This window comes from Argiope bruennichi, chromosome 6 (genome assembly GCF_947563725.1).
Source record: "Argiope bruennichi chromosome 6, qqArgBrue1.1, whole genome shotgun sequence".
NCBI classification, from domain to species: domain Eukaryota; kingdom Metazoa; phylum Arthropoda; class Arachnida; order Araneae; family Araneidae; genus Argiope; species Argiope bruennichi.
The window spans coordinates 83,646,323-83,790,501 of NC_079156.1; the positions used below are offsets into that span (position 1 = coordinate 83,646,323).

The following is a 144,179-nucleotide window of genomic DNA, read 5'->3' on the forward strand; positions in this document are numbered from 1 at the left end:
AACATAACGAAGTCAGATCTGAACAATCTATTAAAACTTGTCGTATATTTAAAATGTACCCACACCGACTGTAGGTTTGCCCTTATCGTAATAGATATAACATGGTAAGGTCTTGTCTTCCACTGAAGCGTTTTAAAGCAGCCATGAAACTATCGTAAGTGTAATCGCTAACATTGTTATATCTTGATCAAGATCAATCAAATAAGAGAGTAGCGTAACAAAGTAATGCTTTTATTTACAGACCTATATATTTACAACGAACAACTTGTTTTCATACAGGTTAAAATTATTTACAAAAATCAAATAACAATTCAATCACGCAATAGTTCCACAATCAAATCGGAGAATAAGTCACCAAAAAAACCGCTAACAGGCTGTTAGCTATAAACAGCTACTCCAGAAATCCATCGATCTTTATCGAGTGGAAGCCCGAATCACACGGTGCTTCTCAAAAAATAAGGAACAACTTTTCCGCACTCCGAAGTCTCCTCGAATTCTAATTCGAAGCCTTTCTTCTCACTTTCCTCTAAAAAAACACACAATCGCATTTTATTTCCATCTGATAACAACCTCTGGTTTTCTCATAGGTGAAATTGAGTTCCCTATCACCAAATAGCTGCTCAGCAATGTTTTCTCAATGGTCTAATCCCAAACTGAGGGAATGTCTATTAAGGAACTAAGGCCACCTCTTGAGCATATGTCAATTATAATCAATTCGTTACTAACGCCTGCTGAAGTGCACCTGGATTTGACACTTAATGACAATGGTTGCTGGTGAATGATCGGTTGTTGATGACTTGAGGAGTCTCTTCACAAAGAAAAAAAAAGGTTAGGATCTGAATGTTTTGACGTTCCTCTCTCTTGAAGATATGCTGGATCTATCTGACGGGATACACAACTGTTTTTCCATACCTGGATATAATAACATTTGGCCAGATACAATGACTCTCCAGGTGAAAGGGATCCACATCTGAAGATCCGCATGCACTTAACTATGAGTGGAAAAACGGGAGAAGTTACAACTGGTCAGAATGCCATTAACCAGTGAGGGAAAACGTTACAATAACAAGTTCAAAATAATGAGATTTCGTCGGCAGAGAAACAAAAATGGCAATCCATGCTTTGATTACTTTTGGATTTTGTTAGATTTTACTACAACTGATCTTGCATAATACAGACTGGTTCAATAAAATGCACAGTTTGGAGTAACTCGGTGCTTCGATAAATTATCCTTTAATTGTTGGGATTTGCGAGGGTTGTAACTTTAATAGTGGCAACTCTTTATTTACATGGAATACAAAAGTGATTCATGCTACCATGTTTTACAGATCTTCAATATGGAAGCTATATTCAGTATGTTTTACAGATCTTCATCCAACGATGGGGAAGTCGCAGAACATCTGTAGCAGCGCCTGTTTTGTTGATAGTTCGAATGGACCGGTCTACTGCCGCAAGAATCTCTGGAACAATTTTGAAGCGAATGCCACGAAATGGTTTCTTCATCTTAGGAATTAAGTCAAAGTCACTTGGGCTTAGATCTGGGTAGTATGGTGATTGGTAAAGTACTTTCCAGCCCCATCGATCGAGCAAATCAGCCACAGCTTGCGCTGCATGCGGCCGAGCATTGTCATGCAAAATGATAGGGACGTTGTACTGAAAGTTTCGCCGTTATTTTCTCAAAGCTGATCTGAGATGCTGCTCAAAAATGAGCAGTAACACTGCGCATTGACGGCCTGCTGTGGGGGAACGGTATGCGTTAGGATGACACCATCACAGTCATACACGAGAATCAGCATAACTTTCACATTGCTGGGGTTCTGAAAAAATTTCGAACTTCAAAGTGGCCCATAATGACGCCCTTCGATTGATTGGCGTTTGAGTTTTGGCTGGTACGATCTGGCCAAGTCTCATCCATAGGACGTAAAAAAATTATCCATAAACAATCTATGATTTTTCCCATAGAGAGATTTGCTGAGTGACTTCACAACACTTTCGCCTAAGTTCTTCTGTACAGTCTGATCAATTTTTCCAGTATAAATCTCAAACTGGGAAGCGTATCCATTTTCTTCACACCTCATCCATACTTTATAGCCTCTCTTTATCGGTTTTTCAGCATGTATTGTTTGATCGAGCTCCTACCTTTAAATTTTATCATGGACTCATCAATAGCTTGATTTTGTCCAGTTTTATAGCAGCTTGAAAGTTTTTGCCCAAAGTTGACAGAAAAGGTTGCACCTTATATAATTTGTCAAAATTTTCTTCACCATGTTTTGGTTGAACCGTGTTATCATTCAAATGCAGGTGGCTCAGAATCCAGGAAAATCTTTTCATAGACATCTGCTTCGAAATATATCCACCATGCAGATCTTCAAAAGACGACCAATAATCTCGATAGCTCGTTATTCTTTTAATTCCCATTAGCAAGTTTATACCCAAAAATCTCATCAGTTCTTCTAAAGTTAGAGGAGTAAATTGCTTTCCTTCTTGCGTTGCATAGAGGTTTGTTTGGAAAACTATTTCTTCCATGAGAATTTTTGTAAATAATGCCAAGAATATAGAAATTGGATTTTTTTCAGTATTGCTAGAATGTCTTCTGATGGACTTGCTTCCGCACAGAAATCTGGCAAAACAGTCTTTGAGTTGCCCTTTGGTACCCAAGTCACTTCAATGGGCTGAGAAGGACCAGGTCTGCACTCACTTGATAAAATAGTATCATCGGTATCTTCAATTTCCAATATCTCTTCATCACTTGAAGATATATCTGGAGGTTGAACATAATCCTCATCATTCTGAAAAAATTTCGAACTTCAAGGTGGCCCATAATGACGCCCTTCGATTGATTGGCGTTTGAGTTTTGGCTGGTACGATCTGGACAAGTCTCATCCAGCGTAATGATACGGTGTAAAAAAAGCATCTCCTTCGCACTCAAAGTGGATTCGAGCAGCATTGTATCGTAGCCATTTCTGCATTTCCGTCAAATGAAGTGGAACCCATCGTGAAGCAATTTTTCTCATGCCCAGGCGTTATTCAGAATGTGTAGCACAGTCGTAAACACAAATCCTGTCTGTTGAGTCAGCTCACGAATGGCTTGGCATCGATCACTGTCCATTATTGTGGCAACAGCATGCACTTCTGCTTCGCTGACACTTGAATGACCTGTCCGATGCATGTCTGACACATTTTGGTGTTCTTCATTGAAGGCTTTTATCCATCTTGCAACAGTTCTGTAAGGTAAAGCAGATTTCCTCGCAAGCCTCTTGAAGTCCTACATGACATTGTCGTGCTATACGACCTCTGGCACATTCAATTTTTATACAATTTCGTTGTTCTTGTTTTGAAAACATCCTGACAACACTTACTTTAGACCGCAAGCTAATACAAGGATCAGTTCTTCGCGTCAATCCTCATGCGCGTGACGTAGGAAGGACGTGTCTTTTTGATGAGAGGTAAGGTAGGTATGTAGCTAACGTGTGGTATATGTGACATTCTTTGGTTTTGTTGCGTAGCGTTTTTACAGCAGTGTTGCCACTATTAAAATTCCAACCCTTGTAGTTTGTTGGAAACGGATGGAGATAGCACGGTGGTACACGATTTTTCAAACAAGTCTTTTGCCTCTTAAAATCCAAACTTTTTATCGAAGAATGTTGGTAGCAATGTTGGCTTAACACGAAGATAGAATTCTTTTATAAGTAGGAAACTTGGTTTATGGCTGGAAAACAAAATCACAGAATGCTTTGCTTGAAATGACACTGATGAGTTCTGCAAACGTTCTTCCGACCCTAACATTCCGTTTTTGTATAGAAAAGCATTAATCTATATTATCCATTTGCAGTGGTAAGAAATTCACAAATGCGCAGGTTTAAACAATTCATTTTAACATGCAGTGAGGCCGCACAATGTATCCAACACTTTACAGAAAATGGGAAAAGAATTATATCTTCTAAATGGATTAATTTTCAATCTAAGATAGTGTTCCGACAAACAATCACAGGCGATGGGTCGTGAATATCATTTTTACTTCTGTAACAGTTGCTTATTAATGTGTGTAGCACGTCGTAGGTGATTCTATAACAAAAGCATCTCGATATGCGTACTTCAAGGCAAATGATTAAGAGATTTTGGAAAAAATTTACATATTTTATTTTATAAGAATAGAATTCAGAATAATTAGCAAAATGGTGCGAAGAGATATCTGCCTTTCACTGGAATTGAGAAACGATTAGTTATTAGAATTCTGTACGTTTAGAGCATGACTTCTACAGTTACTGATGAAGCTTTGACAAAAAGCAATGACGTTAATTATTCTATTCATTGACTAAATCATAAACCATTATTCATTTCTGTATGAGGAAATTAAATATCAAATCAGATCATTGTTCTGATTCATTTTCCGAATCTGTTTTCTCGGACCATTTTTTAAAAATTTATTTATCTAACTGAAGCCAGACAGGACAGACTGACCATCAAAGGCTGCACACTAGAAAGAGACCAGGATCAATACTTCGTGAAGCAATATCCGCAGGGCTTTCTTTCGGGCATGTTTCCAATGCCTAGATGGCAGAATGTCAAGAATTTCAGAAATTCTGTCCGCAACAAAAGATCTTTCATTTGCCGGTATGGGCTGAAAGCAAGGAAAGGACAACATTAGAATCAGTCCATGAGAAAATTTCAAATTTATACTGTTTTAAAATCTTTAAAATTGTGCGAAACAAATAAGGCAAACACAAAGCTATAATCGTGGTAAGGACACTTGCATAATGAGTCGGACTACAGTCATAAAATTAGCAATTTACGCTACCTGTGTTTCTTTGTCTTTGGTTACAATAAATGACAGCTGTTAAGCAAGAGATGATGTATCAGCAAATCTGTGAAATTGAATGACACCATCTGAAATGGATGTAACATTCCACATTGTGAAATTTTAATTCAACTTATTTGTTTAAATGTTGACCTCCTCCATGAGTTCGAAAAAAAGATTGTTGGAAAATGCCCATCTGTAACAAAGATAACTCATAAATGCTTTGAGCTAGACAGATGAAATTAGGTCCATAAACTTAAAACCAAATATGTAGATTTCTATCAATATTTTGAACAAAATCAGTTCAGAGAAAGTTTGTCTGTTCGGCTGTTCGAAAATAAGTTAACATGATAACTTTAAAACAAAGAGAGCTAAATGAATAAAACGGACACAGATTTAACAGATTTTTTTCAGATCACAGAGATTTTTATATACATGTCAATCAGATATCAGTGTAATTCAACAAGGGTTTGGCCGTCTGTCGGTCTGTACTTTCAGAAACATCGAAACACGATAACTCCAAAGCGCAATGACTATGTATCAAATAATGAATGAAATATATAAAATTTGGTACATGATATTGTGACTTTAAGTGCAGTTTATATCAAATTTTTGCTTCAATCGTCTGAAACCCAACTTTGCTTTTTGGATACATTTGACCGCATACCACGGATTAATCACCAAAACACTCGCCAAGGATCATATGATAGATTCAGTAAAATTGCTAAATTCATGGTAAGGATTACTATTTAGTAACTATTGCATGCCAATGCCATGCAAGGCGTTCACTGAATAACATCGTTATTAGAAAGTGTGCGAGAAAATTTTGAGGAGACCTCCAAAGCAAATTTTATTACTATCCCGTAAAGCCGTGTTTCCACTGAAATCAAGATCTTCTTGCTGGGTGAAATGGAATGGCCACTGGCATTTGGGCTGACGTGAATTGACCAGCGAAAATTCCAGTGATTAAGATTTCTCTAATTATTACTATCATTCATACTCGAATGATGTTTCACTTTGCAAAAGTGGCACAGAAAAAGACTTACAGGCATTTTCTTTTGTTTGACAGAAAGACAGTTTTCTATAGATATAATTGAAACATTGGCTGTTTCCTCTGTTCAGGATTCATCTTTTGATACTGAAAACATTTATAAAATAATTCCTGTGGCATGTAAAGCATTTAATAGAAGTGCTGGATAAATGATACATGTAAATTGAGTTATTTTAAGGAATTTTATTCATTTTTGCAATAGAATTATAGCTGTAAAATTTTTATTGGTGAATCATCGGAGCTGATGAGTTGCTGGATCAATATTTTGTAATGGAATGTAAATTACCCAAGGATCCCTGATGGTGGCTCTTTCATCAACTAATTTTAGATCTAATTATTTCATCACATATATTAGCAATAGTGCATAAATGAAATATATTTAATTGGATAATATCCCACTGATTCATAAAGATTTTAATTAAGGATGAGATAATCTTTTTTTTATTGTATTGAATAATAGAAATGTTGTTAATGCTTGTCAACTGATCACCTAGCCCCCCTCCCCTAGTTTCATTGCTAAGTCCCAGATACATGCACACTACTACTCAAGATGCCAAGGCCTGTATGAAAATCTATGGTAGACTGGGAATGCGTAAAATTTTCCCCATTTTTCATAGGATTTCACCCCGTTTTCCTTAACATTTTTCTTATTTTTCCTATTTTTATGTATCAAGATTTCTCCCTATTTTTCATAACATATTTCCTTTTTCCCAAAAAAATTTTCAATATTTTTTATGCAATCCAAACTGATCAGAAATACAGGAAGAACTATCTGTTCAATAAAAAAAATAAATAAAAAAACGAGATCACCATGCTTTGTTGGCAAAAATCTTTCATAAAAAGCACAATAATAATAATAAAATAATAAAAAATTCCTAATCAATCTCAATACAAAGGTACAGATATTTGGAGATGTTAAGTGGGATATATATAAATTATATGGCTGCATGTTAACTCGTCAATGCAAAAAATGATCAAAATGAGATTTGCCAGTATCAAATGGGAAGGAATGTCAACTGCAACGAAACGGGAGAATATTCAATTTTCTAATTAATGAAAGAACTTTGCAGTGGTTCATCTTGATAATGGCCAGAAAGTCCACTTCACAATAACAATTGCTGCTCAATCTCCCCAAATATTTCAGAAAAGGAAACTCCTATCTTTCTTCAAACTTTGTGAACAAAATGAGTTTGCATGCATCCTATTGTTGAAACAAATACTCAAGTACTACAATGAAGACAAGATACCAGAAGAGGCAGTAATAAGGTTAAACAATGCTTTAAGATGAGTGTACATAATCCACTCGATCAAATCAGAATACTTTTATCTTCCACTTCTACTGCATGAAGCAAGATGTTCGATGCCATTTATAGATCTGAGAAAATATGATAGAATCTACAAAAATTACACAAAGCTTACAAACTTTGCTTGTCAGTACAGAGGACTTCTAGTGAACGATGAACACTGGAATAATGCATTAGAAGAAGCTGCATCTCAATCGCCCTAAGAATTTACATAATCTGTTGGCTATTATGTTACAAACATGTTTGACGTCTTTCCCAAACAATAATGGATGAAACACAAGGAAACTCTTCCTAAAGATATACTGCACCAAGCAGATATTAAGCAGCAGAACATGAATGTGGATTACAGTGATCATACATTTAACAGAGCAACAATATAATTAATTGTTGGTGTATTGGACCAAAAAAGTTATGAACTTTCAGAATTCAATCAAAATAGTGATTTAGTTTTACTCAGAAGAAATGATGAGGATGTCCTCATAATATACAGGGAAGAAAATGAGCCAAAAATGATCCAAGATAAAAAAAAAAGAAACATTTGAAAAGATTACAGAAGCAATTTTTGATATGCTTGGGTTATGTTAAAATATTATCAAAATATCTCTGAGTAGAAAAGGAGCTCTGAATCATAAATTTCTGCAGTAATTCAAACATGAGTCAGACTTCAATTTCCTGCCAGATTTCAATTAAATAATGATTGCTTCTATAGCCAGTAACAACTCAAATATATTAATTCTTAACATATAATCATCAACAGAGAGACTTTTCTAGAACTTTTATTTGGAAATATATCATTCCTATAAAATGAGGAAAAATATGATAATCCTATGTTTGTGGAAGTGTCATGATTAAGTAGTATTCTTATGTCTATTTACTCTTCCTTGTATTAAACAGAAACTTTTTGACTATTCAGAAAAATGAGATATTGCAAACTTCTTTTTGATATTGTGTGTTCCTTCTTTGCAATGTTCAGCTAATTTTTTTAAGGTCAACAATGGTTTTGAAAGTAAGAATATTCACAAAAATGAATAGCTAAATTCTACAGAACAAGTATAAGGATAAAAAAAAGAGCAATTTTATTTTATTAACCCATATCAGAAACATTCATGAATTGACAGTTGTGTTATTTTAGAAGTGGGATCAACAAATACAAAAATTTGAAGTTTACCTTGTTTCAAATATGACACTGTAATCATTATTTGACTAACTGATATTGGAATCATTTTTGCTACTGATATATAAATTGCTTTGCTGAAGAATTTTATTGGTGATCAGAGAAAAGTGGTTATATTGTTATTCGTCTTACATAAGTGCACATTATTATCAATTTAATTCAAACAGTTCAGTCAGTTTTTTTTTCTTTTTGTTTGGTAAAAATTCAAATCCTTTCAAACAAGCAAGGCATCAAAATATCAAACATAACTGCAAATAAAATGCTGCAATTCTTACATAGAATAAATTCGTATAGCAAACTAATTATTATTTTTTAAATCATAGCAAGAGTATCTTTTTTAAAAAGTATGCTTAGTTATATTAGGTCTAAATTATATTTTAGTTAAGAAAAATATTCTCAAAATTTATTAATATTTCATTTCAGTTGAAGCTATCAAAAAGTTGAAAAGTAAAGAATATTTTATCCCATCACATACCTTAGGAACAAGTAGAGTACCACCTGCCCACTCATGGGTGGTTGTGAGAAGAATCTGCAGAAACTATTTCATATGTTGGTGCCTTTAGGCAAATATTCCTGCACATATAAAAGCAATATTAAAGTAGTAAATTTTTGATATGAAAAGTAACATTTAATGATGTTTATAAAATTTAATGTATCTGTAAAATATTAATTGTCTCATTATATTTTCAATTATGATTTTAATTCAAAAGAGATACAGAGAAATAAAAACTTTTGAAGTACTTTTGTATCCTAAAAAGTATGACAGGATCTCACTTTGGCAATCGTCCATTGCTTCCTTTCTATCTGTTGCAAAAGTAAAATTAATTTGAAGGTCTAATTAAACTAATAGCTGCATATCTAAACATCATATTTGGAAACAGCAATGATGATTTCTGAAAATTGGTATTTATCCTGAAAACATATGTGAGCATAATATTTTTTGCAATGATTTTTGGAAGTTGATATTTACCTGAAAATGTATACTTGCATTGTAATTTCCGTGAGTATACAATTTTGTTGGTTTCATATAATACTTTCATCCCCGTTGAATATTCAGTAAAAAAGATCAACAGTTTAAGGCTTTATTTTTAGAAATCTGAAATGCATGCACCTGTGAAAATAAAAGCACCAATATTAAAAAGTTATATTTTCATTATAAGCTAAAAATTAATCAACATAAAAGTTTTTATTTGATAATTTAACCTATTAGTGTACAGCGTATATTTATAGGACAGCTACATTTTTCATTTCTATCTAATTTTATTGCTTTTCCTTGCTTATTTTTTGCTTTCTTTAAAAAGTAAATATACAATGAAGAATTATTAACAAATTCTAATTGTTACAATTAATTAACCATTAGTTATTCAAATTTTGAAAAAAAATTAAAGCATCATTAATTTGAACCATGGCAAGGAACCTACAATCATAAATCAGAATCCATTTTAATTCTCTAAGAGGATCTTTCAGTTACTATTTTTGCTTGACATGGAAATTTTGGTCCATAGATACAACCTTAAAGTAACTGTCAAAAATTACCACTCAAGTTTTTTTTCAGCAATACAAGAAGTCCTCCATTGAATTTCAATGAAATCCATTCGTGTTTCTGATAATGAGAATTTTATTAAAAGAAACAGGTGACAAGAAAAGACAAGAAAAACATAGATGCAAACTCCAAAACAAAATTGGCATTAATTTACATTAAAATATTTATGGCTGGGAATATCTGATCAAATTTAGAGCCAGCATTTCTGTTCCACATTTTTAAGATTGAACTTATATTAAGCATTCTGTAAAAGACACACTTACATGCTGAAGTGTAGGTGTGTCTTTAAAAAAAACTGAATTGGAACCTTATACTCTTGTTCTTCCATGATAAGGCTATTTATTGCACAAGAAACTCAGATATATTCCTGCTTATAAATACAGTTTGGATATGTTTTGTTCCATTTTCTAGGTCATTGATCGGATTTGAATGATATTCTTAGTCAGTAAACTGGCACTTTTATATTTGTTCATTTTTTGTCTGTGTGAATAACTTTTGGAAATAAGTCATTACTCTGGCCGTATTTCTTCCCAGAATTTATCTAGCACTAATATCCAATTATATAAAGTCTTGTAAACCACTTTTTGTCAACCTTTATGAGACAATAAAAATACCAATTCTACTGATAATATTGATGTAAAAATAAATATCTCTACGGCATCTAAATTACAAATAATTTCATACTGTGAAGTATATTACTTTCAACCAACTTTATTTCGAATTATCAATTGAAAGATTGTACTGTGCACAAACATAAAGATTAGAAAATACTGACAGAGAAAAGGAATGAGAAGTTTGTAAAATATGCAAAAAGATTAATAAAGTAAAAATTTAAAAAAAAAAAAAATATTTTATTAGATACAACTTATCTTTATAAAAAAAATTGATCTTATGAATTTTTGATTAAAAATTTACTTTAAAGGAACTTTAATTGAGACAGTTTGTTCAGAACATTGGAAGTAATAATGACAAACTGGGCATCTAAAAAGAAAAGGGCAACATTATTTAATTCAAAGGTTCAACATTCATATTTGTTTGAATGTGACTGAAAGCCGAATACAATATACTAAATTATACTCTGCATAATTCTGAAGTTAAATGTAATGTTAGAATGATATGAGAAATTTGAAAACTGAAAGCAGAACATTTTATTATTATTATTATTATTATTTACTAAATTTAGAAATACTACTAATCTAAACATGAAAAACTTGACTAAACAACATGAAAGTAGAACATTTATTTCTCTTTGCCAGAAAGGAGGGAAAAACTTTTACAAAAGTTTTAACACTTAAACACTGAAGAAATAGCATAAATTTGTCCAAATCATAATAAGTAATCTAATCATTCTATTAATATTTTAATGATATATTTATGTATGTATTTGATTGCAATGCATTCAGTGTACAATTAAAATACAAATTTTCCAAGAGTGTACTGTGCACAATACATTCACAGAAAATAAAAAATATTTCTACTCATTTTCTGATACAATGCCATTAAAAATTATTATAGAGTAACAAGAAACTTTCTGTGATTTATTAAAATACAAGGCAATTACCAAGGGGAAAAGACTAAAAATAATATTTAGTTAAAGAAACATAAGCTCTTATTCAACTAATGACTAGATAAACTCAGATCCTTGTAAAAAGAAAGAAAGAAATGTGAAAGTTCGGATCAAATATGGAGAAGCTCCTTTTGCAAAATTTTCAGGTCTATTGTATCAAAAGAAAAAAATATATATTGCTCTGAATTTTTTTGACCAAAAGTTAGATTTGTAAAGCTTACATAAATTTAAATGATATTTTTTTCCCTTGATTTTATGAGGGGAGGACATTTTGAAAACATTTGCAAAAGATGTTTCTCCACATTTGATCCTAGATTCCACATTATTTTATACATTCAAAATAATTTAAAATTCAGAATTGAAATGTATTTGAAAAAAAGTTTATCTTGTTAATAAATGTGAATTAAAATTTTACATTATGCTAGAAACATGATAATTAGAAATAAAATAGGAGAAATAAAATAAATAAATCCAAAATAAAATTTTTCATCTTACCAATGTTTTTTTTTTTTTCTCATAAGAATTTCTTGTTATAGGAAAAAAAATTATAATGCTTTGTTTATTTAATTAATGAAGCTGCGAAATATAAAAAATGTTTATAAGGGGTATCACGGTCAACAGAATCTTTAGGAGGACACTAAAGTAAACGAAATCAAATTTTGGTGTCAAACAAATTTACATCAAAGAAGTCAAAGCTTAATCTAGAATCAAATTAGGCTTAACCGTTGCTAGACAAGTAATCAATAAGGCATGCATTGTTAAAGTATAATATCTAATATTTCATACAATATGATGTTATTTCATAAAATTACTGCATCAGACATGTTAATGATAACATATTATATATATATATATATATATATATATATATATATATATATATTAATTTGCCCAAGCAATAATTTTTTAGACTGATTCCATTCACATATTTCAGTCTTATAAATAAGAAGGTGAAATTTTAATAAATGTATTTAATATTAATAAATAGTTTGGCAGTTGAAAAAGTCAGTATCCTGGGCAAACAACGTGGTCACCAAACACAGCTAGTTAACTATAACAATAATGTTAAAATCAGAATAATAGCAAATCCAAAATTAATTTGCAAAGCACAAATGATTGAATGTATAATAAACAGAAACCATTACTTCATTTGAAAACTTATTCTATATAAATAATAATTTTATTATGCCACTGCATAAAGAACTTCTTGAAACTTACTAAGTGAAATTGTATATTCACTCTTCACAATTTATAAAAGACTGTTGGGACATGTAAATGATTAAACTAACCAATCCAATTACTGGTTCTTGATTTCCGAGCATTTTAATGAAAATATGCAGCAAAAGCCCCATTACCTCAACCTATAGGTGCAATAAAGTATCTTTGTCTTTCCATGACTAGAAGAATGGTGGATGGCGAGATCCATCTAGTCATGGGAACAAGGCTTACCAGAAAGTCACAAGAAATGGTCATTTTTTTTTAACTGTTAACCAGTAGTAGTAAAAAAAAAAAGTACCTTCTTTGCTTTCAATAAAGGAAATTTTTAAAAACATATTTATAAAGCAAATATTTGCTGTTTTACTTACAAAATTATCTAAAAGCAAAGATCGTTCTTTCAAAATTTCTGATACTGCTCGTCATTCTTCCAATAAGAGATTTCAAAATAGTTTGATTTTTTTGTCTCAGTTCTTCTTCCTCTGTTGTATTTTCTCTAAGCCATGAAGTTTTTGTCCATGAATATGGTTTTTTTTCTTAAATATAATCCAAAATCTAAAAGAGTTATTGTTTTGATCTTAAAAGATGGTTCACTTGATGCTTTAGTAAAAAAGATTTTTAATTTTACAACAAAAAACAAATTACATTAAAATCTTTATAAAAGACAGCTTCATAGATTACATCTGGTGAATTTTACAAAAAACATTAATTTTCTAGAGACAAAATTTAACAAATTTCATGAGATAATCGTAAAAGCAAACATCTAATTCAAAATAATTGTTTTCCTTTACTTTTATTCTTGTTCAAACTAGTTAAGAATAAAAATACAATTCTCTAAATAATTGTTGCACAGTGGATTCTTAACAATTAAATCCATTAAACTTCAAGCATATTCTTAGTTGAAAATATTTAGCTTAATTTCTAAAGGTCAAAATTTCAAAAACTTATATTTTTATCATATGACAGAAGCTAGATAACAAATATAAAATGTTACCATTGGCAAATTAAGTAATAAAAAAAAAGCATTTGACAATGTTACTGTCAAAATATTATTAACAGCATCTCAGTTATTATTTACCATTCAAAAAAAGTTCAACAATAATGCAACTAAAAAAATGGTAATTTATGGCACAAAATTTACAGCAAACTAAATGTAATCAAAAATTTTGCAAAGCCATCAGTAAATCATATTTATAAAATGAGTGAGATATTGTTGGAACAGAACTTTAGACAATTTTAGCAATTGAAAGATTCTTCCAGTCCTAGAAAATAATAACCCTAGATTTGGCTTACAAAAAAATTCTAGTACAAATGTAAAATGCACACAGATTTAAAAAAAAAAAAAAAAGGGAATCAAGTAAATATAATTAAGAAAAAATGAATGAGAGTTAAATTTACCAACTAATGCAAGGTTGTTCAAATAACATCGCACATGTACAAGTGTCACAAGCCTTCCCAAAGAAATTCTTAATTCCAAGGAAAGAATATAATATAAGTTGTTAATTAAAAGCATTCATTTCTTTTACATTCTCATTCTTCTTTCATTGGGACAAGGGGAGAGAGATGTGTAATTTGTATTGCTCTCCCAAAGTGTAAGTTACATTTTAAGTTGACTCTCAAAGTCTTTTTTTCAGAGCTTCGGTATGAAAATACATATCAGATTTAAATTCAGAATTTGGTGATATTGACTCAGATATTATTAGTTAATGATCACACTCTGCACAATATGGATACTTATAATATTATTGATAATAATCATTAAACCATTCTATGGAATACTGAATTGAAGATACTCTTAGGAAATATTTTGAAATGAATCCTGTATACCTGCAATGTCATCAATCTCGTTTGACAAGAATTTCTGATTCGGTATTACTACAGGATTCCCGAGTCATCTAGATGTACCCTATTCTTTAAAAAAGTTTGTAACCTTGATGTTGAAATGATTTGAACGTTTTAATATTAATTTTTTATTTAAAAAAGATTATATCTGAATGGGGTATTGATCACATTTAATCATTCACTATAATTTGATACATCAATTAAATTATGAAAAAATAATGTTCATATAATTTGTAGAATTATATTAGATGAATTTTTTCGTTGATTTTCAAGTTATCCAAAAGATTTACTTTTAATGAATATATATCTAAATGCATTCATTTCAACAAATCAATTTTAAAATTAAAACTTATTTATTTTGGTCATATAAATGTAAGACTTAATAAACTTACAAAAATGAAATCAATAGTCAGTATAAAGCAATTTGGAGTAAAAAATATGCTGTATAAAAATTACTGAAAAAAATTATTATAACTGCTTTTCTCTCTTTGTGTTGTATAAGTCTCCTGCTTAGGTATTAAAATATTTTTTTCATGCCAAAATATTAAATACAATCATATCAAAGACATTTTTCAAGTTCGATTTCTAAATTCCACATCAAAACACTACTATCTTCTTATAAATAGAAGACAATAGCAAAATAAACAAAAAATAACTTCTCTGGTCCATGAAAAACATTCCATAAAGATAATATATTTGAGAAGTTGTCGGTAGGAAATTAGAATAAATTAAAAATGAAATAGGAATGACAACATTTTCTATGAACATTGAATACAATTCAATTCAATAATATCAAATACTTGCATATTAACTGCATGCTAGTGATTAATAAACAAAGATGGCATGCTTAACGCAACCAACAATTAATCATAAAAAAAATGCCAAATATCTTATATGTCCATCACATTATGTTAGACAATGACATTTAGTTAAGCCTAAAGACCCACAATGCCATGCAATTAACACAGCAGTAAATAATAGCAAATATTATACATTTACATTCTAGGATTAATTACTTCTACTTTTAAACACAAGGTATTCAGTAACTGAACTCATAAAATATATTTGGAAGAGTATATAAAATGACTAATTTATTGATGTATCATTAGTTTGTTTACAGCTTCAAATATCAAATTTCCTTACTACTGTTAGTCATTGGGCAGCTATTTATGTTAAATTTTGGATGCAGCAATGATAATGGAACATAAATAAAATGAGCAACTGAAAAAATCTGTATCCAGAAGAGAAAAAAAGAAAATTCTACACTTCAAATATAAAAATCACATTCAATTTCAATTTTATTGTAATTAACATTAACTATCTCCTTCAAAAGATGAACTTTTAAAAAATAATGATAAATGAAATTGCTAAAAAGAGTACAAAAACAAATTTAAAAAAAAAAAACTACTTACCAACATATTTACAAAAAGAGATCTGAATGAACATTATTACTTTTGTACTCAATTCCAATTAACATTCCAGAATTTATTAGAAAAGTAATCTATTTTGTTCTCAGTAATATATTTAGTTCAGTAAATCAGCAATAATTCAGTAATTTCAAAAAATATTACAGATTAGCTAGCTATAATGTGAAGTAATGAATGATGTTAGAAGCTATAAAACAATTATAATTCCATAATAAAATTATTCTATACTTTAAATAATCATAAACAGTTTGATAGAAAAGTTATAAAAGCAACTCTTATTCATGTGATACATGCAAAAATACCACAATAAATTTTGGTATCCATCATACATCTAACAAGTGTAAAAAAAAAAGTATATTGCCACAATATAGGAAAAAAAATCTAAAAAACAACAGATCTCATTTACTTTAGATATGTTATTCTCATAGCATGCAATTTTCTTTAGCACATTTTGCTCATAACCAGGAATTTTTTTTTCCACATTTAATTTAATAAAAAAATAATTCAAAATTTTTTTTCATTACGTCTATTTTATTTACATTTTTTAAAAAATTCATCACACAAATCTTAAAATTTTACTCTATATTTCAAATAACATTTTTTTAAAATTAGTTCTCGATATTCTAAAAATGAGGTATGCAATCCTGAAAAATGACTAGAGCATAGTAGTATAAATGTAAAAAGTAAATACAATGAGAATTCAAAAACATCAATAATTTTTTTAGCGTTTATGATTTTTTTAATGAGTAGAAAGCGATAATGAATAATACACGTTATTTTATTTTCAAGCTGCTCCATTACATTGCAGTAACAATATTCAATGTAGAATTAAAGTTGAGATGGAAAATTATTCAAAAGTACTTAAAAATTCAAAGCATTTTATTTTTATTTTTTTTCCATACGAATTATTGGATGAAAGTTAAAAACAGAATAAACCGAGATATTAAAAAAATGAGACCGTACTGGCTTTGTGTTTGGTCGCAAATATTGTTTACAAAAACATAATTAAAATCTAATTAAACAAAATCACAAAAATTATTTTCCATTACGGGACATGATCAATTTAATAACATTTGATTAAATAGTACGTTTGAGATTTTACACTTCAACATGGTACACGCCATTATTATCTGCAATAATTTTTCAAGAATAACAACCTATAAATCGAAGGAATAGTGCAACCGTCATTTTAAATTATTTCATCAGTTATTTCACAAAATAGCTAAGGAAGAATTTTATAAAATAGATTTTATATTAGAACGTTCATATAACAACATTATTCACGTGTTTGAATTTTCGTCTAAATAAAGCCAGTCCGGTTTTACCTATAATGATCGAAATAATAAACAAGTAACGTTCAAAATATTATAGGTAAAAAAGTAATGTAATTTTTTTTCTTTTTATTCATAAACTATTTTGATTTATTCTTAATATATTTAATATAACTCTGCTGCCCACAAATCTTAAGAAAAATATTAATTTAAAAATATTCTGTTACAGTTCGATGATTAGAAGCGCCTCGATCTCAGGAGACACCCGAGCACAAGTCGAACCTGATTGGTTTGTCAGATCAGTAAATTGAAGACCGCCAAATGCTTTTCCCGCCAATTTTACAGTAACCAATTTTTATCTATGCAGCAGTAAGCATTGTTCCTTATTGCAAGGATAAGCAATAAGCATGGAATTTAAGTGTGCACTATGCGGCGCTGAATTTTATAAAAAACGCAATTTACAAGTCCATTTATCGCGCATTAATGGAGAAAAAAGTGATAACAAAAATTTTGTATGTGTATATTGCGAAAAACATTTCGCATCTAAAGAAAAGGTTTATCACGTTGTAAAGGCAAACAGAAGATCTCCCATGACATATAGTTTGAAGTCATGTGATCGATCGAATGAATCAGGTTCGATCACATGACTTCAAACTATACGACATTCTCGTGTGAGCTTCCGTCATGAACGGTAGCGTTTGCGAGGAAGGTGGAAAGGGCAGATTCGCGGAGACGAATGAAGAAATGATCTTTGATGGCCATCATAGTGATCTGCCTCAAACCAAAGAGAACTGCACTTGCATCCATTGCAAGGAAAGATTGATAATCCGTGATGCGGTTGTCGGATATCGATCTCCAAAAACTCTATTATGGATCAATATTCCTAGTTCTCAATACTCATGTGATGTAGTATATAAAACTCAATAACTCTTCAAACACTTACTAAAGCATTTAATCTACTTTAACTACATCTAATTACATTTACGGACATCTAAAACTACGACACACACAAAACGTTACATCAAAACATAAACATTAGAACAGAAGCCCGCCTAACAGAAGTTGCCAGATACAAGAATGATACAATAAAGTTTTTAAAAATAATCTCGTAACCAGTCAGTTTTCTACATCCTCCCACCTTGAGTTGGGAGAGTTCGCAACTCAACAAATCTCAAAATCACAAATCGAGTCTTTTTGGTCCATGTACGATTCTTCCAGATCGAGTTTTGACAGTTTCTGAAATGGGACCTTCAGGATCTAATACTCGTGTCTGCGACACTTCATGAGCAGCTTGCTCTTGTTGCACTTTAGGAGTAACTTGCTGTTGTTGCACTTTAGGAGTAACTTGCTGTTGTTGCACTTTAGGAGTAACTTGCTCTTGTTGCACTTTAGCTCTGACATCCTTAGCCACATCATAAGTTATCTCCAATGGAAACAGTCGTTGAATCGGTCTTAGTATTTCTCCACGGGCTGTTTTAAGTCTCACGAGTCTGGTAATTCCCTCTTTTCCGGGGATGATTTCTGTCACACGTCCCAAGGGCCAGTTGATACGCTTCTGATTATCGTTTCCTACAAGAACAACATCACCGACAGAAATAATCGACTTATTTTGAAGCTTTGGCCTTTGAATTAACGAGCCTAAATACTCAGACCTGAATCTTTTCCTAAGGTCCTTTTGCAAAGCAAGACGATATTTTATCCTTTTATTTAGGCTTTTGTGATCTGCTGCATCACAGTCGGGCACTCCAACTTCTCTAATGTCTTGTAGGAATAATGATGGTGACAGTGGAACAAAATCTGTATCTCTTTCTGAAATATAGGTGAGAGGTCTCGAGTTGATTATCGATTCACAGTCGCAGAGAACCGTGATCATCTCCTCATATGACAAAAAGGCATGACCTAACACCCTCTTTAGTACATTTTTCATAACTCGAATCAACCTCTCCCACCAACCTCCCCACCAGGATGCAGTAGGGGGGTTAAATTTCCATTTAATGCGATGTATTGCTCCGTTCTCAACGATCCGGTTCCAGTCTAAAGAACGGAGCAAATTACTAGCACCAATAAAGTTTGTTCCATTGTCACAGTAGATAACTGAACATCTACCTCTTCTTGCCACAAATCTGCGCAGGGCCAACAAAAATGTGTCAGTGGAAATGTCTGATAGAAGCTCAAGGTGTACAGCTCTGTACACCGCGCATGTGAAAAGACAAACCCAAGTCTTTTTCTCATCTTTCAAGTACAATGGGCCAGCTAAGTCCACTCCTACAATTTCGAATACAGCAGTGTCTCTGATTCGATCTTTGGTAATTGGGGCTGGCTCTGCATCTAAATTTTTTCCAGAATGCCTCTTGCAGATAACACATTTTGAGATGATCGATCGCACAGTTTTTCGGCCATTTAAGATCCAAAAATGTTCTCTCAGCAGGTTAAGTAGCATTTGAGTCCCCACATGTCCATGTCTATTGTGAAAAGAAACTATTAAAAGTTTCACAACATGGTGTTGAGAAGGAAGGACTACAGGTCTTCGAAAAGAATGGCTGTCTTCACGATACTCAATTTTTGTTCTCAATCTGATGATGCCATCCTCATCTTTGTAAACTCTTAAAGTTTTCAATTTCTCGTCTTTTTCGTTAATGAATGCTTCACTTTGAATGATCTTTATTACTATTTTCTCCGCTTCTTCAAAGTCCTCTGCATCCAGAATATCACATTTTCTCAATTCTTTTGGTTTTTTGCAGTTTCTAAAAAATCTCAATATCCAGCCGATCATACGCACAATTTTCTCATATTGGGAAAAGTAACTATAGTACCAATCAGGCTCTTCCGTGTTCACGTTTTCGATGGCGTGAGCACTCAAACAGGCAGTCGGGGTAGACACAAGAGTTTTCTTTCGTTCCTTCAGCACTTCATCTTCATTGACTACTACATCTGAGAATGGCCATTGATCAGCAGGTAAATATAGCCAATCAGGGCCCTCCCACCATTTGGACTGCACTAGTTTCTTGGCAGAACAACCTCTACTTGGAAGATCGGCAGGATTAAATGAACCAGGCACATGTCTCCAATTTTCTTTGGAAGTCAAAGTTCTGATTTCAACAACACGGTTTTGTACGAAGGTACTCCAAGCATCTTCTCTTTTTATCCAAGTTATCACTGTCGTTGAATCGGACCACAAATAGATTTTTTCATGTGGGATCTCTTTTGTGATAGATGAGGCAAGGCGTGCAGTGATTGTAGCAGCCAATAACTCTAGTCTTTCAATAGTGGTCTTCTTCTTTCCCGTTGGGGAAACTCTGGCTTTAGCACTTAACAACTGAACTTTGACATACTCACTCGTCTCAACTCGAAGAAAAGCTACTGCTGCATAAGCATACATGCTCGCATCACTGAAAAAATGCAAGGAACATTTCTCATTCGCATCACCAGTTTTTAAATGTCGAGGAATTTGCACCTTTTCGAGATGAAATATGTCTCTCATCCACTTCAGAAACTCTTCTCTAGTATTGGAGTCCACTTCTTCCTCCCAATTCAATTTTCGCTCCCAAGTTTTCTGTAGCAGAAGTTTTGGAAACAATGCAACAGGACAAGTTGCACCAATAGGATCGAAGATACGATGAGCTGCAGATAGAATAGTTTTCTTCGTCACATTCTCTACACAAAGTTCCTTCAGGCTGTTCATATTTATACCCAAAGTATCCAGACCTTTGTCCCACTGTAATCCTAAAACATTCGTGACAGGAGCGCTTCTATCCTTTAAACATGTGCTTTCCCAGCCTCTTAGTTGAAAACATCTCTCAGCCATGACATTGGTCGCAACCACAATGAAGAGTTCAAGCTCTTTCTCGTTTGGCACACTTGTCACACAATTATCCACATAAAAACTCTGCATTAATAATTTTACCATCCTCTCTGGATATTTCTTATCTTGATGGTTTAAGACCTCTTGCAAGTGGTGCATAATAACAATTCCAAGCAAAAAGGGACTGCATGACACACCAAAAACTACACGACAATGTCTAAAGTACTTCAATTTACCATCTTCTCCAATCCACAGAAAACGCAAAAAATCTTTATCTGAAGGTGACAGACAAACTTGCAAAAAGGCCTTGCGAATATCAGCAATAACTCCAATTTTTTCCAACCGAAAACGATATAAGATATTTGGTATCAATTCAATCAAATTAACTCCAGTTTCTAAACAGTCATTGAGGCAAGGGGCACCTTTCTGTCTGGCGGAAGCATCGAATACAGGTCTGATTTTGGTGGTACTATTCTGCTTCAAAACAGGACGGTGTGGTAAATAATGTGCAGGGAGATTAACCTCGTCTTTAGTCACTTCTTCTATGATATCTTCTTCCAACCACTCTTTAAATACTGCTCCATAGGCTTCGAACAGTCCTTCGGTTTTAAGTCTCTTTACAACTTTGTGTAATCTCTTCTCAGAAAGTTCAAAATTGTCAGGAAGTGGAAGATGATCTTCAATCCAAGGTAAACTCACAATATACCTATTGTTCTCTATTTTAACTGTGTCTAAGAAATGCTGCCTCGCTGCTTCTTGTAATTCAATCGCCGTCTTCTTTTCAGATGGGTCTGTGATACCAAGAGAGTCAAGAGTCCACAAATCTGTTATGCAAGCACTTGTCGTGAGCATTGAAGTGATTAATAAGCTTGTATTCTCACTATTGGCACGTCCTATAACCGTCCAACCTAGCTTTGTTTCAATGGCAGTGATTCCATTTTTCAGTTGGAGATGGTTTCCGGTAATCAGCTTTCCTGCAACATCAGCTCCTATGAGAATTTCAATCGGACCATCCAAATCTTCTGCCAAATGAATGTTGTAATCTCTAAGTTCTTTAAAATGTGACCCTCGTTTTCTAGACAATATTGAGTCACAAATCACTTCCTGTCCGAGCACTTCAAAATGGCAGCTATACTCCTCGGAAACGCTTGACAAATATATCATATATACATCATGTTGGCAGGTTGAGGTATTGGAACCACCGAACAGTGAGTGTTGTAAATACTCTCTCCTTTTGGCCTTGTAATTCATTTCTTCAGCTGTTGCTTTCAGAATATACGACCGCTGAGATCCAGAGTCAATGATGGCTCAAGCTTTACGTTTAGTGGTTTCTCCTCTCACAAGAATGGTTAAAGTTTGTAGGAAAACATTGGAACATTTAGACAAGTTGGCCAGAGCTTCGTCGTGTTGTATCATTGATTCTCGAACTTTAATATCTGTAGGGACAGAGGAAGAATTGGGTTCTGGTGACAATGCTCTACACAAAAATAAATGATGCTTCTTCCCACATAATTGACAGTTGAACTTGGAACGGCACGTCTTCACTCCATGTCCCTCTCTCAAACACAAGAAGCAACAACGGGCCTTCTCTACAGCACTTTGTTTTTCATGCAAAGTCAGTTTAGAAGCTTTTTTACAGTTCCATGAATTATGTTCCTCAGTACAAAAAATGCAAAGCTTCTTCTTATTGAGATTAGAGGCCAAAAGATCAGTTGCTGATGATACTCTTGTTTGAAACTTCTTCTCGTTAGATTCTCGACGACTGTTGGAAAAGCTTGATTTTTTAGGTTGATCAAAACTTTGGGAGGCTAACACAATTCTCTCTTCTCCCTCCACTTCATCCTGAAGAAAGTCTAAAAGCCGATCTAGATCATTACTTGGCATTTTCCTACATGAAGAGGTATCTTTTTCCTCGGTTGTTAAACTATACGTCACCTCTTCACTCACTCGTCTATGTGTAGTTCGGAATCGCTCCCAGGCCTTTAAAGTCTCGTCAGGGAGAGAAGATTCAACTAGAGGGAACAACATTGCAGCATATTTATCCTTGGTCACTCCCAAAGTCTCTAAAGCTCTTAGTTTTGTTTCTAATTGATCATACAGTTTACGTATGGGGATTTTTTGCAACTTTTGTTTTAATAGTACAATAGATAACAGATCTCTCACGTAAACCTCGACGAGCAACTCTTCTCTGCCATAGCGTAGCTTCAACTGTTTAACCGCTTTTTCATAATTTTCACCACCAGGGGGAAAACTTTTAATCAACTCGTCAGCGGGTGAACCTTTCTCCATAGCGTGTGCTAAATAAGCATATTTATCATGGTTATCGAGATTGGAATCGTTATCAATTTTTTGAAATTGTCCCCAAAAACACAACCAGTTCCTTATATTTCCATCAAAAGTGGGTAAATTGATTTTAGGATAATGCAATAAATTGTTCGGTGTAGTACTCACCGCTCCGGAAACAGTAGAAGCCGAAGAATGTTCTTTTTTCTCATCCAAAAGATCATGTAATTTATTTTCTAAAATTCGCCACTTATCAATATAGCTCTCTGAAATGTCGATTTCATTATTGATATTTTCTTCAGTCTCTTCAGAAGCAAACAATAGTTCTCGAAATTCGTACTCACTCGCTACCATTAGTTTCGCTTTCTCTTCTACAATTTTTAATTTCAAAATTTTATCTTCGATAGTCAAATCATTTTCACAGTTCAAAAAATCACTATGAGCAATCGTAAAGAGTCTCCGATACTGTTTTCGAGAATTTTTTAGTTTCTCCATTACGAAAATATAACAAGCTCAAAAGTTATGACTTACACGAATCGTAGCAGATATCCTGTCGCGGACGCCAGATGTCGGATATCGATCTCCAAAAACTCTATTATGGATCAATATTCCTAGTTCTCAATACTCATGTGATGTAGTATATAAAACTCAATAACTCTTCAAACACTTACTAAAGCATTTAATCTACTTTAACTACATCTAATTACATTTACGGACATCTAAAACTACGACACACACAAAACGTTACATCAAAACATAAACATTAGAACAGAAGCCCGCCTAACAGAAGTTGCCAGATACAAGAATGATACAATAAAGTTTTTAAAAATAATCTCGTAACCAGTCAGTTTTCTACAGCGGTAATAGTCCTAAGACTAGAAATGGAGGATATCAACCAAGCCACAAGACATGCCAAGACGGAGCAGATTGATTATACTCACCCGCATCTTGCAGCCATAGAGTCTAGACGAAAGCAAGCGATTCAGGAGATGGAGGCCCTTTTGGGTAAGATGAACCTTGTTAGTTCTTGTCAGGACTTGAAATGTGAACACTCTAAGGAACTCTCCCTGACCCTGAGTAGTGATAATTTCGTCTCCCCAACTAAAAGGAAACTTGTCAGAAATAAACCGGAACCCCCTAAAAATGTAATTAACATAAGCAACAAATTTCAAGTCTTCAATAATATCCCAGTTGAAAATGAAACTTCCAACACTGCAGAACAAAAAATACCACCAATAATGTTGAAATACGCAGATAACTTTAATGAAATTCTATCCCAAATTGCCAAAAACCTGCGGCAAAACTATCAACAAACTGAATAAAGGCTTTATAAAAATATTCCCAAAATCGGCTGATCAACAAAAAGCCATTCAAAATTTCTGCAGGCATCAGGGTTATGATTATTATATGATAGCCCCCAAAAACAAAAGACCATTAAAAGCAGTCATCATAGGGCTCCCCCACGAATACGTCACAAAAATAATAGCTTAAAACCTAGTTAGATAGTGGTTTCCCAGTGACTAGGGTAGTTCAACTTACCCAGCTAATAACTAAGAGACCTCTTCCATTTTATATGGTTGAACTTAATAAAACTGAAAAAGCCGAGGAAATTTTTAAAATAGAACATCTGGATTACCTTAGTATCATAGTAGAGCCCTGCAGAGATCGCAATCTAGTCTCGCAATGTTATCGCTGCAACTTTTTTCACCACGTCGCGAATAACTCCAACATAAAGCACAGATGTCTGAAGTGTGGCGAAAGCCATGAAACTAATGTTTGCGCGATAAAGGAAAAAATTGAAACGCCAACATGCCTTAATTGCGTCAAACAAAGGCACATAGCATCTTACCGCGGCTGCGAGGTCTTCCCAAAAATTCAATCTGCGAGAAAAAAATAGGGACAACTATTTTAACAAAAACCAAGCTATGATCAGGCCAAATGTTAGTTTTGCAGGTCTTTTTAAAAACACAAGCCATCATGAGATGGTGCCTCAATTACGCCCTTACGACACAAGCCCATCAGAGCTGGCGCCACAAACTTATGGTCACAAATAGACCGACAACACCGCTTTAGAAGGCAATGATTTCGCTGACATTGGTGAAGCAATGAAAGAACTTTAAAAGCTAATGACCCAGTACCCGTTACTCTTCTCACAGCTTAAAAAACTAAAAACCGCAAACACTGTTATGGAAAAACTGCATATACTCATGAAAGCATTCGATAACCCAAGTCAACCTGTCAGTAACTAGTTTTCTCCTGCAATAGCCTTCGCATAGTCTACTGGAACGCAAATGACATTAACAATAAAATAATTGACCTTCATAATTTTGTAAATAAGTATAACCCCGATGTAATCCTACTGCAAGAAACCCACCTTAGACCACAAAGAAAAATTTTCCTGGCAAACTACTTCTCATATTACAGTTACAGAGCTAACCAGGCTGGCGACAGTACTGCAATTTTAATTAAGAATGGTTTACTTCACAGTGAGCCCCCCCCCCACACATTTACTACAACATGTAGAAGCTAACGTGGTAAAATTAAATTTTAATAATCAAGATCCAATAACCTTAATCTCTGTTTTTATCCCCCCTAATGCAGATAATTCCAATTCAATTTTCGACATCGAAAACATATTGGAAACAGGACCAAATCAAATAATTTGCTGAGACTTTAACGCTCACCACGATAGCTGGGATTGTAAGCGTAACTGCCCAAAAGGTAATTCCTGAAAATCATTCGCACTTCAGGCCGGATTAGACATTATAGCACCGTCCACCACCACTAGATTTGGACCCCAGTCAGCCAATACAATAGACCTCACCTTAATTAAAGACTTCCTGCACCCATATGAAATTCACTCTTTACCTGAACTTAGCTCTGACCATAATCCCATCTAACTAAATTTTTTTCTTTAAATATTCCCTGCCCAATAATCTTAATAAATATAAAACAAACTGGAATAATTTTAAATTAACCCTCAGTCAATCAGAAACCCCAAACATTGATGAATTTACTAACCCAGATAAACTTGACCATTTTGTTAACATCTTCGAATCGCAAATTATTAACGCAAAAAATCTAGCCTCCACCCCCATTATAAATAGACAAAATTTTATTGATCCTAAAATTAGAGACCTAATCAGGAACAGGAACTTTGCCAGGAAAAATTTTCAAAAAACCAGAGACCAAGTCTTCAAGAGACTAATGAACCAACTAAATAAGGAAATTGAAAAACTTAACAATAAAATCCAAAACAATGAATTTATAAACAAATTAATTAGTGTTAACACAGAAGACGGATCAATATGGAAACTTGTCAAAACTTTTAAAAGTAAAAAAAAAAAAAAAAAAGTCAGGCCCTTAAAGGCCTTGCAAGTATTGAAATAACTGATAAAGAAAAAGCAAACTCCCTGGCGGCTAGCCTTGAGAAACAATTTCAACTTAATGAATTGTGTGCGATTTCACCACAGAACATAATGTAAATAATACAGTCAAAAGCTTTCTTGACTCACTGCCACAAAAATTTATTGATATTCCCCCTCCCTCAACTGATGAATTAAAGGATCATATTACAAAACTTAATATCAAAAAAGCCCCTGGCCTTGACAGTATTAACAACAAAATGTTAAAAACACTTCCGGACAATTACCTAAAATTTTTAATTAATATAATTCATAGCATTCTCAAATTAGAACATTTTCCCATGCTATGGAAAACAGCTACAGTTATCCCCATATTAAAATCAGGAAAAGACCCAACTGATCCCTGCAGTTATAGACCCATATCCCTTCTCCCCTCTGTAAGCAAAATTGCTGAACAGATAATTCTCAATAGATTAAATAATTACCTAGAAGAACATAATATACTAACACCAGAACAATTTGGATTTCGCCGTAACCTATCTACAACCCACCAATTAATTAGAACAGTAGAATTCATTGAGGAAGGTTTTGAAAATAAACAAAAAACTGCAGCAGTTTTCCTTCACATTCAGAAAGCTTTTGACCGAGTTTGGCAAGATGGCCTTTTTTACAAGCTAATTAACTATAACATACCCCCACACCTTATCAAAATTATAATTTTTTATCTTAGTTACAGACCCTTCAAAATCAAAATAAACGATGAATTTTCTGAAGTAAAACCTATTCTTGTAGGTGTACCTCAAGGATCTAAACTAGGGCCAATTTTATTTTCCTTGTTTATTAATGATATCCCCAAACAATTTAACTCTATGTTGTGCATGTACGCTGATGACACTGCAATATTAGCTAGAAACAAAAATCCAAATTACATCACCATAGCTTTAAACAGACATATTAAATCTCTTGAAGACTGGTCCGTTGAATGGAAAATTTAAATAAATGCTAGTAAAACTGAAGCTATAGTTTTTGATAAAAATAACTGTAAAAAGAATCCCCCCCCCAGTCAAAATTAAAAATCAAATTGTCCCGTGGTCCAAGGAATGCAAATATTTAGGCGTTATTCTAGACAGTAAATTAACTTGGAAACCCCACTTTATTTACACAGCTAAAAAGTTTCGAGACCTAACTCGTAAATTTTATCCCTTAATTTCTCGAAACTCCAAAATGAGTAGATAAAATAAAATGCTTATTTACTCTGCCTACTTGCCCTGTGTGGGGATATGCGGCCAAGACTAATCTTAGACTTATTGAACGCCAGCAAAATAACCTAATTAGAAATTTCTGCAATATGAAATACTACATGCCCAATACAAATATGTACATATGCCTAGACTATCCCCCTCTAAAAAATTCATTAAAAAACTTGCCACTAACTTCTTTAAAAACATGGATAAGAATGAAAATGAAGCAATAGTTTAAATCCCTAAATATAAACCATCTGCAAACTCTAGAAGACCCCGTAATATACTACTTTAATTTATCTCAGCCTGCTAGTTTTTTTTTTCCTAACTTTTATTATTTCAAACTCAAATTAAACTGTATCTAAATAGCCAATTCTAGCACACAAATAGTAAAAACTTACTAAACCCAACGGCAGCGTACCCCCGCACCCTCACTCTAATATCAGACAATCACAATGAGTCCTGACACTCGCCATTTCCAAATCTTGTCGTAGATGGCCACGGCAAAGTATAGACAGCAAAGCTCTGTGAAGTCTCTCCTTACTGGGGATAAGCTCCTGTCGGGGTTAGGCGCAGAGTCAACCCAACCATCACTTCAAACTATACGTCATGGGAAATCTTCTGTTGGCTATTTATCTTTCCCTTTGGCAATTAGATGCGTACTTTGGCGAAATTAATTTGGGAATAGATATCAATACTGTAGTATTTTGTTTTGTAATTCAGTTGATTAAAATTTTACACTCACATCTGTTTTATAATAAAGCTGATATAGAAGAAATCAGGGTTTGCAACATTGTTTCTAAGTTTATTTGCAAGTATACATGCATATTTTTTCGAAAGTATTATATGAAATAAATTAATTGTATATATTATCTGAAATTTTTCTTGAATCCTTATTTTCAATTTTATTTTATTTTCAAATCAAGAATTGCTTACACCCAAAAAGTGATATATGTCATTTAAAACTAACAATATTAAGGATGTATGAACTTCATTTTTTGTTGCATGTTGACTATAGTTTATTTCAGCTTAAAAAAGTAACTAAAGTAGAAAAAGTAAAAACTGAATTTTATTAAAAAAATATTAATTTTCAATTTAAAGTACAATTGTTTTTATTTTCCAAAAATAAACCATGCCATGATTATGGCAATTAGTGAAACTAATACTTTAAATAAAATATTAATTATGAAAGTATAAGAAAATTTCCCTATATTGTATTAAATTTAAGTAGTAAAGATTTCTGAATAATTTTTTTTTCTTCTTCATTACAGAAGGTGCAACCAGATCTTTCCTAAATAAAAATTTTTCCTGAAAATTGTTACTTGAACAGTTTTAACTCTTTAAAAATTTAATTGAAGAAGAACAGTGTTGCATAACAGATATAATTTTTAGCAATAGAATGAACATTGTTGATGATTGTCAGTGTAAAATTCAAAGCGATGGGCATCATTTGCTGTTATTAAATTTAGAAAGAAATCGGTAACATAACTAGATACATTTTATTACCATAAAGGTTAACTCAAGTTTGGAGTATATTGCACAATTTTTCTTTTAATATCTTAATAAATAAACTTGTATAAAAGATTATGAATTTCAAGAGCATAATAGACAATATTTTCAAATTTAAAAATGCTGTTTCCTTTGATTTTTTATATATATTAAGGGCACTGACGTTGTAACTAAAACTCTTATTGCCTTCAGACATTCCCTGTCCTTAAGATAGCCATACAATAAATGGGCTGAGTTTAAAAGCATATAAAAAATTTTTTGGCATTTTTGATGAAAAAAATCGAATTACTGTTCTCTTTATGGAGAATGATTTTCATAGATTTGAAAAACTTACAAAACCTTTTCATTTCATCAAATAAAGCTTTATATAATTAAAAAGGTTTATAAATGTTGTCTTTCAATAAAAATGAAATGCTCAGATCTACAAAACTATCACTGGATCCATTTTAACATATGTGTTCGGAACTTAAGGCAATAACTAAAAGGCATCACCTAATATATCAAAATTAATAAAATAAAATGTATAGCTCATGTAATATATATGAATGATAATATTGATTCAGGAGAATTTTTCATTTGTCAACAAAGAGAATTAAAGATAAAAAAATAAATTATCCAGTAGAAAACATTTAAAGAAGGCAGAGGATCACAGTAAAATATCTGACCAGTTATAATTGCGTTTCCTTTGAAATTTTTTGAAATATTTTAGTTTGATTTTTCTTTTGGGAAAAAAAACATTTTTATGATTACCTTCTCCTGAAAGCTGCATATAAACAGAACTTTTAATGCTAGAATTTTTTTGAAGCACTTAGAAAAAGAAAAGTTTCGTTTCAAGGATAAAAAGCGAATGTATTTTTGTATCTATAAAATCTGACAGTATAAAATAACTATTTAGCACAATCAATAATTTCAAATAAAAAAATTGTTGTATAGAAACAATAGATTCCTTTTCCTTCAAATTATAACAATGCTTCTTGTTTAAAGAAAATTTTTTTGAAACATCAATAAGATAAATGAATACATTCTTATATATTCAAATTATATAAGGTTGCAATTTTTAAAAATGCAAATTTTGATGCTGATAGTATTCAAGAATGCAAATATTGGAAGGGGATAAGAAGCTCCATTTCAAATCCCTTCTATATTTTGATTTTTTTAAAGTTAGATTACAACTTTTTGAAATTAATATGCCTTCAGTTCAATATCAATTTTAGAGCTAATGATTGAATTTCATACTCTTATCTAATACACTTAATTTTTGAAAAAAAATAAAAATACATGTATCAATAAAATATTTTTCTCATATTCTGTATTTTCTTACTTTCATACTTATAAAAAAAGTCATTTATTTTTGTGAACATTACATTTTTAATAGATTCTTATTTAAACCATTTGAGATCTGGGATTGAGATAAGAATTATATACGTGTATATATGCGAAATCTGAAAAGTAAGGAATGAAAGCAAGAAACAATGCAAATAAAACAATTTATTTTCAAATAAACAAAATTATTTTTTCCATTGAAGGTTGCAAATAACAAAAAAAGATGGAGGTTATGTTAAAAAAAATACAAATACAAAGTAAAGAAATTAGATACAAAGTAAATATAATTCACATACATTTTACAATGGAGCATACATACACAATATTACTTAAATATATTAATTTTATTACACAATATAGATAAATTTAAAAAGGAATGTACAAAAATCAACAATCGCTAACACATCTAATAGGGCGATAGACATACAATCATAAACATGTGAAAATACATAAAACATTAGAAGACAATTATTATTTATTTATAAGATTGTAAGAAAGCAGAGATCAAACTTGTCATGAAACTAAGAATAAACATGGAGACATATTGATACAAAGTTGCCAAGGACATATTGATACAAAAGAATAACATTTGCTTACTTGGAATAACAATTATCAGAATCAATGTTACTAGAATGCAACATTTCTTTTTCTAAGAGAACATTTTTCTTTATTTCAATTTCAGCAGAGTTAGGTTTGGAAAGTTTAATCTTCTTATTTGATGATTCAGAAGTTACTTTAGAATGACAAGGAAAGGAATATTCAGAATTAACTCCTAATAAATGTTTAATTGCTATTAAGTGATTTTTCATTTGATATGACATCATCCATTGTTGTTAAAGAATTCAATTTATTATAAAGTATACTCATTGTAACCTTATTACATGCTAACTGACTAGAAACTTGAAAAATAAAAGCTTGAAAATGAAAGGAATTTCATATTCTACTAGATGACCCGGCAAATGTTGTTCTGCCATATAAATTATTTCTAGTTAATATTTTGGTTGTAAATTAAAAAATAACGCATGTATTTTAAGTGTGTGGGGATGGGATCTACGACAGAAAGAGGATTGATTGATTAATTTGTAAGTTTTTTTTTTTTTTTTTTTGGCGCAAGAGCCACATTTGGCCAAGCTGCAGCATGACAGAAAGAGGAATGAAGCGCTGTAAATGATGATCACCGATAAAAACAAACGTAAAAAAACCTCCACCAACCATTCATTTCTCAATACAATATATTTCATTAACGTAACGAACATATACATTCTTTGATCTCTTAAAAATTAAACGTAAAGTGAAAAAAGTAATATATTTTTTATATTAAAGTATAAAAATGAAATAAAGAAAATCTCTATTCATTTCGAAGAGCAATTGAGTGTACAATATTTTTTTGTCAGTCCTCTTTAGCCAACACAAATAAGTTCGATAGTTTGCCCACGCGAGAACATGCCACGTATAAATGTCCGTGTGAAAAATATGGTGTGCCCAAATCAAAGCCGCAAACAGACACCATTTGGCCTTGCGACTTTTTGATTGTCATTGCGAATGCCAATCTAATAGGAAATTGAAGGCGTTTGAATTCAATTGACACGTCTGTGAGAATCATTGGAATTCGCGGCAGAAAAACATTTTCGGCTCGGAATTTGCCATTCAAAATGGTGGCTTCGATAACATTTTTTATCAATTTTTTTAATGACCAATCGCGTGCCATTGCACAGCCGTGGTGGGTTCAAATTCCGAAGTAAAACAACTGGAGATCCAACTTTCAGTCGTAGAAGGTGTGGTGACATGCCTGGCAAATCCAGTGAGTTCAAAAACTCTGTTGGATAATTTACAGCTTTGATGGGAGCCAACAAAACCTTTATTATGGAAAAAGGGTACAACAATGTGAATTATGTCTAATGCAAAGAAAAATGTTGTTATGCGAAAGTTTACGTGGATTCCAATCGATAAATTACTATAATTGTTTATTCCAGTGATATAAAGTGTTTGCGAATTTGCTATTTAGTTTTATGGATGTACAAAATAAATTTATGTAAATATGAAACACCAAGGTAACAGAAATATCAAGACGCTTTTAATTTCATATCTTTAAAAATGGGACATAAATTCTACTTTCTTAGAAATCGAGTCGTTGTACAAAATAGCTCAACAAATCCGAGTAGGACAATAAAATAATGAAAATTGTATGTTTTACTCTTCTGTATTTTTACATTATGTACAAAAGCAATGGTCCTCGAACAGAAGATATGATAGATACTATTTCACATTTTAAGCTGTGCAATGTGGACATGATTTGTCCTATTCCAAACAGCTAATTATTATATGAAGTTATTAAAATGACTTATGTATGAATAGTGCATATTCTTCATGTTTTAAAAAAAAAACGTTTTATGTTTTAAAGTTATTTGCACTATTAAAAATATGAAAACCTTTTATAGCTTAGTAGAGATTGTATTTCTTCATTTCAGTTTAAATGATAGAAAGAATTACCAAATTGAAGAAATTTAAATTTGGCTAAAATGTACATGCAAGCTAGATCAGCTAAATTATTAAAAATGTAACAGTATTTTGGATTGTGTAAATGCCTCGATGCAATTTAATCGCACATTTTGCTATACTTTTCCCTCCCGAATTCATTTGTCTACAAGTTATTGTTTTTTGGGGAGGAGGAGGGGGGGGGGATCTCTAATCTAAACTTCTCTTCTAGTCAAATTTAGAAAAACCTGGCAAGAAAGATCAGAGATTTTAAAAAAGAAAATAAAGCTGCACATAATTTTCCTATAGAAGTCAAATCAGATTATTAAAAGGAAGCAATTATACACACAATTTAGAAGGCCAGTTGTGAAGTCAGGGAAAAAAAAAAAGTACCATAAGAGCACAAAACCATCTCTGCAACATTTTGAAATAAAAGAACTTATCCCAGACAATGGCTCAATATGTAGGCTCATTGAAAGCTTTACAAGTAAAGAATTTGAAATGCCATCAATCATTAGATCAAATGCATCAGCTCATTCTGAGACCAAGAGAGCAGTAGAAATTATTCACAGCCTGAAACTTCTGAAATAATTCATATGAGTATCCTTCCACATTACAAAGAAAAGCCGAAAGTAAGGCAAAGTTTGGTTTCATATCTAGCATCCGTCTGTTAAAATTCTTTAGAAGTCATTAACTGTATCTTAACGCTTAAGAAAAAAAGGAGAAAAACAAACATCAGTGGCATTAAAAAAATAGTTTAAACTTTTGTTCCACTCTTTCTGGCCCTTTCAAGCATATATTCCGACAAACTGAAAATATCAAATTCATACTGAAATTAAAATACTTCTCAGCAAAATGGAAACCAGAGCAATTGTTACAATTCATAAGCTGAGCAAAATTCTAAATCAACGAGATAGCTACAAGACCTATCATCTGTATTTATGTGTTCAATAAATCTCATCTCTACAAATCATTTGATTTCAGAAAAGAATTCTTGATAGTAAAATAATAACAAAGAATGGCTTAAGATTTGAAATAAGTGGGTTCAAATGTAAGTTTTGAATCAAAATGACATTTTTCAAAATGTCAAAGATATTTTTCCTCTGGTAGTTAATATAATAGATTAGAACTTTTCAGAGAGATTCAAATGCATAAGTTAAAAGGCAGATGAACATCTAGACAATTATAATTATTGAATCAAATTTATTCATTGTAATAAAATAATTTGCTTAATTTCAATTATTTTCCCATCCTCAATTGCAAGAGTTGAGAAAATTAAGATTGCAATTCTATACAATTTCCAACTAGATGAGTTCATCTATAAATTTAATTAAAATTCCCATTCCTTATAACACATCCCCTGGTCATTAAAGTCAAACACGTTAGAATAGAAACCGCAAATTAGCATTATATTACAATCAAATTAACAATATACTCAGGTATTGTTCATTTCAGAATGCCAAGATTTTGATGTAGGAAGATGGTCAGTCATATTTCCTAATTTCGCAATAAAATGAATTGCTAAATGTTTTTTTTTTATGAAAAAAAACTTCTAATGCATGCGCAAAAGAACGCAGTTTTTCCCCGAACCAGAATGAACACATTGCTCATATGAGTAACATATATATATTATGTATATACCTAAATATAGAAATGTTTCCAAATTCTAAGGACCAAAACCAATTTCTCAATATATTGTGTGAATAATAGTAGGTACTATTAGCATTTGAATATAAGTAATTTACAATTGAAGTAGATCCCCCTAAGTCCTGCAGTCGGCCTCACCACGGCGAGGGGGTGTCCCTGGGCGGAACGGGCGAAGTATGTCGGGAGAATACTTCTCCTGGTAGGGCCACGCAAGGCGTGAAGGTCGTTCCACTATGCTCAGCTAATGGCTGTAGGTGAATCCAGAGGTCAAGTCAGTCTTCTGCCCTAGTGGTTCCTCTAACTTAAAAGAAGCTGCAAACAACCCTTAGTCAGATGGTCCGGTTGAATAATGATTCTCATACTGAATCGTCCATCTCGCAGGATAATCCGGGACGCGCTCGGGATTTAGGTAGAGGATCCCGTCCGAAAAATAGGCTACAGTCTCCCCAAAATTCTAGAAATTCTACAAAGAGAATTCGTATCATCCAGTGTAATATCAATGGTCTTAGTACTCCTGCAACTAGACTTAAACTTGACCAGATTTTAGATTTGGCAGACAGGCATCAAGTAGAAGTAATAGCGCTTCAGGAAACCAAACTCGGAGAGATGAAACGGTTCAAAGTCAAGGGTTATAATGTTATCCGAAAAGACAGCTGCGGGAGGTGGCGGACTTGTGTTTCTTGTTAGAAATGTGCATTTTAAAAACATTCCTGATGCCGTCGGATCATCCGGTGTCATGGAATACCAGGGCTTAAAAAGTCTTTCCAAAGATCGTAATATAGATATTATAATCACTTACTACCTTCCTAACAATCTAGGTCTCCCCGTTGATTTGATGGAAGGATTTCTCGAAAACAACACGCTAGTTCTCGGAGACCTAAATGCAAAACATGCTGAATGGGGCTCTCATACCACCAACAATAGGAGAACTGAACTTGTAAATTTGGCTAATGACAAAGCTTTTCTTTTTCTAAATGATGGGAGTCACACCTATCACTCTCATAGTTACAATTCGGCGGATGCTCGAAATATCTCTATGATTAGCCCCGGCTTGTTTCCCTACTCATCCTGGAGAGCTCTTGACGGGGTGGGAAGTGAACATCTTCCATTAATAATAGAAATCGATTTCAAGGTGAACTACTATGGAGATAGTAAGCTCCGCTGGAAGTTTCGTAGAGCCGATTCAGAAGATGTCCGAAGATTTGGTAGTACAGACTTCTCCTTCAGAAGATCCTGGAGAAAGAGTGGTCTCGTCTTCATTATATTCTCAGCCGCAAAGGCTTCCATTCCCCGTGGAAAGTACAAAGGAAAGAAACAAATTTATAAATAAACGAGACCCCATCCAATCGCTTCTCCAAAGGAGATCGGAACTTCAAAAGGAGACATCCCTGTTACCTAGTACGGATAAAAAGATTGAACTAAACAAACTAGATGTTGAAATTAAAAGAAGATATGTAGCGTACTAACTGGCAGGACACTTGTAAAAAACTAGATCATTAGAACCCCAAATTCAAGGCTGTGGAAATTGGCTGAAAGTGTTGATAAATTGCCAGTCAACAATGACGATACCAATGGTATCGTTGGGGATGACGGTTCAACAACGGTAAATGATCAAGAAGTAGCAGAGGTTCTGGCCCGGCATTATGCCAAGGAAAGCAAAGTAACTTTTAACATTCCAGACAGAAGGCTGGCCAGAATCACAAGAAACCTGGTGAAATCCTGTCGTGATGCTAAGGCTGATAACCCTCTTTTTGATGATGATTTCACAGCAGAGGAACTAACATTTGCTCTTCAACACCAAGATCTGACTAAGTCTCCAGGCCCTGATGGTATTCAAGGTCATTTCCTAACCCATCTGGGCACTGAGGGCAAAAATAGACTCCATCTCTTCAATTTGTCTTGGTCGGCTGGGAAACTTCCAACGAAATGGAAATCGGTCATAGGCATCCCCATTCGTAAACCCAACAAGAAAATCAGTTCAGTCGATAGTTATCGTCCAATTTCTCTCACTTGCATTATATGTAAACTTATGGAACCGATAATATTGAGAAGACTAACGCACCACCTCTTATCGAATAACTTAATTCCTTCAGAGCAATATGCGTTTAGAAGAGGCCATGGCACAATGGACCAGATATTGTTATTCAGTCAAAGTGTTAGAGATGCCCAAAACCACAAATCCACGCGACACATTTTGGCGGTTTTTCTAGACCTAACTAAGGCATTTGATAGGGTTTGGAAGTATAGACTACTAAACAAGTATTACAATGACTTTAACATCAGAGTCAGAGTTTTCCCTTGGATCTCAAAGTTTCTAAATCACAAATTTTTGCATATATTCTCAAAATAGGCAATCAGAATTTTTCAAGTTATACCAAGGAATCCCTCAGGGATCCGTTCTCAGTCCTACTGTGTTCTCCATGTTTATCGTGGGAATTGAAAAAACTGTTTCTCCATCTCAGATTGGCATTTTTGCCGATGACATTGTCTTGTGGTCTAGTGGTTTGGACATAGGAGAATTGGAATCTAAAATAAACGATTCCTTGGAAGCTGTACGGGATTTTTCGCTCTCCCACGAGTTAAACTTTAACCCATCAAAGTCTGTTAGTAGCTTCTTCACCACAAATAGACACCTCTACAATTATTCTCCTGCTGTGTATCTTTCTGATCAGTTACTGGACTGTGACAAACATCCAAGTTATTTGGGTTTTACTTTGGATCCTGAGATAAAGAGAAGACTTTCCAACTTTGTTTCTGCTCCCAACCTGCTAGTCCTGTTCAACTTTTTTTGTCTTGGCGCTTCTTATAAGCAGCTGCTGGTTGAACGGGACTTTCTGCAGATTTATGAGGAACTGACGTGATGGGGTCTCCTGGACCTGGTCTAGGCTTTCCTTCTCCAGGGGGATGTGTAACACAATTGAAGTGGATGAATCAAATATCAGTAGGACTTGCAATAAACAAAAATGGAAATAGAATAAAAAAAAAAGAATACAATAAAAATGAAACAAATTTACATAGTTAAATTAATTTACAACTTATTCATTGAAGCAATATATATTATATATACATACAAGCATGCAACTACCAATATACGAAATTAATCAGAAATTTCGAGTAGTTTACCAAAATTAGCATCTTGCATTTTTAAAGCCACACACACACATAGACAAAAATGATTTTACCAAGATTTTACAAGATTACACACCAATTCTGTATTATATGTCATGGATTTAATTTTTTAATTGGACACACAAGAGGAATATTTTAACTATCTGAAGAGATTTATAGGGCTTCTGCTCCTGTGTCTAACAGGTGTCCTGGACCTGGAAGGTATCCTTGGCCCTCTAGCTGCATTTCTTTCTCGTGCAACCTGAAAAAATATTTATATTAAATTCGTTTTAAACAAATACTGACCTCAGATTTTCATTTTCAAATCTAAAACAGTTGATTCTCAAGTTTTTGGAGTGGATCTCAATTAACTTCAATAACAATAATATTGCTATTGATATATTTTGTGATTGTAGTAATTAATATTCAATGAAATTTTATTAGTCATTAAATATTTAATTTCAAATATATTCATTAAATATATATAAAATTTTTTACAGCTTAATATTTATTTCAAGTAATTTTTAATTAATTCTTTTGAAAGGACCTACCTCTTGACTTTCAGGAAAATTCCAGTCTTTACTGTAAAAAAGAAATAAAAATTTAATTATTAAATTACATCAAATCAAAAATTAAATATTAATAAAAAATTAAAGAAAAATCTGAAAATAAATCGCAGTATTTAAAATTTTCTTTGCAAGTGACGAATTTGTAAAACATAACTCAAAAGTTAATATATGAAATATCAAGTAAAATGTAGCAGGAAAAATATCAATAAGTAAAAATGCATTTTTAGATTGACAAGAATTTGCAGGGGTTTTTAGTTTAAAAACTTAATATGCTTAAATTCTCTAGAAATTACTACTGCAAAAACTTAATATGTTTTGATAAATTATTAAAAATGTGAGAGTTTTACGATTCTTTACATAACAATCACTCATACCAAAAAAGAACAATTTGCATTAAAATAAACTTTAAATTCCCATTAAAATTTCCTGTAAAGGTAATTATAAAAAAATTCTGTTCAGAGAGATATGTTAAGATTTTACTTTTGTAATCTAAAATTAATCAAATATTCTTTGCAGCTTCAGAAGGAAATTAAATAATGATGGTAATTGTCTACCAAACGCTGATATTTAACAAATTATCTTGAAGTAAAATACTGAAAAATTAGAACTCAATACAAAATGTAATTTTTAAGTATATTAAATGTACATTTGGAAAATGGCCATGATACATTTAGTGGCAGATTAAAACATTTTACAACTCTAGGACTTTTTTGACTCATTATACAGAAATCCCATTAACAGATACTAAGCATATGTTCGGTATTTTTAAATACTGTAAATGAATGCAGGAAAATTAAGGATCTGACAATTATTTGATAAAATATTAATATTACCCTAATATTTTATTATTCATAGAAACTGTATTTTAAAAAATTATATAATATTCTAATTTACATGACACAAATCACATATTACACATTATTGAATGGCAACAGTAAAGTGTAAACAAATCCCTATCGGGATATTTCAGACTACTTTTTCTGAACATTTTTACAACTGCACCCAAATTAACTCCTCACTAATAAATAAAGTTGTGAAACATTAGAAATGATCAAGATAAAGCTCAAATTATATAAGGAAGGGAAAAATTTAAAATAGGCATCAAACAAAGTCGAATCAAGCAGATTAAACCATTGCCAGATGGATAATTACTATGGAAATTGAGGATCATATCTTCAAAAACTATTCTCATAAAAAAAAGTTTTTGTACTACCTAAAATCAAGAAAATAACCTTTACACTTCTGTACAATGTTTTCATTATTTTTCATTTTTTTAAATGCTATGTACAATTTGAAAGAATTTTTTAATATTATTAAATTCAAACTCATTCATCAAAGCATTCAATTGTGTATATCTGTCAGTTACTTTTATTCCATAGTATATAAACTTTTTGACAATTTGTTTTGACTTGTTTGATTAATTATATATTTTTCAAAATAAATTTTATAGATATCAAATAACAAGGTAAAATTTAAAAAGTACATTCTACATAGATATTTAATAGGCTTAAAAACAAGCTTCAGCAATCAAATTAATTTTTTAAAATTGATCAGCCTGCAATCTCCCTTTCAATTTAGTAACCTGCAGCTACGTAGTTATAAATATAGAACTGGATACATTTGGTATTAAAACTGGAGTTAGACAAAAATGCCTAAAAAATATACCTTTCATCAGCTTTGAAAAAATCTGCGTCAAGAGCTATATTTGGCTTCATCCGTGAACTGGGATTAAGTGCCAGACAGCCCTTGACAATTTCACTCAGATGAATTCTTTGTAACATTTCCTTGCTAGTGAATTTATGATCTGGTATCTAAAAGATAACAAAAAATATTAATATTCAAAAAGTTATTAAATATTAAACAGCAGATAACAAATACAGATAAAAAATAAATCATCAATTACTTGTATAATTTTACTTGGTAAGATTCAATGAAATTTCCATGTTTAATATACATATTGCAAAAACAAATGTTTAAAATTTCCAATTACTAAATGATTTCAGATTGTAAAAATAATAAAAATTGGAGATATCAGACTGTCGTAATAAGCCAAAAATGACAATTTCACTCTTTAACAAAAAAAAGTTATTAAATATTGATTTTCATTTATTGAAAGGACTAGAGTATTTCATTTTTTGATGATGCTTGATAAGCAGCTTTGAATCCCTAAACAAAGAAATAAAAATTTATACATCTGATTGCATTGCACTTATTCCTCACTTCAAATAATTCAGTTTTTTTAAATAAAAATAATTATTCAATAAGTATGTATAAATGAAACTTTAAAAATATAATCCAGCAAAAATTTAATTTCACTTACACTAAAGGCAATTCGGTTGAGAGGTCCCACTTGATCATCTGCTTGTGAATCCTAAAAGAAAAGTAAAATGAAAAATATAATTTAATGCTTCATTATTCAAGAATATTTAAATATTTATCCCCCACACACATACAAGGGCTTTAAGTTGATGATCCTTTCAACCCAAACAATAGTAGTAATAATAAATTATAAGAATTAAATTGAGTTGTTCTAGGTATATAGTTTAGTTAAAGCAAGGTGGTATCAAGATTTGATATTATAACTCAATAACCCAATTAATATCTTAAGATCAAAAGTTCATATAATATTGCCAAATTAAGGAATTTGCCTCAATTCATTATGGAGAAGGGTTAAAGGTACTTCTCCTGAACAAAAAAAGTAAAGAAAAGAATCTTTAGTATATGAAAATTCTTTTTAGAAATCTTAGATTTGATATATAAAGAAAGGATTAAAAGTATAACTTATCTATTTAATGTTATGAAGAATAAAAACTAGTTAATTCTACAATTCAAATATTTTGCATGAATCTAAATTTCCCTGCTCTAACAGCCTGTACTCGGTAGATAAAACTAAGAACTTAATGTGAAATTATAAGGGAAGAAATCGGTTCATATCTATGGATTTGTATAATCATTTCAATAAATCAGTATAAATAAAATCTTTGTTTTAAATTCATTTCAGTAAGTCTTCCAGAGAAAATAAAGACTTTATAAGTATGATTATGAATAATACCAGATGCAGAAGACAGTTGTTCCAAGAAAATTCCATATAATAAGATTAGTGCTACAAATTGATACTGATTAATAGAAAGTCTACATAGCATATAATTGCTCAATCAGTGTGGCTACTCTCATAGTATTAGTATATACTGAGCACTACAGTATATCTTTTGGCATAATTTCAATTCTCACTCCTAACTAATATTTAACAACTTAATAGCCATGCAATAAATTTGAATTTTAACTTCATGCAGATAAAATAAAATAATCTATAACTCAAAAATAACTAACCATAAAGTAAATTTCCGAAATTCTTTCCCTAGCATTGAAAAAAAAGTTGGTACTGTAATTCTGCAGTTAATATTGCATGAGTAGCTTTAGTTTACAGTATAAAAAGGCATCACAAATTGCATTCATTTAAAATCTATTAGTGACACTTCCGTCACCAATGCCATCTTGCATCTAGATAACCATTGGTGATATGAAACAAAGCCAAAAAATAGATTTCACTTGAATCGAATTTTTAATACTTAACTTTTTACACTATGAGTGATTGTGTAACAGGCGTCTAGTTTGTAAAATTAGCTGTAATATGACATGAGAAAGCAAATGCCATGGACATTAAGTTATGCCATTACATTGCATCTCAACAAAAAACGAAAGCACAGAATGCCTCATTTTCCCATCAAACCATTTAGTCTCCAAAGTTCAAATGTCATTTGATATATGTCTGATATGTAGGTATAAGATTTGAATTTGATTTGTTCTTAATTCACTTTTGTCAGTATTTTCCCTATTGTAAAGCTACATGCTAATAAAATATATCAGTTGAAAAAAGGATTTGCTAAAAACACCACTTTTTCAGCTTATCAAATTGTTACATATAAATGCAATTAAATATAAATCTACATCAGGTAAAGATAATATTTCAAAAACTTCACAAGATGTTTTAAAATTACCTGAAGAATAAATTGGCCTCCAATTTTACAGAAAAATTGCAATGTTAGTCTTCCAGATTCCAACAAGTCAATATCCCATACTCTGTGAGACTTTTCAAACATGGCCAGCTGAAATGAAAAAAGTGATAAGAATTTCACAGTTTCAATTAATATAAAATCATTAGAGATTATTTAATTTAGCTGATTTAAATAATGAATGAAAATTAGTTTTGAAGATAATAGAAACAGTAATTAGTTTTTGAGAACACAGATATGGAAATACACAAGCTTTCAGTTTTCAGGGACTTGGCTTCAAGACAAGCTTTCTACAAGAGAGCTCCCAATGATAAAATTCAACTTTCCCTATTTTTCATTAACTTGTTAAAATTAACTCGTACTGCCACAATCTGGCCTTTCCATATTAAACCAATTGCTTTTTCATGGATTTATTATATCTGAACCCTTGATAGGACTATGCATCAACTTTATTTCATCCCCTGCCAAAATAGTTATTGCTTTTGTAAGAAAAATTAAATATTCCAATGTTAAATAAATTATAAGTTATATGCTATATAATTATTTGGCACAATAAATGAAGTTTCAATTTCATAATTAATGCTACTGTTCAAAATATGAAAGTTATTTAAAATTTAACAAATTTCTAAAAACAATGAAAGATTGCTAAAACTATGAATTTAGTTTTTTTATAGCTTGAACAATCAATAAATGAGATGATTTGCATATAATACTTTGAGATTCTAGTTTCTTATATTTTTTTAAGTCGTATTCACTTCTCAATTTATGCATCACATAGAATATATACTTCTGCTAGTTTAGAAATTAAAGGCTAATTTAAATATTTTAATATTAATATAATGCACAAAGTAAAAATATATTTCTACTTAATATAGTGTGAAATTTTTTGTAATTTAATAATTAACAGTTTTCTACTATATTACTAGTACTTAGAATAAATACATGAAATTTAATATTTTGCTGTTAATTTTTATTCATAGGATATGGCGTTTTTGAAAAATATATTTAGAGTTTTGTATAAGACATAAGAATTTATATTGCCATAAAAAATGTAACTAATTAGATTTAAAAAACATAGTTGAACCAAAGTAAAATTAAATATGGATTATTTAAAATTTTATATACAAGTGCTAAGAATTGTTCTTATGTTAATTCATGGAACATAAGAGCAATTTGTTGCTAATATATTATGCTGAAAAGTAATAGTTAAAATTGCAATAAAATTATATTGAAAAGGGACCAGCTTTATTTCTGAAAGATCTTCTCAGAATGAAATTTGATATATTCACTATTAAACAGTAATATTGATATCAATAAAGCAATCAGTTTTCACTATTAAATATGGTAAAAAAAAATAATATCGTTTTCTCCTTTCTTTAATTTTATAATAACAGATTCGATCAAGTCAACTCGTATGTGGATTAAGAAAGCATATCATAAGGTTGTGTCGAATAATTTCTAAGAACACAGTAGCATCAAGTGATTACAACTATTGGCAAAAATCTCTTGACCCTATAAGGTACAATAAAATAAGGTAGGGATTTTGTTAGGCAAGTAAGACAGCTGGAATATTTAGGAGGAAGGATAAAATCACAATTCATTACTGCTACAACAGTTGCACCGAAGCATAAGCAAAAGTTAAATTCTGATACAATAGTGACGAACATCAAATTCAGATCTGAAGACTTATGGACTATCTGCAATGCATGATATTAGATGTTTTAGAAATATTTTCATCCCAATTAATGCTTGGCAAGTCAAATATAATCAATATCTTTGTCTAGTTACAGGGGTGTTTGTGGGACCCCAAAAAATCCCCGGAAACTTTTACGGACTTACTACCGGCATTTTGGAGTTTCGAGAAGGGGGGGGGGAGAAATGAAAAATTACAATTATGAAGTATTGAATGACCTAATTATAAAAGTTCAATGAATTACTTTTTTTGCAAAATTAATAACCATAAATTTTCAAACATATAAACTACTACATTTTATGCAAATCTTTTAAATTACCTGAATTCTTTTAAAAAAAATTATCTAATTTCTGCTGCTTTTTTTTTATTTTCTGATGTTTGTGGGCTTGTCTTTCTTTTGTGGTGAACTTCATAATTGCAGGAAGGTTGACTTTTATTTTCCTCATTTACAGTTGAAGAAATTTCCTCGAGAACTGCACATGCAGAGGTAGAAGCAGTTTGCTTTTCTGCTAATGTAGAAGGTTTTTCAGAGACTTTTATAGGTGACTCATCTGAAATACATGTTTTTAAGTCCTCTTGATATGTTTTCCAACTTCTGTTCATATTCAGTAAGAGATCTTTGTGAATTGGATCAGTCATTGGATTTTTTGAGCCATATTTTTCACATGAGGTTTCTTTAGAAGCCATTAAATCATATTTAATAGTCTGCACTGCATCTAGGGAATCAATCTTAAGAGAGGTTCTATAGTCAGTGACAAGTGCATCCATTAAGTTGAATGCACTTTCCACTAATGGGCCATGGAAGCAGCTAAGGCAGGCTTTGACCAATTTAGCCAATGTAGGATACTTATAATCATTTGTGAAATCATCTTTTAAATTAAAAACTTTAGACCAATATTTATCAATTGTACACTTGACTTGATTTCCACTTTCATCAGATGTGTAGAGCATTTCTTTGGTGATATCAATATCACTCTGGTATAACCTTATTTCAGCTTCTACTTTTGACTTTTCATTATCACTAAAAATATGGGACATAAAAGATAATTTTTCAAAAGCTAATATTGTACTGGTTTTACCTCTTAGCTCTGGATCTAATGCTGTAAAACTAATTAGATATGAATTTTTAAGGGGTAATTTCTGTTTCATATGCTGAAATTTCTAAATGAAATTCTCTTGCGTACATAAATAAAAAAATATTTCAATAAGCGAAACGAAAAATTTACACGTGCATCAATAAATGAAACGAAAATTTTACACAGCGGAGAAAAAAAAGTTCCGAAGCGATCAATGACAAATAGCTAATACGGCGAAAAATCCCCCTTCTCTACTTATTGGCGCCACGCCAGTAGAGATAAGACCTTTGAACCCAGAGTCACGTTATCGCACATCTGGTCGAACGAAGTCTCCCCCTTTTTTTTCTGCCGCGCCTGCTTGCCGAAAAGAATCCAGAAGAGAATGTCCGAGAACCGGGGGAATGAGTCATAACTCGCAATAAGGAAAGAACAAAAAAGAAGTTTTTTCCCCCTTTTCACGCATTATCACTGCCTTTGGAGAAAGAAAGGAAAAGTTTTCACCACACACACTGACCTTGCGTTTTCTGCTTTAAAAGCAAACAAAATTACCCAGATCAAAATAAATAATTCATTATTATTCCTACTTCCTTTTGAACGACGATCCCCGGAAATTCCGGGGATCGAAGTTCAAAATCCCCGGAATTCCGGGGTTTCCCCGGAGCACAAACACCCCTGTAGTTATCTTCATATTATAAATCTTGTTTGATCTTTAAATTTTACACATGTGCTCAAAAAGATCATAGTCAATTATAACAATGACTCAGATTTTTTTAAAGACATTCTTGCAAAAAATTTCATATGTTTACCCTCTAATCACAGATTAATGATTTTTGAAAATAAAACTGAAAAATATCCATGACCATCGAAAATTTGACAATTTAAAAATTATATTTTAATAAATGGGGAGGGGGCATTCCAATACCTTTATAGCAAATTAAACCTTTATAGCTAAAGGAAACACTTTCCTGTAATGTTTTTCAGTATGACTTTAAAGAAATAAAGGTCAACTTAAAAATAAATATTTACCATTTCAGAATTTGTATCCCCAGGATATAGGATTCTGTTGGTGAGCATTTCACCAGCAATGCAGCCAAATGCCCACATATCAATTGGCAGGCCATATGGAGCACCTAATATAACTTCAGGAGCTCTAAATATAAAAATTACCACAGCTTTATTCTCTTTAAATCAAAAAAACGATAGATAAAAATAAAAATAACTTACTAAGTCCACTTTACACCTAGGAAATGCAATATTTCTACTTAAATTAAAAGCAATGAGGAATACAACAAAATCATTTCCAGTTTAAAAATTTCACATTTTCTTCAATATATTTTCAACATTTTTTATTACATTTAATATTTTTGCCTTTAAAATCAATTTTCTTAAAACGCAAAGCAAATAACAATGATGTATCACTTCACATTTTAGGGAACCTTATAAATAATCAGCTATAATTAATATTTAGATATTCAAGGATTTTTAATTGAAAAAAACTCTGGTAAAAAATGATATATTAAGTCTCTCTTTTCATTGGCGTAATAATAGACCTCAGTTTCAGAAAAATATTCAACATGCAGAACAATTAGCATTTCTAATAAAGACAGAACATCAGTTATTTTTTTAATTCAACATTTACTATTAAAAAAAAAAAAAAACCCTGAAAAAAATCAATGTTATTTATTTTAAGAAATTTTGATTGACAATTTCTTTAATTTTCATTGCTAGATATCTTAAAGTAGAACAAACCATGAATAAAAAGAAAAACATAATCAGTTATTATTCAAACAATGCAAATATGCCACTCAAATTCTCAGTCTTGATAACATGATAAAAACATCTTAATATTGTTAAAAGGAAATAGGAAAAGTACAATGCATCAATTTCAATTAATGTAACATAAATAGAATAAATTAAAACGAGCAACAAGAGAATTCAAATTAACAATGCTTGAATGCAAAATGATATGAAATGGAATTCAACAATTATTGTATAATGTTTTGCTTCAAGAAGTAATCAGAATTATTAGAAGTAAATATTTACGAAGGAATTGGATTAAATTAAGAAGATACAAAAGCTATTCGATATAAAATCGGTACAGCTGGAAAGAAAAATGAAACTGAAAAGAGATGCACACATAACGAGTCATGACAAATAATCCTCAAAATCCATTAGGTATCTTGTAAAGGAACAGTTGCGACAAATTGCTGTTATGTCTATGATGTAATTAAAATTGAAAGACTTCTATTAAGATTTTGGTACATTTTCTAATATCAATTTCGATGTCCATAAAAGTAATTTTCAATACAGTCAAATGATTCAAAGAATCAGATCACAAGAAAGATATTTTGGAACTATTGACATTGCTCTGAAAAAATAAAAAGTTCTTTAATTATATAGTACAGTAAATTTTAATTTACTTTAAGTCTATTTTAAATTTAGATTTATTATGATTCAAAGTCATAACAAGTTATCCCCCATTAATTCTGAAAATATTAAAATAGATCATTGTCATCAAGAACATATAACAGTATAAAAATTTTTCTAGTACAGGACACAGAGAAATAGTTAACAAAATTCCATCTTTACAAGATGAAATGAATTGAATAAAAAATTGGAAACTCCTGAAAATTATATTTTAACACATCCAACATAATAGTTAATTTATACGAGAAAAAGGTAGGAGCAACTAAATTTTATCTTTAAATTTAGGTTACAATTATCTACGATGATTTTCTACATTTAAAGAATGATCGTCTATAAGGATGATTGAAGTACCTATTCAAAAAATTAATAGACAAATTGAAAAAATTTGATAAACAAAATATCTACAAGACTGATCACTAAATTAAAGCAAATTTAGAACTATAGATAAGCTAAAAATTTAAATACTCCAGCTATTTTAATGTTTATTTCATAATACCTTCTATAAATGGAATTATGTAATAATTTTGTTCTAGTTACCTCACAATATTTAGCATTTCTTTTCTATATAAATTTCAGTTAAACTCACCTGTAACTACGGGTGGCTATTTTAGTGTGGTTCTCAAGTTGGAAAGTGAAATGACTCCCACCAAAGTCAATCACTTTCAGCGTCAAAGTCCTGTCATCAATGACAAGATTCTCCGGCTTTAGGTCTGCATGGATGATAGAAAACTCCTATAAAAAAAGCATTTAAATTCTTGTGCTAATTTTTAGTGAAAGTATACAATATTTATGACATGCCACATATATAATAAACTTATAAAAATAATTTACTATTAGTCAATCAGCAGCTTTTAACATCAAGTTTAAATTCAGCAGTGTTGCAAGAAATGCTATCATCCTAAATAGTACAGCACTTTTGTATAAACCACCTGTCAATGAAAAATCTCCGCCCTACCCTCCAAAAAATGGTAAAGATGTCATTTATTCCAACACACAATCATTAATAATACATTAATGTATTGATAATGTTCATCAATGATTTATCATTGAATTAAAATTTGATCAATTATACAAATAACAGTCACAATATAGGAGTAATACTACACCAAGACATTTTTTAAAAACTGACAAACAAGACAAAATCCAGACTATTACACATAATAGAAAATACACAACTTTTTTTTCTTCTGGTGAATGTGTCTAAACTGAACTTAAAACTGAATTAAACTTAATTGGTGAACTTAAAAAGCCAAATAAAGAACTCTTAAAAGTAATAAGGAAATAATCTAATCTCTCAAGATTCTATCATTTTAATAAGATTCAACACAATATTTTTCACATTAAAAAAATTACTGTTTTATGAAAATCCAAATAAACATCTTAAGAAATTCTTACCATAAAAGTAATTTTTGTTCACTTAAAAGTAAATACACCGATTGAGAAAAATTAATCAAAATTTAATATAAAATATTAATTGCTTCTATAGCTTTAGATTATTAGTAAGCACAATAAATATTTACTTTTATTGAAAAAATTAGGTGCATATGGCTTCATGAATTCTTTTTCATCATATAGAAATTATAAACCCAAATGCATTAGGAAAAAGTATGTATATGTTAGAAGATAATACAGAAAAATAATGTTAATGTCATTTTGTAAGCAATATATCAGTAATTCATTTGTTTACCTTTTTTATAAAGAATTGGCAGCATCATGAAAATACAAGTTAATATCAACATGTAAAGTTCCAAATATTAAAATTCTGCATTTCATCAATTACAATAATTGAAATAAGGTTCATAGAATTTATAATAATTAACTGATAATTTTAAGAATAACAGTTATTTTCAATCAGCCAAGATAATTTCCATTATAAATATTTCCACAATTATACTTTACTTCTAGATTTATAGATCAGCCACGAAAACAAGCAGAATTTTAACCTTGGAATCATGTTCATAATTATTGCAAAATTCCTTAAATATATTATTATTAACTGAGGGATAAAAGATCTATCAATTTCAAAAGAATTTGACATGATATTTCAATGCTATGGGAACAAAATAGTAAAAATACATTTTAATAAACTCAAATAATTTTAACTAGAATAACAGTAAATGAATTATTTGATGATCAATTTATTTGCTATTCAATGAAAGGAGTCTTATTATTTTCCAAGTAAAACATTTATAATTTTGAATTTGCCAAAAGTTATTCCATGTTTCATTAGAAAAATTCAATATCTATTGTTTTAATAGTTTTTTTTAAATAATTATTTATGATCAATAAATATACAACTTATTCTTTCTCATTGAGCTACAATGAACAATTCAATCAGCAATTTATTCTAAGATATTATATAATCAGAAGTAAAATTTATTTTGCTAGAAATTTTTATTCTCATTCTTTATTTTAACAATCTATACACTAAAAAAATAGCTGTTTTTTTCATAAACAAACAGATTAAAGAAATTCACTTATTTAGTAAGTAAATATTTTGATTAGAAGCAGGAGAGCCTGGGATTGCACTTACAATCTCCATTAAATACATTAAAAAAAATACTTATAAAGTAATAAAAGAATCATTTCGCAATAAAATAAAAGCAGATAGAAAAAATAAGGAGCTTCAAAAAATTAAGTAAAAAAATAGGATTTGAAATAAAATGTGCATTAACTACAACGAATACCAATAACTAGACCATGCTGTTATAAAGGACAGATCTTGTATTGAAAGCAAGCTTTAAAAATAAATTATACATAGAAAAGCTCACATCTACAGAAATTTCTAAACTGAAATTTTCAATTGAAATAATTGAAGTTATCTTTGGTCCTTTCTAAGTTAAAGCACGAACTTCATACTTCCCATGTATTCACTTAAAAACTTAATGCTGATAACATGAAGGCAATTAGCAAAATAAATTCTTGTATGTTTCACGTTTTGTCCATAAATTGTAACGGTATCGATAGTTTGAAGGGAACAAGCTCCAAAAAAATTAAAGTTATTTTCATTATCAGACATTCATTATATAAATTAAAAGACTAAAACTACAAAGGAAATTAACAATATAAATTTAGTTAAAAACAAAAAATAGAATAATTCATTATTCATATAAAGTTCTTAAATTTGTTTTAACTAAACTGCTGTTTCAGTTCATTTGAATAAAATATTATTTGTGTTCAATATAGTACATTAAATAGATGAAACTATCTGATCATTGAAAAATTATTTTCTGTTGCATAAAAGAGCATTAAATAACTGACTTATATTAAAATATCATGCTATTTGCTTGAAAAAACCCACTATTTTTAAAAATTGCAAGCGATTCTGTTATAAACATTAAATATTCAGAGATTAAGGGGAAAAAAACAATCATAAAATAGTTGTTAGAAAATGAAGATGAAACAGGCAATACTAAAATTATAAGAGAAAAGATAATTGCAAAAATATAAAAGATGGTATAGCAATTACTAGTAAAGCTAAGGGTTAGTATGCTAAGGGCATAATATATCTCTTTACCATCACTATTAGCAATTTTTAAATGTTAAAGCCATTTGAAGTATTTCTGTTGCCACCTAATATGTAGATTTAAGAAGTAACAGGGCTATATTCATGGTACCACTGAATGCCAGGACTAGAGACATCCACAAACACCCTGTCTCCTCCCCTCCCTTAATTATGCCACTAATAGTTAAATTTCCAAAAATTTAAGTTTACTAGAAAATAAACTTGATTCTATTTGAAAAAATTAAAAAATTTATTTCAAACATTAAATTTTTTTTCAGTCTTAATACTTTACCTGCAGTTGACACAAAGCCAGGAGAAGCTGACGAAGAATCTTTTTTGCATCTGTCATTGAGAAGATGTCACTCTGCCGCAGATACTTTCGGAGATCCATTGGCATATATTCATATATCTGAATATATGAGTCCCCAGAAAAAAAGTAATCATGCATGTGGATGAAGAGTTGCTGCAAGAAAAAAAATGTCCATGAAATAATTTTACATTTTACTTTCATGAATTTTTTAAAAAAAAGTCCAATTATAATACTTGCATTGCTCTTGTAACACATAATCATATCTTCGCCATTTTACACCTTGATAGGGCTAATTTTGTATACGCGAATCATCATTTTAAAATGTTACGATTGCATTAAAAAATTTTTTTTGAACTGATATATACATATATATTGTTTTTGTAATTTCTTGGGGAAAAATTAAGATTTACATGTATACAAAACAATTTTTGATATCAAGAGAAGGAGGAGAAGTGAAGTTTAATATTAAACATTACTATTCATGACATTATGAAAATTTTTGCCCACTATTAGGATTTCTATAGTAAAAACTGTAAAGATGTAAAGAAAAGGAAGGGTAAATGTAGGAAAATAAGGCTGCAAGAAAGTATTTTAAAGGAATACAAATGCAAACAGTGTTTTGATTTGGTACATTTTAAAGTAGCCAAGAAAAATTAAGCTCATACCAGCCAGAAATTAAAGCAAAGACTGAATGAGTGACCAGAAAATATTTAGAATGCAGATAAATTAGAATCTCATACATATATATATTTGGAATAAATTAGATACAATATATTTAAGAAAACATTTTAATGAGATTCAAACTTATAGTCTATAACATGTTTGTTTAACCAAATTTTATTTTTAAAATTTACTCTTCATTATACAAAGAGATAACGTATGCAAAAACCTCATACTATAACATGCATGACAAAATCCAAGATCTAAAACTGCTTATTGTAAGATACATCTAAAATATTTTTAAAAACACTGAAAAATTATAAACAAAATTAGTATCACAAGAAGTTTATTTTTTAAATCTTAAATGGATGCAAAAATGGTTTTTATGGAATATCCCCAGAAATTGAGAAGTTGCATTTTTAGTAATTCTTGACTAAAAATATCTAAAATTTTGAAAACTCTTAGCAAGCACCTATCAACGAAGTATACCAAGTTCAACAATCTACCTTAAAGCATTTTGAATAATTTCCTGATTTTAATATTCCTGAAAGTTTTCAGGAATATTAAAGCTAGAATCATTTACAAAAATTGCAATCTGATATGCACATGACATTCATTTTGATATACAAATGATACCTACTTTTACAATCGTTTTAAAATCACTTAGCAACTAAAGATCAATTTAAAAATTATTTCTTTAATGTTAGATATTAAAAGCCAAAAACATTCAATCTTCTACAATGAAATCCCAAATTAGAAAACAAACATATGTTCTCTTCATATGTTTATGCATGAAGCAAACATTAAACAAAGTAAGCCACTCTTATTTATTGATTGGTTTGGTTTAGTTATATTAACGTCCCATTGTAAAGCAACACTAGGGCTATTTTGGGACGGACCTTGTAATGAATCGCGGTCAGATGACGAGGACAACACCTGAGCTGGCACCCCTCTCCACACCACACCAGCGGGAGGACGTTTGGTCATGATGAATTTAATGTGCAACAGACCTCCTTACACGATGGTTCTTCGGTGGAATCGGGTCCCAAACCTGAAACTCTCCGGTTCCGAGACCTTACCACCAGGCCACAGCGGCCCCTCTTATTTATTGAAGTGATAAGTACATTCATTAGCACTTTCTAGGGAAAGGCGACTAGTGAATTTCTTAACAATAGAATTAGAATAAAAAGGTTCTTGAATGTCTTATATTTATAAAAAAAAAAAAAAATCACTTCCTATTCACTGAAGTCAATAGTAAAAGTAATAAAAACTCAAAACAAAGAATATTCAAATCTCAATCGAAATCAAGATGCCAACAAACTTTCAGCAGGCACCCATTTCATTTAACACTGAAATATTAAAATAACTTGAATAGTTCTCTACAAAGAGAATTTATCTTTTAGTTTATCAGGTAAACAAATTCACTCATTTTGAAAGAAGTCAAAAATATACAGGGACGCTGACTATGAATGACTATCATTCTTGAGAAAATAACATCTTACAAATGGATATTTTACAGAAAGATAAAATTTGCAATAAACATATTAATGCCAATGAATATAAGATATTTAGCTTTTATTATAACTGCAAAAAATAATAAAAACAAATTTTATCTAAGCAACAATGTTAATTATACTTCAGTTCTTGCTGAATATGTATACTATTTAATAGATACTTGTCACCATTTGAAATCTGTCTTTTTTTAACCCTTTCTAGGGCCGTGGGAAGTATGCTTCCCACCAAATTTATCAATATTTGTATGGATTTATGTACGTAGGCATCAGTTCTGACAAATTTTTTTTAGAAAGACAAACTTAGAGGCTTCAGTTCTTTATCTTACACAAAATGATGCTTCTTGATCATTACTTAATTATTAATTAACCTAATTAAATTTATCTAATAAGCTAAATGAATCCCTTTTATTATTCTAATTTCAAGCCTAAAAATATTTTAACATAATATGACTAGAAAAAAATGGCCCCTTTAAAGGGTTAAAGCAATTGTAAAAACATTTAAGTATTTATATATTTCTAGGTTATGAAGTAAAGCATATTTTTCAGTTACCCAAAAATTTTAAAGGCTCCTTTGTTTTTGTTTGTCAAAATTAACAAATATTAAGTTTTATATTTTAATCCATCATATCCAGTTCAATCCAGACATACCAGTTTTATACTGGTTAGCTGAATTGAGACCCTTCTGTTTCAAATGGAGGGTTCAGGATGTGAAGCAATTTATCACTAGGATGCCCTTGCTCTATATCCTGCACCCCTTATTTGGAACAGGAACAAGCCCATCAGCATAAAACTTACAAGACTAGATTAATGGGGAAAAGCATATGAAAAACAAAATTGATAATTCCATCAAATAACTGTCAGAAACGTAAATCTATAATTTAGAAGATCTAAAGATTAATATATTCCAAATGTTTAAATTTTAGAAAAATTAGGAAAAAAAAGTAATAACCACTAAAAAAAGTCAACTAAAATAAGTCTAAAAAATGCAGGTATTTAAGCAATTCAAAATTTGATTAAAAATGATTTATAATGTAGATTAATGAGATTTTTTTAACAAAACAAATTATGGTGAAATGTGAAATTAGAAAATATATTCATACTCCAAACATCAAAAAAGTATAATTACAAAACAATCATAAAATAAACATTGAAATAAATTACTTATAAATACTAAAAGGCATTTTTGAAATTTCATGGAGGATGGGAATGTTATAAATTTAATCACAATTCAATTGCCATCTTTGCTTGCCAACCAGAATTTTATGAATTTAGTTTCCGATATAAAATCAACATTGCATTCTTAAATCATTGAAAGTAAATTTCAGTCGTTCAAGAATGCAGCAACTAACTCCTAATACAAGCACATGATATAAACAAGGAAACATCTGACATTGTTCAGCTAATGCAAATAAGCAACAAATTTGCAAGAAAAAGTGATACAGTTCTAATTTACATGAAAGATGAAGATATGTATAATTATACACAAATGAACAATTCTTTCATAATGCTGTTAAAATTTGATAATATTTCATACAAGTGTCCTCAGGAATATAGAAAACCAAGATAAATTTTAGCACAGAGCAAAAGGCAATAAGCTGATGTAATGCCAGTAAATGGTCCTAAAAGTTCAGAGAAATTTCACCCGGCTGTTATCATTTTTGAAAATTAATACAAAATATCGCCAAATAACATACTTGTGAAGGTTTAATATGATATATTAGCTGAAGAAAACTTTAGTCTTTTGAACAAATATATAAACAAAAATACCTTCTTTTAGACTTCAATTTACAGTTGAAAATACATTTTAAATTAACAAAATATAAGCAGTTTTTCAAAATGTGTGGAATTTAAACATAGCAAATGCTTTTTTTGTTACAACTAACTCATAAAGAAAGTCAGTCCTTTCTTTTATACATTCACTTCAAGAATTCCAATTATTTGCAAAATAAATTATTTTATCTCCACCCACCACCTCTGCAATGGGTATGTTTAAAATACGATTGATAAAAGCTACTGGAAGCACTGATGTTAAAATACCATTTCTTCTTCAGTTTTTCCTGACAAAATATAAAATGCAAATTAGCAGGATGCTAATTAAAAATGCAGTGAGTTGTAAAGAATAAATTTAGTTAACAAATTTTATAGATATCCAGGATTAAAATGGTATGATTTCAATGCAAGCCATTTTATAAAGGTATTAGAATGTGAAAGATTTCTTTAATACCCTATTTGGCGACCCTTCAAGCATGTCAAGAATGCCTTTCTCTCTGAGGATATGAGCCTCCTTGGTATCTGGGTCCAGCAGGACTTTGGCGGCATATGTGGCCCCTGCTCTCTCTACCTTCAGAACCTAGAAATAATTTTGACGAAAATTAAACAAAAACAATTTATAAATTGCTTACAAAGCTTGTATGAAATCAGTATTAAAATATTGATGAATTACAAAATTCCTAATTCAAATATATTTAAATAAATTCTAGTTGATTTTCTTCAATGATTTGGAAATCTATTGGGAAAACAAATTGCATTCAATTCAGAAACACGATTATATAGGTTTTATCTTAATTCAATAAATATAGGCAGTTATTTTCTTTATTGTCAGAAAGTGGTATAGAACTTGTACTTCTAATGACATGTGAAATTCACACACTCAAGAGCATTATTTACTCTTCACACTTTATTCCACATAAAATTATTTTCAATTCTAAAACTACGACTAAACTATTCGTGCTACGACTAAAAAACAGTGAACCATTTTAAAAGTAGGGAAATGGATCGTCCAAGAATTCAGAAAACTATTAGAATTTTCTTATTTCATTGCCAACACGTTACTTTCCTTTCCCCACAGTTATAATAAAGATTGTCGAAAAACATTCTTTACAGAAAATAATTTTTGATCTTTTGTTTAGAATTATGCTTCTAAATTTTGAACATTCTAAATTAGTAGGAATTTTCTTTTCTTCCAAACCAGAATATTTCATTTTGTTAATTTTTTAAAAAAATCTTTAGATGTATATGAACCTAACTGATAAAATCTAGCCCCCCCCCAAACAATTAAACTGAAACTACAGCATTAAGGAACACAAAGGCGATTTTGAGCTGTGCATTCATTTTTAATGCCAATTAGATAATATGACTAGAGTTGGTGCACTTCCTTTAAATGCTCACACTACAACATTTGGCTCTTGATATCATATTTAACATGTACCAAAGCCCATCTAAAAAATTGATCTTTATTAGAATGAATCGGATTTTGAACTTGGAACTATTCTGTCCCCTACTTTCTAGATATATAAAAATATGTAACCTGTATTCCTACAATTTTAAATATAAATACTAAAAAATATGAATAAATATACTTTAAAGATTTCTTTTAAATAATAAATTTCATACACAACTAGTATATCAGATATTTTTAGATAAAATATATAAAATAAAAATACATACACAGTTTCATAATAAGTACACTATTGTTTAGTAAACAGATGTGCCAAGAGAACTGCTTATAATTTTAACTAATGCATGAATAAAATAAATTCGTAAGAGTAAAAACATTAATTAACAGAATTATAAAAATAATTCAGGAAACTTTTATACTAAAACTTTATTTCTAGACAATTGAATACTTCTGACTTTTGCATATTCACAAGATTATCACATTAAAATTGAACATTGTCAAGCTTCTAGTTTTAATTTGTAGATGATAATTTAATTTGGTAACAAGCATTAATGACAATGATATATTTTAAGACTATTTTTAAAATGTTATGTGCTCCAAAAAATGAACACCGACACAGTGATTAGTCTAAGTACCAAATATTCAGATTTAAAATTTTTAAACAAAATAAAGATTAACCAGTTTTAAAACTATATCTACACTAATTTAGAAACTCAATAAAATAAGGGAAAAAAGCCATTACAATTTTCATTTTTAAAACTTAAATCTAATAGAAGTGTATTTTTCTTAGACTTTGGAGCTCAAGTTAATAGAATTCATGATTTGTGTTCGAAATTCTAAAAGCCACAAGAACAATTTTTCTAAAAGCAAAATTCAGTCAAAAAATATCGACAAATTACAAAGGATATATAAAAATACATCCTTTTAAAATTTCTTCATAAGAAAAGTTAAGAAACTGCCACAAGGAAAAAAACTATTTTACAGTTTCCATTTTTCTAATTTGTCAAATTTGAGTTCTCTTTACAAAGACAAAATACATTATCTTTTGCTGTATTTCTATTAAATATTTACCATCAGTTAAAGGAGCATATTACTTGTTTTAAAAGGATGTATTCTCAAAAATTATAGACTTGTAGATAGACTGGATAATCTATACAAGATTCTTGTAAGCAAATCTGTAGTTTATAGCTATCTCAAATAGAACAACAGAAGACATCCCAAATTCATGAAGATTATGCAAAGAAACACTTGCTGAAATTATTTAAAACTCTTGTCACAACCTTTACAAGTTAAGACCACAGACCACATCCCTTCCAAATCATGTTACAAATGATAAGTTATAGATAACTTCTATAACATATACAAATTAATATATCAGTAGCAATGTTTTTTTTACATTAATATTGTATTATTTCAGTTCAATTTAATTGCATTTATACATATAAGATCACAGATAAGATAAGATAAGATTTATACATATAAGTTCAGACAATATAGACACCTGAATTTCATCGTTATTCATATTTTTCATTTGTGCATAAATTAAATATTCACACAGAGAATCTCTAAAAATATTTAACTATATAATAGTTACCTACTTTATCAATTACAAAATAACTTCCCACCAATATCTACCCTTGAAATCTTGGACATTACAGAGCACTATATTCAAGAACATATTATAAAATAATCACTGTACTTTGTAAATTACTGTATATATAGTAATGCATTATATAATGAGCGATACAAGAAACTAAAACATTCTAGCCCCATTTATATTTGTTAAGCCATGTCCAGGAAATGACTGTGAAAGATAATAAAGAGTAATCTTTGTTGCGAATTTAAAAATTCATAACAAACCAACCCCTAAAAATCAGAAAACTGATGCCAATACATTTACTCATTGAAATGAAAAATCCAAGCCTTTCATTATGAAACCTTCAATAATGTTACTTTATTATTGAAATGGATTCAGATCACCATATGAAAATTTCATTCTGAAATTTCATTAAGTCTAAAACAAGAGAAAAATCTGCCTCTTCTAGCCTATCAGTACTGATAGTGATTTAAAAGAGAATTTATTTTACATATAGTTTTTAATATAAAGGCATCTTAATGAACTCAAATATAACTTTCTCCAAGGGACAGAACAAATGGAGATTGGTGTTTTGTACAGAAATAATTCAAACACTTTCAGGAACATGCATTATTTATAGAACATTAAAATCTTTCCAGACTTGAATATAAATTTACTAAGCCCCAACAAGAGAAAATCAGTTACTAACCTGAACTTTTGATAGATTTATTTCCACATATGATGATACACAAATAATTTGTATTTAAAAATTACATAAGTTTATAAAAAACTAGATTTTAAATCAAACTTTGTAACAAAAATACTTCACATTATTGTTGTATGTTCAATGTTAGGTTATGCCATAATGCAATATTTATCATACACCTATTCTTAATTTTATTAAATTTATCAAAAAGGAATTAATAACCATATTGTACCATAATTAAGATTTAGCATACTTATGTATACATGCAATCACTGCAATAAGAGAAACTTAAAAAAATTAAATTTTCATACAGATTCCTTTTAAACTGAGTAGAGCCCTCAATCCCTAAGAAACTAAAATAATAAAGTTTATCATACAAAAAGATATACTTACCACGCCAAATGAGCCTCGAGAAATATAATCCACTACGTTGTAGATAACATTATTATCAGGTGTAGAAATCTAGAAAAAATTCAGAATGAGTTATATTTTATTCAAAAAACTACAATCTTCATTTTCAAAAGAAAAAATAAATTCTCGTGAAATAAAAATCATAAAACTATTAAAAGAAATTCTCAAGATCATAAGACACATTCACCCCTACACAAAGCATTAAATTTTTAACTGTTCCATTATTAATATTAAATTGATTTAATGTAGTTTTATTGCATAAAAATATTTTTAAAATATTGATAAATATTGAATATTTTGTTGTTAGGCTGCAATAAAATATTTAAACCAAGCAGAAATTGTAAAGATATTTTGATTTTAAAAATGTTTAAGAAAAATAATCTAAAATGCTATTAATAAAATAGATAATTAAAGATTGATTTATATATTTCGGCAATGTTCAGCTTAAGTGCAAAAATAAATGCAATATAAAGATTACTTAACTTTTTTGAAATAAAAATAATTATCTTCATAAAAAAGCATAAATTTATGTGCGCTTTCAGAAACACAGATTAGCACATAAGCAACGATAGAACTGTTTAAAATATTAATACAAATATTGAGAAAATAAAGAGCGAGTTTATTTCTATACATCATCTTCAGTAAAAATAAACCTAATTAAAGAAGAAAATCACGAATTTAGATAAAGATGGATTTGGATACATTTTACTGACTATCACAGATGGGAGAAGTCTCATTTGGGTTAATGAATATAAATTTATAAATATAATTTAAAATGTTGCTTCAATACAACAGAAAAGATACAATTTCTCAAATAATTATATTATAATAACATACAGGAAAAAAAATTATAGTATTTACAAGAGCAGTGCTGAAAATTCAACGCAAAACGCTATAGAAACAATGATTCTGCATAATAAGAATCTGCATTATTGAAAAAGATTATAAAATCATCGGGCGATTGAAAAGGATTTCTAAAAATCTGTTACAAGAATAAAATCGGCAAATTAATTCTAACACGTGATTTAACACAATCTATTCTTAAAAACAAATTTTAAATAGCAAAAAAATAAAGAAATAAAAACTCTTTTTATAAAAATAAGAACTCAAATATACCTGGAATAGCACCATCATTAAATGATTTAGTTAATGATACAATCAGAAATCGTTAAAAAAAAACGCGTTAATTAGATAACCCACTTGAAAATGAGAGCACGTTTAGAGAACTTATTCGAATAAGTGCGCAAAGAAGAATTTACCGTTGCCACCACAAAAAGTATTTCAAATATTTTTGGAGAAGGTGATTGCCAGATAGATGCACATTTTCCAAGCCATTCCATTTATATTTGACCATAGAATTGAAATTTCAGCCGTAAAGCGATTTAATAAGTTAACATTGATTCTCTGTAGATTCGGATCTTTAAACTCCTCCGAAACCGTCCTAAAAGGAGAATCTTTTTATTTTGCGCGAAGTGTAAAGACACGCAAATTGTACATCATTTTGAAATAATTTAGTTCATTTTGCAAGGTTTATCATATCACACCAAAGAGTGAAAAACGCAGGAATCGATAAATCTAGACCACAATTAAGACAATGATATATCATCAGATCATTATCAAGATGTCCATGACAGTATAACTTAAAAGAAATCAAACTTCCGAAAAAGTAACAAGTGTTGACCACAAGAACGTGATATATCACCGTAGAATCATGAATAGGCACTTTGGTTTTCAAAACCAGGATTTTACCACTATGACACAGTAGTCATTCGATTTTCAGGCACTTCCGATTCAAAATATGTATATATTTATCCTATTAACCTTATTACATATAAAAATATAAGTTAATGAAACATAAAAAAAAAGGTTGCATGCGTAATTTAATGCAAGGCACCGACTGCTGTAAAGAAAACTACCTTAAAATCAAAAGTTCACATATGATTCGAATATGAAACAATCAAAGAAGTATTTCTCCACAGCAATATTAGTTACTCAAAATTTGAAAATAATCACCTGACTCTACAAAATACTAAAGATTTTTGCATCGCTTTCATGTAGTAATGACTCCTAAAAGAAAATATTTGAAATTTGCTTTAGCATTCATCTATCTCCAATGGTGTCAATCAATGCTCATGTGATACAGGTCAAATCGCCTCGCCAATATAATTTTGAAATTTACTGTACATTTTACATTTGTTTCTTACAATAGGTGGTAACAAGGCATAAGAAAATTTGAAATTTAATGCAAAATGACATGCAATGTGATATTTAACATGTGTCTATATTGTTATTAAAGATGTACAGTTTTGACTTCCAGTTCAACATTGCATTTTACTATTATTCTGCAGAAATATATATAAAATGAATAAATCGAAAGGACGAAAAAGTTTGCAGGTTAAGTAACTTTTCAGTAGAACGTCGAAATAGATTTGTGTAATTTCCTAAAAAATAAACAAGCGGCTACTAGTACCGAAGGTTCGGAACTGCCGTAAAACTATCATTTAAAAGTTAATTATTAAGCATACATTTTCTCTAACATTTTTCCTGTCAACACAAAGATTCATTTTTCTTTCTGATCAAAATAATTTAGTTTTATTCTAAAAATAATCAGTATAAATTGTAAGGCTTAATAGCGGTTAAATATGTTTCATTGACTAACTAAAGATGTTAGTTTCAAAAAATCTTCTCACAATTCAATCAAATTTCTTCTGTACATAATACAACAAAATAAAAATATGCATAATTGAATTAAAATAGTTATCTAATAATTTAGTGAAATAAAAAGTTAATACAATGGAAATTCAGATATAGTGGAAGCAGAACTTCTTTGTTTCTTATTCCTAAAAAAATTCCACGAAAATGAGGGGAAGAGAAGATAAAACGAGTCTGGGGGAAAAAACCCGTTGGATCATAAAAAATTTTTCTATTATATAATTATTAGAAACAGGCTTTAATATTAAATCTGGAAGTTTGATAAGACATCATTTTTATAGCTGACTGATTTTCTGCAAAATAAATAAATAAAAAAATTTTTTTATTCAAATCACGGTCACTTAACTCGCCATCCCTTACTTATAAGAAAGGCTGACACGCGGCTTGCGAATTTTGACATAAATTTAATTCCGCCGCCTTTTCTTCAATTATAGGAATCTTGAAGCCTCAAATATACATAAGAAACATCGTCGATTCAGATATGATTCCTATTTTTTCAGTAAAAATCCAAGATTAATGCAGCAAAAGAAACGATTTTTGAATCATCAAAGCTTAAAGAACTGTCATGAAGGCTTTTCATCACGTTCTCGTGCAGTTTTAAATAGAATATTAATCCAGTAAGCAAAATTTCTTCTTCTCATATATAACAAACAACCAAAAATATCCATAGTTATTAATTTAATAATAATAGTTAGTTATGTTTCTTCTATAATGTAGCTAAGTATAAAATAACCACATAGATACTGTAGTTTATTTATTCTTTCGATGTGCGATTAATAAATGGTCTAAAGAATTTATTGGCAAAGTATTTATAACTTCAACTCCTTTTTTTCTGTAATTTGAACCCACATTTTGAAGTAGTTCAACAACAGCAACAAAAAAAGAAAGATTTATATATTATTAAAAATATGCTCAAGTACCTTCCGAGTTTAAGAATATAATAGCTAAAAATTAATCAACTACAATCAATCAATACGATTTTGTGTTACACTGTAGGAAAGTATTCAGAAGTAAAATAGAATTTTAGGCAAAATTCTTAATATATAATTTTAATTATTTTCTTATAAAATGCAAGAATACTACTTTATTGATAAATAAAATAAAATATATGTATATATAACAACAACTATCATATCTGAAAGTAAGAAAACATTTTCTATGCATGTAAAAATATTAAACTTCAATTATACATAGTTGGTGACAATCAATTAATGTAGTATATAAATATAATCTACTAAATTTTGAATTTGTTCAAAATTTCCAGAATATTTTCTAAATGAATGTAGGATTCTTTTAAATTCTAAAAGCAAATGAAAATCATTTATGAGTTTCATCTCTGAGGTAGTTTTTGAAACAAAAAAAGAAGTTTTCTTACCCAATCTCACTGAAGTTTTAGTAGTACCAGATATTTTTTCTTTTAAATGGCTTCTAATTGAAGTCAGCAAATAAAAGATGTAAGTGGATTTTCTTCACTGACCTTGAAGGTTAAAGTTGTAATATATCCTGAAACAGTTTCTATATAAAAATCTCAACTTTTCACTTGATTATCTATAAAGAAAAACGAAACATGATAAGCTAATGATGTAAAAATGTGAAGAACATAATTAAAAAAAAATCTATATTGGCATTTTAAACTATATAAATTATATAAAAGTTCAAAAGTACAAAAAGCATTGTAATACATATATACATATGAATCAAAGTGTTATTATTTGTTTAATTGCAATTCATGAAAGTTTATGAATTCCTATTAAATAATTTTGGTTTTCATTTGTATGAGTAGCTTAAAACTTCTTCTTTATCAAGTGAACCTCTAGTTCTAAGGAACTGTAGTTATCGTTAAGAAAAAAAGATAAATCTACAAAAAAAGATAATTTTTTTTCTTTAATAATTTGCCACTGAAGTCTGCAACTAAAAGTTATGTAATTTTCTTGAATAGACTTGAAGATGAAAACTAAATTATATCGTTGAACAGTTTGTAAATCAAAGTTCCTGTATTTTCTTAGTAACTATGAAATAAAAACCTGAGAAGCTAATAATGTAAAAATATTAAGTGTGCAATTTAAAATGTAAACTTATATTGCATTTTAAACTTTATAAACAAAGTTGAAAATTACATCTTAAGCAGAAAATGCATTTTGTAATTATAAATTTAAAATTTAATGCATTGATATATCTGAAAAAGTTTTATTGTTTGCAGTTTATGAAATCATATATCCTGGAATGTAAATGTGGATAATGATTTTGAATAATAATTTTCATTTACACGCATTTGAAATTTTCATTGCTTTGAACTGATCAATTTCCATGTGGCAATTAGCTGCATCATTAATGATGATTGACCAATAAGGAATCTTCAGTGACCTGATATATGCTTCATATAAATTTTTGTTGAAGATAGAATTTAAAGTAATTATCAAACCTTCAATCATTTCCATTTCTTTTTAGTTCAATGGTTATTCTATGAACTCAAATGACACTTTTATCTTCTCTACAATATATCCCTCAAAGTGTCAGATGCAATCAAAAGAAATATGATTATACAAGATCTTATTGTATTAAAAGATATGTAATAATATGTCTGAAAACATTGTATTTTTCTTATACAGAATTTATCACAAAGTTATTTACATCAATGAACTTATTATGCAATAATTTTGCCATATATTAGAAATATTAGTGAGTCCTCTTTTTCCATTTTTTCACACAATACGATGCATTTCTTCTTAACATTAATAAAGCGAAGTAAAAACTAAATTTGCATATTGAAATTTGTTTTGAATATTGCATACACAGATATCAGCACTTTAAACATTTTCTGGTTAAATCGTTCTACTATTAAGGCATAAGAAACGAATTTAATCATTAAATGAAGAATGTTTGTTCCATTTTATAAAAAGTATATAAAATCTTTGTAAGTAGTAAAATTTTGCATGCATTTTCAAGTTACAAAGAAGAAACTGCTCTTTAAATAACTAAGAGATTTCAATAAAAATTTGAAAAAATTTATTTTTAAGAAAAAAAATTTAAATTATTATTATTATTTTTTTTTCATTTTAAGGAATTTAAAAGAAACTATGTAATATTTTGCCATTAGTGATTTCTGTAATTTCAAAAATTTTAAATAAACAAGAAGTATATATTGTTATTTTTACAAATTTACATTGTTATCACAAAAGATTTTTTTAAATTCAAAATGAAAGAACTATATATTTTTTTTCATCACAGGAAATATTTATTTCCTGAGACAAAAATGCAGAATTTAATGTAATAAGGTTATCTGGATATAAATGGCTTTAACTAGTGAATTAAGTAATTTTATAGGTCATTTTATTTATACTTTATTCATACGAAATATAAATTCTTACATAAAATAATAAAATTCTATTATTTATCATTTCAGCATTTTTTGAAAGATTTAGTGGAAAAGTTAGTAATTAAAATAACATAAAATTTAAATTCTACTAAAAATTTTGGTAAAAAGAAAATTTTAGAAGAATTTCTCAAAGCCTAAAAGGTATGTATTTTAATCCTTTATTTTAACTTTTTATTAAATACCATCAGCTACATCAGAAATTTATTGATAAATAATCTGATTTATAAAACTTAAACATGATTTTTTTTGCCAAAGAAATTTGTTTATGAGCAAAAGACTTTTTCATACTAGGTTTTTCATGTGTGTTAGCATTAAAATATAAAAATATAATAGATTTCTAAGAGCCATCATCACCAGAGAAAACTGAATGTAAAAATATTATAATTCTTAATTAAGAATAATCTGAAATCAAGATACATTTTCAGATATAAAAATCTTTATCATAAATATTTATTACAATATAAAAAATACAAAAATCACTTCAAAAAGAAAAAGAATGACTGTTAAATTAACTCTTTAATTTCAACTAAATAACATATATTTCATTAAGTGACTTGAAAAATATATATTTCTTAACTATGTAGTGACATGAAAGCCACTTATGTAATTAATATAATTTAAGCTCAACATCCTTATCTAATCAGAAAAATAAAGCTTTTCCATGTTTTTTTTTTTTTTTTTTTTTTTTTTTTTAGCTTGGAGCATAGAGAGACATTTTTATAATGCTCATTATTAGAAAGAAATTAAATAATAATTATTTTTCAATTTACCTGATATCAACTTAAATTTCATGCTTTTGTAAGGATTAATCAGAGTAACAAAAACTTAATTTGTTTTCCATTACCTATGAGCTTTTAAACTATTGTACAAATGAAGGCAATTTTGGAATGCTTATTAAATTAGAGTACTATCTGTGTTAGCTTCATTCATGATAGCATCACTGTGAGTGATCCTTTGGAAAGCCTGAAAAAGAAAAACATAAAATTTAAAGTAATTTCAAACTGAGCTCAAATGAGAAATTTCAGATCACAGAAATTTTTTAAAGATTACATTTCCCATTAACCCTAATAAAAAAATATGTAATTATACACTCTATAAATATTTCCACAATTATTTACATGCTCTATTACAAAAAGTCATTTTACTTTTAAGTCTGAAAAAGTTATTCATTATCATAGTGATTTTATTAATTATAATTTACCGACAATTTCAAAAATTCTCTACCAAATAGTTTATGCAAGAAATTTATAAAATAAATTAATGAAGATTACTATGGAATACTCACAATCATACAAATTCATGACTTAAAACCTTTTTTTTTTCTTTGCTTGCTTTTTTTTTAGTAGAAATTTGAAGAAAATGGTGATACAAAGCATTCTTTATTTGCAAAAATGAAAGGTGACAATTTTTTTCCTCAAAACTACAGATAAAAAAAAAAAATAATAATAATAATTAATAAAGCTTAGGAAATTTTGTGCAACTTCTTACGAAATTTCAATATCTTGAGTATAACAAAATTAAATCATTTATTTTTGAATGTAAACCAAATAGTTGTATTAATTATTATATAATGTCAATTGAAAAGACTCGTAAAACAATCAATGATAATAGCATGGATACATATAATAATAACTTTTTTATTATATAAAAAATAACACTATTTTATAATAAGTTTATTATTTTATTCTTTTTACTATTTCTTTAAAAATATTCATCTATGAGGATACAAATTTAGAAAACTGGTGAGGTCAGTATTTCATTTTTATTAGAGGGTTAATAACCAATATAATAGTAGGGATAATAGTATATAGCACACTGCAATTCACCCTTAAAAATACTCATTTTAATTAAGAGAAAAGCTATCTGTCCTTTTAATGTATAGTTAGATTTTTTTTAATGGATGGAAACAAACCAATTCAATGTAATTGCTGTAACTTAAAAAGACCAAAATTTTGTCCCATTGATTTGTCACTCAATCAGTTATATTCATAAGTTTGTCAATTGGAAAACATTAACTTTGTTAGTTTTAGTAATAAGAAAATGTTCTCTAAATAAGAATAATACTTTTTGGATTTGAGTTTTGAAACAGTTTCAATACCAAATTTCCACAATTAAAAGAATGATAAAATTAATAGATATGACAATATTACTGTAAGAAACTAATGAAACTTGTTGCATTAATTTAAACATGCCTTTATAAACATGTTCCTTTTGGCAAAGTTATTTTTAAATGGATAGAAATTTCAGATATTAGATATATTAATAAAATCAATGAAAGATATAATGGGATAATGAAATGATCCCATAACTATTGTTAATCATCTGGATTAGAGTAAATAGCTAAAGAAGTTACATTAAGTAGTCAAATAATATGTTTAAGAAAGATGATATCAATATTTGAAAAAAAAAATTACATTAAAAAAATTATATCTTTAAACAGTTTATACAAGGAAAGATTTTAAATATTAGTGACATTAGATTTCACTAAGTTTTATTTGACAATAATTAGTTCATTAAAATAAAAATTAAGTAACAAATGTTTTTATTGGAATGGGCAAAATTATTGTTAATCATAATTTTCTTTTCAGTGAATTTTATAAATTTTGTTTTATTTTATTCTTAATATTGGTCCACTTTTAATATTTTGCTGTTGGTTATTGCTACAATAATTTGGACACTCCTCCTATTTTTATCTAATTAATTAATTTAGATTCCTAATCGAATAATAATTTGCTGGTATTTTTTATTTTTCAATATTTTTTTAATACTACTTCTGAAATTCTGATTGATTTTATATTAAAAATTAAAGAGAAATGGATTTTCATTTAGTGAGATTTGAGGCATTTTAATTGCTGGACATCGATAATTTACATGATATTAGCAGATCAAAGGCAAGCAGAGAGATTATAATTATTAGATTGGGCATTAAAAATGGCTTGGTACTTTATCTTTTATTTAAGAATAAAATCTATATTACTACTATAAAAAAGGAGCGCTTTTGTCAATAATGGGTTTATTACTCTAAAAAGAACAAAGTAAATAATAGCAAAGGAAAAATTTTCCATTGATTAAGATGACTCAAAACTAAATGAAATAAATATTAAAGGAAAAAGTAATTTTAAAGTTATGAAATTTTTTTTATTAGTAAATGAAATGTATTAATTTAAAAGATTTTCAACCAGCAAATATAGAGGTTCAAGTGATTTCAAAGCAACATACAATTCAGAAGAAAAATTAACTTTGTGAAACAATAAAATCTTTTAAAAAGCTGGAAAGAAAAAGATTTTTTTTCATCGCAGATTGTATAAAATCATAATAATCAAAGGAAATTTTTTAATCTATGCAAAAATACATGTCAATTATTTTTAACAAAAATTACAACTCTAAGTAATTTTTATTTTTAAAATAATTTTTGTTAGGTTTGCAATAATAAATAAAAGGCAAGGATTCATTTTATACCATTACTAGCTTAATGGTAGTAATAGTAAGTAGTTATAGTTCTAGTAATAGTAAGTAGTAATAATTCTAGTAATAGTAAGTAGTAATGGTAGTAATAGTACTATAAGCTATTACTAGCCGCCTTTTGCGACCAGCTAATTTGCCAATAATTTTGGTTGTATTTATTTTTAATTAAATGTCTTACACTTAATGTAATATTCATGATTCCCAAAAGAAAATATTATTAAGAATTGAACTATTACAAATATTAAAGACATGTTGGTTTAAGAAGCAAGCAACTATTTTGTGCCTAACATATATAACCTAGCGCTTGAAAGTTCAATTGTTTGATTCATATATCTTCGAACATTCATGGTACTGTAACTTCATTTTCTTTTTATCTTCTCTTATGCAGATTACAGAGAAAATATTGTAATCTTCAAAAAAATTTGAACTCGACAAATTCCATGCGTTAGAAAAACCCATTTTTGAAAAATGTCTGTCTGTCAGTTAATTCAAATACGTTTTGAGATAGACGGATGAAATTTGGTATAAAGTCATTACACCACATTTATAGATTTCTAGTAAATTTTGCGTAAAATCCGTTCAGAAAAAGTGTGCCTCTCTGGGTATTTGTATATAAGTTACCAAGATAGCTACAAAACGAAGAGAACTCGATGGATAAAATTCGGTACACAGATTTAATATTTATAGTACAAACAATTATTAAATGTTGAGCCAAATACAATTAGGGTTTGATCGTCTATACTTTTAGAAATATGCAAATGCCATAACACAAAAACGAACTGACTTAAACACATCAAACTTGGTATGGAATTTTGTGATTATAAATTTAGTTTGACCAAAGGTAGTTTGATAAGTGATTTTGTGACAAATTTTAGTTTCATTTGGTTGAGAAGACCGGGTCTAAATTCGATTTTCGAATACTTTTAACCGCATGCCAAGAATTAATCGCGAATTCGCAAAGGATCACGCGATAGATTCAGTAAAAATGTTAAATTCAATTCGCAAAGGATCACGCGATAGATTCAATGTAAAAATGTTAATATTTCATAAATATTGTATGCCAATGTCATACATGACGTACTCTGGGATAACGTCTTTATAAGAGAGTATGCGATAAAGTTTTGAAGGGACTTCTCTCACTGGTTCATCAACTAAACTATAAAAATATTAAAGAGAATCTTTCTTCCTTAGCTTTCAGCAATGGAAATGGTTTGAATTCCGGGGATATAATATTGAAAATTGTAGAAAATTAGGCAAACATATATATTTTTTAAAAATTGTCAAAACTCAGAAAAAAATTGCAGGTTTAGAAAACTGGTTGTAATAAAAAGGAAATATTTTAAATTTTAAGACGTTATAATAATTATTTTCGTGCTGTAATATTTTCGAAACTAATCGCCGAAAAACGTCAAATATGTCATTTAGTTTTTTATTAATAAAATTTTTAAAAATCGTTCAGAGGTGCCAATTCCAATCTTCCAAAGTATGTGAGTGTCAACTTTGATTAACTGTAGGTCTAACGGTCTTTCTGTAAAGCTCTAAAAGATACACATGTTCATCCTTATTAATAGAGCTTAGCATTTTCCTTATGGGCCCACGGATTTTATATTTAAGAATTTTTAATTAACAGTGTAGGTACAGCTGCTACACCATTCAATGATTAGGATTTCCCCGTGTCCTCTCGAGTTAATATCTCTTTACTCTGAGGACAGTTTCATTCCCCTTACCTACTAAAACACTCCATTTTAGTAGGTCAGGAATCATGATATGTAAAGTTATTGTTAATTAGCCGCCTTTGGCGATCAGCTGGTTCGCTGGGATTAATGCTGGCTAAAATTTTGAATTAAATATTTTATGTAATTTTGTTTCTTTATAGCTTCTTCAGCAAAATAATTTTAAGCTTCAAATTTTCCTAAATCAAATAACTTAAACTATTATAGGAATCTTTCGTCGTTCTGTTTATTATATTATGTATCTAATTTTCGCTAGCTCCAGTAAAATTTGCACTTTAAACTGAAACAAAAGTGATTAAACTTCAATTAATTCAAAACTTTTTGCTGAAACCAAATACGACTTAAAAGTTTTAAGTACAAAAAATCGAATCGTTCAACACTGAAATATTATGTATGCTACGGAATATTGTTTATTGTGTTATAATTTGTACAATATCTCCATAAATTATATTCAATAAAAATTTCTCTGGTTCATCGTAAGTTTCAGTTTTTAATTTTTACTTTTAAAAAATTTAAATGAAGTAAATAATAATATTTTATTTTGTTTCAATTAGTAAATATATTTCTGAAAAAATTATGGTCCATTTTTTGTACAGAATCATATTCGATGAAGTATTCTTAACACTCTAACTTTTTTAAACGAAAAAGTGAAAAAAAGAATTTTTACTTTCTGTGACCAAATATAACCGAGTTATGAAGTTTTGAATATCTATATTCTATGACAATCAGCAATTTCATAATTTTATGCTAATCGGCCATGGGAAAACTGCAGGTGCTGATAGGCATATCTTCTTTGACACGACCAATGGAGTGGTCTAAAATCGCGCATTTTTATAAGATAGTAAAATTTAGCTTTTCACAACTCACTCAGTTTTAGAGGTAACAGAGTGGACTTTTTTAAAAATATTTAATTCATGAATAATACAATAAAATACATGTGTCTCAAAAATATTTTACAAAATATGACTCATAGTACCAACTGCCCATATAAATATAGTCACTCAAAAAAGTATTCGGACACTTGCCATGAATAACTACAAAGCTATTTATAAAACTATTTATCACCTTAAAATAAAAATAAAATGAATCAAGAAATATTTTAACATTTGGTGCACAATTTATAAGGAAAATTTTATTGGTATTTTAAAATTATAATTCGATCTAACTTTTCAAATGTAATTCAAAGGCAAATAGGAGTCAAAAAAGTATTGGGACAATTTTATAAAGAGAAATTCAACAAACATATAGCACATCAATGGAACTGAATTTACTATCACTTTTTTTAGACTATAATTTTAAACATAAAAATTTCACCAGATAAGACCTCTTATAGAAAAAATGGCGAGAAAAAAGATATATCGTTTGTTGTGCGAAGTTTTGTAATAAGTCATTGGAAAAATGGAAAATCAGTTCGCTGTACAGGCCATTCCTTGAAATTGCGTAAGTATACCGTTTTTAACATTATTCACAGGTTCAAGTTAGCAAATAGTATAGAAAACAAGCAAGGATCTGGGCGTCCAAGGACATTTAATGAATGTGAAGTGAGGTGGATTGCGAAACAAGTTTACTTTAATCCGAAAACTAGTGCAATAAAATTGACTCTCCAATGTAAAAGTAAATTCGGAAAATCTGTAAATCCTGAAACTATTAGAAATGTTTTAAGAAAACATAAATATCATAGCAGAGTATCTCAAAGAAAGTTCTACATCAGCAAAGCAAATCAACAACTAGACTGGCATTTGCTAAAATGTATGTAAAGAAGCCAAAATAATTTCAGAAAAATGTAATTTTTGTTGATGAAAGCAAGTATAATATTTTCGTATCGGATGGCAAGCAAGATTTTAGGCGGAACCAAATACAGCAATGTATTACAAAAATGTACGGCCTACTATCATATATGGAGATGGAAATCAAATAGTCTGGGGTTGTATAATAAGCACTTGTGCTGCGAACTTGCATTTTATTGATGATACAGTGAATAAATATGTCTGTCTTCACATTCTCAAGCGAAATTTAAAGAAAAGTGCGAGGAAGCTGGGAATCTCAAGACATTTTAAACTGTATTAAGAAAATGACCCGAAACCTGTCGCTGATATTTGCAGTTATACTGATATGGGTCCTCTACCACTGTTCTAGTGTTATTAGGACTCCTGCATAAAGTTCAGACTTTAATCCCATTGAGTATGCGTGGGATTATTTGCAGCAAAAACTGTATGAATATCAAATTTCTAATACGCAGGATTTAGGAAAAGATTTGGTAAAGAGGGGGCCAAAATCGATGGATCATTTTGCAAAAAATTAATCCAAACCATGCCAAATAGACTATGAGAGGTCATAATACGCAAGGGTGGTTCAACAAAATATTAACTTTTAACTTTGCATTGTTTTTCTTATTTTATTGGGAAGTGTCCCACTACTTTTTTGAGCACGTTTCTTTACTTGATTTCTTTTATTTTCAATTATAATCATAATTGCATTAATATGAGAGTTTTGATTGAATTATTATGATTAGTATATATCATAATAATATTCATTTATTTGTTTTGGTTTCAATTGTACATTTAAGTAAAATATTATGATAAAAATCTGTGAAACTTGTAGTATGTCCCAATACTTTTTTGACAGACTGTATATAAAATTCGTTAATCACCAAAATATTTTTTGACCGAAATTGCATCAATTTTTCTTTAGTGCCCTTCTATTATTTGCCAACGGATTCTAAAACCCTCCACGCTTTTGTGCATGCGTTGGGATGGGTTTAATGGGGCAAAATAGGGGTGAAAAATAAGAGGAAAGGAGGAGATGTTTACATTTAACAATAAAGTAAATGCGCACATTCTTCGGCGTACCACCTCTTAATGAGAAAGAATTATCGAAAAGTGTTCGTCTCAGAATACTGAAACAAACAGTATCAAGATATAGAATCTGCCTTTACCCAATGCAATATTCTCTCATTATAATTCAGTGGTTTCTCATCACAATGCTCGTGAACTTATTCATGAACTCGTACATAATACATAATTCTTGGATGTGATTCGAACCCAAACTTTGAGGAATGAGAAGAAAATAAAAAAAAATAAAAAAAATCTATTAATTCAAGAGGATCTCTGAAAGTATATTATCATATAAAATAATTTTGCATTGAACAAAGTATTTGAAAGAAGATAAAAACTTCATTTGAAAGCTCACTAATCGGCTAAATTCTTATTAATCGGATTATCTTTTTTTAAACATCATATCGAGAGCTAATTTGAATGGATTCTTGTAAGAAAAGAAATCTAATGATTAAACACTTAAAACAGCGTGGCTGAAATTCGTTTCTAAATAAGACTTCCAGTAAAGAGATGCTTCATTCAAAAAAATTATAAGAAGATAAATCTAACGGACCAATTAATCTCACTGCGAATGCATCTAATTAGTATGAAACAACAGAAAAGTGAACTACCATTAAATCGTAAATCTATTTTAAGCCTTTATAAGCTTATGTGATCGCACATCACATAGAATCAAAGCCCAGTCAGAATGCTCATCTTATCTCTTCTTCAAAGTACACATTTTGTTTCCGTATCGAACAAATAGGAAGTAAGCAGGTTTTGCTTATTTCGACCAACAAATTTTGGAGGGGAATATTAGACAACAAAAGAATGAAAAATTACTGTATAACAAGAAAGCAAAAACTTTGTTTAGAGGGAGAAAATCGCAAAAATAACTATGAAGGGTGTGATGTCCAGTGGGGAAAAAAAAAGGGCCAATAGTAATCAGAGAAGTATTGTAACGCAGGATTAAAATACAAAAAATGTATCACAGAAATCAACGTCAAAATAAAAATGAGAAAAAGATTTATAGGAACTGTCCGAAGTTGCGATTGCGTAAGTCGTTGCATAGCCGACGTAGACATATATATTAAGGATTGGTGATAATGAACGCAATCATTTGACTAAACTATTTTTGAGATTTTTATCAATTAAACTTGATCTCCAACCTGAGGTTCTAAGGTAATTTTTCACCCTTTTAATGCCTACTATCACGTATGAATTTGTTAATCGAATTTCATTTATAGAAAATGATTAATATGTTGCGTGGCACGATCGAATGAGTTATATTTCCCAAAGAGTCACAATTTTTTTTTTTTTTTTTTATCTTCATTTATTTGACAAAAACGTATTGTATGGTGCGTAATTTGGTTAAATTATTTTATTTCAATAAGGTTTTAGCCTATTTTGACGTCGCTCGCATATGTTTTTTTGTTTGAATGTTTTATTACTTTAATCTACGGAAATCACGCCTATGGTGTTTCCCTACAAACCACAATATCAGACACTCATATAAGATACATAATGCCACGTGGCTATGAAGATGAAAATGATCGCCATACAGAAGTGTGAGACGAAGTCCTCTAAGTAATGTTAGCGCCGTTCGCTCACATGTGCACGGCGTAATACGCAATGTGTAAATAAAAACGTGCTTTGAGAGCAAATTAGATGAATTCCACATAATTATTCTTGCATTTTTGAAATAGAAGAAGAGAAAGCTGTTTTCAGAATTAAATTAATGCAATACAATTAGGAAAATAATGAAGAATTGTTTCGACTATTTGCCCTTAATCCTGCATAATGTTTATTTTTTAACTTGACAACTTTTTTTGAAAATAACGAAATGAATTAAACAATTGAAAAAAAAAATCTTAACATTCATTTTAATTTCGAAAATAAAAATGCAAGTTTTAATTCTAAAATGCGCTTCTGGCGTCATTAAATGATATTTCGGCCAATCACAACAAATAATATTTTGTTTTGATTTTACATACGCAGCAGCGCAAAATACATTCGTAGATGGGAGCGACTACAGATTATTAATACTGTTAATGAAGTTAAGGTAAAACAATTTCTTTGAAAGACTGTTTTTCTTTTCTATTATTCATATTTAATATATAGACTAACTAATTATCCAACTAATAAATAGCACTGTAAAGAAAATACATGTTTAAAATAAATTTATTTTAATATGTTATCACTCCCAAAAATAAGATTATAGGCATAAGAAGTAGTTAGAAAAATTATAGTTAAATACTTCTTGTAACTTGAATGTATAACTTAAAGTAACTCTGCTGTAATATACAATAAGAAAAGTAACAGTAATTTAAAATATGAAAATAAAGTTCATCTCAAAATTTGATATATAGTGAAATCGGCGATAATTATATTTTGAAGCATTTAACTAAACTTTGAGTGTTTGTATTCACAGAATTTTCGATATATAATATTTCACTGGATAAAAATATAAAAAAATAACACTTCATGCAATTTTATAAAAAACATTTCTATAAAATAATTTTTTGAAATAAATCTCACCACTTCAGATAAATTCTACTAATGTGAAAGATGTCTCATCCTTATATGGCATTTTATTGTAACTAGTACATATAAAATGCAGACAGATGTTTTTAGAATGAATACAATCCATTATCAATTCCTTTCTCACTAGTTCTATTTACAGCCTACAATATGAAAACAGAGAATTAGAAATAAAAACAAATAATCATACATCAAATAATTTTTTGAAAAAACTATTGATAGATTGGCATTGTTAAAAATTACTTTTAAAACTTAAAACAATATGAAAAATAACTATAAAAATAATTGCACTGATTTAAAGCAGCAGAGGCTATTAGTTAATTCCGATGTATAGTTTTTCATATTATTTGAATTCATACTGAAATAAGAAACTTCAATCCTCAATTGGTGGAAAACTGTCTAAAAGAATCTGGTTTCTATTTTATAAAAGTCAATAAGAAACCTCTCAATTCAACATTATGTTAAGAGGTACAGGACTTTTTAAAATGTAAAAGAGTTTCTTCAAAACTAGTACATTTTCATGTGCATGTGAGAGTCAAAGGAATTTTATGACTGAATTCTCCAAATTCAATCATAAAATTCATGTGATTTCCAACAAAAAAAAAAAAAAAAAAAAAAGGTATGCAGCAAATTTTAAAATATATTAGTTACATACATGATTGCATAGATAATGGTGGGATTCTGTAAAACCATGTATGTCTATTTGCATTGAAAAAATATAATAAATAATAATAATTACAGAAATTTGCCTACTATCTTTCAAATAAGAAAAGAATCTCCAGTAACAAATAACATTAATTTTTATTACTTGAAAATTTGTTTAATGTATCTGATGATACAAAAAAAAAAAAAAATTGAAATCGTGGGTAGAGAATATATTTTTAGAAAACATACAGTCCTGAAAAATCTTCAAAGAATAGTATGACTCTCGTATTGAATTAAAAACATTCAGTAGAACTAATACTTCATGAATTAATAAAGGCATGCTTTTCAAAATGCTTAAAATTTCTAGTCGTGTCAAGATCTTTTCTTCTAAGAAAATGTAATTTTTTTTTAACTTGAAAAATGTAGTGTAATTAAACAATAAAACTTCACAAATGATTTTAGAATGACTTAGAATCCTTTTTACTTTGTGCTGTGGATATTCTTACAATTTACCTTGCTTTATTTTAAAACTTTCTAAATTTAAAATAGAGAGTTATCTTTGTTTATAAAAAGAATGAAAAAAAGTTACATAAGCCTAAATTTTCTTTAGTAATATGTCATCTCATTATATAAATTTAAAACTTTCATAAGATTGTGAAAACAATCAAAATAATAATCTAATCAGGCAAAGTAAATGAAGTAGTTCTTTGTAGCCCTTTTCAATGTCTTGATAAGTTTTTGTAATATATCTGCTAAAATGCTACTTATTTTTGAAAATTGAAATAAAATTTTAAATATCGAGTAGTAGCATTAAATTTAAAATGCAAGTGAAAATATATAATATAAAAACAAAACAAAAAAATAGCTTTTAGACTAATACAATAAATTATCTGGAAGTGAATTGTGTAAAAATATTTTGCATGAACTTTGTTAAAAACTATATTTAGAAAACATGCAATTTACAAAGAATATATAGCAATCAGCACTCTGCTTAAATAATAACTGTATTTAAATATGAAAGTATGCAAGGACATTAAAAAAGTTTCAAGATTTACAATTTGTTTGGATATGGGAAGATTAGTCATATAAAAAGTTAATATTTTGGAATACACTTAAAAAGAATTTTGTAATTATTCAAAAAAATTCATTTAACAGCGATAGTAGGAAAAATGCTTTATCGTACACTGGTAAAACGTTATATTGAACAAATATAAGATTTAATGATAAATTAATAGATTTTTATAAGTTAAATTAATAACAGGTAGCATATTTGAAAAAAAAAATTTAACATCATGAGTGAATAATTTAAAGTATATTAATGGAAAATGGTTAAAACACATTTGTACACACTTTAGGAATATAGAAAGAACTCAATGAATTACAAATTTATATGAAAATTGTTTTCATAGATAAATAAATACATTATTTTTTTTTCTTATTTGTGACTTTCAAATATTTTTTTTAATGAGATTTTTTGTATCAGTGGTTTATTTAATGATTTTTATTTTCTTTTTTAAAACAGCAAACAATGAGCATTCTATACAACAACATGCATTTTAGGCAAGTTATATGCATTTCAATTTGTTAAAAGCTTTTCTTTCTGTAAACTGCTAATTCAATTGCCCTATATATTTTGATTATACAATTATTGCATTAAAAGTCTCGTATACTATTTTGTTATAAAAACTGTTTACTTACTATACTAATTTCTGAAATGATTTAACTTTTTTCTTTCTAATTGTTATCAGTAAGATATTATATATTACTAAATATTGGAATTAAATGTCCATTGCATATTTTCTTTTTCTAATTACATTTTACATACTTACTCAATAAATTTAGATTTTTTTTAATGAATTTAATTTTTCTTATGACCTTATGAGATTTGAAGTAGACAAGCTTCACTGTATAAAACTGTCAGAATTTATTTTCAATTATATTTTTTCTTTGGATAGTCATTCTATATGTCTTTCTCAAATTACGAGACTGATTATCTTCCTTTTTACAGGCAGACATGTATCACATTTTTGGATAAACATTCTAACTATGTTATGAAGCATAATGTATAATATATCCTCTGAGTAACTATACTGCAAAGAAGTGCTATATAGAGTGAAGCTTTGAATGTGCATATTATCTAAGATATAAAAAGCAAATTTTACAGCAAAGAGAACAGGAACTTGGTAAGTGTTTTTAAGATATACATTTTTCTAAATTAGAATATCTCGTGAATAGGTACAAGCTTTTTAAATTCTATTATAGCTGAATCATCAATAATTTATCAGAATCTCTTAATTATATATATACATATATATAGAAAAATATGGTTTTTCATATGATATATTTTATAAAGGAAATGATTAATCGTTTTGCATGTGGAAAAAATTAAGATATTAGCAGGTGTTTATCAAGTTACAAGAAAAGAAATTAATGTTCTAAAAATTCTCGGACCATCCTTTCTTAACTTTTAACTATTATTAAAATTTTTCTTACTACTATTATTTTTTAACTACTTCTATTATCATTTGACTGAAATGTTACGCTTTATTCAAATAATCTTAAACATTTTTAAAAAATTAAACTTGCCTTGTTGTTACACAGAAAATTTTGTTACATACTGGATATTGTAAACAATCTGTGTAGACGTTCTAAACTTCTTTAAATAATTCTAAAAATTATTTTGACTTTTTATTGTCAACTTATTATAGTACGTCAGTATAAGCTATGTCCTGATAAAGGAAATTGCAAATGTTACGTACAAATAATTAACTTATGTCAAGTCCTTAAGTACTTAACAGAATTTTTATTCCATTGTTTTTGCATAAAAAATGTATTAAATATTTTTTTATATAAACATATAAGAATTATCATACCTTTTCATAAATTCTTATTTTTCTATTTTTATGCTGAAGGCATTTAAATTTCAAATCCCAAGAAAAGCAAAATATGATTGGATTTCTTTAATCAATATGATGATGAAAGCTGTCCACAGCAGTTTTTCATAACTGTTTATGATTGATACCTGCAGTATAAAAGTACAGTTTTAAAAATTAAGCTTGACATTTTATTATTTAGTGTATAAAAGTCAAGACAATCATATAAACATGTCAAAAATTTCTGGTAAATTACAAGCATACTTTAAAATCTGATTTAAAAATTAGTCAAATTTTAAATTAAATGTACTACTTTGTCTTATTATATACATAATATTCTAACTATAATCTTAGGTATTAAAATACTGGTGTCTAACTTACATTAAATAACTTGCCTTAAACTGCTATATATTCTCAAACCTAAAGTGAGATTTTAATAATTATAGCTTTAAAATTTTAATTAAGATTTTAACAATTAATAAAACAAAGTATTGAATGATTTTTATACCCTTAAAGAGTATCAACTTTATTTAAAATGTTCAACATAATAGAATATAACTAAATTCATCTGAGGAATTATCAATGATTAATGTCAGTTGCCTATTTTATTTACAAAAAGTCATCTTAATTTAAAAAATAAAAATCTTATTATCTGTTACCTTAAACTAACATTATTTTTGCAGCCCATAAAATCGATAAGGAACCCATTTTCTAAATTCAGATTTAATCTGTATTAATAATTGTCCAAGCTAACAACAATTATATAACAGTTAATTCATTTTTTTTTTATTTAAATATATATCACTTGGAAAATTCTTTAAAGAACACAAGTTCAATATTTTTTTTTTTTTTATACCGAATAAGCCCATTTGATCTATTGATTTATAATTTTATACTTACTCTTATATTTAACCCTTACTTACCTTATATATCCTTATACTTAACTTTTTTTTTCAAAATAGAGAATTTAATAAAACAAAAAGGTTTAACTAAGCATGTCTTCATCCAAAGATGTTTTTGTTTTCAAGTTTCTGTCAGACCTTACTTCATCACTTACTTGTAATTTAAAAAAAATATCTTTTACTTTTAAATTATATCTAAGAGAAAAAATGCTAAAAATTAATCACAAAATTTATCAAATTAGAAATAAATATTAAGTTTAATGCAAAAAGAATAAAAAAGAAAGAAATGATGAATCCGGCCTGAAGACTTTCTCAAGGTTCAGCCTCAGGCAGGGATTCAAACTAGGGATTTTTTTCAATGAGGGGTCTCACTTTCCGGTCAAATTCACCATTTCTTTCTTTTTGCATTTAACTTAATATTTATTTCTAATTTGGTTAAGTTCATCAGTGTTTTAGTAATAGCAGCATTAACGCTCTCTAAATACAATAACTACAAAATTTACAATATTTATAAGAAATATTTCTGTGCCATGCATTCTATAAATGAAATAACATAAAATATAATACTATTTCATTCTTGTTGCAAAATTTTTTCTTATTATTTATATCCTTCTAAATGTATTATTCTTTAGTATAATATTACAATAAATAAATAATCATTTAGTTAATTTCTATTTATTGTTTAAATATAGTAAGATTTATGCTAAAATGATATGCAACAATCTCACTTATTTCAAAAACTGCCTGCTATAAAAAAAAATAAAAACTTTTGCACAGCAGAAAAATAATTTTGCAAATTCAAAATACTTAAAAACTATCATAAATTTTTAAGAAGAAATTCTATCATTAATCTACAATAATTTTTCATTACGGATTTTTCGTATTTCTTAAAGCATTGACAAAAATAATAAACGCCTGTTTGATATTATTCTGAGTAACGTAACTTCTATGTGTAAAATATTGGAAATAAGTCAATCGATAAATAAATTATTTCAATATTGAAACATGCTATTCATTTGGCAAATGCCTTTTTGTTAAAAAAAAATAATAAGGGGAAATATCAATAAAGGATCAAAGAAATAAGGGGACTGTCAATTAAAATATCCATAGTCCCCTTTCTTTATCTATATAATACAATATTCTACTGAAAAACCATCATTTAGCAAAACCATCAATGCTTCATTAAATGCATTTGAATTGACCTGAATTAGATATTTATATTACAAATTTAATTCCTTTTTGGCAACTTACTCACATATCATTAATCATTTCTCTTCTATTAAATGATATGCTGCTTAATTGTGTATATGTTACAAAAAAATAATTGTAATTTCTCCTTTCAAATGATAGAAGTTTCTGTTATAATTATCATTATTTTTCTATAACATAGGACATAAAATAAAATGTTTTCCATGCGTAAAATTAATTACAACTAAATAAAACAAGGATAGAAAATAGGTATGTAATTCATAAGACAAAATTGAATAAATTAATTAATAAAATGTAAATCACTACAAAAAAAAACAGCTTATTGATTTTTATTGTCTTTTAACTTGGAAAGAAATAACAATATAATTTACTTTTTGTGTAGAATTACATACTAAAATCGAGCATAACTAGTTAAGTGCATAAATGTAAACATGTCAATCCAGATCTTCATTTTGAAGCAGTCGATGTAAATCTTATTTGCTTTATTATGACTTTTTGCAAACTTTACCAGACAACTATTTGTATTGCGTTCGACGTGTATATTAGTCATTGCTTGACTTTTAAAAGGGAGACTTGAGGGACTTTAAAAAAATTAATTCTGTAGTTAACTGGTTAATCCATCTCTACTAATAATAAAAGCAAATGTGGATTTGTTAGTATTTTACAAAACAGACCATTGGACTTGGAGATACAAAATTTCGTATGGGTATACCTTGAAAAATTGAGAACAAGCACCTTGAAATGAATTTTTAAAATTTAAATTTAAAATAAATTGGATTTTTTTTTTTACAAAATATGAATTTTACACCATTTTTAAATTTAAAAAATAACAGATTAATAATTTTAATTTAATTGAAATGCAAATTTATTTCCTAAAATATTTTTTCCATAATATCTGCAACAATACTTTCCAATGTTACAATGAAATGTCAGCCATTTCCATTGCTTCTATCTATATCATATAATTAAAATTAGAAAAAGGCGGAAGGAGATCTCCTCTGGCGACCAGGTGGTTCACCAGGGCTTAAGATTGCTAAAATTTTTGTCTGTCTGGATTGCCAAGTCAATTTTTAACTAAAAATCGAGATTTTTTTTTTATGGTTTCCTTTGACGTTATATTGACGACGTATTATCCTTTGATTGTTTTATTTACGTTTCCAAATCTGTGTTTGTTTTGTTTCTACGATCATTATATCAGAAGATATAGATGTTTCTTTAAATCAACATTAACGAAAAAGAAACCGGAAGTAGCACGAAAATAGCCAGAAGTGAGTTTTTTGCGCTTTAATGCCATTAATATTCACTGATTAAAATTCATAAAGGTTCTGTTGCAAAATGTAAATATGTAGGGCATGTTCAAAAGCGAGTGGTTACTCGACTGAGAGCTTTAAAAAATCTGTTAAAGGTCACGAGGGTAAAGGAAAACTTACAGACAAAGTCATAAATAAATTACAAAACTATTATGGCGTTGCAGTAAGATCCAATGTTGGTTATTTATTCCAAATTCAAAGTGCAACACTTGCTGCATTTGCTCATGTTTGTTTCAGTAATCAAAAGCCAAGGCATGGACAACGCCCAAAAGGAAAGTATTCTTGGTGCAAATACCAACGTGCACTTTCAGAAGGCAGAAATATAAAGATTCAAGCATAGGAATCCCAAAAATTTTATGAATATTATTAAACCTTCTTAAATTAAATTATGTGACCAAAATCTTCTGAAAAAATGTCTTCATGGGGAAAACACAAAATTTTAATGAAAGTTTGAACAATCTATTATGGACAATTATTCTAGAAAATACGTTTGTTGAGTTGAAAACTTTGCTTTTAGGGACTAATATAGCTGTATTGTTATTGAATGATGGTTTTTTCTGGTATAATAGAAATTTTTAAAGAATTGGTTATAATTCCAGATTATTACATGCTAACACAATACAGTAGCTTCGACGACGAGCGAATTGTTGCTGCAAAAAGATATTCTTTGTCTGTTCCAAAATTGTCCAGAAAAATAAAATGGGCTAATAGAAAAACAAAAATATTAATAAAACGGAGAATAAGAAAGACATGTGCTACATAAGTGGTGAATTTTAAGTGCTTAAAATGAAGTATTATTTTAGTTTTATACTAATAAAAACTTTAAATGTTTTTTTTAAAGAAAGTGTTTTTGTCAAAATTTTCCTACGCAAAACATAGTTTCATAAGAATTTATAAATATATTTTCTTGAAATTTTGTATATATATTACCATAAGTGTTATGAAGGCAATTTATTAAGGATTTAGGTCTAATGTCAATAGTTTTTGATTTTTAGCATTTTATTGCCAGTAATATCTATGATTTTTACAGTATTTTTACCATAAAAATGCTCGAAGATCCATAGCTTTTTTTTCATTTGTATATTTTCTTAGCTTTTAGTTCATTGCCTTTATAAGTACAATAACTATGTTGTGTAGAAAAATAATTTAAATTGGAGAATTTGAATTTAGTGTAGAGTGTTTTGCATTTTGCTCGAATTTCATCAAATGTTACCTAAAATACCTCAATTTAATTAATTAAATTATTTTTAAATTTGTCTAATTAATGTTATTCAATTGTTTTGAGTTATAATCATCAAGAAAATCTACTAAAATTGATAATCAAAGGATTTTTTTTTAAATGTGTGTCTGAAACCAAGCAGATATCTTAACTTTGGTCTGTATTAGCTACGTTTTCTGTATTGGCTTTTACAGCAAAATATTTTTAATCTTCAAATTTTGATAGATATATAATTCATACTATTTTAGAGGACACTTGCCATTTCGTTCATTTTACTATGCATTTCCTTTTATTTTTTGTCAGCTGCACTAAAAACAGTAAAAAATTGCCTTTTAACAATTTAACCTAATTTTGAACCTAAAACAATACAAAATTTGGCGTTTTTATATTTAAAATACTATTAACATGAAGAAATATATATTTTTAGATTCTTCCCAGAAATGACTGATTATATTACTCTCTTTCTGAATTCTCTTATTTTTGTATTATCATCGTGATATGTTTAAATTCTTGTTGGAAAAACGTGTATTAAACATTTATTTTAAAAATTTATTAAATATAGAAAAAATATTTATACGTCGAAAAGTTGCTATCACTGGAAAGATAATTACTTGAACATTAAGATGTTATAAAAATTATTTTTGTACTGTAATATTTTCGGTAATTTATGGGAGTAAATTCCAGAAATTTGCCTAATTTTCAATTAATTGAAATTACAATTTCATTAAATCACTCCGAAGTGCAAATTCCCATCTAAAGAAAAAATTTGCAAAGTTTAATAGCTCTAAATCAAACGGTCTGGCTTGTAGAGAGTCAACACACGGACATACACAAACACATCTTTATTATTAGTAGAGATGGATCCTGACCATTAGCAGGTTTCACCGGTATATTGATTACATTTAATTTCTAATAAATTGTTTAGATACAACTTTATATTCAAGATTCTGCCAAATTGTCCGCTATTAAACCGTGTTATTTTATTGGCTTGAATAAGCTTACTTTATCGTGTAATAGCCGCGTACCACGTAATTGGCGTATTTTCTCTGAGGCGTTCGATTAAGTAGTCACGAATTTTCATAAGACAGAATATTCAAATTTTCATAACTAACAGAATTTCAATCGCAATAAATGAACCATTCTGTTTATTTAAAACTATATGCCTTTGACTACGAGCTGGTAATATTGAAAATGATTAATTTTCTTTAAATCGTGTAATTATAACTTCATGTCCCCGATTTTACCAAATAATCAGACATCAAGCCGTGTTAAATTAATTGTTTCTTACATATGCTCTGTGAATTTTGTACATCAATCTTTCTAATGGAAATCAGTTATATGACATTACGACACTGTTAAGAAAGTAAATATCCGGTTTATCTATTTAATAAATTTCACGATATTGTAACTTTATTTTTTCTATATTTCCCGTAAACTACAAAAAAATATTAAACGGAATCCTTTTTCCTTTGCTTTAAACAATGGAAGAAAATTATTAGATAGTTGATGAAACAACGAAAACAGTTTGAATTTTAGGACAGCAATGTAATTTATTGTTGAAAAAAAAAAAAAGTAAAAAACTACCAAAATTTAGTTAAAATTTACACGACAATTAAATTCGTATTATTAAAAAGATAATTTTACTAAATTTTGAAACGGTGCGATATTTATTTTTTGCGGTAATACTTTCGAACGTTATCGAGAAAAAACGTCAAGAATTTCGTTAATTATTAATTAAAAATTTTTTTAAAAAAAATCGCTACGAGGTGCACATTTCCGACCTTCAAGGTATGCATATGCTAAATTTGGTAACTATAGGTCAAACGGTCCGGCTTGTAGTGCGCCAACGCACGTACATTAGATTTTATTAGTAGTATATATTAACTGCAATTTATACAAAAGTTTTTTGAAACTTCTTAAAATTAGGGGGAAAATTGACGAGGCAACTAAATTAATAGCGCAGAAAAAAGATTCATTTTTACTATTTTAAAATGACATAAAAATTCTATAATATTTTTAAAAGTGGAAGCAAAAAAAAAAAGTCTTATATTTTAATTAAAATTTTAAATAAAATCGCCCTGAAATGCACATTTCTACTTCCCAAGTATATTTGATAAGTTTGATGACTACAAATCAAACAAACTGTCTCTAAAGCGAAGACGCGCATACTCTGCTAGATTAATTATAATAAATTCATTCGCTTGTTTGTCCCCCCCCCCTCCTCGAAAGCACTTCTTTGCATGCTTTTATCTCAATATTAAATTGCGGGTGAAAAAATTCATATGCTTTCTTAATAATAATAATAATAATTTCTTTTAATCTCTTTTTAATTGATTTTAAATTTTCCTATTTTTAATCTTCTTTTCATTTAACATAATTAAAATTAAATGAGACATTAAAAGGTACAATTATGTTCTGTATGTTGATAATTGCTCTATTTTTATAAAAATTATTCATAAATTTTGCAATGGTATTTCAAAACATTTTATCGAATTTTGGAATTTTTAAAAAACATAATGCTCATTATTAAAAAAAAAAAAAAAAAAAGTCATACATACCTTCTGAATCTTATCATTTTTTGCTGATATTTCATAAATTTTTAAGGCCTAACATTTTTAACCTTATTTTAAAACGAATGTTTTACAATAGAAATAAATAATAAAATGCGTTCTATTAAAAAAATTCCATCTAATAATTGTAAAGAAAGCGTAATGCAATAACAAGAAGAAAAAAAACTTAGAAGAATACACAATGTTGCCATGAAAAAGATAGTAAAAAATAAATCAAAAATATATTGCAAAGCATAGCATTTAATCATGTTCAATCACATGAGGCCCAACAAGGCAATCTAGTGCACTGATAGCCGAAGCTCTCACTATTTTCTAGCACGTGCAAAAATCACAATTTCAAACTTCGAAACTTGAAAACAGAACTCTTCATCAAGTTTTAATTGCCGAAAATAAATACTTCTAGTTCGGAAAGAAGTAATATTAAACCTTTTATTCAAAGTTTATTTTCAAGCATTATTATAAACCAAAGAATACATTTAATTGCAGACGATTTTTCATATAAATAAGTAAAGAACAATAAATGTATTATCAGATGTCTAATATTTTGATTTTCGTTAATATTCAATTTGAGTGGCAATTCTCCGGTACTTAGACTCAATCAAAAGATTAATTTTAACCTATTAGATTTTTATCTAATAAAATAAGATTTGTCAAGTACTGTAACGTCAAAAATTTGATGCTTGGGAATAATATAAAATTTGCATATATAACAATAAAAAATGAAATTTTAACCTCTAATTTAAAATGTCATAGCATAATAAATATTTTAAGTTTGTTTCGTCTGTCTTTATCTATCTTTATGATGTCAGACATTGTATTTTGAAATAAGGAGTTTTACATTTGAAATTTATATAAAGAAAGTCAGCCTAAAAATAAATAATATTATATGTTAATAAAAGGCATAATTAAAATTCTGCTTTAAAAAATTCCCCAAGAAAGTATTTTATTTATTTACTTTATTCATAATATTACTAGTTTTAAAAGCACTGAAGACTGGCGAATGTGATGAAATAATGATAATATAATTTAATGATAAATATAAATTATAATTATTGAATCATAAAAACATTTCATTAATTTTAAATTACATACAAGAATAGAATTGTTGTAAAAACAATGGAAGCAAGATAACCCAATTGAAAATAATGATGATTCATAAGAGAAACATTAAAGAGATCGATTGGAAAACAAACTTCATTTGCCCTCAAAAAAACATTCGTCTTTTCTTCAGAAAATCGGGCAGCATACAAAGCATGCATCATGTTATTAAACATTTTGAAACATCTGCCTGTGCATTCCATAAATTAACACCTGCTTTCTATTTTTTTTTTTTCTATTCGATTATTTATATTGAAAACGTTTGCATATATATATATTAATTTCACCTGCTTTCTTTGCTTTCCGAAATAAATACAGCGTCGTAGAGGAGTAATAAATAATTTGTCATAATTCGAAAATTTTAATAATTTCAAGACGATAATAGTTATTTAAATCTAATATTTAAAATCTAATATACAAAAATCTCATATCACGATGTTTGTGTTCGTACTCCTCCGAAACGGCTCGACCGATTTTCATGAAATTTTTTGTGCGTATTTGGTAGGTATGAGAATAGGTTGTAAAGTATATTTAATAACGCTGGTAATTAGGGTGTCCCTATCTTATCATTCCACGTTCAACTGATGAGATCAATGCTTGCTTGAAATCATCGCCACTGTGGCGTAATGTTGAAAAAGTCCAGCTAAAAATAAACATGCGCGTCCAAATGCTGCAAGATCCATCTACTGACATATTCTCGGACCATTGTTAGATATCGGCGATGGAAAAGTTGCTATTTATAAAAATTCTGGAAGCATAAAATTGCCCACTCATTTCTGCACTATCGTTGATTCGCAAAATGCTCTCATTGATCGCATATTTCCCGATGTACGCACACAATACATAAATAATGCGTGGCAGGCAGAAAGAGCCATTTTGGCAGCAAAAAATGTGGGCGTCGACGATTTAAACTTCAAGATACAGCAGTCGTTGCCAGGCGACTTGGTATCACACAAATCGATCGATATAGTTTGCGATGCTAACGAAGATGTAAATTATCCAATAGAGTTTAGAGTTTGGATTTGTCAGGCATGTCACCACACTTTCTATGACTGAAGATGGATCCCCTGTTATTTTACTTCGGAATTTTATACCTCACAGATTTCGACAAAGCGCATTTTTGGCATTATGTTAGTCTTTCCATTTGTCTGCGAACACGATAACTCGAAATATTTGCAGCTAAACGAATTAAATTTAGTATATGGACTTTAGACTAAATTAGTAGATTTCTATCAAATTTTTAACGAAATCCTTTCAAGGGAAGTCTATCTATCTGGGTGTTTGAATACAAGTGAATTAACTAAGAACGTAAACAGCTAGACACATAAACTTCGGTCAGCAAATTTGTATCTAAAATTTAAACTATCAAATTCTAAACCAAATCTGTCAAAGGAGTCTGCACATTCGCATATATATATATATATATATATATATATATATATATATATATATATATATATATATATATATATATATATATATATATATATAATATAATATAATATTACTTTTACAGAGACTGGTATCGATAATTTTCTGTGAAATAACAGCATATCCGTATACTTTTTTTTGGCGGACTTCACATGTCAATTGAAGACATTTTAACATATTTTGTTAAGTGAAATAATTCTTGAGAAAAAGTTAAAACTATATCTCAAAAAAGGGGATTTCGTTTCATTATATACGAATTCCTTGGTTCTGAAAATCATTTCACGCATTTGAAAACATATTTCTTACATAGGTGTTAGGTTTTAACCATTCCAAATGTTTGTATATAGCCAAGGAATCGTTATATCCTGGATTTGTTAGTCCAGGTTAGCTTGTATTATCATTTATTAATCAAATCAAACCACCGCACTAGTTTTCCAAATAAAATTATTTGGTTAGTTTTGTAATTATGATAAAGAAATAGCTTTCTTTAATTATTAACTACAAAACTTTAACTTTTATTTCGTAGAATACAAATTAGTAATATATTTTTAGAAATATGATAGTTATATTTGTGTAACAATATATAATTATACATTTTTAGTAATTAGTAGTATAGTATTAATTTCTTTAATTGCTTGATTAATACCTATTTCTAATTTGTTTGAGAGTTAATTTACTTTAGTGCAATTAAAAAATTATCAGTTTACAAAAGACAAAAAAAAAAAAAAAAAAAAAAAAGATTTAATATGTCACTTAAGAGTATTGCACAGATAAAAACACACCATGGTTTACTTTCAATTTGTACACAGACAAAGCTAATTTGATTAATTTCTGATAAATGGTAGGATCCTTGATTCGATCTTCAGAGAAAACTTTACTGCAATAAAACTGGTATTTAATCTATTACTTGCAACATATTGGTGGATTAAGAGCATTTTCCAAAATGTTCTTCACACTTCTAATACACCGTTATCATTATAATTTTTTACGACGCATGTCAGATACTGAATTTCTAAGTGCGGAAGTTCCTCATGTCTGTAATCAGATTCGCGTTAACAGAATGATTTGAAAGAAAGATTATAGTAAACTTGAATTTTCAGTCTATTCTCACAAAATCAATTCAATCTCAATTCTAGACATTCGAATTTTAATCCACAACTTACTGGAAATTTCTTAGTCCTTCATCAATTAAAAAATTTAGGCACGATGAACATGATTTTGGATTCTGTTCCTTTCAGTCTATCAAACGTTAACATAGTATCTATTAAATAACATGTATTCATATTTTTACAGTTTCTACAAAATCTAATCATTCACAGCAACTCTTAATCAATTTCCCAAAAGATGATAATCTTTCTAAGAAATCTTGACTGTGCTGTATAACAATTAGAAAGGTAAATATGTATTCTGCATATAAATTTGTCAGATGACAAATTAACTATCGGTCACATCTTTTCTTTATCTTTTTGCCAAATTGGATGCTTTGAACATCTTCAAAGTGCAGAATTGAACAACTTTGAAAAGTAAGTCAATCGAGTTTAAATTTTCAAAAGCATAATTCCTGTGATTTTGGTCACTGCCATGACAAATATTTCAAAGAATTAAAAATGATGTGTATTGGAAAAATAATTTATGGAATACCAATAATAAAGAGGTATTTTAAATCTGTGTCTTCTAAATCTATACAGATGTTTTGATATAGTCTAAAAGCAATAAAATAGCTTAATATCTTTTACCTTGATATAGAAATACTTTTTATGAGGATTATTCTACATATTGCAAGATAATTATAAGAAACTTAATGATCTTTTTCAGATATTTTCAAAACGCAAGTAGAACTGACGACCTCGTTAGCAAAAAAAAAAAAAAAAAAATTGCCCCTGAAATAACCTTATTTTTTCTATCCAGTTCATGCCCATTAAAGATGTCTATAGCGTGAATACTGATTTCTTCAATTTGCTTTTTTGTTTTTCCCCTGTTTCAGCTTTTAAAGGGATTTTCAAAATTCTGAAGGATGTGAGTATATCCATTGAAAATTTCCAGTTTTTCAAAGGCACGGCAGGATGCTTGATTGGATGCAGGCTCTTTGCAAAAGTACTGCATCCAATTAAGAGACCAAATTCTAATATCTTCCCTTAATTTCTTTTTTTCAAATTTCTTTTGACGCTATTGGAATGTTGAACTTTGTTGATTTCTTGTCTACACAAAATCCAAAGATCAGAAAAGCTTCCGTTCTTCTCTAACAACTAAAGATATTTGGCTTATCTATTCATTTGAACAAATTTCATTTTCCAAGTGAAATTATGTTTTGACGTAATGGCAAAATTCTAGAGCAGAAAGTTGCGGGTCGAGAATCCAAGTATTCTTCCGAAAATTCCGTTCTTGTCATCGTTAATTAATTCATAAGAATCCATCCAATCAAATAATCCCAAGCAATTAATCCATCAGACAAGTCTAAGATTTTTTTAGATAGAAATCAGGGTTCTCATTCTTAAAGTATCGGAATAGGTATAAATCACAGTTTTTGGTAAAAATTCACAACAATTTTATGAAAATTCATTTATTATTTTGTTTGTTTTAAAACCTATTTATTTGGATTTCCAAATGTATGTTGTTTTTTTTTAACTTCTATGATGATTAGAAACTGAAATATAGAATTTTAAAAAAAAAAACCATAGTTGAAAAAGAAAATGGAAGGTAGATACTTTTCTCTATTTTATCAAAACATGCCATTCTGAATTAAAAACTATTTTATAATATATTCAGTCAGCAATTTGCACACATTCGAATAAATATTGAGTAGTTTTTATGCCGGAAAGATTACATCTGCTTTCAGAACATAATTTATGCTTACAAAACATCTGCTCGCTCACACTCCATTATTTTTTTCGTCAGGACTTTTTTAATTACTTTTCATTATCAATACTTTTAAAAGATGGGTAAATTAAATGCTGATCAAAGAGTACAAAATCCCATGGAAATTAGCATTGTTATTAACGGAAAAAAAAAATATCCTAAGGCCTTTTTCAGAAAATTTTAAAGTATAACTGGCATAAAAAGGCAAATGGTTAATTTAAATCAAATATTTCCTCTACTAACATTCAAATGTGCAATTACATTTTAACAATCTACCTCTAGATATTTAAGTAAAAAGCACTTAAGGGCATTATTATACTCAGAAGTTATAACGTGGCCCAAAATGGATTTTGATAATCACAATTGGAAAGCCACCACACGGCTACTATTAGATAATTTCACACAAACTGCTACTAGATACTCATTCCACAAATACATCCACACTTTAACTGAAATACAAATTTTATTCCCACAATAATCTCTTAATTTTACCTCTGACTAGCACTTAGCAGAATGAAGAGAAAAGTGAAACACAAATACAAATTAACAACTTTATTTATGCTTAAACAAATCACATGTCAACAATGTGCCATTGAAATATTTTAAATTTATTTTGTAAGTTTCTCTATTAAAGCCAGCATTTCTTAAAATAATTGATTTTGTTATGCACTGAAAATCTCTATTATGCATTCCACTTCCTTTCTCATTCTTTGCCTCATTTATGTTTTCGACATAGTATCTAGAGTGAGCATCATTTGCATATAATCTACATTCTTTTGTGATTTGAAGATTCACTATTACCTTGCACTTTTACAATTCATCTAAAACAAACATTTCGCAACATATGTGATTCTTCTTTAAGGTTTTTCACCTCAATGCCTTTTTTTTTTAAATTTTTTTTAACTATATCATGACAATGTTTGAAAGGGCAATCATAGAAAAGTAACTATCTCACACTTTTAATCTTCTAAATATTTTGATAAAAAGTGGATTCGTTTCTTAAATGCTTCAACTTCTACAGAATTGCATCTCACTTCGTTTTAATAGTTGTTACATTTTAATAAAATGGAAGCGTTTTTTGATATTGCAATTCACAAGGGCTGAAGGCATGGGTTTGATCTTGTTATAGTAGGAATAAACTTGTTTAGTCAGTCTCCTTAGATCTAAACAGATCATATTCTTGTCAAAGACACACTCGGAAGATTAAACTTTGCGAATGAAATCTCGAAAATCATGCATCAAACCGATATTATTTCAGAGTTGTTGCTTCTGATTTGAGAATTTCTTAAGTTTTCTTAAAAGAATCTAGTACTAACTTTACAGATATCAATATAAAAAGCTTGGCTTAAAAAAAATCAAAACTAGAAATGCATTTATCAGTTATTAGGCCTTCAATGATATCATTTTTTTCCATCATTACTGAGGTTTTAAACATTCAGTAAATGTCTTTTTTCATATCCTGTGCCAAAATTTGAACATATCATATCAAGTTCGTTCCATATTTCGATTCCTTGTTCAGCATCAAATACATTCTCTAGATACTTGTTCTGTAAACATTCTAAAGAAGCTCTAAACATTTTAGGCAGTCTCTATTTCTCGCTTGTGGATCTTTGAATCAATTAATACACATCATATAAAAAGTTCAACATTCCACGCGGATACAACTTTTCCATACCTAAATGCATTATTGATAACAAACAGACAATAATGGTCCGAAAAAAGTAATAACGCTGAAAATCTTTTATTATTATTATTATTATTTTCAAAAAAGGATTTTCTTTTTGGAAGTTAAAAATCTTTTACTTTACTGATGGATCATCTACTGAGATTAAAAAACCTTTTTCAAATCCAATTTTTCAGAAGATTTACGAAAGTCTTGTAAAATATCTTCGATCATGAAATGGTCCATGAAATTTGAAGCCATATATTTGGTTTCAGCTTTCTTTCTTTTTGTTTTAATTTCAAAATGGAACATGTAAATCCAATTGCTTCATTTATAATGATTTGTTGAATCCGCCCTCAAACAGGGCTTCAATAAATCTGCCCTCAAACTCATTAAAATTAAATAAAATGCTAAGTGAAATTAAGTACAGTAATTTTGTTGGTCCAAAGAACATTTTGGCAATCTTGCAGGCTGGAAACACTTCTCAGAACAAGTTTCTTATGCCTTTCCAAGAATTATACAAATAATACTACTCTCATAATAACAACAATTGTACTCTCAATATATTTCCAGAATACGGAAATGACTGGATCTTGAAACTCTTTTGCATGCGTATAATGTGTGAACTGAACTCGCATCCTTAAATAGCATTTAAACAATTGAAATGTTATAGAATAAAATGTTAAAACTGAAGATTTCGAATTTCGCGATAGATTTCCATCAATGCTGCTCAGACAAGTGCGTGAATTGAGTGAAAGACACGAGGATGAAGCCGTTTTAAAGAATATGTGGATGAGACGATTACAATCGTATGTGCAAACTGTTAGCTCCGAAGATCTTTGCAAAGGAATTTCCGGACAAAATGATCGAATACTCCTAATCGACTTACACATATTAGCGATTTACCGCAGTTTTTTAGAAATGATCAATCATTACCATCGGTTTACATCCAATATTGCAACCATTTTATTGGTGAATAGTTTATAGGTGAGTGCAAAGAAAACGGATAAAAGAGATTCAATGGAAACTAGAAAGAGAAAAAAAGCTTTCGGAACATTAAAGATGCTGTGGCTAAAGCAACGTTGTAGTACCATCCTTCTGTGTAGGCAAAATTAGCGCTAGCAACAGATTGTAGCGACTTCGCCATTGGGTAAATACTTCAAGATATCGCTTCCGATGGTCCTAGATGATCTCTTGGATTCTTTTCAGAGAAAATATTATCCAAGCAAAGTAAACCGACCGAAAGTAAACATGACCATAGCAGCATATAATGGCATACAACATTTTAAACACTAGACGCTTGCATTTTTATCTTGTAAGAAGATAATAAATCTTTAATATTAGTAATTACGCACAAACATGAGATGACTTCACTTAAACGCAATTTGAAACGGGCTTTTTTGAGTTAATTAAAACTTCATGGTGTTCGTTTAAGTCCTTCTGCATCTTATACCCCTAGTACAGCGAAATGGTTAAACGTCTTCCTCTATTTTTAAAACAGACTTTGACCAGTCATCAAGAGGACTGGTTAGATGCACTGAGTCTTCTTTTGTTTGGCATCTAGACTGTACTGAGAAAGGACAACCTCAGCTGCAGAGTTGGTATAAGGATCAAGTTTTCGACTTCCTGAGCGGCTGTATAAGGAGATATGAATTGATTGACATTCTGATTACGTCATGCGGTTACGACTCTTCGGAGCCTTAAATTATGCTCTTCCTCTGCGGCGCGTTAATCAGCCAATCTGATTACCAAAAGAATATAAAAACATGGTGTTATGTCAAAAAGTCTTTCAAGACTCTTTATGAGTGGTATCCTCTTTTGAAGTGGCATGGCGCCTGCTAAAAGACTTCATTGATCTCATCAAAGGACAAAAACGACTCGTCTCTGTAGGTCGCCTTAAGCTTGTTTTCCTCTTGGTAGAATTTAATGAACCGGCGAAGTAGAAGAAAACTTGCCGCAGAAGATCTGCTAGATAGTAGAATTTAATATCTCTTCATGAGACTGAAGAGGAAGTCATGTGGCAACTTAGTGTGATGCGGTCAACTGCCTCATCTGCGGAACTGTAGAATGACTAATATAAAAGCAAAGGGAAGCTGACACTTAATAATTTATTCGTTCTTTTATCTGGACTATAATTAGAACAAGTTATTTGCATTTACTGCATGTTGTTGCCTTTTTTAACGAGTTTCCTTTATTTACAATATTTTTGACCATTGTTTAAAATTTTAAAATGAAGATTAAATTTAAATCCGTTGCTTCTGATTGTATGGAGACATATGGGATGTTCGGTCATTAGAAGTTACTCATACCTAATTTATCGTTGATTTTCCCAAATTCTGAGAATTGCATGTTCCGACATTATTCATGTTGTTTGGTAGAGTTATAAAATTGTATAATTTCTTCTTATTTCCTTGAAGAATTACATGCGAATTCAATAAATTCCATAAACAGAATTCTTTTTTCAAGCAATGTATGGTAGAATTTTTATTTTCAGCAATATTAGGCATGTTACATTTCAAAACCATAAATCTTGAGATAGTTGTAAATATAATAATTCTTTCATCAATAGAGTGACTCGTTCATTCATTTTCACAGCGTTTCTCAAAAATAACATTAAAATATCAAGCCTTTTATTATTATTATTATTACTCAAATTACTATTCCAATGTCATAGCCAGAAAACTTTGTTAGATAAGCGTGCATCAAACGATGGGAATAATATTGCAATATATTGTTTTCAATTACTATTCCTAAGCCTTTCAATGCTCTGTTAGGCATTTCAACCCGATAATACAAGACTGGAAGTTTTACTTTTCTTTACTTACAAAAGGAAATATGTTGTCAAAGTGTGTCTGTCTGTTTGTTTTTTGGCAATGTCTAGACAAATCGGTCGCATTACAGTCATAAAATTTGGCACACAGGTAGTAACAATAGTGACTCAATGTGCTTTGAAGACTAAATTTTAAAATTCAGGAAACAATTTTTTTTATTTGATGCTTTGTGCTGTATTGGATGATTTTCAGCCCATATTTCCCATAATATTGCGTGTATGGAGGGGGGGGGAGATTTTTGCATAGACAAAAGGAGCTAATAAGTGTCATTTTAAAGAAATTTATTTTGTACCTCGAAATTGAATTTTAACGAAATTTATAAAAATTAGTCACTTTTACCGAAAAATTTTTTAATTTAATTTTTGTACCCAACATTCTATCTTAATTCAATTTTTTTATGTGATTATTCTAATATTTCGACCTAATTTAAAACAAAAATGATTAAAATACCTTCATTAATTGATTTTTAATTGTTTTGCAGATGAATTTCATTCAACTGTAATTGAAGGAAGTTTGATAATTGCAGATCCATTAAAATTTCCACTTTGAAATGTAAAGATATAGTTGTGTTTAAGGATCCACTGCCTCCGAGAAAAAAATGTCAGTGAACAAAGGAACAACAGGACAGAGAAAAAGCTCAAGGGAGAAGAGAGGATGAATCGATCGATAGAATAGAAATTCATAACGAAGGAAAAGGGAAAACGAATCCGCCCCAGAAAAAGAAACAATTAAGAAGTATTACTGGAATGCGCATCTGGAGAAATTTATAGAATGCAGCTTTTAATTAAAATACATCAACTGTTGAAGCGCCTGTTCTTTCATGCATCATTGTAACAATGTCAGTAACACTTCAGTAGTGTGAAGCAAAGAAATGGAAAAGCGAAGCCTCAAATATATACAACAACGAAGAAAAAATTCAGCTGCTGCAGTAAATAGATCTTGAGTCTCTATGTACTTTTCTCATTAGAGGCTCAGTTAAAGCAATACATTTTTTGAAAAATGTTAGAAGATACGATTCCTGTTTCCAGATTGGTACAACAACAAAAAATTAGAAAGTCCTGGAACATGCAGCTATTTACAATTCAAGACCAAGTTTATGAGGCTATCCAAGTACCGCATGGGCAGCCTTCACCCAACGAAGAGCCTAAATTTCTTCAAATATAATTTATAGGAGATGATAAACAACAAGCAGAGCGGAGCTGCAAAAAGGTTCTGTCACAGACACAATATTTCAGTTGCGAAAAACGCTGGATTATCAGAACTGCAACGTTCACAGCCTCAAATGAGCCCTGTATAAGATCAACCTGGAATTCAAAATGGTAATCTTAGCGGATGAAACTCCACATAGGGAACATGAAAGACGATTCAGAGCACCATTACTAGATGAAGTGGTTTTAATCACGATGAGAAAATAATACGGAACAAGAGACATAATTTTAGATGAATGAATTGGTACCATAAAGAAGATTCCTAATATGCACAGTACTCAATCATATTTTGGCAGAAAGAGGATGGATTGTGTTGTTGTTTATGTCATATTTCGATGATTGAAAGTAATAAATAAACAGTAGTAAATAATTCGCAAATAATTGGCAATAATTCGAAATAATTCGTTTTCTGTTTCTGGAAGTTACTTTATGCATGGTAAAATCCAATGAATACAATATAGCGGGATTTTAAAATTATATTTTATTATTTGCATCATATATGCAGATTTTTTGAGAAACACTCTCAATTCAGTATAATATAAATATATAAAAAATCGAAAAGAAATAAACATCAGTAGCCTATTACAAGAGTGCAATAATTAAAACTGAAAAAAAAAAAAAAAAAAAAAAAAAGGTTCAGAAACACTAAACGATTTTTCGCATTTCTTTGTGAAGCGAGAGTAAGTAATTAAAAGTAAGAAACCAAATGATAAATCAATCCCGCCATCTGAAAGTGATGTTACTTCATAGAAATACCGCTCGTATATTCCCATCCCCTGTCAAAAATTCTTCCAGCGAGGTATTAAGTGGGAGTTTGATCTGTTTAACAATCGGTATTTACATTAGACTATTAGTAGTCCGAAGTATTATTACTCGAACTAGTCCGTCAGCTTCCATGAGTTTCAACAACTTTTCCTAGACAGCTGGTCAAACGTCTTTTTTAATTACTATATTATTTGGTTGAAGATTTGATGTCTAAATTGTCCATCATTTTCGTGAATACCCAGATGATCAATAGCATTGATAAATAGCCACGGTATATTTTTCAGTAAAGTCTGCCTGCAAGAATAGGAAAGGCTGGAATTAAAATTACAATAAGCGGTAAGTGTGCTAAGCATATCGTCGATAAGAAAGTGAACAGATGCTAACACAAAGTTGCCAGAATCATCATTCAAAGCAGTCAACGTCCTAGAATTGAATTCCTAAAAAATCAGGCGTGCCTCACTAATAATGCGTATGAGATGGAATTCCATTGCTGCTTCCCACAAACTGCCATTCTTGACTACGAAAGAAAATCGGTGACAATTTCACTGTTTGCAGTGGACAGTAAAGAAATCATGAATCTTATTTTAACATTCTATAAGTGCTATGAAAGTAGTGCCATTATCGCAAGATGTGGGTTTTATCCTTTGCAAAATCCTTTTATAGGATAAACTATACCGAAGCTTAAAGTTCAAAACATAAATGTAATTTTATTTCGAAAGTGAATTAAAAATCACATAGATGGAGTAAAATCTGAAAAGAAAGACGCTAAAAAATGTAAGTGAATACAATAAATTTTTCATGTAAAACATACGCTTCTTTTAGAATTGCAAAAATCTTGATACGCACTTTTTGATCAATTAAATATGGCAGATCACAAACATCTGTGCTAAAATGCTTAAAACATAATGAATGACCTAAAATGCTTACAACGTAAACGCAACATGTCGTATCGTTAAAATATCCCCACAACGACTGCAAGTAGGCCATTATCGAAATAGATGTGACATGGCACGACCTTGTCTTCAGCTGAAGCGTTTTAAAGCAGCTGTGAAACTGTTGGAAGTGTAGTCGATCACAGTTCAAAATGAAGAGATTCCCTCAGCAAACAAACAAAAAACTGCAATCTATATTTATTTTCGGCTTTTGTTAGATTTTATTACTACTGGTTTTGGATGATACAAATTGGTGAAATAAAATGCACAGTTTGGAATAATTCGGTGCTTTGGTAAATTACCCATTAATTGTTGGGATTTAATTTGTCGGAAACGGATGGAGATGGTACACTGATGCACATTTTTCGAAAATCTTTTGCATCTTATAATTGAAACTTTTTGTCGAAGAATGTTTGGTAGCAATGTTGATACAGCATGAAGAAGGTCAAATGTATATATATCATAAATATATATATGATGAAGATCAAATGAAATATTTTTTATAAGTAAGGAATTTATTCATGGCTAGAAGACAGAATCACATGATAATGCAAAATACAGACCGATGGAATGTTTAAGAGCTTTCGGAATATATATATATATATTCTTTTATTGTTCGGATATATATTTCTTTTGCGAGAATAGAATTCAGTATAATTAACAGAATAGTGCGAAGAGACATCTGCCTTTCATTGGCATTGAGAAATGATTGGTTATTAGAGTTGAGTACGTTTAGAGTCATTGATGAAGCTTTGACAATAAGGTGCGACGTTAATTATTCTATTAATCGACTAAATCATAAATCATCAGTTATTTCTGTATGAGGAAGTTGAATATCAAATGAGATCTTTGTTCTGATTGTGCTGAAGGATTACTTTCATTTTCTGGATCTGTCATTTCGGTCAATTTTTTATGAAACTGAAGACAGACAGGAAAGATTGACCACAATGGCTACACATTAGTAAGAGCACATCATCAATACTTCGTGAAGCAATATCCGCAGAACTTTCTTCGGGCATGTTTCCAATGCCTAGATGGCAGAATATCAAGAATTTCAGAAATTCTGTCAGCAACAAAAGATCTTTCATTTGCGGGAAAGGGCTGAAAGCAAGGAAAGGACAACATTAGAATAAGTCCATGCGAAAATTTCAAATTTATATTGTTTTAAAATTTTTAAAATTGTGCGAAATAAATAAGCCAAAAGATGAGCGACACAAAGCTATAATCGCAGTTAGGGCACTTGCATGATGAGTCGAACTATAGTCTTATAGACTAAGCGATTTACGCTAACTTTATTTCCTTGGTTATTCGGTTACAATAAATTGGTTTCTTGGGTTCCTTGGTTACAATAAATGACATCTACTTAAGAAAGAGATAAGGCATCAGCAAATCTTTATGAATGATATTATCTGAAATGGATGTAACCACATTACCTATAGTGGAATTTTAATTCCACTTATTTGTTTAAATGTTGATTGGAATGTAATCCATTCATTTGCGAACTGTGAAGGAATATGAGAATCCCAATCACCTTTTACAAACCATAGTTTTTGATAAACTATCATGGTCGATATAGTGCAAGGTGACAATAGATCAAAGATACGTGTGGATTCGAAAAAAAATTCGTCTTTTTGTGAATAGCGGTGTGAGATTCAACGCTAACTCAAAGTTAAACGTATCAAATTGTTCCAAAAAAAAAAAAAATTTAGAAGTTTTATCCGCCGTTGTCACGAAATTAGTATTTTAAGAATAGTTTTCTAGAACTCATCTAAAATTTCAGGTGAATTTGGATTTCATTTTTTAAGAAGTCATAAAACTGCAGAAGTGAAGAGAGTCTTTTACAAATGAATTTAACCTCTTTAACCGTATTAGATCCAAATCTTACATCGTCCATCTAAAAAGCTTCGTGGCAAATCTTAGTTATTGCAGTATTGGTAATGAAATCGAGAAAGATTTGTTTAAGCCATCTCGTAGCCGAAAATAATGCAAAAAAGAAACAGTATTTAATTTATATTCTCGAATTTGGTCAGTGGAATATTATCTTCAGAGAATTCTCTGAAAATCTTGATCTTCAAGTATATATAAATACTAGACAATACAAATTACATTAATCGGCAGTAAAAACTACTTTAGGAAATTGGAAACTCAAGAGTCTCTGTAAAAGATCACTTTATAAATTTGAGCTCATGTACAGAACAGAATTCAACGATTAATTATTTTCAGTCCTGATGAACCATCAAAGATAACACGGGCAACCCGAAAGCACACAACTGCGTAATGTAATAGGTAATCAAATTTTTTCTGAAGGCTCCAAAATTATTAATAACATACGACTTAACTGCTCACATTCATACATGAAATTTTTAAAATATTCTTCAAATTCTCGGTTGCTTTTAAATTTTTTTATTGAAATTAAACGAGAAAACGCTGCGGGTTTTGAATCATCTAAATTGATAGGCGATAAATCAAAGTTTAACCAAAAACCGATAATCTGAATCGTTTCACAAAATTGTTCTTCAGGTGTGAGAGTATAAATTTATATTAGTGTGATTTCTTCCATGTCCCAGAATCGCTTGAGTTCATAATCGACTCGTAAATATTGATACGAAATGCAGTGCAGTATCTGGGCCGTTATTACCATTTAGCAGTCTGCCGAAAATCAAACAACCAAAAATGGAATTCTGTGTGATTAATTTGTTTTGTATATCAGCCTGACCAAGTAATAAAATAGAAAAAAAAAATTATCTGTTCCGATAATTAGGTCGATTTGATCTGATATATTAAAAGAACAGACCGCAAAATTAATATTCATTAAGTGCATTCGTATTTCGTCTGTACGGAATTCTGCTCGGAGGCAAATTTCGGATTTCTTACCGCAGCTGTGGAAGAGGAAGGATATGTGATGACTGACCCCACAAGTCAATCAACACATGGGGAAAACGATCTCCCGTGCAAGCCAGATTCGATGAATTCCGGACGTTTCGGGACGATCTTTCATTGACGGATACACAGAGAGATACAAACATTCATTTCATCACCCAGAAGCTCGGTAATAACTTACTAAAACAAAAATCTCGTTCCCGGGTTACAGGAACAAAAACAAGAAAATGGAGACCTCGAAAAAGCCCGAAAGTAAAAATGGCTAAAAGAAAAGAACCTAACAAAAACTAGAGACCATCACCTAGAATAAATTTGGGTCCAAGAAGAATAAACGGAGGTGACAAGGAAGCAGTCCCATCCCCTCAGCAAATAACCTGAAAAATACCGCTAATTACTGTAGAACTCTGTAAGAGATCCATCAAAAATGCCCCAAAATCCAGATGAAAGGACACAAATAATGAAATACCTGCGAATGAAAGAAGAAGAATATTACTTCCAGAGCATCAACAACGTCAAAGTATTGCTCTGCCTGAAGGTAAAAACAGAGCCACATAGGAGGTGTACCGAAGCCACTACATGCTATCAATGTGCAGAATTTTTCCACGGTGCCTCAAACTGCAATTGCAGTCAGCGCTATATAAAGTATAACGGACAGCATGCAACCAGAAATTGCAACGTCAAAGAAAAAAAATCCTAAAACTGTTTGAATAAACTTTCACGAAACGGGATGTCTAGTATCAACAAAAAGATGCAAAAGATCTCATCATAAACAACAACAGAAAACCAGATAGAAATAAGTCTAAGCAGCTAGAAGACAAGAACCCACAATAGCCATACGACTTTGAAGCCCAAAGAAAATAAAGGCGGCTACCCAGAAAAGAAAATCAAAAAGAAGGTATATTCGTCTGGTTTCAAATCTAACACTTTCTAACAAATCTAACAATTTCTTTCTAACAAATCTAACAAAGAAAGTATGGAATCTGAAGACGATAAGCGCAGTTCTTAAAGATTACCCAACACTAGTGGAAACAGTGAAGCTCGCTTGGATCAGCAAGACTCTATTTAAAAGAAGCCCATGATCATTAATGCACTGATGGCCTAGGGCTAGCTCAACTTTTTGGGGGCCGTCTGACTCAAACACGACATGAGGAAGTATGGAAGTAGAATCTCTGTCTGTCTTTTCCTCACTTTATTTAGTACTAATCGCCTTTGGCGACCAGCCGGTTCGCCAACCTTAATGTCCGTTTAAATTTTAATAATTAAATATTTTACGCAATTCCTACTTTAATAGATTCTTCATCAAAATATTTTAAAACTTCAAATTTTGATAGTCATATAATTCACTCATAATATTATACAGGCCTTCAGTCATAACGTAATATGTATCTATCTAATTTTCTGTTAGCTCTCGTAGAATTTATGCTTTAAATTCAAGTGGAAAGAATTAATCTGCAATTAATATAATAATATTTTTTACTGAAACAAAGCATTTTTTTATAATATGATTACTGATAACAGAGTCACTGAGCGTTTAAACTTTATGGGCACTAAAGAATATCTTTCTTAATGTATGTGTTACCGTTAAAGTATGAAATCCGTTATTTTATAGAATACCTAGTTATTCCATGAAATAACTGATCGTGTCCGTTAAAGTGTAAAACTCTCTTGTATTTCATGGTTTAACTAGTTATTTCATAGAATAACGATCTGCAGCCCGTTAAAGTGTAAAATAATCTATATCATATATCTCGCACGACAAATACATTTACCTTCCACCCCTACTGCATTTATGTTTTTGTTTGTTTTAGAAATAAAAAATGCTTTTGTTTTAGAAATAACGTTCTTTGTAATTCCAAGTGTCATTTTAGTAATCCTTGTTGTAACAAATGATTTTATGGTACGTTTCCATAAATACCATTTATACGCTGCATAAATTAGATAAATTGTTTCTTTTTCATTTTAATTGTCTATCATTAGTTTAATTTCATTTTAGATAAATTGTTTATTTTACACTTTAACTGCCTCTCATTAGTTAATTTATAGAATACCTAGTTATTTCATAGAATAACTAGTTAAAGTGTCAAATTAATAACATATTACACACTTTAACGGAGACGATCAGTTATTTCATGGAATAACTAGGTATTCTATGAAATAACTGCATTATATACTTTAACGGTAACATATGTAATATCTGAAGAATTTTTCAACAAAATTTACTCAAATTCATCATGAACTGATCGATTAATTAATAATGTTTAATTTTAAATGCATCAAACACTAAGAAAATAAAATGAATCGTTTAAAATAATTGGTCGAAAACAGGTTTAAAAAAACTATTTAAAAAACGATGTACTTAAAACTATAAGCATCACAAAGAATATATAACTAACATAAATACAATTTAATTACAAAAGCATGCAACTAACCAGTTGGCGTAACGCTATGCAGATTAGACATTTTTAATTTCCTTTATTCTGTGTTATTTTAATTCAAAAGTACTTCAGAATGAATCTGAAACATGGATTCATTAACAATGATTAATTTTAAATGCATCAAACATTAAGAAAATAAACAGAATCGTTTGAAATAATCGGCCGAAAAATGTTAACCCTAGCCTCATTACTGTCGGGGGAAAAAACTGAAACCAACTTAGCCTCATTTGCGTTGGGGAAAATGAAAAGATTTTTTGGCGGGAAAGTTAGTTTTTAATTAATAATTAAAATTCTAATTAAAAATTCAAAAAAAGGGACCCCAGGTGCACATTCCCGATCTCTAAGGTATACATGTACCAAATTTGGTAGCTGTAGGTCAAACGGTCTGACCTGTAGAGCGCCAACACACACACACACACACACACACACACACACACACACACACACACACACACACACACACACACACACACACACACACACACACATTGAGCTTTATATAAGTATAGATTATCATAACTTTTCACTTTAAGTCAACCCATTAATTAGGGACTAATTATTCTTTTAATTAAAAACATGTACATTTGTTAATTTCTTTTAAGTTTTTTTCAGATGTAGGAAGTTACGGATCCTGAGCACAGCTACTCCTCGAATATCCCGTTCTCATTGCCAGCTTTATTATATGTGAAGAAAGCAATGCTGTAAATTTATTTAAAACAAAAGCAATAACTTTTTGTTCTCTTAGGAGGCTATGTTGCGGACGAATTACGAGATCTGTGATTCCGCGTATGAGGAAGAAATTTTTATTTCTTATTCATGTAATCATCGCTTATTAAGGCAGATTTCTGAAATGAATTACTCATTGCCTAATTGCTTCGAAGTCGAGAAGATCCTTTCTTTAATTCCTGACCTGTGCTGTTTATAGGAGTTTTAATCGCGGCAAATAGGAGCGCATAAGACTTATCTACTATCCGGTAACTATTATTACTTTCTAGTATACGAAATATAGACAAAGTATAGAAATCGTCAAAAAAATTCGAACTCGAAATTTTGACGAAACTCCACGTTTTAGACCTCCCTGAGTTAAAGATTTTTGAAAAATGTCCGTCTGTCTGTGACAAAGATATCTAATAAATACTTTCAGCTAGATGGATGAAATTAGGTACAAAGAAATCTACATATTTGGTTTTCAGCCTACCAAATTTTGAACAAAATCAGTTCAGAGGAAGTCTGTCTGTCCAGCTATTCATAAATAAGTCAACACGATAACTATAAAACGAAGAGAGCTAGATGGATAAAACAGACACAAATTTAACAGATTTTTCAGATCATACAGATTTTTATATAAACGTCAAACAAAATTGAGTGAAATCCAACAAGGGGTTGGTCGTCTGTCGGTCTGAACTTTCGGAAACATCAAAAGTTATCCAATATCAAAAGCAAGATTTTGAAAAAATTACAGAAGCAATTTTTGATACCCTTGGTTTATCAAAGAGGATAAACTTAGGTAATGTTAAAATTTTATCAACATATCTTTGTTTATCTGTGAGTATCTGGAAATTAATCCAAACATGAGTCAAACTTTAGTTTTCTGCCAAATTTCAATAAAATAATGAATGCTTCTATAGCTAGTAGCAACTCAAATATATAATCATCAACAGATAATATATTCATCAACAGATAATATATTCTAGAACTTCTATTTGTAAATGCATCATTTCTATAAAATGAGGGGGGAAATGATAATGCTGTGCTAGTGAGAGTCATGAGAATACAATATTCTTGGCTATAAACCATTCCTTGTATTAAACAGAAACTTTCTGACTATTCAAAGAAATGAGATTTGCAAACTTATTTTTGGTACCGTGAGTTCCTTCTTTGCAACTTTCAGCTAATTTTTTTACAGTCAAAAATTGTTTTGAAAGTAACAATATTTACCAGAATGAATGGCTAAATTCTACAGAGTAAGTATAAATAATAAAAGAACAGTAATCTCATTTTATAACCCTATACCAGAACCAGAAGAATTGACAGCTGTGTTATTTTAGAAGTTAGATTAACAAATACAAAAATTTGTTATTTACCTTGTTTTGAATATGGCACTGAAATCAGTGATTGCATTATTATTTCTCAGTGTATATTTTTATCAACTTAATTAAAACAGTTTTGTCAGGTGTTTTTTGGGAGGGGAGGGGAGGGGGGGTAGAAATTCAAATCCTTTCAAACAAGCAAGTCATCAAAATATCAAACATAAGCACAAATAAAATGCTACAGTTCTTACATGAAAAATTAGTATAGCAAACTAGTTTTTTTAATCATAGTTAATCATTATTTTAAGACTATAGTATATTTTAGTTAAGAAAAAAATTCTTAAAATTTATTGATATTTAATTTTAGTTGAAGCTATTGTGAAAGGTGAAAAGTAAAGAATATTTAATTCCATCGCATACCTTAGGAACAAGTAGAGTACCACCTGCCAGTAGCATTTGCACTCAGCTGACTCATGGGTGGTTGTGAGAAGAATCTGCAGAAACTATTTCATATGTAGGTGCCTTTAGGAAAATATCCCTGCACATGTAAAAGCAATATTAAAGCAGTAAATTTTTGATATGAAAAGCAACATTTAATGAAGTTTATAAAATTTAATGTATCTATAAAATATTAAGAGTCTTGTTATATTTCCAATTTATATTTTATATTACGATTTTAATTCAATTGAAATAGAGAGAAATAAAAACTTCTGAAGTACTTTTGTATGCTGTTAATAAAAAGTGTGACAAGATCTCACTTTGGCAATAGTCCATTGCTTCCTTTCTTTCTGTTGCAGAAGTCAAATTGATTTGAAGGTCTAATTAAACTAATTGGTATGCACCAAATATATATCTAAACAACATATTTGGAAACAGCAATGATTATTTCTGAAAATTGGTATTTATCCTGAAAACACATGTGAGCATAATATTTTTTGCAATGATTTTTGCATGTTGATATTTACCTGAAAACGTATACTTGCATTGTAACTTCTGTGAGCATACAATTTTGTTCCCTTCATATAATACTTTCATGCCTGCTGAATATTCAATAAAAAAGATCAACAGTTTATGGACTTTATTTTTAGAAGTCTGAATTGCATCCACCTACAAAAAAATATATATATTTTAAAAACCTATATTTTTTATTATAAGATAGAAATTAATAATAAGATAATAATTAAAGAATTTGATTCTTTAGCCTATTAGTTTACAGCATCAATTTATAGGACAGCTACATTTTTCCTTTTTATCTAATCTAATTGCTTTCTTTAAAAATTTAACATGCACTGGTGAATTATTAACAAATTTCAATTGTTATAATTAATTAACCAATAATTATTCAAATTTTGAAAAAAAATTAAAGCATCATTAATTTGAACCATGGCAAGGAACCCAAATATAATTATTAGATTTTGATATTTTAATTCTTTAAGAAATAATACTATACAGTAAAATTTATCTAAAAGGCAACCACTTTTATTTGACATGGAGTTTTTGGTCTACAGATATAACCTTAAAGTAACTGTCAGAAATTACCATTCAGGTTTCTTTCAGCAATACAAGTAATCCTCCATTGAATTTCAATGAACTGCATTCATGTTTCTAATAATGAGAATTTTATTAATAGAAACAGGAGGCAAGAAAAGACAACAAAAATTTGCACAAAAACACAGATGCAAACTCCGAAACACAATTGCCATTAATTTATGGCAAAAGATTTACTGCTAGAAATATTTGATCAAATCTAGAGTCAGCATTTCAGCTTCACATTTTTAAGATTGAAATTACATTAAGTGTTCTGCAAAAGACACACTTACATGATAAAAGTATAAGTGTGTCTTTAAAAAAAAACTAATTTATTTGCTATCAGTAGGCAGACCTTATACTCTTGATATTCAGTGATAATGTAAGGTCATGTATTGCATAAGAAACATGTCTTCCTGCTTATAAATACAGTTTGGATATGTTTTGTTCCATTTTCTGGGTCATTGATCTGATTTGCATGATATTCTTAGTCAGTAAACTGGCACTTTTATATCTGTTCATTTTTTGAGTGTGTGAATTACTTTTGGAAATAAGGCATTACTCTGGCAGTATTTCTTCACAGAATTTATCTAGCACTAATGTCCAAGTATATAAAGTCTTACAAACCACTTTTTGTCAACCTTTATGAGACAATAAAAATGACAATTCAATTGATGAATATTGGTGTAAAAATAAATATCTCTACGGCATCTAATTTACAAATAATCTCATACAGTGAAGTATAATAATACTTTCAACCAACTTTATTTTTAATTAGCAATTGAAAGATTGTACACAAATCATAAAGCTTAGAAAATAATTGGCAGAGCAAAGGAATGAGAAGTTTAAAATATTCAAAAATATTAATAATGTAAAAATTTAAAATATTTATAAATATCAACAAATACAAAAGTATTCTATCAGATGAAACTTATCTTTATGAATAAAAATAATTGATCTTATGGAATTTTGCTGTTAATCCAAATTTGTTTTAAAATTTTTCAAATTTCTTGTTTTCAAACTTTAATTAAGACAATTTGTACTGAACATTGCACATATTCAGTTTGTCATTATTACTTCCAAAGAAATGGACAACATTATTTAATTCAAGTGTTCAATATTCAGGTTTGTTTGAATGTGGTTGAAAGCCAACTTCAAAACATTAAATTATATTTTGCACGATTTTGAAGATAAATGTAATGTTAGAATGATATGAGAAATTTGAAAGCTGAAAACAGAACATTTTGCATTTAAATATTAAGCAATTTTTTTTTTCTAATCTAATTTAATTACTAATCCAAGCATGAAAGACATTAGTAAGCAACATGAAAGTAGAACGTTTATTTCTCTTTGCTAAAAGGTGGGGGGGGACTAGTTCATTTAAACATGAACTAGAATAAATTTATCCAAATTATTATAATAAGTATTTTAATCTTCTATCAATATTTTGATGATATATTTATGTGAGGGTCATTCTCCAAATTCGGGCACATTCTTGAAACTCAAGAATATTAACTATACTGTTAATATAATATCCACAGAGCAAATTGTACTACATAATTTTAGATGGGTACTAATTAGTTTCCTAAAATTGAAAATTTATTGAAAAATTTTTCTGTGAGATAAAAATCCAAATATGTAAGAAAAATCAACTCCATGGACTGCAACCAACCCATAGTTTACTTAAATATGTGGATATATTATTAAAACTACATGAAATTTTATATTTTATTTAAGTTTAATTAAACAATTATGCATTAAAAAATATTGCTGTGTTTTGAAATTATAATAAATCTGGTATATTCAGAAAGTTTTATTCATCTAAAGTTTGCAACCAGGTTCAAGCATCACCTCCATGGACAGATATTTTTTAGAAAATTTCTTTCATGTGGCAACACTACTCATTTTTTTCAAGTGTTGTTGAAGAGAGGCAGCCATTTTGTATGCCTCTGAATTGAATGCAGATTTGAATTAAGCTTTGTTTGTACACAGGAAAAAAAGAAAGTTTCAATTCTAGGTGAGTATGTTTATTGGTTATCAACTCCATGACTTCTATAAAAGCTATAAGATGTGAATTGTAGTATGTTTTTTTAAAGCATGTTAAATGTACTTGATGAAAAGACATAAAAAACTTTAAAATTATTTTGTATCATTAAAACTGTTCTTTAACTTACACTAAAAATGTAATTTCATCATCTCCATGGGCACTCTGTGGACAACTTTGCCCATGGAGTTGATGCTTTGTCCATGGAGTAATTAGGCTTAACTATGAATTTAAGTTTCTTTTACAATAATAAATATATAACCATAATTATACGATATTTAAGCAAACAATATAGATTACCATTTTATTGGTGTGGTTTCACCATAACTTTTTAAAAAAATGCTAGGTGCCAAACATAGAGATAGGCCTAAATTTGATGACAATGCATGATTTTTCACCCAATTAAAAAAAATAACTATGATAATGATAATGGATAGAGATGTAACTAGTAATAGGCCTATTTGATTTTAAAGTTGTATACCTAGTAGATAGTTGTTAATGTTATGATAAGTTTATTTTTTAAAAAAAGTTACATTAAGCAAATATGATAATAAAAGAAACTTTTTATTTTTAAATTTTAGATATGGCCAAAACCAAGAAAGAATGTGAGAAGAACAAATTAGCAAGGCAGAAACAGAAAAGGGAATGCGAGAGAAAAAGACGAGAACGTATTAAAAGTGACCCCAAGTTATATGAAGAAGCAAAGAAAAAAGAACGTGAACGGTATCATGCTCGAAAAGAAGCCGGCAAAATAAAATCTATTCATGAAATGACATCAGTCCGAGAGCAAAGAGCCAAACGAAAAAGTTGGAAAGCATGTTCAAGGAAATACCGAGCAGCCAAAAAGAATGAACAATTAGTGATATTAAGTGTGGACAGCCCTCCTTCTAGCCCTGCATTACCATTAGTCCTAAATGAATCTACTGAACCTCAAGACAATTTCTCAAGTGCACAGTCACAGTGTGCAAGTTCTGAAACACCTATTAATTCTTACACTTCTGGAAAATCTAGAAAAGAAAGCGGTAGGAAAAAAGTAAAAAGAAGCAGATCAGCCGCTTACAGGAAAATAAAAAAACTAGAGGAAGAATTAAAAGCGTACAAAGCAAAATATAGCAAGTATAAAAGTAGATATTATAGGGAAAAGGGAAAGAAAAATGAAAGGAAAGATGATACACCAAGCACAAAAGTCAAGAAATTGGTAAAAGGTGTGAAGGTATCGTCTCCTATAAAAAGGAAACTGATTTTTAGTGAAGCAATCATTTCCCAGATGACTGATAATTTTCAAAAAACACGCAATAAGAAAGAACCTAGAAAATCTTTTCTCTGTTATGTAGCTGGAAAAATTATGAAAAAATATAAGTGCCTTAATGAATTAAAAAAAATATTTAAATTAAAAAATCTTAAAAGTACGGATGGTAAAGAAAAAACCACGAGTCAAGTCAAATTAGAGCTGATTAAACAAGATATTCAGAATTTTTTGGAAGATGATTCTTGCAGCACATTATGTCCTGGTAAGAAAGATACAATTAGTAGAAAAGGAGTGAAGAAACAAAAACGCTACTTGAATGATAGTTTACAAAATCTTCACAAGAATTTCTCCAGGAAGTTTACACAATACTTTATACATTACAGTACATTTTGCAAACTTCGTCCATTCTGGTGTGTCCAGAAAAAAGTCGGTAAGCGAGACTCATGTTTATGCAGCCTTCATGAGAACATGAAACTGATGGTGATTGCATTAAAGCAGCTGAACATTATTTCTGAGAGATCCCCAGATGAACTTTATAAAAGTTTGTGCTGTAATACTAAAGACAATATTGAAAAATGTTTAGAGAGGAACTGCAATGAATGTAAAATCAAGATGATTAAGTTCTTGGAATATTCAGAAGAAGACACAATATCGTATGAGAAATGGGTTTTGAAAAAAGTTAATATTGTAGCCAAAGGAATTCCTAAAACTGTTAAAAAACACTCTAAAGATCAGATTAACTGTTCTGCAGCAGAACTGGTTCATGCCCTGCAATCAGAAATGCCAAAGTTCATGCTTCATATTGCTAATATTTTACACCAGCAGAGAGAAATGAAGAATATAAAAGATCAATTGAAACCCCAGGAAGTGTTAATCCATATGGATTTCTCTGAAAATTATGAATGTAAATACTCAAGGGAAATCCAGGCATTTCATTTCGGTGGTTCACGCCAACAAGTAAGCATCCACACAGTTGTAGTTTACTATAGAAATGAATCATCTACTACAATACTTACCAAGTCATTCTGTACCTTATCAGAAAACTTAAACATGATCCTATTGCTATCTGTACCCACTTGAGTCCAGTACTTAAAATTGTTAAAACCCTTGTTCCTAACTTAAAAACTGTTCATTTTCTCAGCGATGGACCAAGTACACAATATCGCAATCGAAAGATGTTTTACTTAATTGCCACTCATTTACCATCTGTCCTCTTATCTGTGAAGGAAATAACCTGGAATTATAGTGAAGTAGGGCATGGGAAAGGTGCACCAGATGGACTCAGGGGGACTTTGAAGCGTACTGCTGATGCACTAGTGGCCAGGGGAAAAGACATCTCATGCTTCAATCAATTTGTTTCTGAACTACAGAAAAATCTTAAAAGTATCGAAATAATACCCATAAAAGAATATGAATTCAGTACACTTCATGAAAACCTAAAAGAAGAGGGAGAAAGATTCATAGGAACAATGAAAGTGCACCAAGTTTTGTGGGCCAGAGCAAAGCCTAATGTTCTGCATTTCAGACGATTAAGCTGCTTTCAGTGTATACCGACTGATATTTGTTCTCACGGTTATGATAAAGGAGTCCTAACAATACAAATATCTCCACATCAACCTGGATGTTCCACCAACATTAATCAGAAGAAATCCTCTTCAAAGAAATTGAAAGTCAGTGATGTCTACTCTGACACAGATGAAGAATGGAATGAGGATATTCCTTGCAAAATGCAAAAAACAGGGGAGTGTAATGCAATTAAATTAGTTATGACAGAAGACAGCCTAATAAATACATATGTGGTTGCAGAATTCATGGGTCGGAAAAAAACTCATCACTTTGTTGGAATGATTTTAGAAGAAAATGACTGCCAAGAGGGTGGTGGTAAAATGTATTATGGTGACTTCATGACAAAAAATACAGACAATACCTTTTCGTTTCCATATTGCAGAGACTTATTCTGGGTTCACTCTAGAGATATAAAACAAGTTCTTAGTGACCCTATGCTTACCCGTCGACATACATATCTGTTTAATGACTTGGATTTTAAAACTTTTCCTAATTTAGAATAAATTGTTTTTAAAAAGTGCTTTTTTTTTCGATATTGAAGTATCCATTTTCTAATAAAGTTTCTTTTCTATGTTTAAATTGTACTGTAGTATTTTTTTTTTCCATTAAACTCTATAGTGTGAATTTTAGTTAAGACATTTGATTCCATTGAAAGTGATGTTTAAAGATGCTTAGTTTCATATTTAAAACCTATATTTCCACAATATTCCATTGTGTGTCAACTCCATGTCCTGATACATCAACTCCGTGGGCAATGAAAACAAAAATAATTTTTTCCATGAAAAATATTTGTTAGTGATCTCGGCCATAAGCTGGAATGTATTAAGAACCATGCAGGGATTATTTAAAAAATATTTAAAAAAATATTTAAAAGAATTTTTTTTTCTTTAAATTGACATCTAAAAATACCCTGTTTTTGGAGAATGACCCATATATTTGATTGCAATGCATTCAGTGCACAATTGAAATAAAAATTTTCCTGAGAGTGTCACTATACACAATATTTTCACAAAAAATAAAAACAATTTCAAGTCATTTTTCTGATACAATGCTATTAAAAATTATTATACAGTAACAAGTAATTTTCTGTGATCTATTAAAACACAAGGCAATTACCAAGGAGAAAAGATTAAAAATAATATTTAGTTAAGAAAATACAAGCAATTATTCAACTGATTACTAGATCAACTGAGGTCCTTGTAAAGAAAATAATAATAATATAACAATTATACTGAACATGACAAATCTTATATTTACAAAAACTACAAAAGTAATAAAATAATTTTAAACATACAACATCACATGAAAGCTCGGATTAAATGTGGAGCTCCTTTTTCGAAATTTTTGGGTCTGTTGTATCAAAAAAAGATATTGCTCTAAATTTTTTGAACAAAAGCTAGATTTGCAAATTTTGCGATTTAATAAATTTAAATGATTTTTTTTTCTCTTTATACAATAACCTCAAAAAACTTTTAAAAGATGTTTCTCCACATTTGATCCCAGCTTTCATGTTATTTTATACATTTAAAGAGATTTAAAATAAAATCAGTGAAATAATAATACAGTGAAGCAATAAAATAAACCGATCCAAAATAAAATGTCTCATCTGAAAAATGTTTTTTCATTGCCTTTGTGTCATAAAAATTCATTTTCATAGGAAAAAAATTAATGCTTTATTTAGTTAATTAATGAAGCTGCAAAATATTAAATACAATGTGTAGAAGAGATTTCACTATCAACAAAATCTTCATTCAGTTTGAGGAAAATAATATAAATGAAATCAAATTTTGGTGTCAAAAAAATTTACATCAAACTATTTAACAGAGCAAAAAAAGTGCTTAACTGTTGCTAGACAAGTAATCATTAAAGCATAACATCCATTATTTCATAAAATTACTGCATCAGACATGTTAATGATAACATATGATCTGTAATAATAATTTGAGCAAGCAATAGTTTTTTAGACTGATTCTATTCACATATGTTTCAGTCTTATTAAATAAGAAGGTGAAATTTTAATAAATGTATTCAGTATTAATGGATAGTTTAACAGTTAGAAAAATCAATATCCTGGGCGAGCAAGCTGCTCACCAAACACAGCCAGTTAACAAACAATAACAATGATGATAAAATCACAATATTAGGACATATAAAACTAATTTGCACAGCACAAATGTCTGAATGTATAATAAATAGGAATTGTTATTTTAATTGATAAAAATGTTCTATTTTATAAATTGTTTTGTATAAATAATTTTTTTTATTCCACTGCAAAAATAACTATTTGAAACTATACAACTATTAAAAACTTGTTAATTTAAACTGTATATTCACTCTTCGCAATCTATAACAGAGTGTTGGGATATGCAAAGGACCAATCAGCAAATTTACCGGTTCTTGATCTCCAAGCATTTTACTGACGCTATGCAATAAAACCCCATTACCTTAACAAAGTATCTTCTGCCTTTCCATGATTAGAAAAGTGGATGGCGAGATCCATCTAATCACAGAAACAGGGCTTACCAGGAGATCACAAGCAGTCATTTTTTTTTTACTGTTAATTTGTAATAGTAAAAAAAGAAAGGACCTTCTTCATTTTCAATGAAAGAATTTTTTTAAAAATATATTTATTAAGCAACTATTTGCTGTTTTACTTACCAAAATTATCTAAAAGCAAATGTTATTCTTTCAGAAATTCCAATACTGCTTTTCATTCTTCCAATGAGAGATTTCAAATTAGTTTGAATTATTATTTCAATCCTTCTTCCTCTATTGTATTTACTGAAAGGCATAAAGGTTTTGTCCAAGAATATGGTTTTTTTCTAGAATATAACCCAAAATTCAAAATACTAAATAATGAATTTACTCAAACAGTATTAAGTTAAATATGAAAGGTTTTATTTGAATTGATGAATTTCTTACCTGAATCACAAAAATGCTTCCGTAATACCAAGCAATTTTTTTCTGCAATTTTCCTTAAAAATAAGAATAATTTAATGAGTGTTTAAAATTCCATACTTTTTTCATTTTGATCTTCGAAGATGATGTTCATTTCAAGTTGAACTGAAAATGATTTTTAATTTTAAAACAAAACACGAATTACATTAAATTTTTTATAAAAGACAGCTCCACAGATCAAATTTGTTAAATTTTACAAAAAAATAATCATTAATTTTCTAGAGATAGAATTCAACAAGTTTCGTGAGATAATCGCAAATGCAAAAATTTTATTACAAAATAATTTCTTTTTTTTCACTACTAGTCTTGTTCAAAACAGTTAAGAAAAATGCAATTCTCTAAATAATTGTTGTACAATGGGTTCTTAACAGTTAAATCCATTCAACTTCGAGCAAATTCTTAATTCCCAATATTTAGCTTAATTTGGTCAAAATTTTAAAAAGTTATATCTTTACATATGATAGAAGCTAGAAATTAATAAATATAAAATATTTCCATTGGCAAATTGAAAAATAAAAAAAAATGTTTGTCAAAAGTACATGAACATGTTTCTGTCAGAAAATATTATTTACAGCATCTCAATTATCATTACCAATCACAAAAAGTTCAACAACAATGCAACTAAAAAAAAATAGCATTAATTTATGGCACAAAACTTACAGCAAACAATATGTCATCAAAAATTTTACAAAGCCATCAATAAATCATATTTATAAAAAGAGGGACGTTTTGTTGGCTACAGAACATTTTAGACACACTCTTAGCAGTTGAATGATTCTTTCAGTCCTAGAAAATAATAGCTCTAAATTTGACATACAAAAATATTCTAGTATATAGTAAAATACAAACCGATTAAAAAAAAGGGGGAGCAAGTAAATATAATTAAGAAAAAATGATTGGGTGTCTAATTTTCAGTGAGTTCTCCTTCATACAAACTACAATAATTAAATTTAGTATAAAATCAATCAAGAAATAATAAGTTACAACCTGATATATCAAGGCATATTTTTTTTAAAAATAAATTTCCAGGTCATCTTGATTTAATTTGTAAAATAAATTTTGAGATTTCCTTCAACAATTTAAAAATGTTTTTTATTTTTTTTATTTTCAGAAATGTGTTCTTGTTTCCTTTTCTGTATTCATCAATTTATCAATGAAAATAAAATATGAATTATTTCATTTTTGATGATGGTGATAAGATTATTTGAGATATACAATGTGTTTAAACGACATGGTTAGAAACTTCTAGAAAGTGTTAAATTCACCAAGTATTGCTAAGTTGTACAGATAACATCACACATAAACAAGTTTCACAAGCATTCTCCAAGAAATTCTTAATTCCATGGAAAGAATGTACGATATTTTTAATTAGAAAGCATTCACTTTTTTTTTACATTCTCATTCTTTTTTGGGGGGGGGCGAGGGGGGAGAGATGTACAGGGTAAATCTCTCTATGCAAAATTTTTATTGTTTTCTCAAAGTGTAGGTTACATTTAAGTTGATTATCAAAGTCTTTTTTCACAATTTTGACATGAAAATACATTTTGGATTTAAATTCTGAATTTGACGATATTAACTCAGATATTATTAGTTAATGATCACACTCTACACAATATCGATACTTATAATATTGTTGATCACAATCATTAAATCTTTCTACGGAATGCTGAAATGAAGATTCTCTTAGAAAATATTTTGAAATGAATCTTGTGTACATGCAATGCCATCAATCTCATTTGACAAGCATTCTGACTGAATATTGCTACATGATTCTGATTCATCTAAATGTATTCTATTCTTTAAAAAATGTTTGTAACCCTGATGCTGAAATCACTTGAATGTTTTAATACTGATTTGGTTGAACCGGAGTTTAACCCCCTTCTTCGCTAAGTTGCGATAACCCGCCAAAGCTGGCAATCTTTATTATGCACTATGATTGGACATCTGCTCCTTTGCTTTTGAACATTTTGCAAGACCGTTGTTAGCAATTTTTGAAAATTGCGCAAAGCAGGGGGTTAAACTCCAGTCGTACCACTGATTTTATATTTTTAAAAAAATTGCATCTGAATGGGGCATTGATTGCATTTAAACATTCACTATAATTTGATTCATCAATTAAATAATGAAAAAATAATGTTCATATAATTTGTACTATTATATTAGATGCCTTTTTCGTTGATTTTAAAGTTATAATTATAGAAGGCAATAGCAAAATAAACCAAAAATAACTTCTCTGGTCCTTGAAAAACATTCCGTAAAGATAACATTCATATTTGATAAGTTGTAGGTAGGATATTAGGGTAAAGTTAAGAATGAAATAAGAATGACAATATTTTCTATGAATACTGAATACAGTTCAATTCAATAATATCAAATACTTGTGTGTTAACTGGATACTAGTGATAAATAACCAAAGATGGCATGCTTACTGCAACCAACAATTAATCATAACAAAAAAATGTCAAATGTCTCATATGTCCATTACATTACATTTGGCATTGACTTGCAGTTAAGCCTAAAGATCACCAATACCATGCAGTTAACATACAAGTAGTTAATATCAAATGTTATACATTTACAAGGATTAATTACTTCTACTTTTAAACACAAGGTATTTAGTAACTTAACTCATCAAATATATTTGGAAGAGTATATGAAATGTTTAATTTATCACTGTACCATTAGTTTGTTTACAGCTTCAAATATCAAATTTCCCTACTACTGTTAGTCATTGAGCTATTTATGCCAAATTTTGTATGATGCAATGATAATGGAACCTAAATAAAATAAAAACTGAAAAAATCTACATCCAGAAGAAGAAAAAAAAGAAAATTCAATTTCAATTTCATTGTAATTAACATTAACTGTCTCTTTAAATAGACAGAATTTTAAAAAATAATGATAAATGAAATTGCTAAAAAGAGTACATAAATAAATTTTTTAAAAACTACTTACCAAGATATTTTCGAAAAGAGATCCAAATGAACATTATTACTTTTGTATTCAATTCTAATTACCATTCCAGGATTCATTAGGAATGTAATCTATTTTGTACTCAATAATCTATTTAGTTCAGTGATCCAGCAACAATTGAGTAATTTAATGAAATATTATATTAGCTAGCTGTTATGTGAAGTAATGAATGATGTTCGAAGCTATAAATGAATTCTAATTCCATAATTAAATTATTCTATATTTTAAATAATCAAAATCAGTTTGATAGAAAAGTTATAAAGCAATTCCTACTCAAGTGATGCATGCAAACCATCATCACAATAAATTTTGGAATCTGTCGCAAATCCTTCAAGGGGAAAAAAATTGGCAGAATATACCAAAAAAAGAAAGAAAAAAAACCCATCAAGCATGATATTCAGATCACAGTTACATTAGTTATGTTATTTTCATAGCATATAATTTTTTTAAACACATTTTGCCCATAACCAGGAATTGTTTTCCACATTAAATTTAATGTGTAAATAATTCAAAACCTTTTTTTCCATTAGGTCTATTTTATTTACATTTCTTATAAAATTCATCACACAAATGTTCTTAAAATTTTACTCTATATTTAAGAGGAACATGTTTAAAAAAATTAGTTCTCAATATTCTAAAAATGAGGTATGCAATCCTGAAAAATGACTGCAGCATGGTAGGATAAATGTGAAAAATATAAATACAAAGAGAATTCAAAAAGATCAATAATATTTTTAATGTTTATGATTTTTTTATAAGTAGAAAGCGATAATGAATAATACACGTTATTTTATTTTCGAGCTGATCCATTACATAACAGTAACAATATTCAATGGAAAATTATTCAAAAGTAGTTTAAAATTCAACCAATTTTATTTTATTTATTTTCCATACGAATTATTGGATGAGAGTTAAAAACAGAATAAACCGTGACATTAAAAAAATGTGACCGTACTGGCTGGATGTTTGATCGCAAATATTGTTTATAGAAACGTAATTAAAACCTAACTAAACATAATCACTAAATTTATTTTCCATTAAGAGACCTAATTAATTTAATATAAATAACTATAGATTAAATAGTACATTTGAAATTTTACACTTCAACACAATACACCCCGTTATTCTTTGAAATAATTTTTCAAGAATAACACCCTATAAATCAAGGAAATAGTATAATTGATATTTTAAATGATTTTATCAGTTATTTCACAAAACAGCTAGGGAAGAATTTTTAAAAATAGATTTTATATCAGAACGTTCACATAACAACAGGATTCCACCGTTTGAATTTTCGTAAGAATGAACTAATCCGGTTTTACCTGTAATGATCTAAAGAATAAATAATAAACATTCCAACTTTTATAGGTCAAAAAGAACCGTAATATTTTGTTCATTATTCATAAATTATTTTTATTTATTCTTACTTTAATTAATATAACTCTGCTGTCTAGAAATCTTAAGGAAAATATTAATTTAAAAATATTCGTATGTTACAGTTCGATGAATGATTCATCCAAGATTCTACAAAAAGTCGCTCCTCAACACCCCATTTGACAACATTTTTTTCAATGCCATCTTTCTCCTTCGTAATTCTCTATTTAAAAATTTTTATTTGATTAGACGAATACATATTTTGTTCAAAACCTTAAAGGAAGTAATCGGAATTTCCAATATCAACTTTTGAGATGCATATTCCAAGATTTTTTTGAATAACAAATAATTTTGCTATTGTTATTTTTTAATTTTTGTTCCAAATATCTGCTATTTTAATCATACAGTTAATTAAAAATTATTAATTAGTATGAAATATAAAATTTATTCACTGTAATTAATACATAATTTGCTAATTTAAGTAACATGGGATTGACTTAATTTATCTATTTCAGCTTACTTTTTAATTTTGATTTTTTTTCAAATCTATTTATTTAATTCATTTATTGCAGTAAAGCATTTTCTGGAAAAAATGAATTAAAAAAGAAATCATTTCTTTAAAAGTTTTCATTTTAGTTCTATATTCTACCAATAGATGACGCCTGCAGAATGAACAGAATGAATACAATTAGAAGGACATGTCACAGGCAATTAGAAATTATCTAAACGCTGACTTCGATTAGCGGCGCTTGTCCATGGCAAGTGCCATCAGAAACAACAGCAACAGAAATGGTCTTTATGCGATTGAGAGAGCATTGTCAAGTGAGAATATCGGAAATGCAAATACCATTAAGCGGAGGGGCATTATACCATCACATTTTCCTGGGAATACTCCAATTTAAGTGAAATGCAATTCTATGATATGCAAATTCGAGATTAATCGGTCCGTTCACTTTTCAACCCATTCACAAATTTCTGGTTTTCTCTTTATGACTTCAAGTTAAAGGGATGGGGCATTCCCTGACGACACAAGAGAAGAATGTGTTGTATTTCTGGCATTTCCTTTCCGATATTCCTACTTTTCTTTCAGAAGAGTCGGCTCAGGCCACTTAAGTTTCGGACGTGTAAAGCCCCGTCCCAACGACCTGTCACCTTACAGACGGGGCACGCTCTCTCCGTTTTTCCATCTCTTGCGGTTTTCTGGGGTTCTTTGATGCCTGTCCAGCATAAGCGTGCCTCGTATGTAAGGCGACAAGTCATTGGAACGGGGCTTAATGTCTGTACGGGGAGTTGTTTCTTTGCGGTATTAGGTTGAAAGAAATCCATGACTCTTTTTTATTCCTTTTTCACTTACAATTTATTTGTCTACTGCAGATTTTAAGATTTTATATTAATATCGTACATAAAATGGAAATCGACTGATTTCTTCGAAGACTTTTTATTCCATTCACCTAAGAATGATCGATCGTATATTAATTTTAAAGCATTATGAATAAAGTGTATTTTGGCGGGGGGGGGTACCCAATGTAAAGATATCAATAGTGAGGAAACTTTAGATTAATTTTCTTAATTTGTAGTTGCAGTTTTTGATAATTCTATCTCATTTCTGCTGTTTGGATACCGAAACATTAATAAGTGTTTAACAGAAAGTTTCATGGTACATTAATTTGAGAATGATCAATTTTATATTAAAAAAGTGGAAAGAAAAAAAATTTTAAGTTGTTTATTTTTCCCGTTTTATACAAAAAGGACTTATATTCTTTTTTTGTTAAATATATTTTGAAAATAAGTTTAAAAATGTTATCGTGTAAATATTTCATATACAAAATACATAATTTTATGGATATGATTTCATATTTGTTGCAAAAGAAACCATTAATTTCTTCTATACAATTAGAAATAATTTTTAATGAATAGATTTATCTAGGCATAAATAATTTTATATTCCTTTTATAAGCTTTTTGTATTTTTAAAAAATATTATTATTTTTTTATCTAAAATATCTGTTTTAAATCTAATTTTTAAGGATGGATGACGTAATATATTGATGCATTGCTCTAAAATACGAATTTTTAAAAATACAGGTTCTCCATTTTGCACATTATTTATTACTTTTAAATGTCCCGAATATAGATATCCCAAAGATATTGCTTCCCCCTCCTGCAGATTTTCCGCACAATAGGAATGCCAATTAATTCCCAGCCACTTGAAAACGGCTACTTATCGCATCGAATTTCCGCTTTGTGAAAGCAATGGAGCTTTCTTTTTTTCGATTTCTGAGAAAAATTGAAATTTCGTACTTTCAAAATTTAGCAAATCTATATGGGAATTGATAATCGTTTTTCAATTGTTTGATGTAACACTGCATAAAACTTACGTTTAAAAAAAGTTTATAATTTTTATTTTGATAAAGGGTTTAGCTGTTACAAATTAAATGTGTCTGGAAATTAGGGAGAAAGATGTAATTCCTAAATATATATATATATATATATATATATATATATATATATATATAGAGAGAGAGAGAGAGAGAGAGAGAGAGAAAATATATGTGATAATTATTTGAAAAAATATGATCAAATGGATGTTTCAATGTACTCACTAATTCAAAAAACTATTTACTATTTATCAACATTTATTTTTCTAGACACTTAGAAATAATATAAACACAGTATGACAAGAAGGTCAATGTAAATGATGAAATCAATTTTATTCAGTAGAAACATCCTAGATACTAAACAACATTTTTTTTATCACCACTAAAAACATAATGTTGAATAATATACTTTTAAAACAGAACATTAATGAAATTTTTTTTTAAATGTTAAAGTTACATTGATAAAAATTACATTGAATGAATATCATAAAATAAAACAAAAACATTATGATAACAGTCAATTTCAGTTTAAATACAATAAACTATTGATATTTCATTTTTAACAATAGAAAAGTTGTTTGATATAAATTCACTTTGAATCCATCACAAATCTGCGAATGTAATTAGAAAACTAGTAATATTCACTTCCACCTAAGTTTAGCATTATAGAAGTTGTTATTTTTGCAACAGGAGTTTGTTTACCTTCTTTCATAAAATTTAGATAAGATTTTGCAAAAAAATGCAATGTAATATTCATGTAAACATTTTAAATCCTTCTAAGCATATTCAAAATTATCAGAAATTTCATCAAGTGTAAATAAAGTAAATTAGAAATGCACTCACGATTTTGTTTGATTGTTTTTGATGGCAAATCGCTTATCGATTTCTTTTTCTTCGAAGAGTTTTTCTGACAAATTAGTGGAACAGCTATATTTAATAAATGGACACACACTGAATGAATTCTTCAAAATGAGCGGCGCATATCACTGACTTCGAAGGCTTGAAAAAAATCTATACCAAAGCTATCAACCCAAGTCAAGATTGTTGAAAGGAAAATAAGAAAACATTATCATGACAGTCACTCTTGTGTTTCGCATTAAAGCATGCATCCATCAGCACACCTGTATTTCCTTTTTTAACACATAATAAGAGTAAAGAAAATGGCTCAAAAATTATAACTTCAAATGTAAACAAAAAATTCGTTTCATACTTGGCGGAGAACGTTAATGGGAGACTAATCGATGAAAGCGGTGAGGATGAAACTTAAATGCTATGCGCAGAAGTTCATGACATGTGACTTTTACGTCACATGAACTGATCCCATTGCATTAAAATACAAATTATAACAAATGGTATTATACAATAAGCAACAAATTTAATAATATTATCAATATCACTACTTCGAATGAAGTTTTCAAGCAAATGAAAAATTCCTAGTGTTCATCCAAATGTCTTTTAAACTCATTTTTTAAGAATGCTTTATGAACTTCCTCTTTTGCGTAAAATCCTGTAGTCTCCAGCGATCTTGCATTTTAGCTTGATTTTTTTTTACATTAAGTCAGCTAAATTATTTTTTAGATATTTTAAATTTAAATCTACAATAATCAGAATGAAGATTTGTAAATCAAATATATTCGCTAGCGGTTTTCAAATGTGGTACTTATAAAATGATCAATTTAAAATTTTGTGAATAATAAAAAAATTATTATTATTAATTTTTTTCAAAACAAAAAACTTGAAGAGATGTAAGAAACCAAAAACACAATAAAACTGCAAATATCAGAAAGAGTGGTGTAGAAAAAACATATTCAAGTCTCCACATGTTATTTAAGTTAGTAATTGCCTATTTAAATGAAAGATATTTGTCCTTTTTTTTTTCAGAGAATGTTTTTTGCTAGAAGTGAAGTCGTTAAAGGTGGTAAAGGACCGGATAAATTTGCAAGAGGACGAATAACCTCTTAAGCTCAAAACATCTGTTGATTTTCTGTAAACTTTTTACCCACGTGCCGATTTTAATCGGTAGGAATTTTGAACATTGCGTTGTTTCATATTTAACACACCTCAAAAAACAGAGGGGAAAGTATCTGGATGAAATTTTATTTGAAATAATATTTGAAATTTTTCTAATGCTTTTACATTTTAAATCATAATTCTTATAGAAAAATGTACATGTATGAAAGAAAATTGATTTAAAACCAATTTTTTTAGAAGGCATCAATTTTCCAAAAATAAAATTTATTTAATTCAAAAAATAGTTTCAGTCTTTCTGAAAAACAATCTCATGTTCAACCAATAATTAAATCCGGAAATGTTTTTACACATAAGAAAGTTGAGAATTATACACGTACATGCGTGCGCGAATAAAAGGGGTTGTCATATTTTAATTAGTATTTTTGATTAAAATTTATATATATATATATAATAAATATATTAAATAAAATGATATATATTCATAATAACATATTATATATATATATATATATATATATATATATATATATATATATACATATATATATATATATATATATATATATATATATATATATATATGTGTGTGTGTGTGTGTGTGTGTGTGTGTGTGTGTGTGTGTGTGTGTGTAATGAATTTCGAATCCTGTCGGCTAAATAATATGTAACATTATTTATGCTTCAAGCAGAATACAACTTCGAAGCAGTGAATAGACATGGTATTTTTAATTCTGTTTTATTCTCGCTTGGAAGGCAAACATGATTATTTACATGAAGGCACAGCTGGTCACAAAAGAAGAAGGCAAAAAAGGACGAACAAATGATCACTAGTCTTATATAACATAGGTTTTCTGGCCAGGCGCCAATTCAATACACGTGATGACCGTTGACACCTTTTCAAGGGCAACTGAAGATATCACTTTCTTTTGATACGTAGTACTGATGGCGCATTATTTTTACAGAGGAATTAATTAAACCGAAAGGGGAATTGGATCACGAAATAAGAGAATATTTTAGAATGAAGTTACGATGATCTAAATTAAGATAAAATCTTGGAAATTAATTTGGATTAAATTAAGAGTTTAAAATATCATTACATATATATATATATATATAACGGATTTCGAATCCTGTCGGTTAAATAATATGTAACATTATTTTGGTTGAAGCAGAGTGCAGATTTGAAGACATAGATGAGATTTGGTATTCTTAATTTCGTTTTATTCTATTTTATTTTATTCTATTACCTTAATTTTTTTAGAGTAGCAGAGTCCATTATTACTAATTTCATGTTGAGATAAGTCAATATTTAGGCGAATTCCCGCCCCCCTTCTTTTTTTTAGAGCAATAAAATACGCAATTCTCAATAAAAAAATATTCAGAAAATTTGATATTTGACTGAGTAATTATGTTTCAGGTATACAGTTTTTTTTTTAATTGCTACGAAATTATTTTATTTCGAATCATTACATTATAAGTTTTATTTTCATTATGAAATATTTTTAAAGCCTTTTTATCGTTTATAAATTTAGAATATAACATTTCAAAGCGTTCAATTTACATAAACTAATTTCCCAATGCCTTATGAATCTAATCATAAAAGAATTTCAAAGCCATTGTTTTGTTTTTAATCTCTCAAAATTTTCATTAGTTATTATGCAAAAACCTAATGTGACATTTTCCCGCACGTTGTCATATAAAAGAAATTTCTTTTTTCTCCTTCATTTTAGATCTCTTTTTGAACAGCGCGAAGTAATTTAAATGATTCATATGCTTGAAAATTCACATTTCTGTTTAAACTTATAAACGAAACAAAAAATGATAGAATGCGAAAATTTTATTGAAACAATAGCGCCTTTACTCTTATTACTGGTCTGAGGCGATTTCAGGTTTTCAACAGATGCTCTCTACGCAATTCCAAATCTCTTGACAGTGATTGATTATCAATCATTGATATGCCGTTTCGTCAACTAATCCTGTTGGAACTCAGAAGAATTGAACGCGTTGGAAAACGTTCAGCCGATCAGATTAAACATTTGCTAGTAAAAAAATAAAAAATATGAATAACTCGATATTGTGTGCTTTTTATGACAGCCATCAGCAATGATTTAAGTTATGTAGTGTTTAAAATATAAAAAAGATTGTTAAATTTTTGTATAAAAAAATGAAAAAACTCTTTTTGTCTATTAACGTTTTTATTAATCATTTATTGACACTGACTAAATCGGATATTTGAGGGGTAGGAATATTTTAGATTATACCCTTTTTCTGTTGCTAAGTTAAATTAAATTAAATTATTTTTGATTTATTATTTTTTGTGAAGCTTTCAATTTTTAGTAATCTGCGTAGGGAACAACGAATATAGACAATATTTACGTATTTAACTCAGAGGGGGCGGCAGAGATTTGCCGACGTGGGTGCAAAACAAAGCTGACAGGGGGGGCAAGCACAATATCTCTAATTAGGCTTCAAAATAACCCATAATAATTAATTTTACATTTAATTAAAGAAAATTAAGTATTCTTTAGCTTCTTTTCCATTCAAATGCTGATCCTTTCATTGTTAAAACTTTGCGAAGGTATTTTTTAAAAAAATGTTCTCAGTTTCTTTTACTAACCATCAAAAAATTGTCAATATTTGAGTCAATTTCTTTATGAGACTCTTGAGATTTAATTTCTCCGAGATATAATTTTAGAAAAAATATAGTGATATTTCATTCTAGATGGTAGGATATATAGATAGAAACACAGATTGCACCAGAATGACGTGCTATGCTAAATGAACAAATGCATATTCTTACTATTTTATATCAGAAGCTATATAAAATAAATGCTGAAACAAAAAGTTTTATAAAAGAAACTTTTTTACAAATCCAGAATAATAAAAAAATATTCGATGATTTCGCTTAAAACCGATTTGTCAGCGCAGTCCCCAACTTAAAATATTTGTTAAGTAAAGGTTGTAACAACGAGCAGGAATTCAAATGTGTTACGAATCCGAGGAGAATAAGTGTCCGTTCTCTACAAAAATTTATTATAATTCCGATACGAACAATATAGAGCGGAAAAGATACAATGATGTTGTTTCTTAATAAAAGCTGGAGAAAATATTTTGTAAATATATGTACAAATTTACTATTTTATGTAAGATATGAACTGCTTAAACATTAGACCCCCATGCATTTATTTTTCAATATACATTTAGGCTTTTAAAACCATTGCATTTTATTCAGAAACAATTAGATCTTGAATATGAATTTCTCTATCTTCATTTTTAGGCATGCGTTCTTATGGTTAGTTACTCTTTTAATTCGAAGTTATTGCAAGCTAATATTTCTCCCAAAAAGTGAGTTTTATCACCTCAGTTGGACTGAGGATTTTTCTTAACCTTTTCATAAACAATGATGAGCCTGCTTCGCATATCGAATAACTAAATTTTTAATTTTAATTCTGCCATTAAGTAAAAGTATTAAGTAATTTAAAATGCAAAAATTACTTGAAAACGCATCATTAACTCAAGTGCCCTTATGTTATTTTAGAAATTAAAATAATGATAATAATTATCCCAAATACGATCTACCATCTAATCCGAAGTTAAACAAATTCGTATGTCAAGGGAATAATGTGTATATATGAATATTCTATGAATAAAATTTTAAATCACCCTTTTATCAAGACATCTTTATTAAAAGTATTTTAAAAATGTAGAAGCATCTGAAATTATATACTTTTACCGCGAATAATAATTGAAAGAAAAAAATATAAACTATCCGTTTGTAGCGGATTGATATCAGCGGGGATAGAACCTGGGACCTTGTGGTTCGCAGCCGAGTAACAAGACCCCAAGATAAAAATAATACTCGTGGCTCGCAGCTGTTATCTGGCTTATAAGGTTCACCACAGTACTCTCCCTCCAGTGAGTCGAACGATATGGCTGTTAAGTCTAATGCGCCTGTACCCATTTGAGCAGCTCCAAGCGTTATGGCGAGCGTGTGTGGGTGAGTGGTTGCTGTTGCGCCAAGTGAGTCTGACGACTTTGTGTTGCTGCGCCAAGTGAGTCTGACGACTTTGTGTTGCTGCGTCAAGTGAATCTGACAACTTTGGGTTGCTGTGGGTAGATGGCGCCACAGCAGCTGTACGAAGGTTGAAGGTTCATTGTCCGAGGTCACCAATGTAGCGGTTTGGTATGAGCGAGGATAGAACCTGGCACCTTGTGGTTCGCAGCCGAATAACAAGACCACAAGACAAAAGTAATACGCATGTCTCATATCTGTTATCTGGTGTATAAGGTTCACCACACGTTCCCCGATTACATAGTCATAATACTGAATGCAGAATCTGAAAAATTTAGGTTATAATTTATTTAACAAATTTATGCGTACTTGGATAAACTCTTTTTGTGTATCTAAAAGCATATCATAAATATTTATTTTTTTTATCGTCAGTTGTAGTCGGAAATATTTCTTTAGTGTGATAATCGTAGCATGATAAACTAGATTGCACAATAAACAAATAATTTACTGTTAAATAAACTTAATTTAAACTATATAATTTGCTTACTCCAGTGATTTAGAATGAATTCACATAATTTGGCTACAGCAAAGTAACTCTTCTTAGCATGCATATGCACAAGTGTGTCAATAACAAAAGAGTGTTTTATTAAATTTTTTATTTAACCATTAACTAGATTTTAGTCAGACATTTCTCATAGTGAAATGAATAAAATAAATTTACCAATTCGTTACCGAGGAAGTAACAATTAAATGAATAAGATGACGACTCATTTTAGAACTTGAATTTGAATGATGAACTATGGAAAACAACTCTATCGTCCTATTCATGAATAATATAAAAGTATTAATTTCTGCAATAATTCCACTGGTAGGTAATCGAAGTACTCCATGCAAACATTTTTTTTTCCTCCATAACCTATGATAAACTTTTAGCCGACGGGCAAAGATTAATTGGGAAAAATGTGACGTCTTATTCATTTGCCAGATTATTAATTATTCTGTTAAATCTTAATCTTAATCTTAATCTTAATCTTAATAATATATATAAATTACGTGTCACGTTGTTTGTCCGCGATGGACTCCTAAACTACTTAACCGATTTTAATCAAATTTGCACACCGTGTGCAGTTTGATCTAACTTAAAAGATAGGATAGCCCTTTTTTTGAATTTTTAATTAGAATTTTAATTATTAATTAAAAACTAACTTTCCCGCCAAAAAAATCTTCAAATCACCAAATGAGTACGGCTTCAATTTTTTTTCCGAACAGTCATGAGGCTAGGCTTAAGATTTTTCGGCTGATTATTTGAAACGATTCTATTTATTTTCTTAATGTTTTATGCATTTAAAATGAAACATTGTTAATGAATCGATCTTTCAGATTCATTCTTAAGTACTTTTGAATTAAAATAAAACAGAATAAAGGAAATTAAAAATTTCTAATCTGCATAGCGTTACCCCAACTGGCGTAGAAAAAATCACGCATTTGCGTTCCGTAACTGGCGTTGAAAATTCACGCATGCGCATTGTATTATGATTGTTTACATTTCAACGGAAGCGGACTCGATTTAAATTATTTTTAGGTTCGTTGCATGTTTTTGTAATTAAATTGTATTTAAGTTAGTTATATATTTTTTGTATACTATATACGCTTATAGTTTTAAGTACATCGTTTTTTAAGTAGTTTTTTTTAACCTGTTTTCAACCGATTATTTTAAACGATTCGTTTTATTTTCTTAGTGTTTGATGCATTTAAAATTAGACATTGTTAATGAATCGTTCTGGTCATGATGAATCTGAGAATATTTTGTTGACAAATTCTTGAAATATTACATAAATTAGGAAAGATATTCTTTAGTGCCCATAAAGTTTAAACGCTCAGTGACTCTTTTCAGTAATCATATTACAAAAAAAATACTTTGTTTCAGTAAAAAATATTATTATATTAATTGCAGATTAATCCTTTCCACTTTAATTTATAGTATAAATTCTACGGGAACTAACAGAAAATGAGAGAGATACATATTACGTTGTGACTGAAGGCGTTTATAATATTATGAGTGAATTATATATCAAAATTTGAAGTTTTAAAATATTTTGATGAAGAAGTTATTAAAGTAGGAATTGCATAAAATATTTAATTATTAAAATTTTAACGAACATTAAGATGGGCGAACCGGCTGGTCGCCAAAGGCGGCTAGTATAGTATAAATTATATGCTGAATGAACATCAAAGCATTTAAATCATATGACTAAGAATTCGGACTTAACGTCGTCCACATCGATCCCATTGAATTCTTTGTCGACCGCTCAAACTTTTTGGGCAAAATGCGACATGTCTTATGTTTTATTCACATGTCGCCTTGTTGGTTATATTGCCAAAAGTAGTGTAAATTAAAAGCTTGATGAACGACATTTGAATCAAATGTCTGAAAAACTGTGAATAGTTTTCTACACTCACCGCATTGAATTCGTAGTTGGCCAACCAAACATCGCCAGCAAAATGTACCTATTACCTTGTCGGTATCTTATCTTCATTTGCTACCTTATCGATTATATTGCCAAAAGTAGTACAAATTATAAGCTGGATGAACTACATGTGAATCAGATGTCTGAAAATTTGTGAAATTAACGCCTTCGACATCCATTGCATTCAGTTCTTTATAGGTCTATCAAAAATTGTCCTCAAAATACAGCATCTTATTGTCCTCCATCCTATCGATTATTTTACCAAATATAGTCAAAACGCTTAAACCCTTACTTGGTTATTTCGACTGTTTAAAATATATTAACATTAAGATGGTTTTTAAGCAATCATATTCGATAATGCGCAGCTCTCTACAACCATCTTGTAGTGGTGAACGCTTTTGCCGTGTAGTGGTGAACGCTCAACCTCGTCGGTGAAAGAGGGCAATCTCTTGCCCTCTCTAGGGATGACGAATATTTTACGAGCGGTTATTACGTAACCAATATCATAAAGTCACAAATACAAGTGATCAATACTTTTCAAAGAGGGGTGTGATTCAAATCCTTGATACGATCTTACTGATGATATTTCGATTACAGGTTTTGGATCACGATAGAAAGTAACAATCGATACGATATCACTGAAATTTACCGGAGCGGTGACGATACGATCTGTCCAATAGAAGCTCTCGAAAGAAATCGGTCATTGGATTGAAAAGTGAACGGACCGTTACTGGAATTATCGTATCGTATCATTGAATTGCATATCACTGAAATTTGTCGGAGCGGTGACTTCACAGGAAAGTGTGAAGTCGCCGCTCCACTTCATGAGTGTAACCTTGACTTTCCGATATTCGCATTTGATAATACACTATTCCATACAAATCCTTTTTTATTGCTTGTGACTTGACTTTGCATATATTCCGTTTACTGCTGGCGCCATCTATTGGTAGAATATAGAACTAAAATAAACAATTTAAAGAAATGACATATATATTTAATTCAAATTTTTCAGAAAATGGTTTATTCCAATAAAGAAATTAAATAAATAGTTTTGAAAAAAAATCAAATTTAAGAAGTAAGCTGCAATAGATAAATTAATTCAATCACACTTACTTAAATTAGTAAATTAAGTATTAATTACAATTAATAAATTTTATATTTAATATTAGTAATAATTTTTATTTAATAATATGATTGAAATAACAGATATTTGGAACAAATATTTAAAAATAAAAATAGCAAAATTATTTGTTATTAAAAAAATTGTGGATTGTGCATCTCTAGCCCTCTCTCGCCGACGAGAGGGTGGGCAAGAGACTGCCGACAGGGGGATAATTGCCCCCCCCCCTGCTACCACCTCCACTGATTTAATTCATCGGATTTTTGTAAAGTTTTCTTAATATTATACATGAACCAAATCTGGGAAATATTTATATACCATTTAATATATATATATTAAATTTGGGTAATTGCATGTTCTATGCGAACCATATTCTCAAGTAGATTTTTACACTCTTAATGAAAAAGATAAACCAGAAGTGTCATTTTTACGAATACCTCTATAAAATTATATTTGAATCAGGGAAAAAAATTCCGCAGAAGACTTTTTTTTTTTTTTGAAAATTATGTAGATGTATTGATATTCATGGTGATCCCAATTGAATTACCTTGTTAAAGGGTAAAATGCACAAAGATAAGAGGAGACTTTTATAAATTATAATCTTTACAACCTTTATAATAATGTATTAATTTTACAGATTTTTTTTTTTTAATTCCTAAAAGTATATAGCTTTGCGAGACAGAAGCACACATTTGGTTATCTCTTACACGATAAAGATTTGTTAAATATTTTCTATAAAACATGGCTAAAAATTTTACAATAGACATTTTTTTAAAAACGCAGCATTTATTTTAATGTATAAGAATATTACTTTGAAGGTATTTTAGTTTTGATAATCAATATTTTATAATTAATGGAGTCTTATGATTTTATAATATACTTTATGAGCGTTTCTTTTCTTAAAACTTTCTCTGAAAAAATAAAATACAATTTCAATAAAAATAATATGTAGAAATACAATCTAAAATATACGTGACTGACAATCGAAAGACTGGTTAAATTTTTTTCAGCAATATATCTTCCTTTACTTTTAGAAATTTCGATTCGACTTTTTTTTTTTTTTTTTTTAGTTTAGATTGATTGAGATTCAGTAAATATTACTGGTATTTTTTTGAAATATTTTTTTTTCAAATTTATGAGATTATATTTTCGAGTCTATTGATTTCATTTCTCTTTTATATATCTCTAGAACACTTTGTAGATGGGGAGAAAAAGCAGAAATTTTATGTAAAGAGGTAATTTATTTAACTTTATTTCAATTAAAAATATTTTAAAGAAAATCAGTTTATTGCAAAAAAATAAATATTTTTAATACGATCATTATAATTTTTCTTGTTAAATTCCGAAATCCAGGAAATTTTAATAAATGAAGCATTTTTTCTTTACTACGTTGGCCACCGTAATATTGATGATATATAAGCAAATGTACTAATATAGGCGTGATGTTAGATTCTCTGTTATACATTTGGAAATATATTTACATTTGGATGAATTTTTGTACATCACACAAAGTGTTTTTAAAAATCCATGAAGGGAAATTTATCTTTGGCAATTTATTTAAAATATCACTTTTATTTTTAAAAGAGCTTGAAAATAAGTCATAAATCTGTTTTTAAAAAATTGGGCGATCATTCAGAGCAGAGGATTCTCATGCTAACCAAGCACAGAAAATTTAAATATGCGAATATAAAATTGTTTTAATTATTATGATAATTATGGTGTTTGTATACATTTAAGGATATCACATATGAAATTTGTTTGGAGCATTGAATATCTGTAGAAAAAAATTATTTAAAAAAAAAAAAAATATTTTTCTCTGGAGACTTGAGTGCGAAAGAAATCTTGTTTTCGTACAATGAGACAAGCAGCGTGTTGCTTCCAGCAATGGTCATTATCATGCGATAGGATTGGAAGAGCTTGGACCTGATTCTTTGTGAAATGGAAAGCTGTCTGCATGTGATCGATAAGCCCCGGCCCCTCTACAACTATTTGTGGAAGGTCTGTTCCAGGAACGTGCATCATTGTATAAGGGACTTTTCCTATGCATGATTGAATTTTTGTTCGAGAGCTTCCATTGGATAGATCGTATTGATCGTTTCTATCTATCGTGATCGCACTTCCTCTCCAAACTTCCACACCACATCAGCGGCGGGTGGACGTTAGGCCTCGATGGATTTAACTGCACCAGACCTGCTTACATGACGGTTCTTCGGTGGCATCGGGTCTCGAGTTTAAAGCCGAGACCATACTACCAGGTCACCGCGGCTCGAGACATGCTCTAGATTTTACCACGTGATAATGACCGCTCAGTGATCGCTTTTAAAAATCGAATCATAGCAATCAACACCATAAGATATGGATACAGAGCAAAATGTGAGATGAAACAACGAAGTTGATTTAGCCTCCATAGGCAAGATTCGAAGATCAAGAAGGAGAGAAAAAAAGAAAAGAAAAAAAAAAACCCTGGAATATTGTAACTTAAACAAAATTATTACTAGAGGTGAGGATTTGTCTCATCTCCAAAGAGGGTGATGAAAATAAAAATCATTGAAAATGAAAACAGCTGCGGACGGAGAATCAATTTCGGAATTCGGAATTTTACACATTTTGAGAACTTTGGGGAACAGATTCATAGTAACAATAGCATGTAGAACTAACAGTTTCCTTTTCTTTTGAGTATTAAAATAATAATAAAATTTATGAAAAAAAATTTCAAATGCAAGAATTTTATGATTGGTATTATGTAAAAGGTTAGTTAGAAAGATTCTGCCAAATGCTTTTTTAAACTCCCCCTAGCCGATTTTGCCTGTTTAAATAAAAAAAATTTTTAGATGAAATCTTCATGCTTTAAGAATGTATTTTGGAAAATCCAAAATTCAGATAATAGCAAAGGAGAAACAGTAATTCCTACAGTTCCACTCAGCAAAATTCATCTTAGGGGGAAAAAATACTTAAAAGAAAATTTAATCCAAAAGAGTGAGGGGGGAGGGAAGCTTTAACTTACATAATTGACCCCAAAAAGAGAGGAGTAGAAAATGAGAATCAAATGCATCTGCATACAGTTGCATTGGAATACTAGATGTTTTGTGAAGTTTGTCAAACGCTTTTACTTTCTAGAGGGGTAAAGATTTTTACCATCAGGATTATTCATAGCAACTTAGTTTTTGAAAGTGATTCCACTTTATTTTTTGTATATTCCAAGGAGTAAATTTGCTGTTTCAATTTTAACATTAAATAAAATGAATTTTAGATAAGATATTGAATTTTATATCCAATCTTTTTATTCGTTTTGAAAGTCACCATTTTTTTCATTAATTTGTTCAATATTATTCATTGGAGTATATGCTTCGACAGCTTCCATTAATGATTAATTAGATCTCCAAGACTGATCATAAATGCCTCTCGTCTCAGTAGGTGCGATATGATTTCTACATTTTTGCTCCATAATGTTTAGTTTCATATTATAAAAAAGCACCCTCTTCTTATAGACGAATGTTCGCCTTGACAATTCATACATTTTTGTAGAACCTGATAAATTGCAGTATAAATTTCACCACACAAATCTTTGTTCTTTCGCAAATTCTTGGAGGGGATCATTGAAGATGAAGCAGTTTATAAATTGTCGTAATTTGTCAATAAAGGACTATGTTCTTTGATTTATAAACTATTTCTTTATATACCCAGGTAGACTGGTTCCAAGCATATTAACAAGAACAGATGATGTCTCCCGAGTGCCATTTTATTTTAAGAAACGTCTCATCAACAATCTCAATTTCGTAATTTCTATTCTATTCCACTCTTCAAGAATCTCAGTCAAACAATTTTAAATGTAACAAACAACCAGACTTGTAATGTAAAAGAAAACGGGAGGCGATATTCTCCAATCAGTGATAAGTAGTAACTGAAATGTCAAATATGCTTTCCAGAATAAGTAATTGTGCAGCGCATACTAGATCCTGGGTGGAAAACGCAATTTTCCCTTTGCGAGTACATTTTACATTTTTTGTATTCGAGTGACGGTTAATCTTTCATTAATGAAAGTTTGATGGATGTGATAATTTTCTGGCGCAAGATCTTTTTCTAGGATATGCTGCACTGAAAACACAGTTCACTTATCGAGTTTCTATTTCGTTCCATAAAATTCTTCGCAAATACTGGTAAAACAGTAGGTAAAAGTATAATAGCAAATTTAAATTTCACTAAAGATTCCGATTTTCTTCAAGAACGGGAATAAATTTGTGTGAGATGTTTCTCCTATAAGGAAAGACAATTTAAAATCAGAGGAGTTAAAAAAGTTGATAAGGTCTCTGTAAAAATCAGAACACTCAATTAAAATATGACGTATAGTCAGTGGAACATTGCATGAACCGCACACAGGTGGATATTCACCAAATAGTAAGTGTCTGTGTGTGATACATGAATGACCGATACGTAGTCGAGTTAAAATTACATCAAATTTCCTGTTGAAAGATGAAGTCCATATAGTAATATAGGGTTTTACTTCGTGGAGTTTATTATTCACTTCTTGATTCCAGTCATTTTGCCAAGTCTTCAGTATCCACTTACGTAGTGCTCTCTTGATATCTGTATAATGAAGAGGCTGAGGACGATATGTAGTAGCACATTTAGCTGCAGTGTCTGCCTTTTCATTACCAGTTATGCCGACTTGAGCTTTTATACATGAAAACAAAATTCTAAAGCCCCTCCTATGCAGGTGGAATGAAAGTTTGAAGGGTGAAAGGACTGATGTGTAATTTTGAAATTCGAGTCCACATTCGATATTACGATGCTAATGTCGTCATATTCATTTCATCCAGGACGTAGAATAAATTCATTAGTGGATTTACGATTCTGGTAAAATTTTGTAAAAGAGTTGCATATTATATAAAGAATTGTTGAAATTTATAGAGAAGCAAATATCGTCACAGTTGCCTTCATGTTATTTAGCTTTGAATAAACGAAATGGGAAGAAAAAAAAAGGGGTGTGTGTGACAGATCTCACCTGGCTTTAATGTACAGTGAAAAAAAAATTTCAAAAAGGGAAGGAGGGCAATAAATTCTGTCGTTTCAAAATTTCGTGTTAATCTTTTTTTTTTTTTTTTTTTTTTAGAGCGTGCCTTCTGAAATAAAAAATATATTAGAAAGCTTACTTAAGAAAAAACAAAATTATATGTATAAAACTTTTAATTTCGCACCTTTTAAATTATGATCGTCTTTAAAACCGTCACTTTTTTTTTTGTCAGTTTTTTATTGGTGTGGATCCCATTGGTTTTAAGTAAAATTAGTTTTTATAGTATGTTATTTTTCGTAATTCTAAACCTACCACGACCGATCAAATGAAAAATTTCAAATGGTGGTTTCAATGTGTTTATTAACCCTCCAAGCGCCGGAGATGTGTTTTTCTGCACAGCAAGTCCGCTCCAAGACTGACGGAAATGTTTTATTTCGACCTGTTCAGTCGCTTTTAAGACGAACGCAAACGGTTTTTTCCTACTTTGAATTGAACCATCGAAAAGGGCGACGACGTGTTTTTTCGTCTTTACCGTCCCCCTCCGTTAATGACTTTTTTTGGCAATGATAGGTTACTTTATGATAAGATAAGACTAGCAGGTGGAAGAAACCCCTTACAAGCATTCAGCGCTCATAAATGAACTCCTTACTTTTAAAATGATTTAAGTAGGATGTTTTTTTTTTTTTTTTTTTTTTTTTTTGCCGTTTTCGGAAACTTAAGGGAAAAAAGAATCTTCTCACAAAATTTTGTTTATTATAATAATAATTTAAGGACTTTTCCTCATTAATAAAGCCAAATATTTCTAAACGTCGTATGCCATAAAAAGTTACTATTAAACAATCTTAAAATATGTGTAACGCCTTCAAAAGGATAACAAAAAAAAAAGGAATTTATTTTATTTATTTATTTTTAAAATAAATAACAACTTTGTATCAAAATTCGCCCATGACATGAATGCCTTGGTGGCTTTTCTGTTAAGAAATCAAGACTGTTTATTAAAATTTGATTTTTGATGTAAAATGTTACATTTTTCTTTTTCAAGTACGGGATAAAGTTTTGCAAGGAATTTCATGTTTCATTATCTAAAAATTAAATTTTTGTTTCTAATTTGAAACGCATTAAAATATTAATGCGATTCAAAATTTAAGTTAAAAATAATAATTACTTATGATTTACAAACGGGAAGGAAAAATATCGAAATTCTGTCCGAGTTCAACATATTATAAGATTATTAGTCTTCTTATATATAAATATATATTGAGATCTAATAACTGAGATGCGATACTTAATTCTAGGTTCAATCATATAAATTTATTAATATTGCTATACTTTCATTTTGCATAATGTCAACTAATTTTGTTTATAATTTCAATTCGATTCGAATTCTGTAATAGATAATTACAGGTATCTAATTAAGAAAAGATATTATTATAACTATCTTAATAACAGATAATTATAATATTAATCTGTTATTTTCAGCGAGACTGAAGTTTTTATGACTTTTCAAATATTTTACTAATAAATTTCACCTTTCAAAATTCATGAGTAATCATAATTTTGTTTTTTATAAGTACTACCTGGAAATGGAATATTGAGTATATGTTATTAATGATTCTTATTTTTATCCACTTGGCTGTTTCTACATATGGTTTAAATGTTTTAGATTTTAAATGAAATTCACATCATATGTTAAATTTCGAAAGAAAACATCTGTGTAATAAAACTGTTTGGGTATTTTTAAAAAGACAAAGCATTAAAGAATGTTTTTTTTTTGTTTTTTTTTACAATTTAGAAAAAAAGTGCTTTGTTTTGCAGTAATTAGATGTTAATGGGATATAAATAGATATTTTTATAATAATTATAATGTTCAAAAATGAAACTTTAAAAATATAAGAAAAAAACTTAAACCAAAACGCTTCTTTTCGTATAATTTTTAATATTTCCTTATCTAACTTTTCTTAGTACTCAATAAAATTATGGTTTTGAATTTCGTCACTTAATTAACTCTTTGCAAAAAAATTCTCTTAAATTTGTTTACCTTTTTATTAGAAAAAAGTAAAAGTTTTTTCCCCTCCCTTATTTTTAATTTCATTGATGAGAGTCTTTATTCTATTAAATCTTTCAGGAGCACTTTAAAATAGTTAGGAAACTGTTTGAAAAATGCGACGTATGAGATACCTAATATATATTGAAACTAATTCTAATTAATAATTCTCTAAAACTATTTAATAAAATTAAAGTTCCTATTTACGATTCTAAATTTGTTCTCTTAAAAAGTATTTTTTCAAAAAGGTACTTTTTCGTAGCTATATATGTATATATATTGAAATAAATTCTAATTCTAATCAGGCAGATCGCAGTGGACGTCGAAACGACCACCCTTCAAGAATAGAAAAGTGCTTGGTTTTATAAATGTTAGTTTTGGTATAAAATAATATTTCAAGTGATTCGTTTAAGTATAGCACAGTGAAAAGTTTTAAAAATTGAAATTTCCTCAAAATCAAATAATTTTATGTATAACGTCATTTGTATAATTAGTTATTATATTCAGGATATTCTTAAATTATTTTAGAATTTTCGTAGTGTCGTGAGAAACATTTGCCACTTTGTATGACATATAAATCTAATTGGCAATATTAAGTGCTAAATGAATGACATTTGGAAATTTGCTGTGATATATTTAATAGTAAATAAAAAATATTTGTGATAACGTTCCTGCGAAACAATTGTCATATGGGTGTGCAACAAATGGTCCACAAAAGTGAGCACTACTGTAAACGACCTTTTGATAAAAGAATATTTATTGACGCCTTTGTTAAAAATAATAAAGATATATGGAAATCCGGTTGTAAAAGTAGAAATATGTGCTATCCAACTTAGAAACTATATTGTGATAAATCAAATATTTAAATAGCTAAATTGACAATTTTAGTGTTTAGATAACGGAATATTGTATGATATTCAAAAAAGAAAAAATGAACTTATAATTTGCCAAAAGTTACGAAAGAAACCAACGTTCCCGAAAAACTTAAGCTTTTAAACGTAAAAATACCGAAAAAATATATAATAATTTAAATAAAATACAATTGAATTTTCATTTTACTGCAGATATGATTTTGGAAATGCGTAATCGGGTTAAGATGTCAAACAAAAGATTATTCATAAAAACTGCTTATATCTACATAGTCTTTTCACAATGATAACCTAATATGCACAAGTCAAAACATAACCTTTTATTAAGTACTAGCCGCCTTTGGCGATCAGCCGGTTCGCCAATCTTAATACTCGTTAAAATTTTAATAATTAAATATTTTATGTAATTCCTACTTTAATAGCTTCTTCATCAAATATTTTAAAGCTTCAAATTTTGATAGTCATGTAATTCACTCATAATAATATAAAGTCCTTCAGCCATAACATAATATGTATCTCTCTAATTTTCTGTTAGTTCCGGTAGAATTTATGCTTAAAATTAAAATGGAAATGACTAAACTGCAATTAATATAATAATATTTTTTACTGAAACAAAACATTTTTTTTAATAATGTGATTACTGATAATAGAGTCACTGAGCGTTTAAACTTTATGGGCACTAAAGAATATCTTTCTTAAGTTATGTAATATCTCAAGAATTTGCCAACAAAATTTTCTCAGATTCATCATGAACAGATCGATTCATTAACAATGTTTAATTTTAAATGCATCAAACTTTAAGAAAATAAAAGGAATCGTTTAAAATAATCGGTCGAAAACAGGTTTAAAAAAACTACTTAAAACTATAAGCATATACAAAAAAATATATAACTAACATAAATACAATTTACTTACAAAAGCATGCAACTAACCTAAAAATAATTTAAATCATCCGTTGATAACGGTTGTCACGGCAACAATCAGAACACAATGCGCATGCGTGAATTTTCTTCGCCAGTTACGGTAACGCAAATGCGTGAATTTTTCTACGCCAGTTGGGGTAACGCTATGCAGATTATACATTTTTAATTTCCTTTATTCTGTGTTATTTTAATTCAAAAGTACTTCAGAATGAATCTGAAACATGGATTAATTAACAATGTTTAATTTTAAATGCATAAAACATTAAGAAAATATGTATGATCTCATGTTGGAATTTATTCAGTATTTTATTAAATATACAAAAAATAAGTTTGGCTTTGAAATAAAATACAAATTAAATAAATAAAATTTCGATCCCAGGGCAAAATATATTAAAAGAGATTATTTGCCAAGTTATAATGAGGATTCTTTTAATTAGGAAGAGAATAAAAGTCTGCTTAAGAAGGTCGGTGCAATAATAATAATAATAAATGAATAAAAAAATAAATCGTGCAAGAAAATTAAATTTGAAAGTTACTTAATTGATTCAAACGTGTTTTGGTTATTACTCAATTTACCATTAATTTTGGTTTATATTCAATTTTCTCTTGGTTTCATTCAGAAATATGCCAATCGCAAATATTAAATATTTCTTTCTGAACATTCGATCTATGCATTTTAAACTTTTTGCCATTCATAATAAAAAAATGTACTTTCATGTTAATTCTGAATAAAATATATTAGAATTAATAAAAAGGTTCATAATCTATCAAAATCAATGTTACCGTAAATTGAGTTTAATAATCTTTGGAAAAAAAATTTCCTATCAAATACAGTCCGAAATAGACAAAAATATATAATACCAGAAAATAAAAAAAATAACAATGATTGGCTGGTATCGGGCAAACAATGTTGTTTCCATAAAAAGGTTTGTATTATTTCATGGCGGAAAAAAAAAATATTATATTTAAGCTGTTAAATATAAAATATACAGCCAAAAGAGGCATTGCCAGGATAAATTTTAACATTATTTAAAGACATCCGATCCCCTCAGAGGGTATTTCAAATCTTATGTACTTTTTAACATTTGAACACTATATACAAATCATTGCATTCCAAATGTATGAACATGTTTGTATAAGCTTGTCAAAGAATTATTATATTATATCCATTCTTGTAAGTCATTAAAAACATTACATTTTTTTCTTTTTAAATAATGGACTTTTTAATTTTCAATTATATGTAAAATTAAGCAATTTCTTACACAATTTTCAACTTTCCATCCTTTTATTTCAACACAAAAGTTACCTTAAATTAAATTTTCAGGGAAAAAAATAAAGCAATTAAGACAAAAATATTATACTCAAATGAATTTTTTCAAATGCATATTAATTTGTAAATTTTGTAGGAAGGATGTAAATTTATAACATTGTTTCGGTGCATTTGTGTTTCAGAAAAATCATTTCAAATTATAATTATTATAAAATATTAATGAAAAGAAAATTTTTAATACTGAAGTTTCTAGTAAAAAATATTGAAATGAAGAAAGATGTGTTATAATCATTACAACTTAAGGAAAACTTTAAAAAATTAGCTAACAGAATTAAAACCACATGCGAAAAATATCTTTTTGCACATTTTTCTCTCCTCTAAGGAAGAAGTAATGAAATATAGAAATTCGAATTTGGAGTTTGGTTTGAAACTTCAATTTGCTAATGAATGAAAAGAAAAGGAGGGGGGGGGGATTTCGCTTAGTTCTTTTTCGAAACACTTTTCACGTGTACACTGATATTTTTTTTTAAAGGATTCTTGTTGGATAGAGATAAATTTTTGAGACGCTACGCTTAGAATAATTGCACGCTCGGAGGTTTAAATGTTGATATTTTTGTAATTTTTATAACAAAAATTTATCAATCCTTGAGCAGTTTTAAATACGAGAAATAACGCTGATAATGTAGCTTTTAAAATGGTAATTCTAAGGGTTGCTTTTTTCATAGCAATGATATGAAGAATTAATTTCTGGTTACACAACAGCTGAATACCAAAATTTTTACCATACAATTTCCCTATCAGTATTGCAGAATCGATTTCTCGAGTTTAGCTAAAAGATTCTCAATAATTATGCTGGAATTTAACGAATTTCCATTGTGCATTAAACAAATTTCATAAAATCTACATGCATCGACTGAAATTAATTTTTTTTTTTAAATTTCCCCAAGAATTTAAAAATTGCATATTGGATAGTTTAAAAGTGAAATTCTTATATCATTGAATAAATATACAATAATCTTGAAAATAGTAACGTTAACAATCTCAAAATCTTAAACAAAATACATCGCAATTAAATCGAATCTTTATTCTTCCCACAATTGCTGTACTTTTAAATCAATAATCACCAAATATGTGAAAAACTGAAAACAATTTAACCAATATGCAGCTCAATATAATTTTAATATAAATTTTATTATAAAATACAATTTTATGAAGTTCTCATTAAGTGAAATTTATTTCTATATTCGTATTTTTTTTTAATTCAGTGAATTGTTCATTCTTGATATAATTCAGGCTTAAAAACAACAGTTTAAGTATATCAAAAGACAAAAAACTAAAATGAAA

At 29.3% G+C, this 144,179-nt stretch overlaps 3 protein-coding genes and 2 long non-coding RNA genes across 9 annotated transcripts; 1 reads left to right on the forward strand and 4 right to left on the reverse strand.

Annotated features, from left to right (window-relative positions):
• Window positions 1-215: 215 nt before the first annotated feature.
• Window positions 216-18,295, reverse strand: LOC129972218 (uncharacterized). Of its 2 annotated transcripts, none has more exons than XR_008784842.1 (5): window positions 18,136-18,295; window positions 13,024-13,207; window positions 9,298-9,438; window positions 8,803-8,900; window positions 216-4,621 (listed from the first exon to the last, which is right to left on the reverse strand). It is a non-coding gene; the product is annotated as an uncharacterized LOC129972218 (long non-coding RNA). The 2 variants fall into 2 exon arrangements; XR_008784843.1 differs by lacking the exon at window positions 18,136-18,295 and adding an exon at window positions 15,907-17,270.
• Window positions 18,296-18,369: 74 nt separating this feature from the next.
• Window positions 18,370-19,065, reverse strand: LOC129971805 (uncharacterized). The gene has a single exon (XM_056085781.1). The coding sequence runs from the start codon at window positions 19,063-19,065 to the stop codon at window positions 18,370-18,372; it is 696 nt and encodes a 231-aa protein (XP_055941756.1).
• Window positions 19,066-19,127: 62 nt separating this feature from the next.
• LOC129971806 (uncharacterized) lies at window positions 19,128-22,245 on the reverse strand. The gene is made up of 2 exons (XM_056085782.1): window positions 19,408-22,245; window positions 19,128-19,226 (listed from the first exon to the last, which is right to left on the reverse strand). The coding sequence occupies exons 1-2, from the start codon at window positions 22,243-22,245 to the stop codon at window positions 19,128-19,130; spliced, it is 2,937 nt and encodes a 978-aa protein (XP_055941757.1).
• A 15,667-nt stretch (window positions 22,246-37,912) lies between these two features.
• Window positions 37,913-120,674, reverse strand: LOC129971514 (uncharacterized). Of its 2 annotated transcripts, XM_056085347.1 has the most exons (18): window positions 119,380-120,674; window positions 116,389-116,441; window positions 116,125-116,288; window positions 108,620-108,685; window positions 108,046-108,187; window positions 107,501-107,618; window positions 66,516-66,634; window positions 63,671-63,843; window positions 59,566-59,634; window positions 55,937-56,062; window positions 51,521-51,691; window positions 48,310-48,455; window positions 46,323-46,446; window positions 42,513-42,620; window positions 40,835-40,885; window positions 40,180-40,325; window positions 38,497-38,527; window positions 37,913-38,207 (listed from the first exon to the last, which is right to left on the reverse strand). In XM_056085347.1, the coding sequence occupies exons 10-18, from the start codon at window positions 55,958-55,960 to the stop codon at window positions 38,106-38,108; spliced, it is 903 nt and encodes a 300-aa protein (XP_055941322.1). In that variant the 5' UTR covers window positions 55,961-56,062; window positions 59,566-59,634; window positions 63,671-63,843; window positions 66,516-66,634; window positions 107,501-107,618; window positions 108,046-108,187; window positions 108,620-108,685; window positions 116,125-116,288; window positions 116,389-116,441; window positions 119,380-120,674; the 3' UTR covers window positions 37,913-38,105. The 2 variants fall into 2 exon arrangements, with proteins under 2 accessions (XP_055941322.1, XP_055941323.1); XM_056085348.1 differs by lacking the exons at window positions 107,501-107,618; window positions 108,046-108,187; window positions 108,620-108,685; ... (1 more) ...; window positions 116,389-116,441; window positions 119,380-120,674 and adding an exon at window positions 76,221-76,283.
• On the forward strand, window positions 75,679-105,751 carry LOC129971515 (uncharacterized). 3 transcript variants are annotated; one of them, XR_008784810.1, is made up of 3 exons: window positions 75,679-75,744; window positions 78,877-79,051; window positions 105,653-105,751. It is a non-coding gene; the product is annotated as an uncharacterized LOC129971515 (long non-coding RNA). The 3 variants fall into 3 exon arrangements; XR_008784809.1 differs by lacking the exon at window positions 105,653-105,751 and adding an exon at window positions 97,312-98,334; XR_008784811.1 differs by lacking the exon at window positions 105,653-105,751 and adding an exon at window positions 83,762-83,859.
• Window positions 120,675-144,179: the final 23,505 nt, after the last annotated feature.

Bases quoted from the DNA above. Each gene is read 5' to 3' on its own strand.
- LOC129971805 (XM_056085781.1), bottom strand. From the start codon at position 19,065: ATGATCACGGTTCTCTGCGACTGTGAATCGATAATCAACTCGAGACCT.
- LOC129971806 (XM_056085782.1), bottom strand. From the start codon at position 22,245: ATGAATTACAAGGCCAAAAGGAGAGAGTATTTACAACACTCACTGTTC. The intron at 19,227-19,407 runs GTTTGTCTTTTC...TCCGTTCTTTAG, and splicing joins AAGATGAGAAAAAGACTTGG to ACTGGAACCGGATCGTTGAG.
- LOC129971514 (XM_056085347.1), bottom strand. From the start codon at position 55,960: ATGCTTGAAGGGTCGCCAAATAGG. The intron at 42,621-46,322 runs GTAAATATTTAT...TTTTCATTTCAG, and splicing joins GGGATACAAATTCTGAAATG to CTGGCCATGTTTGAAAAGTC. The intron at 40,326-40,834 runs GTAAGTGAAATT...GTTATCTTTTAG, and splicing joins TCAACCGAATTGCCTTTAGT to ATACCAGATCATAAATTCAC.